This window comes from Dermacentor silvarum, chromosome 11 (assembly GCF_013339745.2).
Source record: "Dermacentor silvarum isolate Dsil-2018 chromosome 11, BIME_Dsil_1.4, whole genome shotgun sequence".
Taxonomy (NCBI): Eukaryota; Metazoa; Arthropoda; class Arachnida; order Ixodida; family Ixodidae; genus Dermacentor; species Dermacentor silvarum.
Window position 1 is genome coordinate 90825970 of NC_051164.1, and position 143701 is coordinate 90969670.

General features: G+C 45.0%; 6 protein-coding genes across 13 annotated transcripts; 4 read left to right on the forward strand and 2 right to left on the reverse strand.

Moving 5' to 3' along the window:
- Window positions 1–8263: 8263 nt before the first annotated feature.
- Window positions 8264–10958, reverse strand: LOC119432735 (protein XRP2-like). Its single transcript, XM_037699892.2, has 5 exons — window positions 10741–10958; window positions 10558–10675; window positions 9946–10037; window positions 9697–9869; window positions 8264–8409 (listed from the first exon to the last, which is right to left on the reverse strand). Exons 1-5 carry the CDS (start codon window positions 10824–10826, stop codon window positions 8264–8266), a joined length of 615 nt encoding a protein of 204 aa, XP_037555820.2. The 5' UTR covers window positions 10827–10958.
- A 384-nt stretch (window positions 10959–11342) lies between these two features.
- LOC119433157 (SPRY domain-containing protein 3) lies at window positions 11343–47333 on the forward strand. 2 transcript variants are annotated; one of them, XM_037700295.2, is made up of 10 exons: window positions 11343–11470; window positions 11767–11927; window positions 13718–13915; window positions 16112–16256; window positions 17889–18080; window positions 24778–24927; window positions 27023–27080; window positions 32333–32395; window positions 36459–36628; window positions 39276–47333. In XM_037700295.2, exons 2-10 carry the CDS (start codon window positions 11818–11820, stop codon window positions 39408–39410), a joined length of 1221 nt encoding a protein of 406 aa, XP_037556223.1. In that variant the 5' UTR covers window positions 11343–11470; window positions 11767–11817; the 3' UTR covers window positions 39411–47333. The 2 variants fall into 2 exon arrangements, with proteins under 2 accessions (XP_037556223.1, XP_049514796.1); XM_049658839.1 differs by lacking the exon at window positions 11767–11927 and having other exon boundaries at window positions 11367–11470.
- An 882-nt stretch (window positions 47334–48215) lies between these two features.
- LOC119433158 (vacuolar protein sorting-associated protein 26B) lies at window positions 48216–55871 on the reverse strand. The gene is made up of 7 exons (XM_037700296.2): window positions 55641–55871; window positions 54378–54597; window positions 53794–53950; window positions 52564–52728; window positions 50863–51038; window positions 50150–50292; window positions 48216–48908 (listed from the first exon to the last, which is right to left on the reverse strand). The coding sequence occupies exons 1-7, from the start codon at window positions 55641–55643 to the stop codon at window positions 48807–48809; spliced, it is 966 nt and encodes a 321-aa protein (XP_037556224.1). The 5' UTR covers window positions 55644–55871; the 3' UTR covers window positions 48216–48806.
- A 6288-nt stretch (window positions 55872–62159) lies between these two features.
- On the forward strand, window positions 62160–85591 carry LOC119433533 (mitogen-activated protein kinase kinase kinase kinase 4). 6 transcript variants are annotated; one of them, XM_049658840.1, is made up of 8 exons: window positions 62160–62788; window positions 71176–71259; window positions 72116–72400; window positions 73475–73534; window positions 78919–79036; window positions 80362–80471; window positions 80581–80709; window positions 83019–85591. In XM_049658840.1, exons 1-7 carry the CDS (start codon window positions 62435–62437, stop codon window positions 80701–80703), a joined length of 1134 nt encoding a protein of 377 aa, XP_049514797.1. In that variant the 5' UTR covers window positions 62160–62434; the 3' UTR covers window positions 80704–80709; window positions 83019–85591. The 6 variants fall into 6 exon arrangements, with proteins under 6 accessions (XP_049514797.1, XP_037556707.1, XP_037556706.1 ...); XM_037700779.2 differs by having other exon boundaries at window positions 62164–62788; window positions 80581–80725; XM_037700778.2 differs by having other exon boundaries at window positions 62165–62788; window positions 80581–80712.
- LOC119433534 (nuclear cap-binding protein subunit 2) lies at window positions 85504–86810 on the forward strand. The gene has a single exon (XM_037700783.2). It carries the CDS (start codon window positions 85504–85506, stop codon window positions 85963–85965), a length of 462 nt encoding a protein of 153 aa, XP_037556711.1. The 3' UTR covers window positions 85966–86810.
- A 3100-nt stretch (window positions 86811–89910) lies between these two features.
- On the forward strand, window positions 89911–101319 carry LOC119433922 (U1 small nuclear ribonucleoprotein A). Of its 2 annotated transcripts, none has more exons than XM_037701204.2 (5): window positions 89911–89988; window positions 90238–90308; window positions 90376–90548; window positions 91341–91633; window positions 100998–101319. In XM_037701204.2, exons 2-5 carry the CDS (start codon window positions 90242–90244, stop codon window positions 101155–101157), a joined length of 693 nt encoding a protein of 230 aa, XP_037557132.1. In that variant the 5' UTR covers window positions 89911–89988; window positions 90238–90241; the 3' UTR covers window positions 101158–101319. The 2 variants fall into 2 exon arrangements, with proteins under 2 accessions (XP_037557132.1, XP_049514510.1); XM_049658553.1 differs by lacking the exon at window positions 89911–89988 and adding an exon at window positions 90012–90126.
- Window positions 101320–143701: the final 42382 nt, after the last annotated feature.

The window sequence follows — 143701 nt, forward strand, 5'->3', positions numbered from 1 at the left end:
CATTTCGACAAGGGGACAATGATGAAAGTCCCCTTGTCGAAATGTTGCCTCCAACGACATCCCTTGTTTGATAAGTGTATGATGTCACATAAAAGTGTTGTGGATGGCAATTGTAATAGGTGCTGCACTTCATACTTTAATGTTGGTTTTATCATTTGTTTGCTGTAGTGCAGATGGCCACAAAGGTTTATGGGACACCGGCAATTGTGAATTTCTGCTCTGTTGAGGCATGGCAATTCTAATTTAATCGATTATTTTGTAAGCCGCAAAAGCCACAGGTTGAGTCTTTTAATTCGAGGCCATATTCCTGGGCTTTGCAGGAATTCAGATTTTTTGCAAGTCCCATATGTGTCCCTAAAAACTTGCAGCCCACTGTATGGGCACACATGACCATAAGTATACGGACTGCAGGCTTGTTGAAAAAGCTGAATTTATTCATATTTCAGGCACACTAACTGAAACTGATGAGGGCACTGGAAAGGTCGCAATGCTATGTATGGGCTGCAGTCTACAATTTCAAGGTACATTCATAGGTAGGGAAGAAAATTGGCTTTATTGCAGCATCCCTGGTCCATATACTTTCGCTCGAGGGAATACGTGGTATTCTCTCTATTATTGTTGGAAGTGATGGTGCATTGAGACATGATGCAAAATGAAGAACAGCTGGCCTTATCAACACCTGCCACCTATCTCAATTTCACTCGTGCATTAATTCAAAGTGCTTGTGTTGTACGACCTAAAACACAGAATGAAAAGGAACTGCTTAACACCCTGGTAAAACACACAAAGCTTTGAAAGAGTGACGCCAACTTAAAAAATTGCTAACAAATGAAAAGATTATCTCAAGAGGTGCAGGCATCAATAATGAGAAATGGTTATGAAAATGCATTGCTAGAAACTACAATTTTAGCTCCAGAGGGAAGAGAGATACATTCAGTAGAACAGTTAAGGTTGAGAATCGGGATCTTAATTTACAAGGCTTTTCACTTATAAGAACCGGTGACTTTGTTGCCTTGCTCAGGATTACAAGGGCCGTCGGCATTCTTATGAACTGTTCCTTCATATAAGTGGCTTTGCAAGTCCAGGTCTCGCAATATGCTATTAGCATGGCGTATTAGCTCACATGAAAGCTATTAGTGGTGCCTTTTTTTCATTCTTGCTTGCTTTTGTAGGTAATTAGGCCAGTATAAGACTGACAAGAAGCTAAATTCCAAATATGAATTGAATCGCAAACATGTAATGTTAAAAGAAGGTGTTTGGTGCCTTTGCAAGAATATAAACTGTGTGCAGTCCTCCCCCAGATACTACCAAAATATTGCTGGTTTGGGCTGTGAGCCCTACGTGCATATTTCTGTTATGATGTGCAGCCTAAAGCAGTGCAAATTTTAGGTGATCGGAGCTGTACCATAACCTGCATATAAGATTATTTCGGCCTTGTAAGGCTTTTCAACAGGTGCTAATATCTTCGTGTGCAGCTTTTTTTTTTGCACATTTACCAGAATACTGCCACTGCTATCGGGTACAAAACAAGTGACCTTGTGCTCAGTCACGCCAAGAGTGTACAGAAATGTCGCACAGGATGAGGAGACCAAAAACGTGTGGTAACAGTAATGTTCTGTATAATGTATCATGTTTCTACTCATCATGTTTCTGCACATTGATTTCATGACCCAGTATTTTGCTGTTTACAAACAGACCCTGGCAAGCTTCCGGCCTTCCTCAGAGCAGGTAAGAAAAGCAACAGCGAGCCGCCATGAAATAGAAGCCTGCATATTTGCAAGTTTCTTCTTTAGAGCTAATAATTTACAAATCAATTTCATCATATATTACTCTGAAAATTATACAGTGGAATCTTGTTCATTCGAACTTCCGGTTTATTCGGACTGGAGCTAGTGGTCCTGTCAAAGATGTGTGTTTTTAAATGTGCAAATACGCCCAGTGATTCAAACGAGTGAGCATTTGTGACCTTAATTCGAACATACCGACCATCGAACATACCGACCATGTTCTTAGCAGCACACCAACTCAATCAGCAGCGCTTCCGACCCAACAGTGTTACCGTGTGCTGGCTGCTACTCCCATCTCCCGTTGCAAGTACCATATATGGCGTGTACAACCCGCACCAAAACACTTAGTACATTCTGCGGCCCACGCGAGCAACCGAAGGTGAATATGCAAGCAAGGCGAAGCCACAGAGTGAGCCTTGTGCGAAAGATAGCTGCAAGCCACAGTGAAATATGAGAGTGAAAGAAGATGCACGGCGGAGGCCTTTGGTGATGAGCAACCGGAATTAAGCTGGCTGTAGTCGCTTCGGATTACAGAGGACACCGCTGCTGGCATGTTATCTGACGCGGGCAGCCCCCAAGATTGCAGAGATTAATTGTAATTCGAACGCACACAAAACACCTCCCTCTCTCTAGCTCGGCTGCGGCTCCCTCTTCTCTTCACAAACTGCGATGCTGCATAGTTCGCAAAGAAAGCCTCGGTTTAAATATTTTACGCTAAAGTCGGGGTGTGGTTATGTGCAAATTTTGCCCTGAAGTGCGGCTTCACAGCAGCACAGCAGCGCTGCCGTGAAGCCACACTTGCGGAACTCGTGTGTTAGCTCAGTACATGCTCCGCCTAACGCAGCGGTGCACCCCCACTCCACGAGCTTCCTTTAATTAGAACTTCATTTAATTCAAACAATATTTTGGGCCCCTTCAAGTTCGAATTATCGAGATTCGACTGTATCTTCGGTTTAGGCGTATGGACGTGCATTTATTTTATTTGAAAACATAGACAAAGGTGTCACTAACGTTGTGGCAACTTGAAAACACTTCTTTTTGTTGGCGTTGTAGGCTGATAGGGCACAGGACTAGAAGTTTCTTAAGATCGCAGGCTCACCACTGCCAAGGCACATCCAAAACCGTCTCTATAGCCACTGATTAAAGACCTGCGATTCAAGTGTTACCTGAGTTTCTTTCATACCCCGCACAAAAGCCATGCTGTTTTCTCGTAGATTGTTGTTCCAGAAGAGCACCACCAAGCATCTCTGTGACAAATAAACGGAAAGAGAGAAAAAGTTGCAGTTTTTGCCCAAATTGCAAAACATTGTTGGCAATAGCAGCTAGTGCACTGTAAGGCCCAATGTTTTGAGTGTGTACATAAGTTGCATAAAGCATCTGCTGTAGCATGTGGTCAACTTCATCAGAAGAAGACGATAATGATGATGCAGTGGTACTGTACAGCAGCGAGCATTGGCCAAGAGTCGAGTGGATTTCAGAACCCATTCTGGGGGATTGGCCAAGAGTCGAGTGGATTTCATAAACGAATCGGGGGGATTAATTAAAAAATAATGTTGTTATGCAGGGTGTTTTATTTTAGCTGCACCAAATTTTTAAAATTGCCTGTGGCAGATAGCACAATTCTAATTCTTGAGCTAAACTACTCTATGAGGCGGCCATTACTTCCACGAGAAATCAAATGCCTAAGTAAATAATTAACCTAATTATGGTAATTAACTTTTTAATGATAGCACATATTTCAATCTAACAATTATAGCCGGTGAGTTCGCAAGGTGTGTCCACTTGGAACGAATTCTTTGGACTGAACCAGTTTCGAGGTACTAATTTTCTAAGTGTACGACGAAATGCATTAGCGTTCCAGTTACCTTTTTGAAGAAAACGCTGTTTTATGCATTGAAGCACAAAAGCAACTGGAACACGAATGCATTTCATCGGACACTTAGAAAATTGACCTTGAAACTAGCGCAGCCCAGAAATTTCCTTCGAAGTGGATACACCTTGGAAATTCACCAGCTACAGTTTGTAGATTAAGATATGTGCCGTAAAATATTTCATTAGAAAGTTAATTAGCGTAATTTTGTTAAGTATTCAATTAGGCATTTGGATTTCTCGTGGAAGTAATGGCTGCCTCATTGAGTAGTTTAGATCAAGGATTAGAATTGTGCTATCTGCCAAAGGTAATTTTTAAAAATTTGGTACAGCTAAAATAAAACACCCTGTATATAAGTAAATGAGAGCAAGTAGAATATAGAGGTATATTTTTCTTCATCAATCAGCGTGAATGCGCAATAATAAAAGATATATGAAAAGAAAAAAGAGCTAAGAAACAAGAACTATGGCATTTGCTTCGTTTTTTTTTTTTTTTCAATCGTATGTTTCACTTTGTGCTGTAAACTTCGATTAACTCTTTAACCCTCAAGTTCTTTACGGGAAAATTTCATGAAATTTCCCAAGTTTCACTACTTCGTCAATTTTCTGCACATAATGTTCTCCTTCAAAAAACAATTTTAATATATGGTTTATTCCTTGCATTCGATGGAAACACTGAGTAAGATGTAAGCAAAGAGTTTTTCTCAGTGTACATAAAAGTCTGCTGTAATATTCTCTACACTTTTGACAGCAAAACAATGTAAATGATGAAATAATGTGCAAAAAATGCCCAAAGCTAGCAGATAATGGTAGAACGAGCTGGCCTGCATGACTCCTTACCGTAGGGCTAAGCAATGTACACCATGAATTAGTATGATTTGTCCTTGGCAATGTCGGTACAAACTGGTGGGCCAAGTACAGCACGGGCTTGGGTGTTAAAAGGTGAACTTCTTTTAACTCAGTGCTGGCGTCTGAACAGAAATATATTACTCTGCATGGCACAAGAGAGAACGGACAATATATAAGAACAGGAAGGGTTCTGTCCGTTTTCACCTGTACTACATAGCACGATGTGTTTCTGTTCAATGACCAACTAGCCCACGCTCCTGAGCCTGTACTGTGGAGTGCACCATGTCCCGCTTGTTCCAGTTCACCCTTCAGCAGTGCCCTGATTACCCGCCGTGGTTGCTCAGTGGCTATGGTGTTGGGCTGCTGAGCACGAGGTCGCGGGATCGAATCCCGGCCACGGCGGCCGCATTTCGATGGGGGCGAAATGCGAAAACACCCGTGTACTTAGATTTAGGTGCACGTTAAAGAACCCCAGGTGGTCCCCCACTACGGCGTGCCTCATAATCAGAATGTGGTTTTGGCACGTAAAACCCCATAATTGCATTTTTAGTGCCCTGATTGCACACTTGTCCGCAGTGTCAGTTTGCAGAAGCAGAAGTCCCAGATTTGAAATCTGCTGAAGAACCTTCTTTAAAACGTGTATATATGTATTTTATTTTGTAATTGTTATGATGACACATGATGACTTCCAAAGCTCCTGGAAAATGTTATTGCATGTTGCCCTTAATGCTTTTCAAGGTTATCTCAGAAACGACTATGTAAAAAATTTGTCCCATATATGAAGTGTGATGCCTGCGGATTTGTATGGAAGCGGTATAGTCGCCTTTATGCCATTAGCATTAGAGAAAATCAGCACTGATTTGATCTTGACTGCTGTGTCATCACAGGCGAAGAAAAGCATTGAAGTCCATTTCTTATATTGTGAGAAGACATGAAAATACAAGATGCAGCATCAGCACAGCAACCCAGCACACAATGTTACATCTTGATCTCTGTGTTTTTACCACAACAAATTCGAAGTGACGGTTACTTTGTCCATGTTCATGGAGATTATTCTTTCAGCAACTAACCGTGGTACGTAACTAAAAATAGGTTTTTCATGTTCTTGACATACCAGTCGGTAATAAGAACCGTCCCGAGAGGCGACTATATGCCCTTGAGCTACCCTTAGGGTCTCGAGAGGTTAATGGAGAGCCTCTACACCAATGACGTACAAGGATGATGCAAGTGCGAGTAAGAGAGTGCAAAGGTGAGAATGAGACACGACACAGTGCTGCTCTCGCCTCTGTCCTCGTCTGCTCGTACTGTGCATACGTGCAATACGTCTCACCGACCGAACGAACGTGCCAAAATACAAGGACGACCTACAATAACGTCACATCTGTAGATGGAATATACTGAAGAACTAAAGTTTGGGCTGATTGGTATGGATTTAGTGTGGCCGTCTCGGGCACCAAGCAAAACACAAAAAGAGGAGGATGCCGGAATAGCGCCATTGTCCATCCTTTTCCTTTTTTGTTCTGCTGGGCACCTGAGACACCACAATGCTCTTATAACGGCTGTTGCTGAGAAAAAAAAAACAAAGCAAACGGCATCATTCACTGAGCAGTGAAACTTGCCTCGACATCACGCTTGCAGCTGGGTCCAAGTGTGAGCGGCACATGACTTGTCTGGGGATCCACGCTCATGGGCATAGGGCATGCCTCAACCAGGGTCTGTGGCATTGCCTATTCAGCCAACAAGGAGATACTCTCAGTGATTGATTGACTGATTGACTGATCAATCAATTTATTTATTTATTTGTTACCCTTGAGGCCCAAAGTGAGCGTTACAGAGGGGAGTGGTACAAACATAATTGCAAGTAGCAAATTGACATGCAGACAGTAGATTATAAAACGTCTATGGATGTCAATGAGGGTGGTTACAAAAGAAGCATATATACATTAAAAAGCTATACAATAAATGGAGCAAATGCGCAGCTTCTCATAGTACGTAGAGAAAAAAAGGAAACCAAATGAAACATTCATGCCACGAAATCGCAGGTTTGAGATATGGTTATGTTATGCCCCTAAAATTACCAGTTAGGCTTGATCTAAGCAGGTTGTTATGAGGAATGATACCAGCGACTATGGAAGGCGGTTCCACTTGTTAATTGTTTATAGCAATAGAAAGGGACAGAATTTGTGCTGCAGAAAATCGGATTTATCTTATGACGATGGTCTATGCAGGTTGGTGAACTTTTTGCTGAGCTCTCCATATCTAAACTTAACAGGCTTGCAAAATGTAGATGTGAAGTTGACTGTTCAAATAGCTAGTTTATGATAAAATGTGCCCTCATAATTAGATCTTGTCAGGGGTCATTATTTTTACAAATAATACACTGAGATTGCTATAATGAGGTTTGTAAATGCAGGACAAATTTACTTAGATTGAGTGGTGGTGTTTTTTTTTTGTTTTTGTTTTTTTAATCCTTAAGGCTGACGTATTTTGTGGCTTCGCTTTGGTTTCCAAGCTTAGAACACATATTGTGTAGAAAATTCACTTCAAAACTAATTATCTAAAAGGAACTGTACCTTTTTTCTGGACTATATATACAGTCAAGCCTTGTTATAATGAAGTTGCATCAGACATGAAAATAATTTCGTTATATCCAGTATATTCAATACACACCAATATTGGCTAGAAAAGCTTTAAATTTACTTCGTTATATCTGATAATGCATGAATAACATAGACTGGACTAAGGGATTCCCTCAAGCCACCAAGTAATGGCCTTTCTCCTTGGCCCCTAGCACAATATGTAATTGTTGTGAGGAACAAATAAAATGAATGAATTAATATCTGTTTGTTATATTGAGGTTTGACTGTACAAAGATATTTACATAATTTTGTGCGTGGGTAAAGCCATGCTGATATTTCTTAAAAAGATGATGAAGTTGCTTTGGATAAGTCTCAACTTCACTACTTTCACATGCCCTGTGCCTATTGTTCTTTTTGCATGAGTGAGGAAAAAAAAAAGAGTTGCTGACAACAATGGAGGCTCCTGGAAAGTTTGTCACATGCTCAAATTTAGTGCTTCATGATAAAAATATGACTACAATTTTCTGAGCACTCTTAATAACACAAATTGTCCTGTTCCTCAGGACAACGCAGTTCCTCGGGACCTGAATAAAAGTTCTTTGTCTGTCTGTCTGTCTGTTGGGTCAACGTGTCCCATTGCTGGAAATTGTTGACATTAGATGCAGATATCCGTCATTTATTGAATAAATGTCCATATGTTTGCGCAACAGCTATAAACTACTCCATGAGGCGGTGCATTTACCCTCGGCATAAATTGAAATTGCAAATAGGAAAAAATTAATAACATTTTTCATGCATAACTACGTGAGTGCGCTATGTGCAGTCGCTGTGTAAGCTCTTCCTAAACTTGGCATAACCCTGTATGTATGTTTTTAAGCCTGAACAAATTCAGGTATAAATCTGAAAACACAATGTGTTCCAGTCGTTTTTGATTTGTTAGTGTTTGAGTGTATGCTGATATTGCATTTGGGATTTTCAACGGCACTGCATATCAGAGACCAACGATGCAACCTTCAAGTCTCTACAGCATACTCAATTCTTGTGGATTCGAAAGCTCTCAACAAGTTGGCCACAATTCATGCAGACCACATTCACAAATGATTCAAGAAACAAAATAACTATTATTGAAATGCATTTATGTCAGCTTGTTAAGGTGACTACGTGACAATTGCATGTGCACTAAATTTCTGCCAGGAGAATGCTACAATCATCACTTGCCTCTGGCGGTAGCAGTGACCAGTTTGGCTCTGGTACGGTCGGAGTAAAGTCATACACTTCACTCCAGTGGTTGTTGAATGGACTGAGCTGGGCCTTTTTTAGCTGCTCTGGAGGAGCAAATCATTGTGTTATATGATGTCATTTTGTTTCACGTATTGCAAACATTGCAGAGGAAGACTTAACTGTAATACATTTCGATTCCCAGGCAGAGGTTAGTTGAGGCCAATTTACATTATGCACAAAATTGCAATACAGTAGTGTTCAAATTGCATTGATTATGTACAAATGAAAACAGGTTGTACAGGGCTACTTATAAAAAAAAAATTGTGGAGCGGTGCTGTGCAGTAGCTTATCCTTTTTCCCAATACCAGTGAAAGTTAGGATTGTACTGCACTTCTTACGGAAGACAATGCCAAAATCAGCACTACAATTATTGTTCTCTTACCGTGTTTTTTCCTGTTGATTGGTAAAAGCATGTCTTCTCGTACCAATTTGCGTTATGAACTGACGACACAAAGTGTGGAGAATGCTACTAGGGATGGTCTTATGCAATGTGAAAGTATATTTAAAATTTACTAACCAGGCTGTATGACATATGTTTAAGGCTTGAAAACAGAGGTCAGGGTGTAGTATCAGGCACGAACACCATTTCTTGGGCATGCTGAACCACATGCATCTGCTATTTATAAATTTCTCAAATGATACTTGTACAGCACAGTGCATGCACATGTGCCATCTTAATTCTTTAGCCCCCGAATTCGAGCTGTACTTGTGCTCCATGTTTGTACCGATATTAGGAATCCCCCTCATTCATGCACACTCTGCTTTGTTCTGAGGTAACGAGTCCTGCATGTGAGCTCCTTCCAACAATAACTGCTGGCTTTTGGCACTCATGAATATTATTTTGTAGCTTACATATTTTTTGCTGTCATCAGTGCAGCGAATATTATTGTACACTTTTATGTTCTTTCCAAAGAACTCTCTGCTGATACCTTAATCAGGTCTTTCTACTACATGTATGTGAAAAATAAACTGTACAATTAATACTTTTTCTAATGCAAATGTTACATGAAACAAATACCTAGGCTAAGTAAAGAAGATTGAGCAATTTCATGCACTTTTAAACGAGAGAACATGGGAGTTTAAGGGCAAATGAAACATGTGCATGCATTAAGGCTAAGTGCTGGGCGAGTTGGTACATTGTGAACAAGGAATTAAACCAGTGAACTAGATGCATATACAAACAAGAAGTGCACAGGATGATACTGGTCTTGTCAGCATCATCCTGTGCACTTCTTGTCTCTGTGTATGCGTCTAGTTCACTGGTTTATTAATTCATTATTCACAATGTGCATGCATGCCACTCTAATTTATTTAGCGATCAGCTGACTTGCCTGGGAACTGTTCATATGCCAGCGTCAGACAACCAAATCGCATCTCGGAGCAGGATTCTATGGACGGTTGAGTGGAGCAACAGAGCCAAGAATCTATGGCAAAGCAGTCGCGGGCCCGCAGCTGTTGACACGCAGACGCAAGCCGCAGATTGTTAGAGTTGCGCAGAAACACACTGCAGATGCAGCAAATACACATCACCAAATTATGTGCCAACTAGCATAAGAGACCGCAGGTCTTGTGGGCCTTACCTTCCCTGCGTCGGGCCAAGGACAATGTTGCAGTTGGCGCAGTCATCAATAGTCACAGAGTTGATGTGATCCAGTACATAGAGACTTGCGTTCTGTGCGGAAGTTTATTTTAGGATATATCATAAAACACTATTTAGAACTTGGGTTATAGAGTATATTGGAACTGTCAGTAGGCCACATATGGCAGTGTTTTTCTCCAGGGGTGCTCTGGAATTTGTGAATGGTGTTCTAACTATTTCACGGAAAAAGAAGAAGAAATATTATGTAAGAATATAAATTGCCCGAACTGCTTCATAGTAAACTTATAATATACCTAAAAGCACAACAAAGTTGGATGTCTTAAGAATATTCATGAATGACCGAGATGACATATCATGCAACATTTCACGTGCCCTACCACGCGGAAATGCAGAGGAATAACTAAATTACTCAACGGAAGAATACAACCCGATCAACAACATGAAAGAATCGCGGCCTCGTATTCTCATTTGATATAAGTTTGTTGTCTTTTTCTGCACATCAGATGACTCGCTTTCTGTAGCACTTCGTGTACAATCAAGCACACCTATTTGTAGCAATTAATGTGCGAACCGGAAACGTAAACGAACGTACGTGGCAATTTCGTATGACGAACTGTTGTCCGTTGACGTTTCCCGGACATTTGGTAACAGTTGTCTCGACTGCATTTTCCACCGTGTAGTTCGCGGCATCCACTCTCGGTTTGGTATCCCTGAAAAAATGCGAGCGTTTTTCTTGAAACAGGCTATAATGAAAACTGAAACAGCCTTCCCTCACCACGAATACGTTTTTGGTTGATCGTGTTCTCTCGGATGAGCACTTCCTGCCGAAAACAGCATCAGTTTGCGTTGGACTGCACCCATGATATATGATTTGCATATGTAATGACGTGAGTGTCATGAGCTAACTGCTGGATTTAGTTACGCGCGTGCAACGGCACTCGCGTGTTTTCTGCGATGTTGTCCATTCAAAGCACGCCGTTGCTAGGCGACGTTACGGCCAAGGTATTGGCCTTGTTACGGCCGTGCGGGAGCAGAACCGTAATTAAGAAGCCGGCCAATAAAGAAATAGTGTTTGTTTCGGAACTAATGCGACATCACCACGCTATTGCGCACGTTAATTGATTGCGTCTCAGTAAGCGAGCAATATTGCTACAATATTTGGTTGTCATGTTTGATCCTGACGGCTGTTGGGGAAGAAAGTCCCGATTCAAATTTCGCGGCATTTTGCTTCATGGCGTAATAAAAGCATTGCGTCGTTTTTTAATGAGCATTATTTAAGTGCTCTGAATATTGCGGGCAAAATTTAAAGCTATTGCAATGTCTCCCTCAAAACTAGTCTTCTCTGAATTTTCGAAACTAACGCTGCTGCCGCTGGGTCCTTTGCATTCTTTGCTTGTGCGGCTGTGCAGGCTGTGCGGTTTGTATGATCGCGTGCGGTTGCATGTAAACGTTCGTATTTGCGTGTTATTTCTGCTTGAATTTTCGCTGTGATGTGATCCCACAAGGTAATCCCACGCACTTACTTATTCCCGACTCGCGCTGTGTTGAGTGTTTCTGTCGCAATCTTAAACCCTGAAATCGCCGTTCCGCTTTTAGCGCCTCAGCGGGACACACGTCAATGGGTGCGCTGCTGGGTCTGTTTATAATAGCTAGTTTAATGCGTCACTCTTACTAAATCATGTTTAGCGTTCATTCGTAACTGCCGAAGAAGGAGCACTCGCGTACTGTCACGCTGACACGCTACACAAAACGCGGCATGACCCTTATTAACAGCGTGATGTTTGCGCCTTCACATTCGTAGTATTGCACCGTGGTTTCGCTCTGCTTGGAGCGATCTGTGTTGGCGGCGGACATGGAGCTGGGACACCGGGTACCCGCGACGGGCGATACAGCCTTGAAGCCGAGTATGGACATGAGACAGCTCTTCGTCGACAACATCACAGTCGAAGGTGACATGTTATGGTGAGCTTGCGTGTTCGTCGACAAAAAGTTATCATATAGTTGAGTGCAGTGGGTTTCATTTTGTCAATACGTTGGAAGGCAACCGACCTGACAGGGCGCATGTTGTGGTACGCGTTTCTCGAATGGTGGGTGTGTTTGTGCCGTTGTGCTAGACATTTCGGTTCGCTGCCTTGTCGTAGATTGTAACGTACCGCTGTAACGTACCGCACCTTGGTCGTGAAGCTGTCGAGGGGGCGCAGGTGACAGCGCGGTGTTTTTGTTTACATTATTGAGGGCTCCCGAAATGGAGCTGTGAGCAATAACTGATCTAGCGCATTTTGCCAATCCTTAGATATAGCCTTCGTTGCACCTGGAAGGCAACCTATGCACATGGTGAATATAGTCATGCATCATTAGATATATTTTCTCTGCGTTATACATTGCTTCATAAAGTTGTCGAGCATGCGCCGCTAAAAACAAAAAAAGTGCGAAGGGTGCCTTTTAAGAGTCGATTATGTGTTAACGTGTATTTCATAGTCACTTGATTTATTGGGTCTAATGTCATAAAAAGCAGAGGGGTGGGGGTTATTGTGCGTGATCTATATAGGGCCCGTGGATTGTTGCTCAGCAGCAGATATTGTCAGTCACTGAGCAACAGTAGTGGGTTTATTTCATGGTGTAGACCATACGGTTAGTAGAGCCTTCGTACATTGTTATACACAGCGAATGACAATTTGTTTTTGGTTCAGGAATTCGATATACTTCAACTATTGAAAGTTATTCGGGCAATTTTTGATCAATGGGAGGCTGTCAAGAGCACCATCGTTTCTTTACGTAGAATGTTTGTCAGTGCTTTTGAATGCACTGACACACAGATGAATGTGCTTTTTATATTTCAAAAGTGCCACTTGAAATAATGCTAAGTGTTCACCTGCAGGGTATTGTGTGGACTCGCTGTGCAAACAGGCATTGCGAGTCTGACTGCGTTGGTTTGGTGCCAAGTTGAGTTCGACACTGCAGAAAGTAGCAATACGATAAAAGGGCACAGCAAAGCAAGAGTGGACATTACAGAGAGAGTTATGTCTTGTTTGTTGTTCAGCGTGGTTGTAGGGCTGTAATACTGAGCGATGTGACACCAGTCACCCAGCAGCAAGGCTTAGTTTCATCGAAAACAACTTGGAAGCTTGTGTACATTTCACTGGCATTGTGGGCATGCCTTATAGAATAGTCCATTGCATCTTTTGGTTTTCTTAGCCGAATTGCCAGTTGTGACGTCCGCATGCATGCCCGTGTATCTTCATGATTTACAGATGCCAAAATGGACGAGACACAGAGACACACCCAAGATTTTGGCGGGTATTTTATAAAGAAATGTGCTCAAAGCATATGCAGCCCAACTTTCTAGTTGAATAGACCGGTTTTGCCATCTTAAAGTACATGTGCAGTGGCCCTGCGGCGCCATGACACTAGTAGGGACTATTTTCCCCTTGTACTCTGGCTTGAAGCAACATTCAGGAGAATGCTGCGGAGAATCTTATTGTACATTTTTTTAGAGAACTTTAGGGGCAATGTGGGAGTGGGGGGTGCTTCCTCATTCCCTCTCCTATGGTAGAGTGCTTTTATTCTCACCTCCCTGCCTTCTTATCTCGAAGTCTAAGTGGATTAATCATGGTACAAACACAACTTTGCTTGTTACCATAATTGCCCTTCATCCATCTTAGGACTACTACAACCGGCATACTTTACAGCAGCGATGATGTAGTGATACTCGTCTTGAAATCAGTCTGTTCCATGTGCATTTGTTTTTGCAGTTATGATGCCATGTCTGAGGGCAGCCCCGGTTTGTATGTTGGTGTGGAACCGGCAAGCCCATCACGAGCCTACTTTGAGGTGGAGCTTCTCGGCATGGGAACGGCCGACCTGGTGCTCGGATTCCTCTGCCCCACTGGCGCTGGAATTCACCAGTGGGACTCTGCACTGTCGCTTGCTTGCCGAATCAGCCAGGGCAGGTGATGGATAGTTTTCTAATCAGTCAATCAACTTCCCTGTGTACATTCATCATTGCAAGGTTAATTTTATGGTCGCTCAAAGCATGCAATGTCTGTTGCAATGATGGTTGAACATCCCAGCGCTGTAAAAAAGTAACCATCATACTCTAGCAAATTGTAGACGACACAGTGCTACTATAGTAAGAAGGTAGCGCCGTGTTGTTTGTTTCCCGCCTTTTTTTTTCTGTTTATTTTCTCTGTGTTAGATGTTCAGGATTATTCATAACAAACTTGTCCACCTCACCATCTTGCTTCAGCAGGAATTATTACAGTTCTAGGGAGAGCCTTCACATAATTTAGATATGAACATGCAATCCCAGGTGTTTGAATTGACACAAGTTGACTCTAGTAATTTTAATAATGTAGTACTAATAATAAGTGTCTTGTGTCCCAAAGCCACAGTTTTGGCATGAGTGAATCTGTAGTATGGGGCATTGGATTAATTATGACCGCCTGCGGTTTCTTTATTATGCTCCGAAGTAGTGTCAGTACACAAGTGCTTACATATCCTCTCACCTGCCACGGTGGCTCAGTAGCTGTGACGCTATGTTGCTGAACATGAGGTTGTGAGTTTGATTCCCGGCCACAGCAGCATCATTTCAATGGAGCCGGAATGTGAAAATGCTTGTATACTTGGATTTAGGTGCACGTTAAAGGGATAAAGAGAAACACTTAATTAGTTTAGACCAATAAAGTATTCTTTCAAAACTCTGTGTTCATTAATAATTAATTTTGCGGTAATAACTTGATTGTCAGAGGAAAAAATGGAGGTCAAACCTGCATTTTAAAAGTTTTGTGTCGGTATGTCAGTGTGACGACGTAAATTGTAGTATATTTTTTCCCCCCATATTTGGGGCGTTGTGGTGTAGTATTATCTAAACTTGCCATTTTCTGTCTTTGACTCTCTTAGAATACGATGTAGTCCATCTTTACCAATAAATATTTAACTAGGCCTGAGCAGACGTCAGAATTCAGGACTTTGGAGCAAGCGGGTGCAGGAAGCTCGAGGTGGTGTCGCCACCCATCTTTTCGTATTTGCGACTCTTCTGGCTTACCAAGCGTCTTCTAATAGTAAGAGTGCCTTTTTTACCATTGTACAAGGGTAATTTACTAATACAACTGAAATTATTTTTACAGCGAAGCTGTTAAGGGCTCACTCTTCGATGGTCGCGTCCGGCAATAAAAAAATACTCTCATTGGCTGTATGCTGTATGTGTGAGTGAAAGCGCGCGAGGGCGAGGGACGCGCGCTTTCACAGGGAGCGAACGTACACGGCGGAGAGCGAATGCAACTTATGTGCGAGTGAAAGCGCGTGAGGGCGAGGGACGTGCGCTTTCACGGGGAGCAAACCCACAGCGGAGAGCAAACGCGACTTACCAGTGGAAGGAGAGCGGTGGATGAGGAGGGCATCGAGGCACCCTAGACTGTGCGTGTCTGTGCCCGCTCTCCCACTGCGGCGCATGCGCGCAGCACTGCCTGGCTCTGCCACCTGTGCCGCCGACTCTCTCTGGGCTCTCGGCCCGCCTCTCCCCTAACAGCGTCAACAACGGCGTTTAGCCGTTGGGTCACGTAGCCAGCGTTTTGACAGCGGTTGTGTGCAGTCACACAAAACAACGCGCACAGCTTTTGTCGACGGCAGTGGCGTTTTGCTTGCATTCGCACCGAACGCACGCGGCGTTGGTGACCTTTGCCGTACATCCTATGGCGGTGTGTCGTAGCGACCATAAGGCCATGGTCCCTGTGGTCACTAAATAAATGAACACCACTGAATCATATATATTTTTCATTCTTTAATAGTTCAAATAACCAACTACACCATCACATCTTAATAGTCATAATTGGAAATACATGATTCCCACCATAGTACAGCTTCGCTGGTCTTCCATCTCCACTCGAGTGGAAGGGCTGACAGTTTTCCTTTCAGTGTCCCTTTATAGAACCTCAGGGGGTCAGAATTAATGAAGTCTCCCACTTCGATGTCGTTCATTGTTGCTTCGGGATGTTGAGTGCAGTGAACCACTCATAATGCGTTCCCCTTCTCCCCATTCCTCTCCATTTGGTAGGACATGGTGGAACTTCTCTCCGGGAAGTTGACTCATGTTTTTGTCCATTGACCGTATGATGTTACCTAAATGAGTGTGCCTACATTTTTTGCAGGCTATCGGAATGTGAAAGCTACATGCCTGGAGTGGCCTGCGGACCTGGTGACAGGGTTGGCTGCGGACTTTCTTTCGACCCTAAGGTGCGGTTCCGCAACTGGGGCACCGTCGTCACTTTCTTCGTCACCCATAACGGCAAAGAGGTGAGTCGCAGCGCTGTGAAACTATTAACCCTTTCTGGTCTAATGATTCCTGTAATAATTGTAATGTTCTGCGGGAAATATCTGAGATCGAGAAAAACAAACAACCATTTTTGGAAATATGAGTGTCAGCAATGCTAATCACATAGTTTGTCAACTTTGTGCTGCACACAAATATGGCTCTCACTGATATTTCACAAATGTCCATGCATCACATCACATTGAGGTTAGGTCTCTGCACTCTGTTTTCGGAGCCTTCTGCATGCCCGCCAACTCTCCCGAATTTTTTGTAATGTTTATGAATTTTATGTCAAAGTTTCGAAAAATTAATTTTGTTAGCGAAAAAATTTGTTTGTTAATCTTCAAAGTTTTTGTGGAGAGTCTCCTGATGGTGAAAAGACGCAAGAGGGGTATCTGCATGGAGCAAGTTCATTCAAACAATTTGTGGAGGCAGGCAAAATTGGCAACAGCTGGAAAAGTCGTGATTTTAAAGCAGTATGTCACTTATCAGTCTTTGCTGTTTCAAGTTCACTGCTGCTTGTAAGCTCATTGCAAGCTTAAAGGATGATGCGCTATCCCTTGCATGCATCTTTTGCGATCTTGCACCAGCCCATCTATCAACACCTCTAAAGCTTTTTCACTAACTTAATTTATTTTTCATAAAATATGACGTAACATTCGTAAAATCGTAGAACAGGCCCAAATTTGTAAACATTGTGGAAAATTTTGGAGAGTTGGCAGGTATGCATTAGTGGTCCCTTGTTTCGGTCCGCTCTGCGTGAGGCTAGGGCTGAAGGCAAGCTCCGGATCTAGCCACACACAGTCGTTCCACTGTACTCCCCAACCTGTAGCCCGTGTAATCGCAGCTACGTGGGGTTCGGATGAATAAAGCAACCAGCGGCATCAGCTCTAACAATGTTTATTGCTGCGAGCAATAAGTAACACTTGAAGAGGGAAGGTCCACTTTGTAATAGGTAATAAATAGGCTTGCCTCAATGCGCATGATAGTCAGGCAACGAGGCCACTCATGGGTTGTGGCAGGTGTCCCTTGGGTCGTTGGTGAGGTTCGAGGTCGGGGCGCCATACAGCGAGGGTGTCTCCTCCGGTGACGCTCTTGTATACCTTTTTACCTTCAAGGGAGGAATGTGCTCCTCGTGCGTCATTTCCCGCAAGTTTGGGGGGGGGGGGCAAGGGCACGCGCATCACGAGAGCCGAGGGAGAACCAGGACAGGGCATTGTGTGCCAGTCCGGTGTCTACGCCGGCTCTTGATGCGTTCGCAACGTGAAAACCCAACGACGGAGTACGCAGGAGGAAATGGGCGTTTGTGCTCCCCACACCCTATATAAGCAAATGTTCAGGAAAGCTATCGTATGTGAAGCTGGTAAATTTTTGAAGTGTTCTAGAGAAGTGTGGTCTTGTTTCTTTATTTTGATGCATTTTCCTTAAAGGCTCATTCACACTAGGCCGACAGGACATCGATTTTGGTCTGCTGACTGTGGTCAACAGCAGTTTACAGGACGGAAAACGCTGTCGCCAACAGTCGGCAGACCGAAATTGGTGTCGTGTCAGCCTAGTGTGAATGAGCCTTAACGGTTTTTGTGAGATTTGCACTTAATGGGGAAGAATGTTTACAGGTGGCGAGGTCCACTTCCCTGGTGTCTGGGCGTCTGCATCCTGCCATAGTGCTGCGCGATCCGGGGCAGCAAGTTCGGCTACTGGGTGAGGGGCGACCTGCTTCGTCCTCGCTCACTGAGGATGCCCTCATGTGCGTCGACTCAAACGAGGAAGAGTGGCTACGGCTACATGACGTCCACCTCAACGGACCTGTGAGTTTAATGGCTGCTTAACACCTCCGTACTTACTACAGGCATTTGAGTAGTGAAATTTTAGAATTTACTTCCATGTTTACGTGATTCTTATGTGCCTCCGAATCTAACGCGTACTCAGTTTTTGAAGGTTTGATGTAAGAAATGATGGGCACCCAAATCTAACACTTGATTGATTTATGATGAGAAAATAAGCAACATGCCGCTGATATCTACAACCTAAAATAGACGACACCTACAGAATTTACCTTCACATGCCATTATTCATACTTAATGACCATCGTCATTACTTTCTGGCCGCTCTTTATAGCTCTCTATAGACTATGACATGTCCTGCACATGATCAATATTTATTTTGTTTTCCTAATTTCTTGAATCACTCGCAACAATCGTGAATTGAATTGATGGTAGCCTGCGCCTCGACTAATCACTTCGCCAGTTCGTCCTGTGATACACGCAATACAGTCACCGATCGATAATTCGAACTTAATCAGTTATTTGAACAGCTTTGCCGCACCTCCACTTCTTCAAGTAGTTTCATGTGGCGCCAACTTGACCCTCAATGTTTATGCAAATGAGGTCTGTGATTAACTCTTTCCTTACCACTGGGAAATTGGCTGTTTTTGTATGTTTGAGTTATTTTTTGTGCAACAGCCAATAAGTTTACAGTGTCATGCAGTATATAAGAGTGAAGGTAAATGAACATGCTTTCAAATAATATTTATTTTTTAAAAAATACAAAAAATACTATTCCAATAAAAAATTCTTGAACAAAAAAAACCCAAAAATTTTTTAGAGAAATTTCAAAATGTCCTTGGCAACATTTCTTTAAAGAATTATACCCATAAAGTACTCTTTGAGTTATGAAAAAACATAACGCATAGTGAAACATTCAAGTTCTTGGTTGGTCCTACTTACAATATTTTTTTCAAGAAAAGGATATATTTACAGCATAATATCATATACAAAAACATGAGTACTAAAGGCACATTTCAAAATTACATTTCGGCACAGAAACAGTAATTACAAAACAGTAATAAAAATTACAAAACACAAATAATTAATGAAATTAATGCCAAACTTTCCTAATGATAGACATATCTTCAGAGAAAAAAATTCTCTACGTCGGTTTGTCAAGGATATGCGTTTGTGCATATTTATTGGTGTTTAAAATGTAGACCGCTTATAACGTAAGTCGCCGGAGTCGCGAATATCCGCACTATAAGCGGTACCGCACTATAACCAAACAACAATTTTCAATTCCCGCACACATGCAAAACATGTGCACCGAGCCGCCACGCGTATGCGACAGGCGAGGAATGCGGCTAGAACGTTTGCATTCAATTTACAGTCGAATCTCGTTAATTCGAACCAAATCACGCGGCGGCGCCTCCGACCGGCATTGCTCCGGCACCGCCATAGAGTAAAAGCTTAGGAGACCCCCCTCAATGTCGCGCGCGAACAAGAAAAAATATATAATAATAAAGAAAAAGAAAGAAAAAAAACGCGGCGGAAATTTCACCCTCTCAAATGGCAAGCTCGCCGATTCTGCGTTGCGCCGGAACATGCGTGTACGTGCCGACGTCTCAGCCACGCTACCGTAGCCACGCGTAGAAAATGGCAGTGAACCCTTCTTCCTCCTTTATATTTCCTCTACTTTTTAGTCACGTGTTCACCTTGCACGCTACGGCTACGGCGCAGAGGGAAGCAGCGGCGCTGTCCCAGGCCTGCGAACGAAACTGCCCACGCCGGCAAATGCCCGCTTCCCGATAACGGCAGAAAACGAAACTTCAGGGAGCTGGCGCCGGGCCGGCTGCAGCGGCGGCACCTGCGGGCGCGCACGGTTCCAGTCGAAAGTGAGGGAGCTACGAGAGAGGGAGAGGGGAGCCACCGAAGCGGCGCAGTTGCCGAGGAGAAATCCGCTTCCCTGCCGCCCTCACATTCCACAGTCTCCGCGTGCGCTCTTCGCCGTGCCGTGCCGGCGCCGCTCGTTCCCTCCCCGAAGTTTCGTTTACTGCCGTTATCGTGAAGCGAGCGTTCACCGGCATTGGCAGTTTCGTGGCCCTCGCTCACTATGCACGCCGTGATATTTTCTCGCACTCACGGTTCTGGTTTCAGCCTCACTGGCTGTTCGTTCGCACCACTTGCCCTTCTCCTCCACTTCGTCTCTCTTTCTTCCTCGAGCACTCCTTGGGGCGCCTGTTTGAGGGGAGCGTTCGCCGTATCCGCTGACTTCCCTACTCCCAGGCAACCGCACTATAACCGGTATTTCGTTTCCCGCAACTGCACTATAAGCGATACGTGTATACATGGAGTGCTATGGAAAAATTAACGGGACTCTGAAAAGACCGCACTATATCCGGTCCTGCACTATAAGCGGTTACGTTATAAGTGGTCTATAATATACATGTAGCATGAACGACCTCCGCTGTAAAAGACAGGCGAAAAAAAATTTAGGTATCGCCAGCCGCTTCGAAGCCCTATAGAGCGTCATCCCGAGGTCAATGCCCAGATCTCTCTTTGGCCGAAACTGATGGCAGCACATCTTGTCCAGGGGAAGTGGAGACGCCATAAATAAAGAAAATAATAGATAATGATAATAAAAATAATAAACTGCTTTCTTTCGAGTGTGTGCGGTACCGGATGTTGACGCCATCCGCCGCTCAAGTGCACCTCAACCTTTGAGCTCGTGCGCCCTTTTAAAATCCCTGCCGCACGGTAAAAATGTGAACCGTGCAGAAACGAAAACTCAATTTTGTATACAATCACTGAGATGGCGCTACGAGTCCAGGAGCGCAGCGGTTTTTTTAAAATAGGCGCTCAAAAACTTCGGTCACCAGTGCCCGATGCCTAGTGCCGTGGTAAGGAAAGAGTTAAGTGACAGAAGCGCCAGGAAATTGATTGTTGCGAAGAAACACGCGATCATTTGCCTATCAAAATGCGCCCAACCGATATCTGGGTTGCTAAGAGTAGGCATTCTGTGCAACTGTCGATCATACTCTTATGACAGTAGTCTGAATACGGACGGCCAGATTGCAGGCAAGAGCATGTGCATGCAGCAGCAATGCATTCAGAAGCTTTTTTGGCTACTTGTGGAATAAAGTCATTTATTTTCTGGCAAATTAAATGTTTCGTTCTTTTAGGTGGTCTCTATCAGGTCTGAGTTAATCAGTCAACAACTGTACTTATAAAACTTGTATGGTCACATTTGTGACATCTTGGATTGTGGCATTGACTGCCTCATGCTAATTGTGTATTAACAAAAATGAATTATGTTGCCTTTGAAAGTGAACAAAAACCCAACCTATCAACTTTATTGGCTTCTTTGTGTGGGAAAATAAAATCCAGATGCACAAAAACACACAAATCTGTGGTGTTGCGTAAATGTTATTGGCACCACAGCTTGGGGATAAAATTCAAGATGGTCCTTCCGATGTTAACTTTTGCCCATTATGAGCTATATTTTTTTTACCACAGAAATGTAGGGAGCTTTTCAAGAGAGCAATTTACCATTGTAGTATAAATTTGTGTGCTCTTTATTACCCCTATATCAGTGGAGTAGCCAGAAATTTTGTTTGGGGGTGGCTCACGTTGCAGTGCGGCCTCCTCTTTATAGAATTTGTCGAGGGATCAAATACACGAATAATAACTGCATTGCCAATGCCATTGTATATTAGATGCTGCAAACGAATTTTTGAACGCTACGCACTGTCAAGTAAAATATGTACTTTTTCATAAAAGAATATATGTATTCCTATGTCCCAAAATTTGTGGCAGAAATAACTGATATCAATGCTTCCACGTTTCTTTTTTTGTCTATTTAATAAGCAAAGAAAATATCACACAAACTTTAGAACTATATCAGTTTGAAACCAGCAAAGCAGTGCATGCCGCTGATATGAAAAACGTAAAGGCCATGAAATGAACAAGTTGAGGACAAACATTGTGATGAATCTTTGTCATTCAAGAACCTTGTTTGCATTTTTGTACATATCCAATGGCCAGTGAAAAACCTCAATGATGCTGTCCTTCGTTGCAATAGATTACGCAGGAGCAGCAGTTACCGGTCATGTATTGTATTACACCGAGATTATAGTCGCAACAGTGAGTACATATAAAAAGCAGGAGTTATGCAAAATATACATTAGAAATGCGAAGATAGAATGGAATATACAAATGTGAGGATACAACTTGATAAAGGGCAAAAAAGTGTCGCTGGAAACATAGTTCACGGCTTGTATACACAAAAACTTGCAACAAGATATTTAAATATACATATGTCTACAATAAATCTACGTATTTAAGCAAATGCAACTGTATTATAGTCAATCAAGAGAAATAAACATGTTGCACAGTCACAGATAGTACACTTTACGCATAAAAAGACAGACGATCCAGGCAAGAACAAAACTATGATAGCAGAAATTGTGATATGTACTTCGGCCATGCAGCGGTCGCGGCAGCACCATATGGGTAGAATAATAGAGGAATAATTCAGAAATCGGTTCGAAAATGTGTAAATTAACTGCCTGCAGAGTGGCAACGAATATTTTGCACCCAAAATTAAAGAAGGGTATTGCTTCGGTTCAAAAAAGGCCAAACAAAAGCCACAGATGATGCGGCAAGTTGAACTACCCAATATCCGAGTGTGTTTGTTTGGAAACGCCGCGTGGGGCCGGGCTTTCAATGAGCAAAGTGGGTCAAAATTGGTTATTGATGTCTTCGTAATTTTCGTATTCACATGATAATTTTGATCATGATGCTAACTGTTAGAATAAATGGTGAAAATTTCTGCGGTTTTAAAAGCTAATGAGCACTCATAAGTTTTCATAATTACGAGTTTTGGACCTGAAGGAACAGAGCTTTTTACTTGCATTGATTTTTGCTGCTTCGCTATCTGAAGGACAAACTTCACTCGGAGGGGAAGTTTAGCGAAGCGGTCAATAATTTCGGACAAGTTGATGCCGACGTCCCTGTAGGTGTATAGAAGCGCCAGCCTAACCATGCGTTCCTCAGACATAGTAGAGCACAAGTAGTTTTTTAGTAACCTCATGTTAAAAAATATTCTCTCTGCGCTGGCAGTGGTCACTGGAAGAGTGACTAGAATTGAAGCAGTTTGTACACATTTACATAGAACCTGCAGTCGCAATGAGAGAGGGCATCTATTCTTTCTTTGTTTTTTTCTTTATTGATGTTTTCAGGACAATATAAGAATTGTCCTAGGGGGCACGGTTAAAGACATAACATTGCCTGACTGGGCCGTGCCACCCGTACAGCAGCAGCAGTATGACAGTATACAGAACATTTTAAAGACGCACTTGAAAATCAAATAATATACTTATATTAAACAGATTGATTGCACAGTTCAAAGGAAGGAAAAGAAAGAAAAAATGAAAGGCAAGTGCAGCTTTATACATCTTTATAAGCATTTGAAGCACAAAAATAAAATGAAAAGAACGATACACAGCAGTAAACCAAGATCAAGCAAAAAGAAGTCAGGTAACCAAAACAATATTACATAATCTGCAAACGCTTGTAGCCCAGAATGAAAAAAACAAACTGAAAACACTCCTTCGATGTCGTTGGCATGCTTGTTTAGGTACCTTACACAAGCAGTAAGCTGTTGGCTTCCAGCAATATCCGTCGTTTCGTCAGCAAGTATGGAGAAGCCACCTGCAGCGTTTACTTTTGCATCTAGGCTTGATAATTTCGCCACAAATTTCTATAATTTGATTTTGTACATCTGGGCTTAAATACGAGGCATTACTGGGGCAACTTTCCAAATGTTTCTTCAGATATGTTTGTCCACAATCAGCTCGCATGCGAAGAAGTGCTCTGAAAATAGTACCAGTATTTTCATCGGGGGCTTTGCTTAAATCCATAGGACCACTGTCCCTATGGCCACGGAGAGCCAGACCTCGTCGCCCGCAAAAAAGAACTGCCTCAATAATAGGCCGTTAAGTTTCTTCTGTTTCTCTTATTTTACTTTGCCTGCCCTGGTCCAGCTGATTGATCACATTGGGTGCGCTTTCTGAAAATGTTTGGAGAAAATTATCAGCTGCCAGCTGACAGTCACAGTGATATTTAGTATTTTTGTGTGTGTGGAAGATTGCGAGCACTTGCTTCCATTTCTGGAACGGCTTGGACACGAGGGCTCCAGTGTGCGCATGTTGGCCCAAGTTTATAAGAACATTAAACCCATAAAGTTCCAGAATTGAAAATCTAAAGCACGCCTTTGGAAATGACAGTGCACCTTTTGCGTCAAAAGTTTATGAGAACTTTATACCCGTAATGTTTCGGAATTGAAATACATGTGCTTCGTAGATTGCGCGGCCGCTGTGAGATGCCGTAACGCGCCTGCTTGCTATCGAAAAGCCCTTGAAAGTTTGTGCTCGGATGGGGCTCCCTGCGTTATGTGACTCCAGGTGCAAGGGCTTTGCTACAAAATCCAGCCCGATTTCGCAGTGTTCGTACTGAAATGTCGTTTCGAGCGTGAAAAATACATTGTAGACAAAATCCAGAATGATTCCCGGCGCCAGTGGTTGTTTTGGTCGGCAGTGCATGCCAGCACGAAAAAATTTCGGGGAGGAGCTGAGCCCCATCATCTCCCCCCCCTCTCGGCTACGCCCCTGCCCTATATGCAGTTAGAAGTATTTGCATACATATGTAATGCACTTCTGCTTAACTTGCTCTGCAGGTATTGGAGTACTCGGGCCGCGGTACCAGCATGGTGGACGTTGGCTTGGCACAGACACGATGTCCGCTCAGTACCACGAACCACTACTTCGAGCTAGAAATTCTCGACCCTGGCGAAAAGTGCTGCATCGCCATTGGCCTTGCCCACAGGGTACTGGTGAAACTTCCTTCTTTATGTATTTATTTTTTACGTTTCAAGTGTTATGACTTGCTCAGATTTCACACTTGAACTAGAGTCGCTGACCGATTATTTGAACTTGTGGGGCCACCTGAAAGTCCAAGTACAGTTGAACCCTGCTATAATAAAAGCAGTGTGGAAAGAAAAAAAAAATTTATTTCACTTGAATTTTGTTATTGCAAAATGAGACAGCACAGACATGCTGCAAAACGAAAGTCTCCTGTCAAATCCTCATAAGCCTGCTTTTGCTCGGAACTATCCAGAAGTTCGTTGCCGACAGCACAAGGTGCATGCCATGCGTCAGTCAGCGATAATGGCACTGCGTCGGTCGCACTGGCATGGAGTGGCAGTCGATCACTTTAGCAATATTTCCCATGACTCTCAGTTCCTCATCAACAGAAATGGCCAAACCGTAAACATAGGATGCCACACGCAGACGTGGTGGCGGTGATACTTTGATTAATGTCTCACTCATGAACTGGAGCTTGCAGTGGGGAGGCCCTGCCACCCCCCTCGTTTTCTGTACTCCTTGATGAGCCCCCACTACCCTCCCGAATGCTACCTTGGATCTGCCTCTGCTCTCATGTGGCTACCTTCTTTAGCTGATGCCCAAATTTCTTGGGAAATTTTACAACACGATAGCCAACAAGATGGCTACAATTATTTTTTGCTTTTGAAGCAAACAGACCTCAATCCCGCAATCCGTTTTCCAACTTCAAGTACAACATAATGCAGCCTCATATACCTGAGGTTGACTCTAAGTGGTGTGCAGCCACATACTGATGGCCTTTTTTTAAATGAATAATTAATTTGTGCATTTTCTTTGTTCTCATTTCTACAAATATGCCGTGTGTAGCCATTTAGTTGATTCATTGCGACAATTATTGTGAGTCTGTGTATACGCACGTCATTGGAAAGAAAAAGAGGGGAGCGGTGGCTGGGTAGCGTTCCCCAAGGCCAGAAAGTTTGAGAACCCGTGGACTATAGAAGGTGGGAATTTGTATGCATGATCACTCGTTGTGTTGCAATCAAGTTTCTGTGCCAAATGTTGATGCTGTTTGTTGAGAGATGAACAAGGCTCAACTTGAGCTGTGTCTCTCTCATAGCGGCGAGGTTAAATCATGCTAGTTAAGCCTGAAATCAAATGTTCCTTTCGAACTCCTGTTTACAAGACTCACTTATTCTTGTAATTAAACATGTACCGTATTTCCCGGAGTATAAGACACATTTTTTTTTCTGAATTTTTCGTCGGTGTGTCCTATAGAACGGTGCGGTGCGACTTATGTACGTTTGTATTCTGGAAACACTGCCGTCAAAATCGAATTCGATGTTATAACTACGCTAATCGCTCTGGTTGACTTAATTGCTACGGGTTCTGTGCGCGCTATTAAAGTACTGGGTTCTTCTCGTGATCGCGTTCCTGAGCGCCGTGCGAGAAGGACGGAGCAGCAACGCAAGCGGCGGCAGGCCGACCGCGAGTCGACCGACCCCGAAGTCGTCGCACCTGCAGATCACTGTCAAGATACAGCGCGCGCCGCTGCGCAAACTACGCAGTTGCTACGAGAGTACAAGCCGTCCCTCCCCCCCCTCCTCCCTCCTGCGCTGCCGTCCCGCTTTCCTCCCTTGTGTGCGATTCGGCTCAACGTCGCACGCTTTCATTCGCACATACAGCATATGGCGCGCGGGGATGATGTTATCGCCCTTGGACTTTATACGAAACATCACAGCAACCATGACGGCAGAAATGTGCCTGGAGTGTCCGTATCATTGCTGTCGCAATTATATAGGAAATATGGCACACATACGCTTGCGAGTGACCCGGGTTCACGGAGTGAAAGGTCACTGTAATTTTTTAAAATCGCTTACCAAACGAACAGGTGCGTCTTATACACCGGTGCGACTTATATACGTTTTTTATTGGAAAAACTGCCGTTTTGAGGGGGGGTGCGTCTTATACAAAGGTGCGAGTTATAGACCGGGAAATACAGTACAGCAACAGGTTTCAGACCGCCTGCTAAATTTGAAATGCTTTCTGATGTGAGGCTTGGTGGATTGCGTATTTGTGCAGGACTATCCCAGGCACAGGCATCCTGGCTGGAATGAAGGGTCCATCGCCTACCATGCAGGTGAGCTGTGTTCGCCTTCAGAAGGATGCAGCATACTTTTCTGTAGTCTGCTTCTGCCTTGTGCAGCAGGCCTGTGTTATTTAAACTTGCTGCAGTGACTCAGTGGCTATGGCATTCTACTGCTAAGCAGAAGGTCGCGGGTTTGACTCTCAGTCATGGGAATTTAACGCGAAATGCAAAAGAACACCTTGGGAGCACAGAACACAAAAACACTCGTGTAGTTAGAGTAAGGTGCACTTTAAGGGGAGACAGGGGTTTGTGAAATATCTTTCTTCCTTTCGGACCAAATTTGATAAAAGTTGGTATGCTTGTTTAGTTTCTTCTTCCCATTCTAAATATACAAACATTTATTCTGTAGGTTTAATTTTTTATGAGATAATTAAAAAAAATATTTTTCTATTTGGAACAATGGACAAATAAGCACTACACAAACATATACAAATGGCACATGGATAAATACTAGAAAGTATAAGACACACATTTGTCGAAGCACTTTTATGATTGGGTGATTAGTTCTGATTTTATAGCTTGCTGAACTCCTTTGTTTTATTTGTTTGCTTGTTTGTTTGAGATATATAGTGCAGTCCAAGGACCAAGCAGCTAAGTGCAGGTGGGGAACATGGCCATGCAGTGGTCACACTAAAGGCAAATTTTAAGAACTTGAAAACAAAATTTCTTTTTAATCTGTTCTTTATATTTTGTGCTCCAAACATTTAGCTTCATGCTGCAAAAAGGATTATTCCTTTATCTGTGATAATACTGATGCATCACAGTAAAAGCTTTGCTGGATGTGCAAAATCAGTATTTTGAGAAAATAAAGAAAACAACCAAGTGTCACATCGAATCTAGAATAGTCAGAATTATGCCCAAGTGTGCGCACACACCCACAAAACTTCACCATGCTTCTGAGGCATAGTCAGTTCGGGTATTAGCACCTCTGTGGCGCTTCCTGATTAGTACCAAGTTTTTTGCTGATGCACACTTGTATCCAGAGGCAGCTAACTGGGGACATTATTTCTATTCATACTATTCGCAATACCATTTACATTTTTAGACGGTTAGTAGCACCAGGGATACAACCAGTCTGCCCACAGTTACCCAAATACCATTTTTAAAAAATCTACCCTATTTTTGCACATATAACTACATGAAAAAAAAATTCAACAATAAAGTCAGGGTGCGGGTTATAGCAAATTTCACCTTTAAGGTGTGGCTTCATGGCAGTGCAGTTCACGCTGCCATGAAGCTATACCTCGAGGCAAGGTTCCTCCCCATTTAAAGTTTTGTTATCTTCTAGGGAACCCGACCCTCTCTGCACTATTATTGTTTGCGATTTGATCTTGAATTGCGTACCACGTGATCATACGTCATGAGTTCCCATGGCGCTCCCTCGGTCCACGTGAAGCGCTCCGCGATATAGCGGGGAGCCAAATCATTGTTCGGATTTTATTGCGATAGCAATTACATGGACACTCCAAGCAGATTTCTGCCATCGCCGTCGCCGTGAGGTTCTGTATAAAGCCCAACGGTGATGAAATTGTCGCCACGCACGGTATGCTGTATATGCGAGTGAAAGTGCGCGAGGGACGCGCGCTTTCACCTGGAGCAAATGCACGGCGGAGAGCAAACGCGACTTCTTCCGTCGCACGAAAGGCCGTGGGGGGAGGGGAGGGAGAGGAGGCTACGTTTAGCTGCGGCACCAAATGCGTATTTATATAAAAACGTTGCGAGGCGAGAAGGTGGTAAAGACTTCAGATGCTGCTCGACGAGTGTCCCGTTCTGATATCGTCGAAAACCTCCAAGCCGCCACCAGAGGCACTAGCAACAGTCGCCAGCACCGCGTGCATTCAGCGCGAACATGGGTAAAACGCCGACGGCGTCGACAACAGTTTGTGCGTTGCTTGTGGTGATACATGTCCAAGTTTATACAGCTGATAAAACTACTATCCTTACTCCGTATAGCTCTCTACTAAGTTGCTATCGCAATTGATGCTTCGCCTTACGAGTGAAACTGCAACATTTTTGCAAACTGCAGCAGACGGAGCAGCCCATGCGAGGGCTGCTCCGTTTCTTTCAGAAGATTCTTTCTTTTTTTTTTCTGGGCTGATGTAACGGGTGTGAGTTGTACGTGGAAATACACAGTATTTGTTTGCAATTTCCAAGCGTGGCCACGCCACAATATTGACACCGTGCTTTGAATTTTACAAAAACCAATGTGTCGGAACGGAACGAAAACAAAAACGAAAAAAAAACAATGTTTTTGACTGGAACAAAAATGTAACAGAAACGTTATTTATTATTTTGTGTCGGAACCAAACCAAAATATTTTTTATTGGTTTTCAGTTCAAGGGGAAAGTTGGCAATTTGGAACAACTGACGTCAGGCAATATCGCCATTAGCGCGTATCTCAAAGGTCCACATAAGCGTTTATCTCAGGCGGAGATAGTGCGAGCGATAGCCGGTCGAGTGCTCCAATAATCTAAGCCTGCCGCTCAGTGCACTAGCATAAAAGCAAAACTCAGGGCTTGCGCGCTGAAGAGCTTATCGTTTCGTTTTCTATGGGTACAACACTTTGCTACTGAAGTTTTATTGTTCAGACACCCTGACCAAAACCCTCCATTACAGCAAAGCATTGGCCTGGTGTTGCTTCAAATTATTGAACTCAAGCAATAATTAATATATCAGGGTAGCCCAATCAATCAATCAGTTAAATTTCGTTTAGCCAATGGTCAAACAGCGGGCTCAAGATTTGCGATAATGTCAAGCTTTGTTTTCTTCACATATGGTGGGATGGATGCCAACACTTCGACTCAGAAGCATGGTCAGTGTTGTCTTTGCAATTGAGTAACTGTTAAGCCATTCTTCAAGTCCTGTTTCCATTTCATTTGTAAGCCCAGCTCTCGGCCCTCCGTGATTGTACAGGCACTGCTGTGAACTTTGATGTGCAAGCCATCATTTGAGAAAGAGGTTCACTTACGAAGCTGTCAGTTGCCTTTTGTGCATCGGCATTCAGTCATGATTCTAACTCCCTGATTTTCCGCATGCCTGCATGCTGTTCTCCGGTTCGTCCTCCATTCTGCGTGCCTTTCTCAGGCACAGCGTATGGGCAGATTTCGCCCAAAAATGGTAGATTAACGAGAACATGAAGTGAGCACTGCAGTGAGGCATTCGCAGTTTGCAGCAACATAATGGTACCCGGCCAGAAGGACAACCAGATCAGCGGAGAATGATAGTCGACTTACCTTTGTAGTATACCTGGGGCGGTATTCTGTAAGAGTCCAATTAGTGGACTGTACATTTCGGCTGTCGCTGATTGTCTGCTGCTTCTCGAGCAGGAAAGAGACTGGCTGGCACCTTCCTCCACGTGAAGCAGCAGCCAATCAGCGACAGCCGAAATGGACAGTCCACTAATTGGAATCTTACAGAATACCACCCCTGCACTCTAATTTGTATTTAATGCTTTTGTACAACTTAAACAAACTAGTTTATTTCTTTTATTTTTTTGCTTACCAACAATCATCATGTGTGAGTGATTAATAATATATTTGTACTCTCACTGTCATATCCTCCCAACATTTAGAAAAGACAATTTATTTTTGACGTAAGTGTCTAGTACTTTCAGTGCACTTTGTCTGACAACAAGCAGGACTTGATTGGTTCACGTGCACAGCCAGTGGTGTCTCTTTGCGGCTGACAGTAGCACCTCCTTCCTCAAAATTTTGCACAAATTCAGACACATTTGTTCGTGATGAAACACTCTTACTGCACTGTGCACAAACTCCTCGGTAGAAGCCAATATCTGATACATTTCTCCTACCCGAAAAAGCACCACGAAACGCTGTTCATCTTCTGTACAAATCACAACTGAGGCAGCCATACTTCTTTACTCATTGCAACTGCAGCTGAATGGGCAAAGCATGTTCAAATCTGCACGGCCATGACAAGATAGGGAGTGATGTCATACGAAACACACATATAAGACAGTGTGGCTGACAGAAGGTTCCAGACGATGGAAGTGCAGATAACTTTGTCAACATCATCATCATGCTGTTTATGTCCACTGCTGGATGAAGGCCTCTTCCAATGATCTCCAATTACTCCTGTCTTGTGCCAGCTGACTCCATCTTGTGCCTACAAATTTCCTCATTTGAACACACCACCTAGTTCTCTGGCGTCCTCGACTGTGCTTCGCTTCTCTGGGCAACCATCTGTAACTTTAATAAATCACTGTTTACCTGCCCTACGCATTACATGGCCTGCCCAGCTCCATTTTTAGAGCACAGCTCATAGGTGCCCATTCCTGTGGCGAGCATCGGCGGTGTCGCTCGGCGTAACCGAGCGAACGAGCACAGCGAAAGATGAAAGCGAACGCGGAGCGGAGCACAGCGTGAGAAGAAAAGTACAGTGCCACGGCAAGACGGGTGACGACCACTACGACATGGTGCCAGAGGAGCGCATCTATGCATCCGCGTCAGCAGCGGTGGTGGCCGAGCGGGAGAAAGAAAAAAAAAGAACGGAAAGCTTGCCTTCTCTGCAAGCGTTTCCCGGCAAAGATTACAGGTTGCATAAGCTGCAGTTGCTGGGAAGCGATAACTGTGTGGCCTGTCTATAGTATAGCGCCGTGCATCGTAGCTCTGCTAGTCGGTGTGGTGGTTCAACTTGTCTTGCTTTAGCGCAACTCAGTTTGAGTATGAAGGGAAAAAAGGAATAGGTGACAGGGTGAGCGCTAACTTCCAACTGGTTTTATTTCATGACCCTATTGCGCATTATATAGCTTACGGTGCACCAACTTGCCCAATCTGCAGTACAGTACTTCTGGTTTAACTTGTTCTCAAGCTTCTTTGTTCACCTCGAAGTTTCTGCCCCATATGTTAGTACCAGTAGAATTTGCTATGAATGCACACTTTTCTTTTTCAAAAATAGTGGTAAGCTGCCAGTCATGACTTGGTAATGCCTGCATATGCGCTTCAACCTATTTTTATTCTTTAAGTTTCCTTCTCATGATCAGGGTACTCTGTGAGTAGCTGGCCTAGATAAATGTACTCTTGCATAGATTATAAAGGCTGACTGCCAATCATGAATTCTCATTCTCTTGCTGGGCTGTTGTACATTACCTTTGTCTTCTGCTTAATAATCTCCAGCCCTACTCTTACTCTTTGTGGTAATTACAGTTTGGATCATTTTTAGCTCAACTTCAAGTTGATCATCACCACCACCGCTTCTAAAGCACAGCGTTTTCCTCTCGTTTTCAGATGATGGCAAGATTTTCGTTGGAAGTGGTGTGGGATCAAGGTTTGGACCCAAGTGCCAGAAAGGTAATAAAACAACTTGACTTACTTGGAACCAAAAAAAAAAAAAGCATATTATTTTTCTAGTGTTATAGATACAGCATATGACTTGCAAACCTCTGCTATAATTACCGTAGTTTTTTTTTTTCTTTGCATATAACCTGCATCAAAAGTTTTTTACTTTTAACTGTAAAGTTGGGGTGCGGGTTATCAGCAAATTTTGCCTTGAGATGCGACTTCATGGCAGCACACGCCACACCATCAGGCAAAGTTCTCCGCCATACAAAGTTTCGTTCTCTTCTAGGGAACCCCACCCTCTCCCCACCTTCACGTGTTGAAGCTCCCTCTCCTTTCATGGTCGACCATTCTCTGCCTCTTTTCAGGTCACCATTTTGCGTTTTGGCTATGTTAGTATAGTTAGGGAGAAAATAGTGCACACGGCATCAGCAAGCCAGAACTAGAATCACGACAAGCTGGTCTCGGTGGCATTACATTAAGCGCAACAGAGGCTGAAGATTATCAGTGCAAAAATTTTAGCATTGCTGTATGCAGTTATTTGTGCATGTCACATGTGCAATTTTATCACACGTGTGACACGGACGATCTGTTGCTTACCAGCTCACTGGCAAAAAAAATAATCGGGATGTGTGAACGCTAGTGAAAAGTGCATCTCAAGTGAAGATACGGACGAGTCTTGCTCCGTGGCTACACCGTAAAAAACTCATGAGGGTTTCGTCGCTGTGCGAGCTAATCAGTGTCGACATGACAAGAATTGCAGCTTCCACACCACTTTTGTGCAAATAGAAACAAGATTCACTGATTTATTCAGTAAACAAAAGCTTGTTGATGTTGTAAGCATTTGTTCTTTGTTCCCTCGATAATCTTGATAATTTGACATTCAGTTCATTCGGACATATTTCCTGTCCCGTGAAATTCGAATTAGTGAAGATTTACTGTATAACAGTAGGGCCTTTGAGGTTCGGGTTGTGTCCCCACTTATCATGGGCCTTCAAACATCACTAGCCCATACAATGGAACCTTGTTGATACGATTCTGCATAGTACATTTTTCGGGACGATTTATGTTTTTTTTTTCTTTTCCCAATAATACGATTTGGTCGGAAAATATGTTGGACAATATGATTTTCGCATGATACGCTTTATTTCCTGGTTCTCATGAAGATCGTATCAACGAGATTCCACTGTATTTGTCCACATGTACCAAGTGAAGTCATTGCTGCTAACCATGCGGTGGTACAGTTGAACATGTTATAACACAAGCTCCATGAACAGTGGTTGTTATATCAGTAGTTCGTTATATATGGACTCACCCTTAAGAACTCCCGCACTGAAGGTGGCGTCACAATTCGGCAGCGCTTTGGTCTAAAAGCCAAATTTCTAGGTGTTATTTTCGTTCCTGGTGTGTTCCCGCACCTTGCTGCAAATTTGCATTAGGAACTTCCATCTAAAGAACAAAATGCGGCGTCATATACAGTATAGACCACATTTAACGTAACCGCTTATAGTGCGGGACCGGATATAATACGGTCTTTTCAGACTCCCGTTAATTTTCCCATAGCACTCTATGTATACGCGTATCGCTTATAGTGCAGTTGCGGGACACGAAATACCGGTTACCGTGCGGCTGCCTGGAAGTTTGGCAGTCAACCTAGACGGCAAACGCTCCCCTCAAGCCACAAATACCGTATTTACTCGAATCTAACGCACACTTTTTTTCCGATAAAACAGGTCCAAAAATTGGGTGCGCATTAGAATCGAGTGTGACCCTAAATCTGCGTTACGATATAGCCATCGGCATTTCAAAATGCCCGCCTCGCACACGCGTCGAGTGTAGCTACTCTCGAGCCTAGCTACCATAGCTTCCTCCATGTGCTGCAGTACACATGCTTAGGCAATAGTCTACCGTCTGTCTTCACATTCTCTGCGTCTGCTCTATCAGCATGAAGTACCGAGTTCATCATGATGCCGCATTTAAAAGGAGAATGATCATGTGTGCGGAGACGGACGGAAACGGGCGTTCGGAGAATCCGAAACTTGCGTTCGGGACTGCCGCAAACAAAAGGAGAGGATCTTCGCCTGCAAAGCAATGCGGAACGGTTTCAGTGGACCAAAGCAGGACGTAATCTGCGACGATCCACTTTGGTGATACGATTGCCTTGGCCCTATCTTGAAAGCAATCTGTGAGGGGGAAAGTCTGCCGCACGCCGTGTTTTCGCCGCTTATAGGTCGCGTTTAAGCGAGAGGCATGATAGCACGAAGGTCAATTCGCTCGCCGCACTTCATCGCTCGAACGTTTTGACAGTTCGTTTCCGCAGTCAACGAGCGAGATGTGTTCATGTTTGCTTGTGCGCGCGTGACACCGTGCTTGTTAATTTATTTAGTAAGCGAATACGGAACCTAGAGCACGGTGACAGCGATGGCAGAAATGCGCCTGGAGTGTCCGTTATCGCAATAAAATAGTTGTTTTGGTTATAGTGCAGTACCGTTTATAGTGTGGATATTTGCGACTCTGGCGACTTACATTATAAGCGGTTTACACTGTAGCTCTTTCTGAATAGCGCCCGATTCCGATCGCTTGTCATTTCGAAACTGCAAGCGCAGCTGCCGTTTCTCATTCGAGAGCTTTAGAATTACAACCAGCAGGGCATTACTGTATTCTGTTCAAGAGCAAAATGTTCTAGTTGGCCGGGAGCATAAACTTCGGAAACTACTGTGGCATGCCATCATTCTGCGGTCTCGGACATTGTGGTCTCGGCGTTACGACTGCGCGTCAGCAACATGAGAGCTGTCAAAAACGTTATCTAGTGCACTGCGCAGTTCCAAACTCGTGCAGCACCAGTTCAGAAGTGCAGCCACAGCGCAGCGTGATGCAGGTCGTGCTTACTTTTTATTGCTGGCGTCCAGCATGTGCTGTGATTGTATTGGAAATGCAAAGTTTTGTCAGATTCGCAGCTTTCATGCTGTGAGGAAAATTGACATTGGCTCTTTGCCAGCACTCCAACAGCAAGAATGAGCAGTATAACAGTGTAGAGTTGCTAATGCTGGCTTGTAAATTCGGATACATACTTTGATTCGATTTCAAGCCCCTTTTTCGCCTGTCTAAAATGAGCAGTATAATGGTGTGGAGTTGTAATCTTGGCGTGTAAATTCGGATACATACTTTGAATTTGATTTCAAGCGCCTTTTCCGCCTGTCTCGGAACACACGCGAGGGCCAGGTGGACATGGGTGGCGCTGTTGCCGATTAAAAGCGCAATTTCTGTTAGCAGCATGGCCATTTTTCTCATAGCGTCATCCGCTGCCATTACGCTGGAGAAATTGTCTGCTGTATCGTTGCTGCACGGCATCGGCACTGACAAGTTCAAGAACTGGGCCTAAATGTTTCCTGCACTCTTTGAAACGAATGGCGCTGCGCAGATGTGCCTCGCTTGCACTGCTGAAATGGAATGGTGAAGTGCAGCACTGCCTGAACTACCGTATTTATTCGATTATAAGGTGGTCACGATTAAAGGCGAGGGTGCCAGTCGGAGGACCCAAGAAAAAAAGATTGTCTTATAGTGTGGCTTTCCAGCATCGGCGCGTGCACTGCCGTAAAGGCACACTATAAGGCAAAAGTTGTGCTGCCGTGAAGCCACACTACACGGCGAAATTCGCGTATATGGTGGGGGGGGAGTTGACTTCGAAGCTAAATATTCTGTGGAAAAATCTCACCTTATATTCAAATAAATGCGGTAGTTAATAAAGTGCAGGCGAATCGAACGCACCTAATATCATCATGCAGTTAGGACTCATTTCACAGCAGTGAGCATAGTTGCCCGTTCATAAAAAATTTCTGGTTTAGGCAACGCAAACTCTCAATCGATAGGTGATGCACTCAACTTGCTTGTCCAGTCCTCGGGGGATGCTGTAGGTTCACCAAGGGTCAATACGATAAAGAGGGGTGGACTGACGATTGGGGTTAGTCCAAAGAGTCCAGTGCCATTGCCAAGCATACCCCCCCTGTGCACTCCACTACACAGATCCCATTTTCCCATGAGGACATCAGATCATTTGTTTCGCACATCTCTGCAGGGGACATAATGGGTTGTGGCATCCTGTTTCCTCGTGAGTATGTAGAACCCGATGAGCCGAATGGTGATGCTGTGGACAACGACGACCATTCCCGAGCCGAAGGGGACGACAACGACGAGTATGACTTCATGAAGTACGACGCACTTCCACTTGAAGGAACCCTAGTGCAGGTGAGGACTTGGCACAGTTGTGAAAGTGAAACAAGAGTTTTGCATTGCACATAATTAATAAGAGGACTCGTTCCTAGGGTTCATATCTTTGCATGTTGGCAACAGATTTTGGCCTTGACAATACAGTAGAACCTCGCTGTTACGTTCCCGGGTGCTGCGTTTCCCTGGCTGTTACGTCGTTTTCGGCCGGTCCCGGCAGAGCTCCCATAGAACCCAATTCACAGGTAACCCCACTGGTGTGTCGCAACTGTGGGACCGTTCCCGCTTCATGCGTTGTGAACTGCCGGCCCTAGCGGTCATTTTGACTTTTCATGTCGCTTGGCTTGGTGGCTTGATGATGGGATTGGCCACCCAAAGTGCTGGGGCGACACCTATGGCATATTTTCGGTTTCCGCCAGGAAAAGCATGGCCTTTGAGATCCGTATTTGCTATCAAAAGATGGTGTCTATGACTCATTGTGGCCCTAAAATTGGTTTTGGCGCATAGATGTTCCGTATAAAGTCCAAGGGCGATAACGCCATCGCCGCACGCCGTATGTGCGAGTGATAGCGTGCAAAGGGAGCTGGGGATCGCGGGCTAAATCTCAGGCGCGCAAAAAAGAAAAGCAGGGAGGAAGCGCGCCTTCTTCCGTTGCACTCGAGGCACCTGCGAGCGAGGGAGGGAAAGATAGCGGGCCGCGTTGTACTCTGGCATCAACTGCATACTGCGCGGCGGCGCATGGTCGCGTGGGCTGTATCTTGAAAGCGATCTGAGTTGGGAGCAGAGTCTAGGCAGTTTAGGTGTGTCGGCGGCTCGTAGCTTTGTGCATGCTGTGTGTTCTCGGCGCTCAGTTTGCATTGAAGCGATAGACAACAGCACGGAGGTCACTTCGCTCGCTGCTGCAGTGGCGCTTCTTCACGCCAGCGTTTGACAGCGCGTGTCCGCGCTCATCGAGTGTGATGTGTTCATGTTTGCCTGTGGGCGCTGACACCATGCTTGTTAAAAGATAAGCAAATGTTTACAAGTTTATATGGACGATAAAACTACTATCCTTACTTTGTATAGCTGTCTACTAATTTGCTATTGCAATCGATGCTTTGGCTTTCGGGTGAAAACTACGCCTTTCTTTCACATGTAAGAATTAAAATAATATTGTGTGCAATTAAACACTACTTTAATTTCTCAATTTTTCTTTTTCTCGGCTCTTGCGTTTCCCAGCTCTTACATTTTCTTTTTACGGTCCCGTGAAAAACGTATCAGCGGGGTTCTACTGTATAAAGTTCTTTGTTCGAGCTTTTTCTAACTTGTTGTTTTACGAATGTAATTCTGTGAAAATGGCGTTTCTTTTACCAAGGAGCACCACAAACCTAGTAATATTTTTATCCAGATTTCTGAGTACTGGGTACCTGAACCACACCACACTAGCCAGTACCATCGTAGGCATCTAGAACTCGACGCACATTCCATTGCCACAGCAGTTAATAAGCATCTACGAGTTTGTCCGGTCATTGATATCTTTTTTTTAATGCAAGAGAATTTCTTTGGCTACCCTTACCCCACTTAGGACTGTCTGTATGGCCTCAGTAAATAACCACGTAAAAAGAATTAAGAAAACCTTGCCCCTACGAGGAATTGAACCTAGGCCTGCAGTATGGTAAGCGAGTACTTATGCTTCGTGCCACACCAACAGTTCAGAAGGGGCATGGAATATGTCTGATAGAGCGAAAGAGCACTGCTACCATCGTGCTATCACGATACCGACATGCCTACGTGGCTTGTATGTGGAGGTTTAGCAGGTCTCCAGAGAGGTGAGGTGTGTTTGGCTGTAAAAGCGACAAAACTAAACGGACATACCGTCATGCTTCACTCAGTCAGATATCATCATCATCATCAGCCTATATTTTATGTCCACTGCAGGACGAAAGCCTCTCCCTGCGATCTCCAATTACCCCTGTCTTGCGCTAGCGTATTCCAACTTGCGCCTGCAAATCTCCTAACTTCATCATCCCCAGTCATCTGACTGCACACCCTTCTGCAGTCAGATATAATGGAAGTTAAAGCATCTGTGCTGTACAAATGCTCTCATATAACTTACACAATCGTTGTAGAAGCGTTCTGCCAGAATTTTTTTTTTTCAATTTTTTGTTGACAACTATTGCTAAAATGAGCTGAGATTAAGGTAATGCTATTGATAAAAAAAAGAAACACTGCTGTTCTGAAACAAAAAAACATCATCCTTGAAAGACCTGTGGGGCCTGTGTAACTGCAGCAAATTTAGGTTCATGAAGACTACAGCATAGGTCGTCAAAATAAACTGAACTCACTTGGATTCGCTCACAAGATATGTTTTTTTGCTTAGGGATCAGTCCGACTCGGAGTCATCAAAATTCTTTTCAGCCAGGCTCACTCGGCCTCAGACCAACCACAATTCTCAGCTGAGCTTACTCGGACTATAACAAATATATAATGGGCATGATGATCTGCCTATTAGCATTGCCATCAAAGCCAAAGGACACCTTTGTTTCCTGTCTAGCACCGTGTCGCTAAAGTGATACTTGGTGCGGCAAGTGCACTTGCCTAAAGTGTCAATTCCCCATCTGACCATGGTATAAGTTGCGTGCTTTGAAGTGTCAGAAAGACAGCAAGGTTTTTGTTGGTTGAATTGCAGGTATTCTTCACCCTGAACGGCGTCAACGTCGGTCGGCGAGAGGTGGCTATGCCCCAAGGCGGTCTCTTTCCTACGGTGGGCATGCTGAGTCGCAAGGAGAAAGTCAAGGTAGACTTGCACCCTCTCACAGGCTGAGAGGGTGCAACACCACCTCTTCAACCGTCGCTGCCGCAGCCGAGGATTGCGTGCACTGGCAGCCAACACACAAAGTGAATGTGCCCATTGTACATTGAGCCAAAGTACCGTGTGCTATTTGGACTTGTTTTGGGGAAGCAAGCAGGGACTGTTTTTTTACTGCTCAGGGACGTGTGGTTCTTCTGTTGTCTTGTAACGTCCCAGAGATGTGCTGAGCTGCGGGCTTGTTTGTGCACGTCAGCTGGCATGATTGAGACCGGCCAAAGCAGGACATGCATGCAAGGAAGGAATGAAGTATGACAACCGGTTGTGCCCTATCTTCAATTGACTGCTGTTGACCACGGTTATATGGGGTCCTTGAAAGATGTTTTTGTCTTGCAAAAGAATTACTTGAATCAAAATGTATGGCTCTGTGGATAGCCGCATAACGAATGTAGGCCTTCGGCTTCTGTGCCAATCTATAGGTGGTGTAGCGAGGTTGTTTTAGCGGCCAAGAGGCCAGACGTTCAGGTTATTGCACTCAAATGTGGAACACCATCACTAGCTTGCAGAAGCGAAGTCTTGTGAGCGACGAGTGCAAGAAGCTAGGGCTGACTCAAGCTCTTTTGAATATAACAAGATGCACAAGAAGAGCTGGATCAGTCTCTTCAATGACAGCACTATGCAGATTGTGTATCTTGTAGGGATGCACAAAACACAGGCTGATGTTATACACAGATATATGGGACATAGGCTACTGTGTCTGCACAAATGTTACTAGAAATCTTGGAGCCCGAGGGAGGGAAGATGTGACCTGATGCCACAGTTAATTGTGAAACTATACTCTATTCCATACATAGCAGTCAACGCTGTGGAGGCTAGAGAGAATTCTGGCAGTGGCTTCGTTCGCACTTAAATTAGTTCAATGTTTTTTTACCGCAACTGGTGCGCGAGTGTTTTTTATATAGGCTGAGTATTGAATTTAATCCTTAGCATTGAAGTTTTAATCCTTAGAAACAAACACATTGTGGTATACGGCTGCTAATGCATTGTTTTAGATCATTTTTATTTTTGTTGTTCTTTTCGTGTTTTTTTATTTTCAACCCGTCGTAAGGAGCCTCACGTGCCTGCTTGCTTGAGCGAACGCTGTTGGCGCTCAGCAAAGGATGGACGTTCCGAACTGCCCAGCGAAGCACAGACAGAACACGCGGAGTCATAACTTTTCTTGACCGAACTTCTTACATACTCGGACTTGCGTACTCCACAGCGTTGACTGCTCTGTATGGAGCAGAGTATAGTGGTGTTCAGCTGCTCATTGATTTCTAATATCCGCATTGAGCTGCTTTCGTCGTCACATTTTGCTATGCTTCATAGCATTCTAGGCGTGTGGGGAAGTACACTTACAGATTATTGTGTATGGTGAAAAATTGCTAGTTGTCAAACCTTGTGCATAAAATGAAAATCTTTAATTAATTTGACCATGGTTGCTAATACAGTGGTAGGCGATGCACCTTTAGGTCGGAAATTATTACTACAGGGAGTAAAGAAAGTGGCATTGCATTTGTGTAAATGGGGCAGTTTGTTCTAAGTGCTGATCTGGTTCCTTTTTTCGCAAGAAGAGGTGCTGTTATTGCACTTAGCTTCGGAGAGCCGCAAAGCTAGGCAACAGGCATGCCTGCTCCTCTGCATTTTTTTTAGTGAATGGTGCAGCAAGAAGTATGCATTAGCCATTCCGTAGGAAGTAACCTTGGCTGTGCTATAGAAATGTGCCTTTGCTACACACGTGCTGGCCCACTTGTTCTTGAAGGGTCACACGTAAAGACTGTGGCCACAGTATGTTGCGTTTGATATGTTTGGGTGGCCATGGTTAGTTGACCTCGCCATCTGCGAAATATTTTGTGTCACACCGAGCCTCTCCGAAATAACTACAGAACAATATCTTTCGAACGAAACAGTTAACAATTATTCTGCACCTAACTTTCAAAAACGTAACCGTGTTTAACTATGAAGGCAGACGCTTGGATTATGTATGACATAATAATGGCCGCTTGCAAGAAGGCTTGTTCTGGCTCATAATCTGCAACATAGGTCTACAACTGATAAATGTCACCCTGTTTTGCTTGTCAAGGGCTTTCGGCAGCTAATCCTGAAGCAGAAAAATTGACTGCATTACCACTCCTAATACTCCACAAAGGTTGATGCTGTTGAATATGCTGAAGATTGTTTTCGAATGTGCAACTTTATTGCCCCAAGTTATATTTGCCCTGTGGTTAGAGCCATTAACTTGGGCTCTAAATTTTGGCAACTGATAATGTACTTTTAAAGTTTATTTTATGTGTTAAATGTTTTATGTACTTAAGTTGTCATCAGAAAAAAAAAAAAAGAAATGGTTGTTTTGGTTTAATTAGCACCATTCACTAGCTAGAAGAATAGTTTACTCAGCAAGTTGGTATTCCATTCTTGAGGCAAGCAGCACGAGAAGAAGCTACATCAACTAAGCCCAGTCAGCTGGAGTCATTCCTTGATGTACAGTGGCTGATGACAGCAGAGATAGCCCAAACCTGTGAATGTTCGTTTAGAGAATTCATTGTGCACTGCTGTTTGTGCAAATGCGATCAGCAATGTAGCCACAACCAGGCTTATTATGCAATTTCCAATGTGCTTCCCTGCCTAGTTGCACATCCTACACACACGTAATGCGCTGCTTTGAATGTTTAGAGGCATCTGATTCACGTGTCAGCTCAACTTGTTGAACCTTGTACAGGGTGGTTCATAATGCGAGAGGGAACACTTGAATTGAGTTCCAAACCAATTAATGGTCAGTATACTAAATTATGTAAGCAGCCTTTCCTATGCATCTAACTTGCCCTAACCAACATGGCCGCACTCCAGCTAGTAGCACTGTTAAAGCTGACACAAGCATTTTGAAAGCTTTGACAGTGCGGGTAAAAGAATGCGGCACAAACGATGTTACCAGCCTGCGTGTTGACACCTTATGTTTGTACGCTTAGTTCTGCCGTCTTGGGTAGGTCGAAAGAGATGTGTGGAAAAAAGTGCTCTTGCAGGTTTTGCATATTGTCATTGCTTTAGAACTGAAATCAAGAAATTTGCCTTAAGGAAGTTTCTTCAAAAGAACTGCATCGCATACGTTGGCAAGTGGCATTCGAACTTTGATTAATGCAGTAATCGCCTGTGCAGCATTACAGGAAGGTTTAAACTTGTAGCAGTCAAACCAAGGGGTCTAAACATTGGCTCTGGCGACATCCCTCGTTCAATGACAGTTGATCACTTCCTGTGCAGCATTGTACTTATATAGCTAGTGGTTGCTAGCAACCTTGCTTCGGAGCTAGGACAATGAGCTTTGTTTTTAAAATTACATTAACCCTAATACGCACACCTCATTGCACCCATAGTTTATACCAGCCGTGGAGTCCAGTGAGATATACTGTGCTGATAGTGTGATAGCAATCTATAAAAAAACCAGGACTAGTATCAGATAATGGTTAATTTTATCTGCAAGTGTAATGCCGTAGAAAAGTTATGTTCAAGAAAAAATTCCATAGTTTTGACTTGATAGGGGGAACCACCCCTCCAGAAGTTCAACGGTGGACTGCGGGCATACCGTCAGTGATGTCGTTCTCTCCGTCGCAGCCGAACATGTGTGTAACCTCATAATTGAGAAATGCTTTAATGAACCCTCGGGATTAACCCAGTGAGAAACACCGGGGCCGCGCGTTTTTCAGCTTTGCTGGTTAAACATCTTCACAGAGTGGAAGGGCCGACGACTTTTTTTTTTTTTTTTTTTGCAATAGTGCTTGAATCAGCTAGCCACATCAGCCAGTAAGCAGCGTTTTATTATCCTTAACTCCTTCCCTACCATGGAAAAAATGGGCGTTTTTTGTAGGTTATGCCAGATTTTTTTTTTTTATGAAGGAACTAATGCACTCTATATTTTATGTAATACATAAACAAAAAGCATAATGAAGCCACGTTTCATGCATAAAGGTTTTATTAACGAGATGTATGTCATAAAAGGATATAAATTGCCAAAATCAAGATTGTAGGATAAAATTTAGCAAAGTTTGTAAAGACGCGCTTGTATGTACTGAGAAAAAAATGTAACGAAAATTATGAGATATACAAAATGTATTGACATCTAATAGGCACTATCTCAAAAAAATCGTAATTTTTCATTGAACAGGTATTCTACTACAAATATTTAACTGCAAGCACTGTAGTTGGGCGTGCCGGGCTGCGGCCACCAATATTCCGGGCTGTTTTGCGCCGTCGTCGCTCTCAGAGTCAAAGTCTGACGAAAAAGCAGCATCCTCACACTCGCTGTTGCTCAATCAATAAAATCGGCCGCAGACGCAGCAAAATTACAAGATCTGCAATCTTCCGAAGCGCGCGCACCGCTCTCGGAGGCAGCCATTTTTGCTGTCAACTTTGACGATCATAAACCTTCAGAGCGCATTCAAAAATTACCGCCTGGTGAGAAGAAAGCGAACTGCTTAGAAACTGAATTATAGTTTTCCTCCTCCACGTCCGATAGCGCAGTGTGTCCGTGAGCTGCACGGAAGGTCTCGAAAGCAGCGTTTCAAACCATCTATAGCGGGCTAACAATGCCCAATGGGCGCGGTACAGAAAGAGTTATATTCACTTCATTGTGAATCACTGCTGGAATGTTGAGAGAGAGAAACATTCGTCCTGTGCGGAAGCGAGTACACCAGTCTGTCTTGTATTGGAAAAGCTACCTATTTTCGCAAACGTTGCAGAATGCAATTGCATGTCACCCAGAGGTGCAGTTACGTTAGCTATACCGTAGTCACACACAGCATAATAGCGCACTGTAGTGTCCCAACTTGAGAGCTTTTTGATATGGCTTGTCTCATTCCAAGAAGCTTATGCCTCGTTTTTCGTGATGGTTTTATGTCCTGAATTATACAGGCTGAAAGCAATATTGATGGCAGATTTGCTAGTTGAGGCCAAGATGGAATTTGAAACTGGTGGCTGGGGCTCGTTTCCTTTCCACAGAGGGTTGTGCCTCTCTCTAGTGGCAAAGTTTCTAGTCATAGTTTTGAAGAGTCAAGTTGCAGTTCAAAAGGAACACAGCACAAGACCGCCCACTTGCTTCTTGACAGTGCTTTTCTGCTTCACCTAAACACTGTGCAAGTAAAAGTGGTGTTAACCGGTGAAATACATCCATTGTGTGCGAGGATGGCACCACCTTATGGAGTGCCTCTCTCATCTGCAACTCGAGTGTATGCTTTGCCAGAACCGTGTGTGCCTTTCTCAGCTTAGCAAAAGCAGCAACATATTGTATTTTCTTGTGCTGCTGCCGTGCTGCTGCCGTGCTGCAAGTTTATTTTTGTCTGTGCATTGCCACGTTTGTTCTTTCATCGTCGGAGGTCGTGCTATGCAGGTTTTGTAAGTCCCGTCTGCCACTGCACTATGACGAGATGCGGTAGCTGCGGTATTGTGCATTTATTTCCAAATGTGGCTGAGTGATATTGGTGCCCACACCTTCATACGTGTTGGCTGTACTCTGTTTTGCATACTTGGCAGGCAAAGCTGCAGAGGGTAAAGCAACTTTTTGCAGTGCGTGCATTTGCGACAAAAAAAAATATTTAAAAATAGGAATGCGTTCCTATTTCTTTATTTTCCATTCTTAAGAATGCGAAATATGTCAAAACACTGGCATGAGCAAGCGCGGCAGCAACAGCGAGCAAAGTGACCTTCGTGCCATATATCGCTTCAATGCAAACTGAGCGGCGAGAACAGAGCACGCACAAAGGTATAAGCCGCCGTTGCACCTAGACTCAGCCCCCGACGCAGATCGCTTTCAAGATAAGGCATGCGCGGCCGTGCGATTCACAGTTGCTGCGCCACTTCCTTCCCCCCGCCGCCATGTGCCCCCCGCCGCCATGTGCGTGACAGAATACAGCGTGTTTCCTCCCTAGAACGCAGGAGATAGAGCCGCGATCATCGGCGCCGAAGGCAAAAATGCGCCTGGAGTGTCCATATGATTGCTATCAGAATAAAAGTAGGAGACACGCGGTACGATTTGGCATTTGATAAGGCATCCGATACAATCGTACCCTCCAAACGCCATATCAGACGCCGAATCGTACCGTGTCTCACCTACTTCACGGTAGCAAGTTCAGGGTGCCTTGATTACGTGGGAGAAAAAAAAATCCAAATTTTGACGACTAAAGTTGGGGGTGCATTCATTATGCGAGTAAATACGGTATTAAGAAATCATTGCTTGGAGGACGTTGAATGGGGTCTGAACCAATTAACCATGAAATTTGAAGCGACATGTTCTGTACATTCAGAATCTTTACGCAGCATGCTAGTATTCACGACCAAAACTTAGTGTGTTGCGTATAGGGAGCGAAGAATTTACAAACAGTACAAGTTCTGACATGTTAGTGCCATGTTTTAGTTCTGTTAATGAAGAAATTATCCCACAGAACTTGTCGTGGACCAAAAACCAGTTCTCAGAACACTCGGGAGTGATAAGGCATCAGATATCTATGACTTCACTGCATGCATAGCTTCTGCAATGTTGCCTGCTAAGTATGAAACGAAGTATGCAGCCGTTTCTCTGTAGCTGCTTTCAAATGCATACCTCTGCAGCTCATAACAGTACTTAGTGGGCACATTGTTACAGCTGTGCTCTGCAACTTTGCTGATGGTTGCTGCATGCATACAGCATATAATTTAGGGGTGAATGAGCCAGTGCTACAAGCATCTGCTGCACCCTTTTTGGCATTGCACATTTGCACCATGTACTTTTTCTAACATTTGCTTCTATGAAACTTTTGGTTGTGCACATCACCTTGTTGGATGCAGCCTCTAGTTGAAGTTTGTGGCCACTGCTTTAAAGTAAGAAGTGGGGAAAACATCGTACAATGCTGCAGTGTGGAATACAAAGCAAACTGCTTTAACCCTGTATGCACTGTTCGAATGTTGCTTCTATGTGAAAATGTGTCGCCATTGAAGCTCATTCTAGAGGCGCTTGCACATCATACGTTAAGTCAATGCGTTACAATATTTTCAAAACAAACTGTTTTTTGTGGGGCAGTCGAGAGATTAGACTGACAGTGGCGCATATTACCGTTTGGGATACCGGGGATGTAGACTGGAGCAGCAGCACAGCTGGCACCATCTTGCGACACCCAAGTGAAACAGGAGCACGCAGAACTAATTTTCGCAGTGACTTACTGCCAGCAGTAAGTTTAAACTTACTGCCGACTAAGTTTTCCTTACTGCTGGCATAACGGTGTTAGCAGCACATAACCTTCATGAATGTATTGTTGTTGTTGTTTTTCCTCGACTAGTGCATCTCGGGTAATATAGAAATGTTTTAAACACGTGGTTGAATGCAGTGTCACAAAATGTCGCCAGCCACACTGCTGCTCTAGAGTCTCTGTGTATGGTTAGTGCTCATGTTTACATTTGCAAAATTCAGGAAATGGTATTGTGAGTACACACTGAATGTCTTTAATGCCAACTCTCCTGTTCTGTAACTTTTGTGAGATATCGTTGAACTGCACATTACAGAGATTTTTGTTACGGGTTTTTGAATAAGACACTTCAATTTTCACTGCTAGCTGTACATACAATCAAGAACAAAAGTTTTGCAGACCATGGTTGCCATGGTAAAAATGGGGACTTTTGCCTTGCCCATAGTGCACGGCAAGATACCTAATGGTAGTCGATATTGCATATAAAGCTTCTGGCAATTCTGGTCCACAAACTTTCGTCCCCAACTGTACATTTAGTTCCGGCCAATGCTTGGAGGTGCTGTTAATTGCTGTGGCAAGACTTAATTAGCTACCGCATGTTGTTGACCAGTTTACAGTTATTAGTTCTAGGGTTATGCCAATGTTATTTTTTCCTTATGCCATATTTTCTTATTAAAGTGAACTAGCAAGTTAATGTACAGTGTTTGATGGATTTTCTTTTTTTTTTTTCCCCCTTATTTTGTGATCCAGTGCTTCTGCACACCATGTGTGCAAACAACGAAACAAGAATACATATGTATGGCTCAGAAGGGAGACTGCACTTATGAAGCTTTTCGTATCGTGCTACAATACCCTTGCACATAGCTTTGTGCCTAACGGGCGTTAAAAGCCAACTGCACCAAAATTTCACTTTGGCTAAATTGGTTGCAAGTGAGTAGTGTATACTATTCTAGTAATTGTCTAATGTTCATATTAACAGCCTTTAAATAGCACTTAAGTAGACGATGCATGCAGCTGCTGGTTAGTGAATGCAACGTACTAGTCCCCAACCTTCCAGATCTTTCCCCTCCAGTTTCAGTGTCAAGAGCATCTATTTTTGCTATCTCCTTGTTACGTGGGCTAAAAGTTGTCCTTTAAATAGTGTACATATGTGGTATAGTTAAGGCATTGTTGTAGTTATCTGTGGTATACCAAATGCACACATTCGCTTCTGTTAAAAATCACTTTCAGATTTCAATAACTCTAATTGCCCATTGGGTTTCCTTTTGGAATCACTTTTACTATGTCAATACGTACTGCTTAGAATAAAGAACCCCAGTTGCAAAGTAACGGCAATATTAGGTTTAAAAGTATGCTTGCACTAATTTTTTTTTTTATTGCTGCTGTTTGTACTTCATGAGTACAAGATCTGTGAGGTAGCTAGTTTTCTGTTGTGATCTACGAATGCACGAAAAGGGCTGAAAGAACCATCAACCAGTGAAATACCAACTGCAGTGAAATACAAAATGAATTAATGTAGCAGTACATCAAGAAGCTAGGTTCCTTACTATGTACTAGGTAGCAAAGCAATAACACATAAACCACTAGACGTTTTTATTTGTAATACACAAACCATATCTTCCCCAGTAAATGTCTGCATCATCGTCTACTTATATACACATCTGTACAGAACAAGCGCACACAATAATCTGCCAGAGAGAATGAGCCGAAACAAAGGCGAAGTAAGAAACAAAAAAAAAAACAGGACCAGAGGGGGAAGCTTTTGCATTGCCGACGATGGTGCCTCGTGAACTTCCACCGCAAGCAGCAATGCAAGAGCCATAAAGTCACCCCGCACTTTTTCAACTGCACTGCAAAATTTGTTTCGCAGCGATGCGCCACACTCACATGCACACACGAGGGGGGGAAAAAATATATAACTGGAATGTCGCGTATTTACAACTGTCACTCTGTACAAAAGAGGACATGTCTTTGCGATCAACAGTCTGGCGAGAGAGACCGCGCAGGAGGCTATATGCAGGAGTACGCGAGTCGGGAGCCGCCAGACATGCTCGAAGCTCTTCCCGTCATTTGGTGGTGCCTGATGCGCTGCCACCGCCTTCGGGACGGCGAGGAGCAGGGGGGATGACCACCGGAACTGTACACTCGGAGGCACGCTGTCTGAAGACTACTTGGTGCTGTCACCTGCGGCTTGGTCTGGCTGTGTGTTCGACACCTGCTGCTGGATCACCTTGCGCGTCTTCTCCCCTTTCCTCCACAGCACAATTTCCTGGGGAACGAAACAGGCACGGTATTGGTACATTCAGCTGGTTGCTTTCGAGTGCTCTGCAGCACTCTTTACATTGCCTGGTCAAAATTGAGCATTTGGAACACATTCGTTTAGTTCTTTCAGAGCACAGTGCTCCGAGGCATTCTCACCTTCAACCTGTGAGTGAGGTCACATGGCTGCTGCAACTTCCCTTGTTAGTATGGCGGATGCACAGGTGTACACCTCGTATTGTCCGCCTTATCAGAGGCTGTGAGCTACGGTTATTGCTTGAAAATCTTCCTAGGGTAGGCCGAAATGAAACATTTTCGACAGGAGATGATGTTTGTTCAGCACATTCACTCTCTAAAGGGCCCACTATTGGAGTCGCCATGGGGTACTGACTAGTCAAGTTCAGATGATCTGGCAAAGGCCAATTTTAGGATCAAAAGATGAAAGTTTCGGCCCATAGAAATGCATGGGCGCCGGCTGGGACCCTCAGTCGGGATCGAATTAATCGGAGTCGACTTAACGGAAGTCTACTGTATCATTCATTCTGCAAGGAGTTCTGCACCCAGTTTTGCATTCGGTCACAATGCTCAACCAAAAAGGCTCAAACTGTCTAATTTGTGCCAAGCAAGTGAACTCTTCAGTATGAAAGAACTGTTAAAGATATCCACATCGCTAACTGCATTGACTGATGGTCACAATGAAAAACAACTGATGAGAGAGCCAAATATTGACTTTGTTCAAGCGCTCTTTGTTTATCTCTGTAGTAATGAACTGCCATGTGTATTGCAGCCCCGGTTCAAACAGAAGGACTGAAATGGTTTGGCCACGTGATAATGTCAAGAAATAGCCACATCATCGGTGTAAGTAAACTTTGATGGTGAAAGGAAATGTGGTGAGCAGAGGAGGACGAGGTGACACAATTAACAAGACAATAAAAATCCAAAAAGGTGAACAAGTGGTGAAGTGAATTGGACGAAGATCGCCCCAAGAATGGCAACCTCATACAGGAATAAGAAACAGTTAAAAAGAGTTTACCAAAGAACTATCATTCTTTCAATGGTAGCACTCTTGCAATTGTGCCGAGTGTGGTGGCAGTAATGGCAGCACATAAGCCATTACTGCCACCATTAATACTGAAATTGTGGCAGTAGTGGTGGCAGCATCGAGTACATTATGCCTACATGAACAAGTAAGAATACCTGTACTGCAGTGTGCCCCAGGCACCACAGTAGTGTTGAAAAACCTGTGCTCACCTGTTGTTTGAAGTAGCGGCGTTCTTCCTCATCGACCAGAACCAGGTTGAGATAGTAACGGACCGAGAACTTCTTGTTGATGTCCTTCATGGTCGGTGTCAGGTCATAACCAGCCAGGAACAACCGAATTGGTATGGACTCCCCTGTACAACAACAAACACAGCCACATGAATGACAATTTTGGGAAACAAATGCCATACTGTTGAACTTTTCTCTGAGCCACTATTCAGTCAAGGTGTCTAGAAATTTTACAACAGTGGAAACATTCGACTGATAACAGTGACAAAAGCTTGAAGGTGCAAATTTTATTGTTTTCATAATACCATTAAGAAATAGTTCAAACAAACTCTGTTCTGCTTAGAGCCTATATTATTGTACTTGGATAGCACAGTTCCCGGTGGCCCCCATAACATGTCAAGCACGGCACAAAAAGCTCTAGCATCACTGTGTTTTGCACTAAGCAAACTGCAAAGCAAATGTGCCAAAGCCACATTTCACAAGAATCAGTCTACGGAAGCTCTCTCGGCAAAGTGAATGTTGTGTGGCATTGTTGCATATGCAAAAATGCAAATGAGCTATGCAATAGTATGAAGCTACATCTGTATGCAATTTACTCGTCATGGTCTCCAAAGAATGATGTGCTAACACTCTCAGTAGAAGATGCATTAAGGCAGTTGTGCTCCAAATGAACACTAAAGCCAGAAGCAACCCACCTCGGACAGGTGCACCGTCCATGATTTCATACTTGGCGATGGTCTCATTCTCATTGAAGATGTTTGGTCCTGAACCTGTCGTTTCACGCTTGATGATGGCAATTTCCATGTGCTTTATTTTGATACGGACCAAGAGGAAGTAGATTTTTCCAACTATGACGTCCTTGAGGTGGTATCTGTCGCAGAGGCAAAGGTCGCCTTCGGTGATGGGCAATTTTGCACATTCATGCATGGAATACATATTCCTTGCATTTTAGCTAAATTAGCCACCACGAGCCAATATGCTGTAACACATTATTCCGAGACAAATGCCCCAGACAGTATTTCCTTTCATTGTCAATCTACAGTGTGAGAAATAAAGGGCCCGTAAACCACATTTTAAATGTAACACGCATCACTTGCAGAATGCCGTGATCATAATGTGTGGTGAACAAGGCAGCACTATATGCCATGGGGAAGCCACAAATTCAAACAATTCTGTCCTCTTTAGGCCTTGCAGGTTCTTTTTTCACACAATGCGAGATCAGCAGGGTCGCGCACGTGACATCACCTTGGTACATCTCTCAATTGGGCTATCGACAAGTAACGAAAGGGTGAGAGCCCACTGTGCATTCTAAGAAACGAAACTAGGCTTACCCATTGTGCACCAAAATTCTTGTGGCTGTGTGTTCATTGTAGACTGGCATACATCTGCTACTATACAGGGTGCCCCAGTAATCATGCACCAAGATTTAAAGATATGCAAATGCCACGTAGCTGGACAGAACCAAGGTAATGTTGTTTGCTGTCACTTGGAGACTCAGATTATTTTTTGCATTCCGCCTAATTACATAATTAGTCTTAATTAATCAAGTTCTCAAATACAGTGGAATCTCGTTGATACGATTCTGCATAATACGTTTCTCGGACAATACCTTTTCTTTTCCCGATAATATGATTTGGTGGATGATGCGATGGATGATACGCTTTATTTTCCGGTTCCCATGAAGATTGTATCTACGAGATTCCACTGTATTACAATTAGATGAAAAGTGTCAATGAGAAAATTGTAGAACAACATGAAAAACTTCCAATACAGCTTTCTGTTGCTCAATATGTGCTACATAAAAGTGCTTTTCCGAGCATGAAAGAAGCCCACGAATATACGCAAAATTGTCGCGCGACAGGCCGCTCGAGGCACTTTGCATGTATTCGCGGGCTTCTTTCACGCTTGGAAAAACACTTTTATGTAGCACGTATTCAGCAACAGAAAGCTGTATCGGGAGTTTTTTCATGTATGTTGCGCTACAATTTTCTCATTGACACTTTTTATCTAAGTATAATATTTGAGAAGTTGTCTGAGAAGACTAATTATGTAATTAGGCGGAATGCAATAAATATGAGTATCTCCAAGTGAAGGCAAACAACATTACCCTGGTTCTGTCCAGCTATGTACCGGTATGTTTGCATATTTTTAAATCTTGGTGCATGAAATTTTCAAGCTCAAGAGTGGTTTAGGAGCTCTGACTACATGCACAAAAAGATGCTGCTTGGAGGCTACAAGTCTAATCACACGGTCTCACTCGACTGTGATTGGCTCCCTTCTGTAGCTAGCATAAAGTAGCCAATCGTGATCATGCAATTCTATCCTGATGGCAATCTATTGTGATCAGAAGTGTCCCGTGTGACTGGGTATCAAAACAGGTAGATGCTATGACTCACTTGGACTTGTTGTACTCGAATTCAATGTGCAGGCAATCCTCAATGCCCACTTCCATTTTGATTGATGAGTTAATCTCAGGGTAGGATGAGAGTGTGTGGACTACTATGTCGAGTTCCTTGACCAGGTCAGTCAGGCGACGCACAATGGTGACTCGCAGGAAGTATCTGGACGTAGAAAGGTGGTCAGCATGAAGACGTGATACATAGTGCCTAGTCAAGCACTGTAATTTCCTGTATCGCATGGAGGTTGTTGGACATCGTGACTTGAAAAAAAGACAATGGCCATCTGTTATGTGTAGAATGCTTCATCAATAAGGAAGCCCAGTTCCGTGCTCAAATTTGCACAGAGCTACCATTTTGCAGTGGTTGTATATTATGGTTGCCTATTCCATGCAGAATGAATTGGAAGTTGAATCGGAAGTTCACATCAGCAGTGGCAGCGCCTGTAGAGTGACACACTCACACACAAAGTATTACAAAATGTGCAGTTTTGCTTTCCTGGTGACAGACGGTGCTACTGTTCCTACTGCTTGGAAAATGTCTCTGTGCGAAGCATTAAAGCACTGCAACAAGGCACGTCATTTCACAAAATGCAGTACGAAATACCAGCTCTGCACAAAATCAGAGTGAAAAATGAGTCTGTCATTCAGCCGGAGAAGCTCATCGGAAAGTGAGAGGCCAGTGGCCTCCCTCTCTGACACTAAAGTGTAACAAATACGCAATTTCTCAGCCAGAAAAGTTCCATAGCTCATTTTTAAACTATCTAAACTGTTATACTGAAACAGGCAAATGCACTGCTATTTATACCGGTGTCTCATGGGTCACTTTCAATCGCCATCGCACTGGTTCATTTGCACAGGTTGAGGCAGGTAGCGAAAGTGCCCTGTATGATGCCGGTATTAGTTATTTGGCAAGCCTGGATAATATATGCAGCCATAAAAGCAGTTCCATGTGAATATTTGGCTCGCAAATCAGCGCCTACTACCTATCACACAATGTTTACGTATATGTAGCAGAGAGCCATTGTAAAGTTCTGTGTTGGCTACGGAAAGCTTCAACAGATCAGAATGAACAAAAGTCTGTGGCAAACATTTGCCAAGAGGCCATGCAAAATGGGGCAAGAAAACTTGAGAGAAGAAAGGTTTAGTGAATGACCACTAGTAAACGGATCACACAATGGCAGTTCCTGGTAGTTTTATGACAAACAAGTACGGGTTTATAAATGCTTGCCTTAACCGGACGTTGGAGCCAGTGTATGACTCGTACGGCTTCTCCACATTGACAAATTCGAAGCTGTAACTGGCATTCTGGACCAGCTCTCCAGGTCGTGCCAGTTCCTTGACCAGGGATGCAAACTCGTGGTGATTGCCGCGATCATAGTAAAGTTCTGGAACGCGAAAACCATCCAAGAAAGGTAAGCTAATGGCACAAGGCGCACCATCATAAGCAAAAATCATTAATTACTATACTGGGAGATTTTAGAGCTTGATGCAGTTGCTCAAACGCTTCCATAACATGCATTGATGAAGAGCACACTACCCATGCCATTCATGAAAAATTTATTTTATCCTGACATTGAACAACATTGCCACACCACTAAAGAAAGCAACTTTGTGATGTTCAAAGCATAGATCATGAGTATGCTAATGGGAACAGAAATATATTAGATTTAATTACACATTCAAGGCTGTCTGTCATGTATGAACATTCCTTAATGCAGTGAATTTACTGATCGCAGGATTCAGTGTCAACTAAAAGGTGAATTGTACGTACAACCAGCAAGATAGTGCAGAAGTGTATTGCAAAGCACTTGCCTATCTGTCCGATGAACTCGATCTTGATGCCCTGGTGTTCAAGCTTGGAGCCCGGCTTCTTGAGGGTTATGTTCACTTTTCCCGAAACCGACTCCCCGTCGTAGTAGAGAAGGTGTTTCTCCTTCTTCCCGTCTTCCGTCTTGATCTCGGCCATTTTGCGGTTTTCCGTGCCATTGAGAATTATGTCGATGTCCGCACTTTGCCCGAGCCCAAAAAATGCCTGCAACGATACGACGCCGGACGGCGTGTTGAGTGTGCAACTTCTAATTAACCCAAGTGCCGCGGCTGGACTGGAAGCAGGGGTCAGCGGAGACTGGGTCGGTAGAGATAAGATGGTTTGTCAAGGCTGTGATGTTCGCGGTGTCGGATGAAAAATCGCCCAAGCTTACGAGCGTGTTCGCAGCATCTTTCACTCGCCCGGTTAATGTGCGGAATGGTACCCACCAGTGCTCGCGAAGACATGTTCGCCTTCCGCCACGCCTTCTGTACTGACAAAACTTAGGAGGACGCAAACGTGCTGCCCGAACGTCGTCACTTAACCGTCTTTCTTCTTTCTCTTTCTTATATCCTGTCGCGGAACACAGAAGGGGGGTCCGCTTACTTGTCAGTAGGAAGCTGTTGCAATGCTTTTCACAGACGACATGCAGACAATGCTCAAACGCAAGAGAATTGCTGCGAGCGAACATGATACATTCCATGCATCACGTTGCCTCCTTTCTGTTTCCACATGCGGAACTCACTCCGTCGTCTGCACTTGCGGCTACAACGCATACCAGGATCTCCGAAACCTGTTACACGGCGACGGATCGCAGTACTGTTGCCAAATGGAGGCTGAACGCGAAAAGAAGTTTCCACGTCCGGCGTGCGGCCAGCAGCGTCAGGGCACACCGTCGTCAACACGACAGTCTCCGGATCGCACGGCTCCGATTGCACGGACAAGTCTGCGCTTCGCGCAACTTATAATAAAAAAAGGGGGGTATCGGCAAAAACGCCATGCTGCCGCTCGCGCGCAGGGTCGAAGGACTCTGTAAGCCCGCGGTCACAGATTACGCACGGATTAGCACAGCTTAGTGGGCGTCGCTGCTGTGACCGGCTGGGCAACGGTACTTTCGACAAGACGGGCCCACAGCGACAGCGCGCAAAACCTTGGCTACAACCCTACTTTTGTGTAAAGCTAGCGTTATGTGCGTCGTCTACTGTTCGCACGTCATCAGCAATAAAACGAAACGATCGGAATCTGATGGTTAAGGAGGGTATACAAACCATTTGCACGGCTTTTGTGGCACCGACACTTCACACACCGTTGCTGACTACACGCACCCCTCAAGTCATGCACACTTTCGCCCTTTCCCAAGATGGCCGATGTCAGTATGCAGCAGATAGCTGAAAGAGCTAATTACAAACTATCAGCGCGAGCTACAAGTGAAGAAATGCTGATCTTATCAATTACCTATTACTGCGTGTTAAATGTGCAGTGCACATTCATATGACTGATAAACTAGTTGCCAGCGCTGCTACCATATCCGTATGCGTAGATGTGCGCATGAATGTTCTTGAAAATACCCCGTTTTGTCAGTTTAGCCTAGAATATTATTTTCAAAATTCTTTTTCGTAATATTATGTGAATAATTAAATTTTGGAATTGCGGTTTATGACAAGTTGCAAGTTACGCAACTATCGAAGCGCTACGTCGACTGTTTGCGGCGCCTATTTTGACTTTCGTGTGATGATAGCGAGCGGCGTGCGGTTCCATAGCGTGGTTCTTGTGTGTCTAGAAGTTCTATTTCTAGACGTATGTGTTTCTACAATTTCTACAAGTATGTGTTTGACAGCGCTACAGTCCATCCAGCGATCTTGTCGCACCGCTCTCACGTGCAACTTCCCGCGCCTGTGACATTTCTTTGCGCGACGTCGCCTTATTTGCGTGCTGAAAACGTGTTTTGTTGTGGTGGTGGTTGTGGGCTTGCTGCGCCGTGTCTTCGATCGACGATGCCACGATCGAGATGAGTCGCTGTTCAGTTGTCGGCTGCAGAGAAAGATGCGGTGATGCGAAAAGGCTCCACCGCGTGATCTTGATGCGGCGAGCGGCGAAGTTTGTGGAAAACACATGGGACTACCGTCCCCTGAGTCCTGACAATAACATGTCCATTTTCGTCTGTGGGCGACACATCGTTCCCAATGACTACATTCAGAGAGGAGAGGTTTTGCGACGGGCAACGTCAGCGACATCAGCTAGACCACGTGAGGTTTACCTGAGGCAGAACACTGGGGCCGTATTCTGAAACCATCCACTTCGGTGATAATATCGCCTTGGCCAGCGGCGCCCGCTGATTGGCTGTTTTAGCAAAATTTGATGAGCTGATTGGCTGGTTGAGCACGACGTCATCCAATTTTGCTCAACCAGCCAATCAGTGCGCGCCTGACGGTGATATTGTCGCCGAAGTGGATCACTTCAGAATACGACCCCTGTTTCGAACCTTCTCTCTCTCTCTCTCTCCCTTTTTTTCCTTTCTGCCAGTAAGTGTGAAACATTTGAAAGAATGAACTTGGTCTTGGACATGCAGGTTGTCAGTTTCCTGTACACGCTTTCGGATGGCTCGAAGCACACATACGCAAGAGAACGGATTGCTCTTAGATCGCTGCGCGATAACCATTGTTTTGGAAGTGCATGTTTTACCTCTCCTTCGATTACGTATCAATAAAAAAAATCATAACAATGAGTGTTTTAATGCTCGTTCACTGATTATCGCGCAGCATTCTCCGTTCATACAAATGAATCTGATTCGTGGTGCCCAGCAGATTTTCATCAAATAAACGATGACTGTGTTTTGAATGAGTATTGTAGCGGTGCAGACATGCATTTCTTCCCCCCCCCCCCCCCCCTCTGTTGTTTTGTTGTTGTTTCTTTAATTGGGAAATCTATACACACATTCGATTCTCTATAATTCTTTACAAGTTGTGTAATGGGATGGTGATGCATCACTGCTCACACTGCTTCACCTATAAGAGGTTAAATAAATTGTAAGGTGTCACTCTCTTCACCTGAGTAGGCGAAGACAGTGTCAACTTTCTGTCTGTGTATAGTTGTGCTGCATATTTTGATCATAAGATTATTGAAGGAGTAAAAGTGTACTACTACACCACCACACATTGTTCTGAAAGATCCGAACACAGTGAGATTGGCCATATAATAAGTTGCCTTGCCTAAATCAAAACAAGTGCGTTGTTTACCTAAGGCGAATCGTGCTACTTCAGCAGCTGAGAATGACTGTGTAGAAATTTGTCACTCCACTCGTATGGTGGCAAATTTATTCACACCTGCACCACCTCGTGTGTAATAATTCGTCATACTTTCCAACATGTAAGTATGACACTTAATGTTAAATTGGACTGGACTGGAAAAACTTTATTTAGGTCCTGCAGGATGCACTTAGGGCGTAGTGGGCACCTCCCACGTAGGGACTGACAGGGAATACCTGGCGGCCGCTTTGTGGGCCTGCTGGACGGCCCATTGCTGGTCGGCGAGAAGCGAGCTTCTGAGGGACTTCTCCCACTTGTCCGAGGTAGAGTCAGGATGAGTGTTTCTACACTTCCAGAGCATGTGTGCGAGTGCACTTCATGTTAAATCAAATTACGTAATGTATACCTGTAGCTTTCTTTCACATGTAACGCACTACTTTTTGGTTTTAAATGTGAGTAGTGAGAGAAGTCTCTCTAGCCTTCATAGCATTGCGTGCTATGTATGAGATGGAGTACCACAGTCACTGAGTTTAGGTAAATGCATTTATTGTGGTTGGTTGCAAAGAGTGCAGTTACGCCTTTCAGGAGGTAGATTGTGGCTGAAAGGCTAGTGTAATGGCATAACTAGGTGAAATAAGGGTTTATGATGATTAGTGATTTCAGAGCAATACAGTCAATCACAATAAACCTGGGTACAGTGTGCTATGCTCGCACGGGCAAAACTTATTTGGCGGTATTTATGAAGAATAAATCCCTTAAAATGAACTGGGCATTAGAAATGTCAAAGTTTGAGTGCCTACAGTAGCAAGGTAGACATTTGGGCGAGTTGGTTAGGTTCGATAGTAAAGCAGGGGAGCATAATCAACATACAAAGCTGAAGAAAAGGATGACACGAGCGCTTACTTTTGAGTGCCTACAGTCGAGTCTGAGAGCCCACAGCCTGTGCCATAAAAGCGCTTACAATGTTTTTTAATTATGCGGGTGAGCATGTTTGACAGCTTGTCGAGACATAACCAGGTAGAGTGTGGTATGACCCATAACCCAATACAGAGCTATAGATTGTACAGAGTTGCTGCATTACTTGCACTGTGCTGCTGCTACAAGATTCAGGTTGCAATGGGTTGTTTCAGCACCATCGCGCAGCTTTGCTGTGTCATGTATAGTGCACTCACAATAAAAGTTTGCTTTACCCACGCATAGATATATCAAATTACTTGAAATATCAAACTAATTTTAGCGCACTAACCAATTTCTTATAATCGGGTTTGGCGGTAACTGCTACAGCCACGCAGGCATACCTTGGCGTCAATGTGCACATCTCCACGTGGACGCAGACCACAAACGGCACCACGCTCGAGGCTGTAAAGCTGATTCTCAACTTTACACCTCATCCTCCGACAGTCCTTGCCTATCCACAGCCTGTTTATCAATGAACGCTTGCACCCGCTTGTCACTCCACTCGTATGGTGGCAAATTTATTCACACCTGCACCACCTCGTGTGTAATAATTCGTCATATTTTCCAACATGTAAGTATGACACTTAATGTTAAATTGGACTGGACTGGAAAAATTTAGGTCCTGCAGGACGATCAAGAAGGGCCATTCTGTCTTAAAGGGACACTAAAGCAAAACAATAATACAACTTAGACAGATAAAGTATTCTTCAAAAACTCTGCTGTCGCTAATTACACTGCAACAGCAGAGTTTTTGAAGAATACTTTATCTGTCTAAGTTGTATTATTGTTTTGCTTTAGTGTCCCTTTAAGAAAGAATGGCCCCTCTTGATCTGTGCAATTTTGTAGCATTGAAACTTTCACAGTGATTCCGTTACACCTTTGGCACAGACTGCATGTTTTGCAAGGTCCACGCTGGCCATTGGAATGTAGCTAATGCTTAGATGTGTGGCCATCATAAACGAAGATGCCTGTTAGAAACGATGGCATGGAAATAAGGGGCCCGTACGTTGTTCATGAGGCAAGTTTAGTCGGGCACCACAGCTAAAGGCCCCTCCGCGCATTGTCATTGCAAGTTGCCGAACTTTTCAGTCTCTTTGACAGATGTCCGTTTCCTGCGCGTGCATGCCAAATTCTAGTCGGGGCGTCAGTTGCTGCCAAAATTTGTCTTGTTTCTAATGGCCCAAGAAGCAATGCACATAAAAACAGTGCCAATACTTGTATAATTTTTCATATCACATCTCTCTTGCGTTTAAAAATTTCACCATTTTGATTTTTTAATTTCATATCGGCCAAGGAAAGCTTTACTAGACACCTTTCTCGCCTAAGGTACAATGAAGAACCTGTGATAATTGTGTCTTGGCACTGTTGTTTGTGACAAAAGTGACTATAGGCTATAGCTTCTTCCAAAACTTTGTGATCTAGTAGCTTAATGTGGTAGCCCCTGCTTGCTGTGGTGTGGGCTTTATATGTGCAGCCTGTAAAGTGTTTTAAAATAATGAACAAAGAAGAACTTGTGCATCATTTTTCACAAAAGCAATGTACGTACTAGAGTAAATAGTTTCCGAGTCTTGAATTGGTATGAATGGCTGACAGGTATTTGTACTGCTGTAAGTAACTGAAATTTCCTGCCGTTGGAGCTTAGCAGCTGTGGCGTGGTACTGCTGAACACAGGGTCACATGTTCAATTCCGGGCTGCTGCGGGCACATTCTTTTGGAGGAGGAAGGCAAGAACGCTTGTGGATCATGCTTTTTGGGTCCACATTATAAAACTACAGGAGGTCAAAATTAATTCAGAGTCCTCTCTTATGGTGTCCCCAATAGTCTACTGTGCTGTTTCTGGACATTGGACCCCATAATTTGTAAACTTTTCATTTTTTTTATGTGACTGGTCATTCCAAGATAACGCAAGCAGTAGCAGCTGTCACAATATAGTAAGGAAGCAAAGATATTGTTTACTAAGCAAAATGTGTTCAGCTTACTCTGTGTACAAGCTGATATTCGAAGTATGTTTGGCTGAAAATGAAGTGAGGTTATGCATGAATATTTCAGCTTCGCTACTTTTTGCTCGAGTGTCAGTGCCATAATGGAATTTTATTTATGTTCAAGCATGGACCATTTGCACGCTTTCTCATTGGCTCTTATCACCAGGATTGGCCAGGTAGTGATAAGAAACAGGAATAGACTGATAAGGACCGCATTAAAGGGATGCTGAGTGAATTTTAATCTTGTATGTATAGTGCGGGCCATGTTGTAATGCTCACTGCTACATCATTTTCCAGCTTTATAGAACTGAAAGAAATAGAGTAGACACATGACAAATTCATTGGCACTGAATTGTGTGAACTGTTGCCTGCGCTGAGTAAATCAAACCCATGGCTGTGATTGGTTGATAACTTTTCGTGCCGACTCTACTGAAGTTCAGCGCAACTGTTTCATTTCCTTTTTATAGAAAATACTCATATGCCGCATTTGTGTGTGTGATGTTTTGAATAATCCGAAAATAAACGACATGCAGGTGGTGTATTATCAGTTGATCACTTTTGTTGATACTTTAACTTTTGCTCAATGTAACATTAAGCTATGAAGGAAAGCTATGAAGATACAGCTATGAAGGAAAGAAAAAACTAGGAGGCAGCATTGTGCCAACACGATTATAGTCAAGTGAGTAGGCCCGAACATATGATCGTTACACCGGAGCGCACAGTAGGTTTTAGTGCTTCCGCTCTGCATGAAGAGCTACGGCAGGGCAGCCAAACACGAGCATATCAATTAAAAACTATGGGAAACTAAACATTCTCGGCGAATACCCTGAGTCTCAAAGGCCACATGTTCGGCCAACACTGCTCGGAAAAAGCGAAGAGAATAGCTTTACGAAGAGTTCGCTTGCCAAGGATAGCTGTGTGATCTAATGCTCCCTTCTACTTTATTTTCGTCCTCCATAGGGCTCTGCACATCATTGGATTGGTTTAGCCAATCAGCGCCTGCTAAGAGTGGTACACTTAAAGTGATATGTTCCTTATACCATTATTCGTTATCTGGTCCTGGGGATCGACAAAAGTCAGCCAAGAAACATGCCCCAAATGCTCAGCACCTGTGCCAATGTCAGAATGCTCGACACCTAGCTGCTTTGGTTGTGTCATGGAACACTGGCGATCAGAAAAATCTAGGAAAGGCTGGACTGAATGAAGACAGATCTATGTACCTGAAAAATACACCCGCTGGGTGATGGACAATGAGCTTGCAGAAACATCACTGCAGTTCCTGCATGGTGCAGAGTTGCCGGCGGCGCAAAGTGTGAAAACACGTTAAAGTGCTTGTATTCGCGTAAAATTTCTGAGGGAGGTTCCTATAAACAAAGAAAATTTATGGCTTTGAAAAGAAAATTTCGTATATTTAAAAGGTCTGGGCCATAATCGAACCCAGGCCCCTTCCGCGAGCGTGACGAGCACACTTCCCCGATGCTACGGCGGAGCGATGATTCTGGCTGACTAAACGTGTGCCTAGTGCGTGCGTCATTGTACACGTCACGTCGTAGCCATCTGGGTGACTAAAAAAGAGGTGGGGCCTAGTGCGTGCGTCATTGGGCGCGTGACGGCGCAGCCCAAGGGGAGGAGGTGGCGTCATGAGTGTAAAAATGAACGCGCTTTCACATTCCCACACGTAAGCAGTCTCTGCCGAACTTTTTTTTTATTCTGTGCAGTGCAGTCAGGAAAGTCTAAATGAAGTTACCCTGGCCGAGACAGCGGTGATAACCGTGCCTGCAGCCGCCGAGGCCATTGTAAACAAACGAGCAAGCGCCAAGCAAGCGCCAGCCGTGCCGTACGTGTCTTCTACAATTAAGCTACCCTGCTAGTTTCCTAATGGCTCCTAAACGACAACTTACGGCAGAAGAGTTGGAAGAACGGAGGCGACGCCATGCAGCAGCTCAACGCCGCTGGCAGGCCGCGATAACGGACGCTGAGCGGGAATGCCTGCTCCAGCAAGCGTTGGAAGAACGGAGGCGACGCCATGCAGAAACTCAACGCCGCTGGTATGCCGCAAGAACGGGCGCTGAGCGGGAACGCCTGCTCCAGCAAAAGCGTGAAGCAGAACGCCGTCGTGTCAGCTGTATGGATGAAGAACAACTTGCCCGACGGAAGCAAAGGCAACGGGAAAGACACCGTGCACGAATCCATAGTGTGTCAGCAGAACAAAATCAACGTCGTTCGGCCAATGTGAGTATGCCCCCACAGGTTCTGATCCAGGTTCTTGAGAGTTTGCCAATACCATCTTAACAGCACTAATTTCAATTTCTTCAGGGGAAATTATCAAAAAATTCTATTTTTGCGCAAGTTGGCGAGTGTGCAGACGATTGCGCGCCTTGCATCTTAATTAGTTGCAGTACTCAATTAAAGGCGCAAGGAAAGAAAAGAGTTAAACAAGGGGGGGTATAACCCCCGACCCCCGGTCGGTGCGTCACTGGGCCTGTTCCGACCGCCCCCCTCTTCTCTTCTCCCACCACTCGTGAGGCTAGCGACTACTTTGGTTAGTTCAACCTTTAATGCCCAGTGTACATACAGTACAGTACCATTTTCATTTGTAAATAATTAATGAACATACTGTGTTCCTTAGTACACCAGCACGAAGGTGATGAATTCGCTCTCTGCATGCTGCTAGCCCTATCCTGACGGACAGCTTTTACAGCGAAGCTGTATTGGCCCATTTCGCGGAGCAGTTTGTTCTAGAGAAACGAGATGGCGCTTACGGCGGCGCGCCATACGTTCCCTCTGCGACAGCGCACGAATACGAAACCATTACCGCTTCTACCTTGCTTCTGTGCGATCAACTGTCGGAAATGCAACTGAGTTTTCACTGACGCACTGTGCTCCAGTCATGCTGGATTAAATCATGTGGATTGAAGACGTGTGCAGTATAGTTGGCTGCAAAAATAGTGACTGGCATATATTAAGGAATGTAATGAAAATGTGTGCCAAGTTCGCGGACCGCTGCTGCCCGTACGTGTTTCCGGCACTTCGAGATGTACGGTTTTCCTCGAGGATACATAAATTTGCTCATCCGCCAGCGTTGTAACGCTAACCTTCAAAGAAAGGGTTTCAACCCCGGTACGTCGGCAAGAGTGAGTACCGCCCGTGAAGCAATGATAAAGGGAGTAGCGGCCGCTTCCTGTCATAGTAGGTTTCGCGCACAGTATCTATCTATATACCCATCTACCCCAACCGGCACGGAAACTTACGCCCGCTGTTTCGCCATTGTGTCTAGAATAAGTGAATGGGCGTACACTTGAATATATGTGCACTTTATACACACAATAAATGACGGACTACACCTATAGCGTACGAATGGTCGAAGCTGAATGTTTCATGATGGTCCACGAGAGTAAGAGAGTTACTATCGATAATACATCTTTGCTACAAAGTATTACAGTGTACAGAACAGCTACGTTTCAAGCCTTGTGCGCAGCAAGAACAAATCTACCGAAACTGATCACAACCGCGAGCGATTAGGCAGAAAAGAATAAGATAGTGTGCGCACCGAGGAACATAGAAATATGACGAGCCGCTGCTTCAAAATATTTGCCAAATAAAGAGCGAAGAGCAAAACGCCCTAATCCTGATTCATTTCATGAGCGGAAAGCTTGGAATTCATGTTTAGCCCCGTTTTTAGAGCAAGCACCGTATACGCTGCTCACGCTGTTTGGACGTAGCTTAATCAGCTTCGAAAGTACTTTTGCATGTTCTCTGAAGCTGTGGCCAAAGCTTCGTGTCGTCCACCCACTCACAGTCTACAATATCTCCCGAAACAGGTTTGCTAAGCCACACCGGCGTCATAACATCCATTGTAAACACGGAGGCAGTTGAGGCAAGCAATGGATGCATCACCACGTGATCAAACATGGCAGCGCCCACTGGATCGCCGCGAAAAGGAGATCTGGCGGATCGTCTCCGGCCACATAAACCAACAATGTGGGCCGATCCTGGGGATAGTGCAGAAAGGGTCCAAGTGCGATGGCACGTACCCCTGTGGACTAGGGGTGATGGTTTATATATATATATATATATATATATATATATATATATATATATATATATATATATATATATATCATAAGAAGCCAACAAACAATGACACCAAGGACAACATAGGGGAAATTACTTGTGAATGTAAAATGGATGAAAGAACTGTCTGCAGGTGGGTAACCATCCCACGTCTTCGCAGTACGCATGCGATGTCCTTGCCATTGAGCTACCGCGGAGCTGTTTTCCCATCCACTTTCTGGGGTATTTATGTTTTACAACTAGAACTAACCCTGAGAGTGTTAGCCAGCGCCACCACTCACAAACCATGGCGGCGGATGTAGAACATCCTTTCTGCCGCAGGCGTCACGAGCACGTGATCTTGAGTGAGTGAAATAACATTTATTAGAGGTCCGGCGAGGACGCGAACTCGTCGCGCACCCGGCTAGTCCCACGTCGGGACCGGCAGGTCTAGCCCACCGTCCCGGTCGCGGGCACGCCGGACAGCCAGGATTTGCTTGTCTAGAGCGGGGCTACGCAGAAGCGAGTCCCATTCATCCTTGCTGAACTTGGGGTATCTCGACCCGCACTCCCAGAGCATGTGTGCTAGAGTGGAGGTCTGCCCGCAGGACGGGCAGGCGTCGTCGCGATATGCGTCTGGGTAAACTTCGTGCAGAACGGCCAGACACGGATATGTGCCGGTCTATAAAAGTCTAAGCGAAACAGCTTGCGCCCTATTCAATTTGGGGTGAGGGGGTGGAAAGACCCTTCCGGACATGATCTTTTTGGGTGATGGCAGCTGGTCAATAAACCCACATATGCTACCTGAAGGTATGAATGTTGCCGGATTCGAGCCCTCCTTATGTAATGAACTTGGTGTCATTGTTTGTTGGCTTCTTATGATTAATAATAATCGGGCCTCTCGGTTCCTTTGCTTCTCGTTCATATATATATATATATATATATATATATATATATATATATATATATTGTAATGGAGAGACACAGAGACAGCACCCGTTCCTGGGCCGGCTATATGCTGCCTCGTCGTCTTCCTCTCTCTGTCCGCGCCCGCAGTCCGAGCGCCCGAGCCTAGGTGCGTCTTTTTCTTCATTACAATATATATATATATATATATATATATATATATATATATATATATCCGATATATATATATATCGATATATATCCGTGGCGGATATATATCGTAGACTGGACTGTTGGGCCAGTTGGTGCATCCTATAGTAGTGTCGTTGAGCGGAATTACGTGCAGAAGAGGCGAAGTGGACAGGACAGACGCTCGAAATATCGGTTTATATATATATCGGTTATGCCTTAGCGCAGGTGTCAAAACGGATGATGGATGGCCCATGGTTATACCCCTCGCCACCGCCGATGCCTCTTTCACAAGTGCCAATCGTTGTGCCCCTTTGTCTCCTGACGTAGACATGGCGCTAGCGCGCTGTTATCAGCAGTTGCCCTTTGGACTCGCTATGGGTCGGACGCGTGTCGTTCGCTCGGAGGAAGAAGAACGGGAATTGAAGGAGCGCCAGCGCGCACAGAAGCGCGAATGGGCGCGAAAACGGCGTGCAACCGCTAGCGCCAGCTTCGCTGGACTTCGCTCTTCCCAGGGTCCACGGGCTGTGGATTTTTCTCGTTGGGTAGGCATAGAAATTTCGCTTATGCGTTTAAAAAGCAATATTGCTTTTTATACCCGACGTAGCTGCTGAGACTGTGCGGGGCTGTGCAGTCTGCGTGATGCTAACGCGAGTAGCAGCACCCAGAACGCTAGCTCTAGAGCCGCGATTTCACCGCACAAGTATCAAGAGCCGAGATGAAGCTTAACTGGGAAACAGCTAGAGGACGATCCATTATCTCTGACAAGAGCAAGGTAGGTGCGCTTGACGTCAATGACGCACATTGCGCCCGCTCCGCCCTAGGCGCATGTGGAGGTCAGGTTCTCGGAGCCGGTAAACATCTGGGAATTGAGCGGTGCGTGAAGGCGAAGTCGCGTGCTTTACGAAACGGGAACCTCACTCTGCCCTCAGGTTCCTACGTCGAGTTCATATGTTGCTCTACGGTGCTGCTTCCCGCCAAATGTACCCGCCAGCGCAGCAAGATGCCCGCACCAAGAAGGCGCGTACTCCCCGAAGTGGAAAACAAGCGCAAGTGCATGAATTGTACATTGAACTACAATCACCCATTCAATGTACAATAAATTCATTTTCATCTTGATGTGGATGGATGGATTAGGCTGAACCACAGAACACCCATACAAACTGGCTGAACCCTTTAAATTAGGCGGTGGCATACGCCGCCTGTCGCTGCTGCTAGCAGTGCCACCTGCAAATACCCCTCTCGCCCATCGCTCCGCGAACGCTGGAAACTGGTAAAAGGTGTTTTCTGTGTTCTCCGCTGTTAGCTTTGCTGCTAAATGCGCTGTGAATCTTTTAGAATGCCAAATGTGTGTTGTGCTGTGAAAGGGTGCCAGCGTCGTCGAGAGACCAGTGAGGGCGTCTTCTTCCACACTTTGCCTCCTAGCGCCGCTCGGAAAAGGCAATGGGAAAAAGCCATCGGCTGCACCTTGCCGTATTCTGCTCGCGTCTGCTCCGATCACTTTCTCGCCTCGGACTATTTACGACATTACGGAAACCAAAGGCCCCTACATAGACTCAAATGCACGGCAGTGCCTTCTGTTGACCTGTGCATCTGCGGAGACGTGGTAGTAATCGCTCGCTTTTTAGAGTATAGTTACTGTCATATGAAAGTAACTTGAACTGAGTAAAGTGTGAGATTAGCTGCTAAGGCTGCAGCAGTTGATGTGATGCCGATGCAGCGGGAGCGCAATTGTGAACCTACGGCGGTGGTAAAATCACTCCGAACCGATCGGTCCAACCATCTCTACTGCATACTTTTGGCTCGCGTGTCGGCGAACGTAGATTGGCGCTCGTGTAGGAGTTCAGAAGTGCCTAAGTTCTCGATTGTTTGACGGATGTCGTCTATGAATAACGAGTATTTCCAAGCCAGCGTATATTATGAATCGATCATTTTTATATCCGCTGCAGTCGAGAAAACTGCAGGTTGAATCGTGCAGCTGTCAGGTACTGCCCTGTGCGTATGTTCGCTGTTGCATTCTCGGCAACTGAGGACATTCTCCTAACAAGTGCAGAGATGTTGGTGCAGCACTTGCGTAGCGTGGGAGGATATCTAGTTCATATGACATAGAAATTCTAGTTGTCATAGAGCACATTATGCATGGGTCAACCTTGAACGTCATAGATGTGAATCGTATGGCATTGTCACTGTAATTTGTAAGACAGGAAAGTCACTTGGAACTTAACCCTTCAGCGACCCTTTCTGCTGTTCTCAATTCGGTTCCATTGTATTGTACCTTCGATGCTTCGTTCATGGAAATGTGTTCTAGCGAGATATGGCTTTGTCCCTATCAGAAATGGCTTGTTTCTGTAACAAAACTCTGGGATATTGCATAGTGTCAACCGAACTCAAGCTCCTAGTGACCTCCACTTTAAAAAAAAAATAATGTGAAACTGAATAAATTATGATCCTAAAGAGAATTATGAGCTATTCATGTAGCACATACATGCATGAAGCAATTATTCGTCAGTATTAACCAGGTTCGCACATCAACATGTGGGCATTCTTTGAAAGAAAGATTCTGCAGTGAGTAAGTGTGTGCAGGATATCGTAGCTGCGAATTAGGGATGGTCAATTAATGATTAATCATTCGTCATTTTAGCCTTTAATTAATTAATTGCTTTCAATGCAGGGTTTTTCATTGAATAATTGATTAATTGAAATTCTTTCCGGGCACTTCAAAAAGCTTGGAACACAGTTGTCTACTTTTGTAGGGTCCCTATTTTAATGTTTGAGAGGTGAAACTAAGTATGAAACACAAGTGTATAAATGTTTGATAAACTATAATCTTTAATTTGTTAAAGACTAAATATAGTTGGCATTAGTAACTTTTGAAAAGATAAACGATATATGTCATAAAATTGCACTCAGTGCAGACTTAAATTAGACACATGGCACTAGTGAATCCCTGTACAGTACAGTTAAATAAGAAAAATGGCAGAAGGGAAAGATGAAGTTCAACTGTAATATGCAAGGAATTGCAATATGCACAGGGAAAAAGAAAATTACTGGTTTAGGATTTTAAACCACATGCTCTTTTCTACAGAGCAAAGGAATGTCAACTGGCTGGGATGTTTGGGTGAACCAACACCTTCTTTGAATGGCCATACAGCCAGCATTCGAAAACAAATACTCGGATGCTATAGATTTGCTGGAAGCGACATGAACTCCATCACTGTCAAACATGCTCCGAACCTGTGAATGCTGTGCCATGTATTTAGTGGACTGGGAATGAGACGACAATCAATGACTGGGTTGCCAATAGTACGCCTTGAATTGCAAGGGCATTTCAAGCCTCTGGCTTCGGGCGGCGTGGTGGCATGTGTGGTGGGGGGGAAGAGAGGGCAAGCGCTCGGCTCGGCATCACTCGGGGCTCGGAAAAACAGTCGAGAGTCGCTCTACCACTGTCGCACAGTCACTACTTGCATGCACTGCCATTCCAGTACAATTTCAAAATTTTCGCGCCACTCCTGTCAAACTCTTGGAAACGATTAATCAAACAGGTCTAATTAATTAAATCGATTAAATGAAAGGGGGACATTGATGAAGATTAATCGTTTTTGTGGGATGAATTTAATTTATTAATGTTTCATTCATATTACCAACCCTACTGCGAATGTGCAGTATGCAACTGGGTCAGTGGTAATATCATGTAGCAGCACACATAAGCACACACGTCAGCCTCGGAGTCAAACTTGAGCACGTGCCTAATGAATTCATGCCTTATGAATGTTTTGTTGACTGATTTTGGCTGCATAGCTCTGCCCTAGGAAGCCATAAAGTTGAAGTTAACCGAAAGCTTTGTTTGAAGTAGGGGAGGAGGAGGAATAAACTTTATTTAGGGAAATGAGCAGACGCTAAAATCGTCCGAGGTGGGCGGAGTCCCTAGTCCAGGATGCCGTGGGCCTGAGCCGATATCTTGGCCCTGCTCACCAGGCGATGCTGGTCTTCAGGGCTCGGGCTTGTCAGCTGGGCCTCCCACTGCTCGACGGTTGGTCCGGTGATGGGTGGTGTCGATGGGTTTTGTTGACATTTCCATATCATGTGGTAGAGGGTATTGGGCGCAGAGCAGAAGGTGCATTTGTGAGTATAGCTCGTAGGATGCATGGCGTGAAGTAGGGGACTTCAAAATACAATGACATGATAGCGGGCCAACACAAATATTTAGATTTATTTGCATTGACCAGGATTTTCAATGATCGCTGGTCAACCATATTTTGTTGCTCTTTTCCAGGCAGTCCTCTGCTGGTTGCCTTTTTTACTTGTTAGTGCTTGTCTTATTCGTAGTTGCTGTGTAGTGGCTATTCTGCATGAACTGTGAGGCTGTTACATCTGGCTTAAGTTGGATCCTTCTTATGAGAGTACATTGGTACTGTTATCAGTTACTGCTACTATTGGTGATCGCATCACTAACACACTTGCTCTACTGAAGGCAATGTTGGTGTTTTGTTCAAGGTGGCTAGTTTTTAATTTGAAGCTAATGAATAACATGTGGAGTGTGACTGTGCACTCTTAATTTCACCAGCTAACTGATCTCATCATTAAAATATAGCATGGGAGTTCAATTTAGAAGAGCTATGTACCAAAATGCACCAGCAGTGTGATGACAATATTGGTATAGCTGTCTGTAATGTGAAAAAGGTGTGAAGCTCCTGGTAGATGTTTCACTTCATGCAGTTAACAAGCAGCATCGTATTGGTTTGCAATGTCATTAATCAGTGGGATTTTGCCAAGCAAGGTTGCAAACTAGTGGATGGTTTTTCTTTCATCACTACCATCAGTATTTCAAACACAGACGTACATCAGTGTGGTATTACTTACTGTAAAAGAAGAGCCCTGCTACTGTAAACCAGTTCTAGCCAATTGAAATGAGTACTATATTACACACTAAGTGGAGTTGGCTTGAGTCCTTGAATCCACCAAGGATGCATCCTACAGCTGATATCACAGAATGCAGCATTCTAATTGCAAACTTGGTTACTGGCGGCTAAAGCCCTCTCAATCGACGCGCCTTCATCTAGTTTGCTAAGTAGTGCCATCCTTTGGTTTGCGATGATTGCTTTTTGATAATCATAAAACTGTTTTCACTTCTGCGCATTGTGCATGCCTGTTCAGCCTATTACGTTTCAAAAGGGAGCAGAAAAACATGTTCTGGTGCTTTGGTGCTAGCCTGGATATGAGAGAGTAAAACACGATGGCTCTTCCACTGCGTGCCTGAATCAGCTTTGAAAGAGTCGCCGAGCATCTCGTGGGGCACGAAAAAGGCACTAAAGTGTCGGCACAAGTCGTGAGCTTGGAGAGCAATGGCAGCTAAAGAGAGCGCTTTCCAAAAAAAAAAAACCATTGGATGTACTGCGGTGCATCGGGAGACGACTTCGAAATACCAGATTTCAGGCTGACAGTTCTCTGAATAGTTGCCCCTATTGTTGTAGATACATGCAGTGAAACAAGAGCCACCACAGAGCCCGACGACTTCGGCAGGCGAATCCGGCGACAGTTCTGAAACATTACCCAAGGTGAGCTACACCAGTTGCCATTAGTATGAAGAGCCAATTCTCCTTAGGAACAGCAAATGACACTCCACAAAATGGTATTGAACAATAGTGCTTGTTCATATTTACTGCAGTGCACAGGTACACTTATCAAGAGTAGAATGATGGAACAAAGACATAAGAAGCACAGGCTTGTCGCTGTTTAATACCAAGGTGCAAGAAAAGGTAAACACGTGCGTAAAACAATTCTAACTTGTTACGTCAGACGCTGACAGCAACTATTTCGGATACATTCAGAGAATTCAAGAGTCCATAACACACAATTTCTGTAGAAAAATATAGTAGTGGAAGAAAACATAATCATTGATAAAAAAATAAAACATACCTTATGAGACGCCTCCTGTCAACTGCTGGGTGGACATCTGCTGGGTGCTGGGGCTTGTGACGGGCGCACGATCTGAGCTCTGGTGAGCGCGCTTATAACCTCCAGCAGTCAGAGCCACCTTGGCTTCGCGGGAAGAAGATCTAACTTTGGCTGTTTGCAATCTCAGTGTCGTTCTAGAGGGACACAGCTGAGTCCAAGAATTCACATCTCCACAATCTTTATTAAATATATAAAATGCATATCTTATGAGCTCTGTAACGGCTATATATTCTTCCGGCATCATTGCCCATTTTGCCTTGTTTCAGAAATTGTTGTTAACCAACTTGCGCATTTGCCTATTTTGCTGCTGCAGATATGTTTTGATCTTTTGCATACGTGAGTGTACATATTTTTTTTTCTGCTATGAAGTTTCCTTTCCAGACTGTTTCTTTTTATCAAACCCTTGATTGCAGAAAAGGATGGTAGGTTCAACTGCAGGCTGGTTCCTTTATGCAGGCTGAGATCAGAAAGAAACCGCGACACCACTGTGTAGTTGTTGGTTGCACCAAGCCCACCAAGCCTCTGCATCGGATGCCCCAAAACCTCGAGCTGCGGCGCATGTGGCTGGAGAGAATCGGGCTCCTTGAGTCAGAGACACGGACCTTCCTATTCGTGTGCCAAAGGCATTTCGCTGCCGATGCTTACACGCTAAACCCAGATCTTCTGAAGGACATGGGCTTCACAACTAGGTACTATCTGCGGGCAGATGCAGTGCCGTCCCTGTTTCTTCCCAGCGACCCAGTAAGTGCAGAACATTCCTGTAGAACTTTTTAATTCAACGGACCTTTCCCGTGAAGCAGTTTGCCAAGCTAATGTCAGCGTAGTCATTTTTGCAGTCGGCACATATGAGCACAGATAGGGAGAAAACCGTGTGCTATAGACAAGCACCGACACCCGCAGCTAGCATCTTGATTTTAACCATGACCGGTGCCACCATTTGCTGGGTAAATGTCCAATACAGAGAACTTGTGAATTAGGAAAAGTTTATTCATTTCAGTTGTATCCACAAAGCATGTCAAAATACAGAGGTACATTACTATACAGGGGGAGGTCCCAAAGCAAAAGCTGTAAGTGGGATCTCTTGACAAATGGATAAAGATAAGTACAGAATAAGATGAACCTCACAAGTAATATAAATACTATAGAGATAAACTAGGTGCAAGTAAGTGAAAAAATGTGTGCAAAATAAGTATAATGCCACAAAAAACTTGTAACAGAAAAAGAAAAAATGTATTTGCACAGAAATATAATAGGCAGCTGATAACAAAACATCTAACAGCAATATAAAAAACAACATTGTTTGTGGAGAATTTGACAGAAAACTTTCTAGAATTGGCACCCCACGAGGTTTTTGCAGTTTACTAGCTAGGAAAATGCAATTGCTGATAATGTATTGGCATGGTCCTGCTGGGCAGTGGCGTGCAATATAAAGGTGGTTATATTAATATTAATTCAGATTTAATTGCCTCTCTCCCCCACCCCCGTTCCTTATAACTCACAGCCCAGTTTCATGGCCTCAAACCTCACAGTTTAAACACATTAACATGAACCATATTTGACAAATAGATTTATTCTGGCTTGAGGTTGACTTGATCTCCTGCAAGAGCAACATTGAAGGATGGAAAAGGTTCAAGGGACACACTAAAATTTACATACCTTTTACAACTGCTTGCAATAATTAGCTGTGTATTTGGTCCTTAATCCAGCTTGGCCAACCTTGAAGCCGACTTCAAATTGTGCACATCTGACCGGTGTAGATGTTTGAAATAACTGCACACGTGAAGGCAGTCTGTACAGCTGTACTTATTGTTGCAGAAGCAGGAAGTGCAGCAAGAAACATTGCAGAGACAAACAACAGCTGAAACACAGCCCCGGGTGAGTTATGCTTGGGGGCACACTTTTGAAGTACTAATAAAGAGTTTTAGTCCATATATGTATTTTATTTATGGAGTACTACAATAAAAACTCGTTATAACAATGTCCCACCCAGCACAAAACTTTCTTCATTATATCCAATATTCATTATCAGCATACACGCTGATATCGGTGCAACAAATTCCAGAATTTTAGATTTAGTTTGCTATATCCAATAATTTGTTATATTCATGTTGTTTCAGTGTAGTGCTGTAGGGGGTTAGTTAAAATGTAGACATGAGCAGCCACGTCAGTGATGCCATCTTGTGGCACAGCCATCAACCAGAGATGACCCCCTTAGAGCACAGCTGTTATTGCAGTCGTCAACAATGTTTGAGTTAGCTGCTGGTGCATAGAGTCGGTAGCAGAATAATCATTAACATTCAGTCCTTTCTTAATTTCCTTCAACAAGAACGCGAATGCAACAAAAAATATTTCTGATGGTTAGACAAAGTGTCACAAAATGTCGCTGTCAGCATTTTTGCCGCCAGTAACCTGGTTCCTAGGGAACAAGAACTGCTGCTCCACAGACTGGCAGGAAGCATGGAGGGATAGTGAGTGCTTGTTAATAGGAAGTGCATAGGAACATTCAGTGTAAATAACATGACGGAACGAAGCCGTATCGGGGCAGAAAAAAAAGCACTAATGTGACAGGGCCTTGGCATCTTATCATGACACTTTTCTAGCTTAGCCCTGTCACCATCCATCTGTAATAACTTGCCAAGCATGTCCTTGTTACAATGTATTTCAAAAGCTGAAATTAATGCCGTATACCATCTTGTGTTTGGCCTGTCACTCATACAAGTGCAGGCGCGGATCCAGGGGGGATGTCCGGATGTCCTGACCCCCCCCCCCCCCCCTCAGATTTCTGCTTCGCCCCCTCGCTGACAGGGGGATGGCCCTGTCGCAAAAAAAAATATGGCCACCAGCATTCTTCAAAAGTATTTTTCGCGAGTACCAGTGGTATCAGCCATGTAGAAGTAAAGCTAGCTCGCTCACAAGCTTAGTTGTATTCCGTAGGGGTGTGGTGTCGCGAAGTTGCCGTAGTTATTTTTTCTCATGAACACCTTGGACCTCCTGGCGCCGGCCGTGCCTTACTCTTCCCATCGGTGGCGTCGAATGAACGATGGGACGTGCCTTTTGCCAAGCACGCAGATGTCCGCGCGAGCGCCTTCGCAACTGATCAACTCAGTTCCCGATTGGGGTGTCATCGGTTGCCTCATTGGCTGCCATCGGTTCCGCGACCAACCTGCTTAATGAAAGAGATCTCTCGCTGAAGTGTTCATATATAAATAATAACAACTAACAGCTAAACTAAGAACTACGCATAGGCACCTTTTTTTAACTGTAGCACTAAATGTTATCAGTTACACGTTGACAATATCCAGCACGAGCACAGTACCGTTCGTACGCTACAAGTTTTTCATTGTAACTTCGCAGTTTTATTGTCGTACATTAAGCATACCAGGCTCAAACCCGCCGGATCCGTTTATCTGAGTGGCCGTTCTCGCGGAGCGGGGCGAAGCCTCGAGCAGCGGCTGCGAAGTGGGGGAGCGTGACGTCAGCGGCCAACGCCAGCGCGCGGGTGTTGGCCGCTAACCACGCGTGGTTAGAGAAACGGGAGCAGATGCGCGCCTTGTGTAAAAGGATGACGTCGCGTGGGAAGCAAAACATGTAGACGCTGGCTCGCGCTCTCGGCTACTAGGCCACATCGTTCTTGTAGGTGGCGTCGTGAGTCTTCTTCATACGCGGTGATTCGCATATCGTAAACAACCAGCGTAGTGGTTGCCGCGTTGGAGCTCCAAAGCAAACGAAGTTGTCTCAGCCGAACACAAAGAATCTTCTTAAGGAAATCAAGATGTCCCAACAGAACTCCAAAGATGGACCCGTGCTTACGCATTTATAACAAACCTGCGACAGATCATCCCAAATTTTATTTTAAGAAACAATACAGGCTAGATATACCGGGTGTTCAAAACTAAGCTTTATGGTGTTCTTGAAATTAGGCACTGGGAGGCACGTAAAGACCACCTGGGCAAATAAGTTATGTGGCCAGGGGGACACAAAGTGAGATAATAATTATTGCTGTCAGCAGCCGAATATTACCTAAAATTGAATAATTATTTATTTATCGACTGCAGTAAGTGTGTATGTTTGTATTGAAAAGTTAGAGGCAGCCGTGTTTCTACACAGTTTCACTTAATAGAATTCTTCTAGCATGTCTATTCTCCGAGATATCCAACTCCAAATTTTAATTGTCGTTCGCATGATTACGCATGCAAGAGAGTGAGGATTGGCGCAAAGCTCCTCCATGATGTGACGCGGCTGTTGGGTGCGGCATTTAGTCTGACAACGCGGCGGAGGCATTGGCAAAGATAATAACTGTCCCCCTTCCCCTGACGGCTGGCGCAATAAAAGAAATCGAAGAACCCGTAACCGTAATCGCAGAACCCGACCGCGCAGCCTGTAAAGCTGGCGGCAGCTGCCATGCCGAGATAATGGCGCGAGCGGAGAAGCCGGAGGGCAATGCGCGTGCGTAATGGTGACTAGACGACCGGGCATGGTCATTTCCTGGGCTACGCAAATAAAGTGACTGCTGATTTGCAAGTATTGTAAGTTTTATTGAAATCAAAAGCAACAACTACACCATCAACAACAGAAACCTTTTTAGCTATGCTAACGAATATTTCATATATACTGCCGTTTTAAGTTTGATGTTGTCATGCACGAATCTCATGACAACACTTCACCCATCAGGATGTCAATGCCCTAAAAACGTTCAAAATGCCTCCCTTCCACAGCAACGCAAAGCATAAACCACTCCTGCGTCGATTCCATAACTCCTCGCAGTACGACAATAGAAATTTGGAGTCGGATATCTCGGAGCACGAACACGCTAGAATAATTCTTCCGACCGATACTGTGTATAAACACTACTGTCTTTAAGTTTTCAATACAAACATACCCACTTACTGCAGTCGACAAAAAAATAATTGTTCAACTTAAGTGAATTCGGCTGCTTACAGCGATAATTATCCTCTCACTTTGTGCCCACCTGGCCACATAAGTTATTAGCACAGGTGGTCTTTGCGTGCCTCCCAGTGCCTAATTTTAAGAAAACCATAAATCTTAGTTTTGAACACCCTGTATCATCAGGCACAGCTGCCAAGCACATGGCTGTATTGGGTAACGTCCTTTTCCTTTATGCTCGGAGAAACCGATACCTAGCTTCGCTATAGGGCTTCTTCCTCTTTCTGGGGTTTTACGTGCCAAAACCAGTTCTGATTATGAGGCACGCCGTAGTGGAAGGCTCCGGATTAATTCTGCCAACCTGGTGTTCTTAAACTTGCACTACAACGCAAGCACACGGGCGTTTTTGCATTTCGCCTCCATCGAAATGCCGCCGCCGCGGCCGGGATTCGATCCCGCGATCTCGTGCTCAGCAGCGCAACACCTGAGCTGACTGAGCCACCACGGCGGGCTACAGGTGTTGCTCTAGCCGTATAAAACGCGGGTTTATTGTGAGCAGAAACGGTGTATTTCGGTTAATGAGAAAGGCTACTATCATCATCATCATCATTGACAGAAGCTGACCCCCCCCTCAGAAAAAACCTGGATCCGCCCCTGAAGTGGTGCTGTAATGCTCGTCTTGCTGCAACATATTTTATTTTTCTTAGTATAGCAAATGCTAAACTGATGCATGATCCAAAGAAGAACTTTATATTAAACATTGTCTGCTTCCTCAAACACTTGCATTGTTCTGTCCGCTGATTTTGTAGGGTAGTTGCTTGATGATAGTTGGGTTCCTCTTCCAATTTCACGCCACACTCACACAATCAGCAGTGAAGAAGAGGGCAGAATTTTGGGTTCGTGTCAGCGAGCTAAACCTTTGATGACCAACACAAGAAATGTAGAAAATAAAGAAAGAGAAACAATGCTGTTCAAGTTATTAAAAGTTAAGCTAGGTAGCAAACAAGCTTTCTCTCTGCCTGGTCACCTGTCGAATCCACCCAACAAGCAGATAGCCGTCTGAAAACAAGCCCAAGTAGTAGGAGTGTTTGTTGAAATAAAAAGAACTTTCTATTCAAATAAAATACAAGTTGTCAGAAACACAAGCTTCAAATATTGAATCAAATGCCGATTATTATTTCAACTACTGAAAGTGCAAAAAGAATGCGAATTGGAAATGCTCCAAAAGAAATCGTTTTCTTCAACATACGCAATGGTACTTTGAAGTTCATTCAACTGGAAAGCTTGTTTGCAAAGGTTGCAAAGTTTGCAAAGGTTTAGCAAGAACAAAGTAGCAGCAAGACAAAACCTCCTCTTAAAGCTGTCCGGATAAAAACACTGTCACTGTGTACATATTGTTTGAGATGGAACAATCTGTTGAAAACATGAAAGAAGGACGGCAAGAAATTGCATTGATTGCAATGCTTTTACGCTGCACTGTGCAAAGATGCTCTAGTCCCGGCTACAAGGAGATTTCAACTCTCAAGAAGAATAAGGGATAAGCGTTTCCAAATAGTGATTTTTGTCAACAAATCCAATCAAGTAGTGCCAGCAGGCAACCAAATTGAATCACATATGGTATACTTTTAGAATAGTTCTTGAATAATGAATTGCTGTTACTTCTCACCATTAACATAAGATTATCTTTACATCCTAGTTATATTCACTACATTGGCAAGTTTCTGTCGCTACATTGCACATTATGCTAGGTTGTTTATTAAATGCACAAATGGCGTACTAGAAGTAAATAAGCAGTTTATTCACATACTTGGAACTCATTGGCGCGAGCGAATCATTGCAGTTCAGCCGGAAAAGTCTGGCTGCTTGAGCAATGTAGAGTGCTCCAATTCATAGCTTCTCTTGTTTTTACTACCGCTGCTGGATAGAATTTATCACTGTTTTGCTCTCATGCACAGTTGGCGGTTTAAAATATTCAAAAACTATTTGTATTTATGAATAGTGGCTATATCATTTGAAAACTGAATATAGGCAGCACTCACAAAATAAACGTCACATGGGCCTTCAGCTCTAGTATGGGGAAAGGCAGGGGAGCAGTGCTGTTCGCAAGCGCTTATTGAGGCAATGGGAGGGAGTCTCTGCTATGGGACGAGTAGCTAACCTCTTCTCACCATCATCTCACAACATATCATTTGCTTCTGTTAATCACCAAATGGTTTTCAAGAGTTCTTGCATTAGTACACTCCCTTACAACTTCTACTGTACAACCAAATTTTCTGGTTAGACCTTGTGAGGGGCCCTTCAGTAGGGAGTACATACTGTACGCAGTAGCACTACGAATCTGTGGCTGAAGCTTCGACCCGTTTATGGCTCTGCAGGCTCCATTGCGGCAGTATGGCCGTCTTCGTCCGAAAGGCACTGTGAGCACACAGACTGCCCCTTATCAACGTACAGTTCGTGCACAGGCCTCTCCACTGGCTAAGGGAAAAGATTCTGGTAAGTGGGTCCGCATTTCAGCAGTCGCAATGCTTGCTTGTTTGAAATTTAAAATGGTGATTAAGCCTCTTTCTTCCATACCTTTTTTTTTTTTTTTGCTTGCTATATGATTGAAGAAGCAGTGCAACCATTCAAAACAGGTCAAGTTAGTAAAGGTATGTAATTAATTAGTAGTTACATATGGAGCTGAAACAGTTGACAACGAAAATGTGAAAGAAACCTTCGGAAGGTATAATGACTGGTGGAATGAGAATGTTGGGCATATTATTCAGAAGCAGGAAGATGGCAGTATATATATTTGAGAGCAAGGGGGGGTAGCTGATACTCTAATGAAAAAAATAAATTCTGGGGTTTTACATGCCAGCACCATGATATGATTATGAGGCTCACCGTAGTGGGGAACTCCGTAATAATTTTGACCATCTGGGCTTCTTTAAGGTTCCCCTAAATATAAGTACACTAATGTTTATTTGTATTTCGCCCCCGTCGAAATGCGGCTGCCACGGCCGGGATCAAACTCGTGACCTCAAGCTTAGCAGAGCAGCACCATGGCCAGTGGGCTACCGTGGCTGGTAGCTGGTATTCTAGCCAAGATTAGGAGTAACTGGAGTTGGGCAGGCCATGTAGTGCTGGTCTACTAGAGTAACAAAGTGAATGGAGGGGAAATGCACTCGTGGGTGGAAGGCGACTAGCTGGTGTGGTGAGATTAGGAGATTAGCAGCTGTAAGATGGACTTGGCTAAAGCGAACAAGGTTTCTTACCTCAAGTAATGATGATGACTGTAAAAGTTATAAAACTGACTCAAAGGCAAACATACGGCAAAGCTCTGCTTGGTTGGGGAAAAATAACTGGATTAAAGGTCATAAAACCCCAACCAAGATTTTATTAAAAGCCCCCCATGTTTCGGAATTAGTCCTCCAGCTCCTCCTTCAGGGATGAGATGATGAGAGGTGCAATGACGCTTATAAGTGTTTTGTGTGCCCTCCTGGCAGCGGCAAGTGTGCAGCGACCTTGATCAGACCTTGCATATAAATTGTCAGGAGAATTCCCAAAGAATGGTTCATCTTTTCCCAAAGAATGGTTCATCTTTTCCCAAAGAATGGTTCATCTTTTCCCAAAGAATGGTTCATCTTTTCCCAAAGAATGGTTCATCTTCCCAAAGAATGGTTCATCTTCCCAACGAATGGTTAATCTTTTGGGTCGTTTTTCGGGGTGTGGCCACAAAAGTGGCACACTAAATTTAAAGTTAATCTCCAAAATAACAAATTTACTGTTGTTGTCGAGAGCAGCTTCTTCAGGGCTGTAACCACACAAAACTGCTGCAGGCATGCAGGTGGACCTCGACTTTGGCGTCTCGGCAGGAACCCAGACGGATGTCCTGGCAGTGGTCACATGCACAACACAGAACACCGAGCAAAATGCTGCATCTCCATCGGTACTTGTTTACGCTTCCAACCATCTCGTCTATCAACATCTGCTTCATTCCAGAAGGAAGTAGCGAGACCGCACATCTTGACACCTCAACATGTGCACTACTTTCGCAGGATCAAACGTGCGACTGCAGCTGCCATCGAGTGTGCCACTGCAGTTGCCAGAAACGTGCAGTGAACACGATAGCCACACAAACTACTACCATTGAGAGCATGGTCAGCATGGGGACGTCATGATAAACTGTTGTAAGTGATGTTGGTGTCATTCTAGCACTTGTGATGCCGTTGACCACATGAAAATTGACAGTGGCTTTATTCCACTTGATGTAGCATAGCTTTCCTCCTATTGGCACTTGACCTGTTCATTTGTGTCTCTTCATCTCCATTTTTTTTTTTTCGCGCCTTAATAATTATACCAGTTTATTCCATTATCGAACTAGGAGTGGGACCACTCTAAGGGATGCTAAAGACTATAATGTTAGGTTGGATAAAGGTGATGCCAAGGTGTCCTAAGTGTCGCTGTACCTGAGAACATAGCTTTCTTAAATGAGAAAATGATAACACTAGGCACAATTGGTGCAGCCATTGTGAGAATATGGAGCCTGTTCTTGACAATATCTTCTGTGCCATTTATAATTGGTAACTACTGTGCAAGGGGCACACTTTCTTACTAAATTGGTTTACTCATTTCTAGGGTGTGGCACATACTTGAGCAAAGAATGTGTATCTGCCTTGAAAAATCTACGGTTGCCGCCGTATGTGACAACCTTTGGAATTATTTATTTTAGCTTTGGGGGAGGGGGGGCTAAAGCAAAGTACTGTGACTATGAGTGCCCTTTCCAGCGAACTCAGTCACAGAGCTGAAGCAGTGCTGGAGTCTGCTTCTCTGGAAGCACACTGTTTTAAAGGGCCCCTCACCAAGCGACATGGAAAATTTTGGTTATACGCTGGAAGTTGTTACGTGCCCTCTAGGGAGTGTTCTACCGCAAGAATATTTCAGATTGGTTCATTAATAGCCGAGATAAAAATATTTCAGTGCCGCGAACCCATGATTTTAGAAGGCCACCACCAACATAGACACTCTCTCCACTTGCCCCGTCTAGCCTCCGCAAGCGAAATTCCTTCCCTGCGTTCTCCCATACCAGAGCTCAAGGATCGTCATGCATACGTCAAGAGGCCCCGCCTTTTTTTTTTGTCTTGCTTTATTGGTGCGCAGTGCACTTCCGCTGATGTTGTCACACACGAGCTGTGGCGTTTGGTACGTCTCGTGCAGCGCACGATTTTGCACACTGTGCACGAGAACACCTGTCTAGCGGTAAAAGTCAGTGCTACACAAAAACTGAAGCATACACAAGCGGATCACAGAGTATGATTGCGGTTGGAACACAGTAGAAAATGACATAGTTCCGTCGTTTGTGCGCGCAATTGAATGGCATGGGAACAAGCAGACGAAATGGAAGTACATCTTTCTTGTTACGGTACGAAGTAAAACAAAAACACGCAGACATTCGGTTTGTGTGTTTTATTATTTCTCTAAACTTTAATTCGTCTATGGATGCAACGGATTCCACAAATAACAGATGTTGCCTTGAATAATTCTCGAAGCCATGTGTCACTATGAGCGACGTTGTAGCACAGACGGGCAGACGGAGTTAGGTGTGAAATTTGAGCTCTTTCCACGGCGCGTAGCGATGCCATACTTACAGGGCTTAGTCTCGCTTCAGTGGAGGGGAGGCCCTCATAGCACACTCGCTCATATAATATATATATATATATATATATATATATATATTCTACCGGTGCTAACATATGGGGCAGAAACTTAGAAGGTAACAAAGGAGCTCGAGAGCAAGTTAAGGACAGCACAAAGAGCAATGAAACGAAAAATGTGCAGCGTGACGTTAAGAGACACGAAGAGAGCGGTGTGGATCAGATACCATACGGGGGATAACCGATATTCTAATTGACATTAAGAGAAAAAAATGGAGCTGGGCAGGCCACGTAATGCGTAGGGTAGATAACCGATGGACTATTAGAGTTACGGAATGGGTGCTAAAAGAAGGGAAGCGCAGTCGAGGACGGCAGGAAACTAGGTGGGGTGATGAAATTAGGAAATTAGGATCATTAGCGTGCATTGTATGCACTGCGCTTGTCAGCTCAATATGGCCAGACATGGTGAGGGGCCCTTTAAGATGAAACTATCCTTGGATGGGGGCTTGGACATTGCACTTAAGGTTATGCAATGGAAAAGCTACCGGGGCTTTCACACAAAACATTAACAGTATATTACATTCTATAGTGGCCATGTACATTTTAGACGGCATAGGAGCGACAGAAGCTCAAACAAAGCTTATAGGTTCAGTTTTGTGAAGACACATTCAAAATGCTCAACCTCAGCAGAGGACATAAACAAAGCGAGTGGACAATTAAGTGTTGGTGTGTGTCTGAAGGTGGTACTTACTAGTCATTACACCCAACGGTCTGCATTGAAACACTATTTTACAAGTTGCATTTTCTGTGCAATAACTGCAAGAACTGTCCCTGATGTGCAGGCAGACTTTGGTGTCAACAGACATATCTCTGTGGTGGCATAGACCACAGCCTGTTCAGCGGTACAGCCTGTGACAAGGAGTGCCGAGTCGTTCTCTGGCAGTGTGACCAGTTCCAATGACTCGATTCGTCAACTCAAGTGCCACCAAGCAACCAAGCGCGGGTTGAGGTGGAAGAGGCGCCAACAGAATGCAAATGCGATCAACAGTGCTGTTTAACGAAGGGGCATAGTCATCAGCCTTGTTTTCGTACGTTTGATGCCAAGCTTCTGTGCTAAGATGATCAATTCGTTCTTTGGCTACTACACGTAGTAACTCATGAGGGAATGGTGCTCGTGAAAAAATGTTACACCTTTGAAATGTTAAAAGCAGAGATGAAAAGCAAAGGCGTGCAATAAACCATGTGTCGTTTCCTGAAATTATTCTTGTGTGACAAACTTCATGCCATCAATGGAGGAAGTCTCTTGCAGTGAGAGGCTTTTTAAGCATGACAAGGTGAAATCTGCTGTGCTTCAACCAAGTTCTTGCGAACTTTTTCAGTCCTTGCCTGATGCTTGTCCATGAAAGGGATGTTGATAGTGAAACAAGAGACACTTGATTGCTGGTTGAGCCGAGAATGGAACATGCAGCCTCTCGTCTCTGAAACCAAGCCTTGACCCTAGCTATCAACACCTGTATTTGCATGGTGGATTTAACGCTACTGGTAGATCGCCTTGTGCACACTGGTGAAAGTAGTGGCCCATGTATATTGTAAGAAAACAAAGTGAATGAAGTGGAAGGTATCAATAGCCACTAAGCTGCACTAAGGAGGACAGTGGTGGAGATGGCCAGAGGAGCTGGAAGCATACCTAGGCCAACCAAGGTAATGTAACAATGGCATTTTTTTTTTGTCGCAATTCGCCAGTGGCCAGAGCGGCCCTCCACCTACGTTATCTACCAGATCAGCTGTCTGTGAACAGTGGAAGTGAACATGACACAGAATTGAGCGTACGAAATTCATACATTATACCATCCTGACATCACTCGAAAATTGCCGTGAGAAGGACAATGCTCAGTATTGCAGTCGTTGGGGTGGACATTGGCGTAAACAAGTGACGCTACTGGCAACACTCTGTGCACCATCAATACTCGTGCTTCCAGCTTTGCGTTATGCCAGCCATTCAGCGATATGTTACCAGGCGTGTCTGTACATGTATGACATTTGCTTATTTGCAACCAAGTTTGCAAATCATCCTGTACGTTGGTGCATTCTTTTGGTAAAGCCCAATAAACAACTGAGCGCTTTCGTTATTATTGTGTGTGCATTGTTCTGTGCTTACATGGCATTTAAAATAAGTGTTAGTGGCACCGTGTGTGTGTACGACGCGCGCACTGGGAAGCCCATGCGTGCAGCGCTAAATGCCTCGGCTATTTTTCATGGTGAATGTGCTGCTTACGTTTGTTTGCTGCTGCCTACCTTGTAGCTGGTTCGCATTGTGTGAAGTGGTAAACTGTTGCCTTTATGAAGAAGTTGCCATTTTCCTGTTTCAATTGGCTCAGCATACACTAAATGAGCTGGTTCAAATCTGGTCCTTGCGTGGCATGTCACTTGCTGTGGAGTGCCTGCTATAGTACAGTAGTCGAAAGTAGGCATGTTAAATACGTCCTGAGGTACACCAGCAAAAAGAATGTCCTGTAATGCTAGTTTGAGTTCTAATCTCGTACAGTGATAGAAGCATATTAAATGAGGCACAACCCATAAACTTGTGTTAACATCTAGGGTCGAGTCTGCGACTTTTGCTACAATCAGTGACTGCTTGGGTCTTGTGGCATTTAGAGGAGCAGTTGCATTTTGACATCTTGTATAGCTTTGCCAGTACTTCAGTGGCCTGTTCCCTCTGCCAGTGTGCTATGGAAAGCCCTGAAACTGCCTGGCCAGTAGACAAGCACTGGGCCATCTTGATTACAGACCTTGAACAGGGCTGCACCTACATCAATGAGCTCTGCGTTGGAGGTTGTGGGTTCGACGCCCACCTGCAGCAAGTAGATTTTTCTTTCAGTTTAGTTTTCGTAAAATTCTCCAAGAAAAAAAAAAAGATGCTGGTGACGTCATTGTCGCCATTTTATCTAGACGCCGCCACGCGTTGAAATAAAGTTAAATAACCTTTCTTTTTAAATTATTTATAAATTAAATTGCTGAAGATACATAAATTAAATTGCTGCGCAAACACAACACGAACAATTCGCTTTAAGTGTTTTTACAGCGGCACGTTTAATTAATTTTGTATGTCTGTGACTACAGCATGTACGAATCTGCGGCGCTTGTGTGGCATCTGCAAGGCTTCGTTTGACGAAATTGGGTTTGTGGTCTGTGGTCTTGTGCTACGTTTGCGGTTTTTTTTTGGCGGCATTGACGCTTGGCAATTGACGTTTCGCCGGCTGGTCTCGATTAAGCAGGGTGAGCTGCTAGACGACGTAAAAAACTAGAAAAAAAAGAGGGCCGTCAGCAATGGCAGTTGATCTGAGTTCCTACCGGGACCAGCACTTCAAGGGGAGCCGTGCGGAGCAGGAACGCCTGCTCCGCATGAGCTCGACGCTCTACATCGGCAACATGTCCTTCTACACGACGGAAGAGCAGATCTACGAACTCTTCTCCAAGTGCGGCGATGTCAAGAAAGTCGTCATGGGCCTGGACCGTTACCACAAGACTCCGTGCGGCTTCTGCTTCGTCGAGTACTACACCCGCGCCGACGCCGAGAACGCCATGCGCTACATCAACGGCACAAAACTGGACGACCGCATCATTCGTACCGATTGGGACGCCGGATTCATCGAGGGACGCCAATTCGGTCGCGGCAAGAGCGGCGGACAGGTTCGCGACGAATACCGAACGGACTACGACAGTGGTCGGGGAGGCTACGGCAAGTTGTTGGCCCAGCGCGTAATACCGCCTGCTGCACCTGTTGTTTAGCTGTCGAGAAAGCTGCGTCCGTCTGTGTGAACTAACCGTTGGACACTGGGTGGTTGCACGCGTATGCGGGACGTTTCACCTGATGTGTTTTGCGAGATCGCGGGATGGCGGGCTCATTTTGCGGGGGGTTTCTCTTGGTTACCGACGAACCTTGTGGTTTTCTCACAAAGCGCGCCTTCACACCTAGTGTGTTGCCCCTGCCGTCCCGTTCTGATAAGCCAGAAAGTGCTTTGTTCATCTCCACTCCTTGTTTTTGTATCTGTCATGCGTGCTGGGAACAGGTGTGAGGGTCTTCAGCATTTTCCTAATAAATGCCCCTGCAACATGAGCAAAACTAATGTCATTTCCAAAAGAACGACATTCGCTACGAATGTCCTTCGTTAATTGGTACTTGCAAAAACAAAACAAAAAAAAAAAGCCTTCAAAAAAGTTCCAGCAGTAAATTTTGGACCAATGTATAGATGATGTCCGAGCATTAAGGATACATAAGAACCTTGGACTAAGACAAAAGTTGGATCAGCTGTAGTGTACTTAATGGTGAAAGTTGTGCAGGACTATCACAAGTGAAACCTGCTGGTGGTCACTTGTTTGCTGTAGCATCATGGTGCCGTGAGTTTTGCCGGGTGACTTCAGATGCGATTGGAATGCGGAAGCCTCCAGAGTCATGACTCCAGTGATTCCCTCTGCTCCTTTGACTGTAACAGTGCTGATTTGGGCAGAATGGTACACATGTTGCAAACGTGAGGAAATGGCACAAGAACTGTATGAATCAACTGTACAAATGTCTTCAGACTAGTTTACATCGATGGCAGATTATGAAATAAAGCTTCACCAGTTCATTCTCAGCAGTGTTGTGCAAATCTTGCCAAAGGGATCTAGTGTTCTGCAGTTTTCTCCCTTCTTTTGCAAATCTTGTCCAGTGCACACCATTTCTCAACCGGCATTTTACTGCATGTTTTTTTACAGAACCTATCTGTTGCAGTGGCTCATTGGCTATAGCATTCAGCTGCTGAGTACATGTAGATCCATTCCTGGCCATAATGGCCACATAATGGTCTACGATGACGGTGGATGTAGTTCCTACTGGGGTACAAGGCCACGTCGGTGTAAGTGATTAGTAGATGGTTGCCATACTGTTTGGTGATGGCTTTAGCTCTTTCAACCTTTCTTCCTGCATTGTGGATATGGTGCATGTTTCTTGGTAGCGGTGGAACCAGGATCTGGCTCCGTACGTACTTGGGTAGCAAGGCCGTCGTTTGGCTTTGATGCTGCAGCGGTGCGTCAATGCTCAGTCTGCTGAGAATAGTTCGTCCTGTTCTCGTGGTGGAAAATTGCACCCATTAATGGGGCGGGTGAGCCTCTACGAGCTCTTTGCTTGCTCTTTGCTGCAGCACTTCAGCAGCTTGTTGGTAGATGTACCGATTGGTAAGCCAGAGCCCGCTTGTCAGCATTGCGCCAGAGGGTGTAAATTTTCTAGATGTCGGTGGAAAACAAGAGTGCATACAGTACAGAGTAAGTGACTCGGGAGACAACGAAGGCTTGTACGAGGCCCAGCGCGTCCTCCTCGCCCATGCGCATTGTTTTCAATATTATTCTATGGAGCATGTGCGTGACTTGCTCGACTGTCGACTCAAGTCTGTTTATAACGATGGTGTTGGTTCTGTTTTGCTGGTAGTGCTTTGTGAGCACCTTGATGCTGGGGGAGGGAGAGATTATGTGCCCTTCCAGGTGAATGCGTATGGTAGGTGAATCTGGTTTGGGCTTTTTGCCGGCAATGACCACTAGTAGTTCCGACTTCTGAGGGGCACAGGCCAGCCCACACCCCTTTTTATAGTTGTTGACAATGTCCTCCGTGGCTTGCAGCCTGTCCTCTATCTCCCCTATGGCGCCTGTAGAAGACCAGCTGGTAATGTCATCTGTGTAAAGCCCGTGTTGTATCCCTGGGATCTCGTTTAGCAGGGGGGGGGGGGCAATCCAATGAGCACAGTGTTGAAGAGGAGGGGGGTCATGACTGCTCCCTGTGGGGTTCCTCGACCTCCAATCAGGAAAGGGTCTGTGACCTGATATCCTATTTTCAAGACAGCCTTGCGGTCCATCAGGAAATCCTTTATATAGTTGTACATCCTAGTGCCACAGTCTACTGCATTGAGATTGGCGAGTATGGTGGTATGTTTTATATTGTCGAATGCCCCTTTCAGATCTATTGCCAGGATGGCCCTGGGTGAGTTTCATGTGGCAGGTGTCATTGCCTCTTTGATTTGCAGCAGTACGACTTGGGTCAAGAGATGCGGGCGAAATCCAACAATCAAGTGGGGCAGTTTGTTTTCTCCTTCCAGGTAGGTTTGTAGTCTGTCCAATACTATGTATTCTAGCAATTTCCCTACACAGGATGTAAGGGAAATGGGTCGCAAGTTTTCAATGTTGTGGGGTTTTCCAGGCTTCTGTATGAATTTGACATCTGCGGTCTTCCATTCTTGTGGGATTGTGCCGGATCTCCAGATGTTGTTGAGATGCTGTGAGAGTTCCAATATGGGACAGGTCGTCGAGATTTGCCAGAATCTTATTGGAAATTTGGTGTTGGTTTGCAGTACTGTAGTGTGTTCATTAGCATCTGCCTGTAGCTGTCAGGTCCACTCTAGGATGCCTAGATTTGGTTCCATCTCTGTGCTATTTGATCTGCTACCTAACTTTTTCCGGAAGCTCGTCCAGTCTGTGAGCCTGGCTTGGCCAACTCTGACGCAATAATCTCTGTCTGCAATGGGGGTCGCGACGAGAGCATGGTCACTTCCTAGGTACACATCCAGATGCTTCCATGTGGTGCAAGGTATCTTTCTGGTGACGGTGAGGTCGGGAGCTGTGTCCCTGGTGACGCTCATTCCTATTGAACAAGCTTGTAGTCACAAAAGGAGAAAAGTGATGAGGCAGCCACGTTTGCAATGTGCCGAGCCCTTTTAATGAAATGTCTTTGCCAAAAACAAGCTTCTTTGTCTTACATGAACCGGAAGAGCATGTGAGGATGGATAGCCCAGAGGGACAAGAGGTGAAGGCATTGCCTCTTTGTAGTGGAGCAGGAGGTTGCTTTTGGAATGATTGATGTTCGGGGTATTCCGTATTTCTCTAGTGACAGCCGCGAAGGTGGCTGTTACTGGAGTTGTGACTGCTACATTGCAATCGAAAGGTACCAAGAGAGTAAGGATGGCCTAAATACAGAAAAATAACAGTTTACCAGTCTAAACTGATTTAGTGAGCTTTTTTGTTGCTCACTAAACGCTGAGGACAACCTAAATAAATTTGGCATGGTTTTTTCACTAAGGTATCAGATATGAAACCGACATCAACATTTCAAACTTTTGTTCTAGGCATCTTTTAAGTCACTAGATTTTGGCCTTGGTACACGGCCTTATGTAAGTTCACTGCTTGCTGCATTATTATGCCATTTTGTATATGAAAAGGTGGTGGGCATGGTGGTGTGCCCCCATTGGTCTGTCCACTTCGCTTATCCCCTCTCCCCCTTCCCTCCTTCCTGCCACCCTTGGGATTAATAATGTAAAAGGAGGGGAAAAATACAAAGAGAAGAAAAGAAACGCAGGGGCTACTATGCGTTACACCACCGATTGTTCGCTGTAGTACAAGGAAGCATTGCATTTTTATTAAATGCATTTCAGTCTCATAACACTATGACAAACGATGTCAATGTGTCCTGAGGTTTATCATGGCGCAAACATAAATTTGGCCCTCGATAGCCGAAAGTGAAACTATCCCCAGCGATCGGAAATACAATAGCCCTGCCATCACAAACCTTAGCCGCCTTAAAAAAAAAACGCGATAAAAAGGCTTAATATTTTATAATGCTTATAAAGTAACACTTTTATTAAGACAATTATTTAGTATGTAAAATATACTAGATCTAGTTCCAAAATATTTAGCTTGTTACTAGCGCTAGTACTGCATCACTTTTTTTTTATGCCTTCCGAAGCGTGTTACGGGCCTTCTGTAACAGTGGCCTGCCGGCGAATCAAGCACGTTAGTATACATTTTCAACGTTTGCATTCGTTCGCTGTTCTTCGGATTGTTACTTGAGTGCGAATAGTCTAATATTCTGCTTGAGCAAACGCTCACTGCGGTAATAGTTTTGTTGTCCGAGCCCGCTAAATACTCGGGGTGCGCCGCGTCTTGTTCTTTCATCGCTGTCTGCCCGGCCGCGCTGCATCATCTTTCAAAGCGTTATCCTGTTGTTTGTTTCCGCTAATATTTATTCTTGTATTATTTCAGCGACATGATGGACATACGTCCGAATAACACAATTTACATCAACAACTTGAACGAAAAGGTGAAGAAAGATGGTAAGTTCGCAGAGCCGGGAGTCGTCGGCGGCGCGTGAACTACAAAATGTCGTGTTTTCGTCCGCAGAGTTGAAGAAGTCGCTGTACGCCATATTCTCGCAATTTGGCCAAATTTTGGACATCATCGCGCTCAAGACGCTCAAGATGAGGGGTCAAGCGTTCGTTGCTTTCAAGGACATCAACAGTGCCACCAACGCTCTGAGGTCGATGCAGGGCTTCCCTTTCTACGATAAGCCGATGGTAGGGTCCCGTGTGATTTATTGGTTATTTTAACTATTACTTGATAGTGTGCATGCCTAAAGCAACCTGGACGTTCTGCGTTTTTTTTTTTCCTGCTGCAAAGCACGAGCTTAGTTGTGTGCTGTGGACCATATCACGTAGGGCGTCAGATTGCCGACACTCTCGTAAAAAATCTCTGAACTGCTTTAGCTGAAGCCTTTAGCGATGCCAGTTTATAACTGATGTGTACTTCCGTGCCATGACAAGTGACACGTTAAAAGAAATAGAGAAAGTTGAATGAAGCAGTTGTGCATGTTGCCGCAATTCAAGACCGTGTCATAAAAATAGCGATATATTATACACGGGAAGGACTGGGAGTTCATGAAGATGTGCTGTTTATGCAGGCAGTAACGGAAAGGGCTAACAAGAAACAAATATTTTATTTTGCAGCCTTACTGCCCACTGTAAAAACCATCATCTAAATTGTAGTCTGCATAAACGTGGAACAGACTCGCTATATTACTTTAGTAGTAAGTTGTACGTGTTTTTTAAGCAACTTATTTAAGCATCGTGAAGGTTCCTGTTTGCTTCATTCTACCTTGAAAAGAGCAGAGCATTAATTTCGTGATGCGTGAATCTTTAGTTATGGTGTTTCAGAAATAGCGACCCCAGGCAACTTCGCGTGCTCAAAAATCCGGACTTGCTTGTATTCTTTTGTGCTATTTTTTTCATTGTTTTGTCTGTACTTCCGACAGTGTCTCCTAATCTAGGGTCCCCTATTTCTAAAACTCTGTATTGTGCATGTGTGTGCAGCGCATCCAATATGCGAAATCAGACTCGGATGCTGTGGCCAAAATCAAGGGCACCTTCGTAGAAAACTCTCGAAAGCGCACACCTGCAGACGGCGAGGCAGTGCCCAAGAAGAGCAAAAAGAAGAAGACACAGCCGCAGGCGCAGCCACAGCCTGCCATGATGGTGATGGGAGCCGGCATGCCCATTGCGGCAGCGACGGGAGCCCTACCTGAGCAGCCCCCGAACCAGATTCTCTTCCTGACCAACCTGCCCGAGGAAACAAACGAGATGATGCTTTCCATGCTGTTCAACCAGTGAGTTTTTATCTCGTGAATCACACTAACCATCAGTTTTTGCAGACAAGCGAACTATGCTGCAGTGCAGAGGCCTTTCCCAGGCCTCTCCAATAGACAACCTCACCACGTTCGGAAGTCCCTCGCTGATTTTCTGTTGTCTGTGCTTGGGTGGAAGGGAAATGCCCATACGAATGCCGTCGGTAGGGGCAGGCACATTTTTTTCAATGAATTTTAGCAGCGCGCATATCCGCTTTTGTCATATAATGCAAAGCATTCTTCGCCTCGTACTGGGCACTCTGCAGTATGGGTAGTAGGTTCTTGTCTCGCCTCATTTCGGGCCTCTACATTAATCAAAATTATGTGTTAGATGGAATCTGGGCCTCTAAGCACAACGGCCCGATGCCCTACCCGTTAGGCCATAGTCACACACACACACATCTTTTGTGCCATCATCAGCTACGAGACAGTTGGTGCTTGCGTCATGTCACATGGCAACAACTCGCTCAGAAAAATGAGCACGTGGGCATGGGCCAATTTCCATTAGGCCACAAAAGCAGAAATGGATTGCATCAATAATATCTGACCTTACCACTGTCTCTCGCTTGTGCCCCATTGCATAAAAACAATTTGTTTATAAAAGCGAGATTGTGCCAGCTTCTCATTTTTCCCTCATAGCAGCAGATGCTGTGCGACATTGTACTTACTACCTTAGTGATCGGCCCATGTCATAACAGTACCAGTGTAACGTTTCTTCACCCGAATCCAAAAAATAGCTAGTCATATTGTCACCGTTATACTGTCATCATCCCTGTTGTAATCTTGCTGCTGTTGTCTTACATTTGCTCGCCGCACATTGGTCCATCTAATAACGATTTGCACAGTCCCATACAATGATGGACAGCCAGCTACTTGCGAAAAGCTTCGCATGACATCTCTCTCCACAGTACATGGGATCTGCATAACAGGGTAGAATGTCTTTATCCTTACCTCTCCTTACCTTTCCTCATCCTGCTTATCATGGTAAAAGAAAAAATATATGTGCTTTCAGTCTGCTGAGATCTATGACTATTGATATCCCTTGTAGCAATAGTGGTGTCGTGGTGAAACCTGTGGTTAGATTGGTCAGTATCTGGAGGCTATTCGCGACTCCAGCAATTCATGCTACACCTAGCAGCAAGCGCAGGAACATTCGCACGGAGGTCGGAGCGACGCTCAGTTTGTAGCCTTCGTACTGTGATCAGGTGCGCTTCTAGAACAATGGAGCCACCATCTACGAAACTACGCATGGCCATGGGATTTTGCTGCGTTTTGCAGTTTTGAGGCGCCGAAGAGCGACATGCATTGCGATTTTTCACATTGCAAAGCTGCAACGATGGCAGTAGTTGTGTTCTCAACATCTTGCTTGAGAAATTTTATTTTTAATTTTTTTCCAGGCGAGGATCGGTTTGTTGTCTGTGTGAAGGGAATGCGATCCTGTTGCTTTGTACTACATTTGCAGTAAAGCGCTGCAGCGAACTTCAGGAAGTTTGCGTTGAGGTTACTGCCATCGTGATAACGTTCAGCGAATGCGTGCTGCAACATGCAGCTTCATGTGATAGCCGGCGTGGTAATACAGTTTATGATGCGAATGTCGCCGTGGTACTCAATCTTTCTTCCCTTGATTAAAGCTGTTATATTGGATGCATGCAGCGCACAACGTGGAACTACCGCATGTGGTACATCAATGAAAATCAGAAGCTCAGGTGCTCCTGGGTAACGTCGGCAAATTGTTCTATGTAAGCACAAGATGTACGCACCAGCGTGCAAAATAACTACGGAGTGGCATAGCGCTATGCCTTCCTTGTGGCCTGGACACGCTACCCATTAATTGGTGCCGCTGCTGTGCATGCGCATAAATGTGCGCACCATGTGGTAATTAGTAGGCGCTCATTTGAAAATGCATAATTATCAAACAATTGCATCTCATATCAGTGTCTGAAGGAAAGTAGCAGTTCAGAGGCGAGCACAGTTTTGGCCATTTAAAATGCAGGATAGGTCAATTATAGAATAAAATGTAAAATTAGTTAATATTCATGCAGTAGGTGAGTTAACATTAATTTAACATGTGTCAATTAACACAGAAACATAGGTTTTTCTTTCGTTAGTTTACACAGCAGCCATAAGCAATATGTTCGAAGGCAGCGAGGAGTAATCACTCATGGACAGGCCACGCACCACAAGCCATACCTGCACATGGTGTGCAAATGTGTTTTAATGTAATAAGCAGATCCTTTGCTTTCTTATTTATCGTTTGTTCTCTGCAAGAGAAATAATGGGGCAACTACTGCGATAACCACGGCTAAGCAAAGGAGCAGTCACGTTGCACAAATCTTGAATGTAAAATACATAACAGGAACGCAAAAGTAGCGGGAAAGGTTCGCCACAAATTTGTAGTGCATGCTCGCGATAAAGTGCAAAGCTTGATTTTATGTTCGCTTGCTCTTTGGACTGAAAAGAGCGTGCAGAGTTGGCGCCTTCGCCAAACGAAAATGTGTTGAGGCAACAACAATGAAAAAGCGCGCCATCTGCACATTTATGCGCATGCACGGCGGTAACAGCTGATTGAGCAAGTCGGTGTGCTGCTGCGGGCCATGTTAAACGTGCCAAACTGAGCAGGTAGTAAGTTTTCGGTAATCCTGGCGAGGCCAGCGTGATGTATCCGACTTTGCTGGCCGCTGTCTCGCACTCGAAATGCTGGACTATCTACTAACGCCTTAACGGTGAATCAAAGCAGCAAGAACGTGCTTGTACTTTTCTGACAATCCAGAAGTGCAAGAGTACTTCGGTTCCCCAACCAATGGGTTCAAGAATACATTGGTGATTTTCATCAGAATCTTGTGCGGGCCCGCTGTCACGCCAGAGGTTTGCACACACCGTGCGACCACTTCAGCATCATTACCCACTTCGCCTCTCTCAGATCGGCCAAAATGATCTGCTCGGCATCAGCTACCCGTTTTCCTTCCACAAAACAGCGCAAACCGGCATCACACTGCACGAAAATCATCAAACACAGCGGTTAAGGCGACGCGGGGACCTCCGTGCATCCGCGATGTTGCACAGTGTAGCTAGACGCGGCCAGATTTCGCAGCACTCCCTGCCGTTCAATTGAGTTGCGAATAAGTAGGTAACTTCTGGTGCGACAGTATCCGTCGACAAAATCTGCTAAAAATGTCCCAGCGTTCCAGGCACGCTTTTGAAACCTAACTGGAGCGCCAATGTGTTTCGTTGCAGATACAGTTAAACCTGCTTATAACGAACCTCGTTATTACAAATTCCTGAATATAACGAAGTTTTTCTATTCCCCGCCGTTACTCCATAGAAGCACATGTATTTGAGACCTCTACGTAACGAAGTGGCAGCGGGAGAGACCCCCTCGAAATAACGAATTTTCCCCGCCGACAACCTAGAGATTTTGCCCCAAATTTTGTCATTTTTGCGCGAGCAGCAACCGGAAGCACCTTCTCCGCTGCGACGGAATGCGAAGCGAGCGCACGTGTACGTGCGTGCGAGCGAGTGCAAGGTGGGCCTGCATCCCTCGACCCAGCGATCTTGCCGCCGCGGGCGTGACCTTACCCCCTCCCTTCATTCAAACCTGATCCTGCCGCTTGCTGCAGCTGGCCTAGCCTGCCAAGCCGGCACTCTCCTTTTCCAGTTGATGTTGCCGACGCGCTGGTACACGCTGCGACACATCACAGTCAATGAGCGCGGACACGCACTGTCAAACGCTGGTGGCGTGTGGAAGCGCCGCTGGAGAAGCGAGCGAAGTGACCTTCGTGCTGTTGTCTATCGTTTCAACGCACACTGAGCGTCGAGAACACACAGCACGCACAACGCTACGAGCCGCCGACGCACCCACACTGCCTAGACTCTGCCCCAACGCAGATCGCTTTCAAGATATGACCCGCGCGCCGCCGCGCAGTACGCAGTTGATGCCAGAGTACAGTACAACGCTGCCCACTATCTCTCCCCCCTCGCTCCCTCACCGGTGCCTCGAGCGTAATGGAAGAAGGCGCGCTTCCTCCCTGATTTTCTTTCTTGCGCGCGCGAGATTTAGACGCGGTCGTTTGCTCTCCTCGCATGTTTTCACTCGTATATACAGCATACGGCGCGCGGTGCCGTATGCTGTATCACCCTTGGACTTTATACGGAACATCTATGAGCCAAAACCAATTTCACGGCCACAACGCGTCGTAGGCACCATCTTTAGATAGCAAATACGGATCTCAAGGGCCATACTTTTGCTGGCGGAAACCGAAAATACGTCATAGTTGTCAGTCCGGCACTTTGGACGGCCAATGCCATCGTCAAGCCACTAAGCCAAGCGACATGAAAAGTCAAAATGGCCACTCGGGTCGGCATGGGATGGCAGTTTGCAACGTATGTAGCGTTGCAACTGTAGGAACGGTCCTACAGTTGCGACGCAACAGCGGGTTTACCAATGCATTGGGTTCTATGGGAGCTGTGCCGGGACTGGCCGAAAACGACATAACAGCCGGGAAAACGCAGCACCCGGGAACGTAACAGCGGGGTTCTACTGTAACACTATACGAGGCTACGACACCATTGTGACGCTCGCTCTTCGTTTCCGATGCCTCGTGCTTGTGCGAAACGACATGCATCCAGTACCTAGTGTAACATTCCAAGGATGAGTGCTTCGACAAAAACCGGTGGGCATTACAATCGAGGGCGCGTTAGAATCGAGTAAATACGGTAAGCGTTTCTTTTTCGAATTTTCTTGCCGAACCTGCATATAACGAAATCCTTTTATAACGAAGTTTTTTGGGAATTTCTCAATTTCGTTATATCCAGGTTTAACTGTATTAAGTTCGCATATCTCAGAAGTGATGCTAGTCTTAATAGACGAGAAAACGATCGCCTGAAGGCGCTGCTGCGCCTCCTGACAGCGCCCCCAATGTGGAAATTTCAAGCAGCGCGGTCGCTCCGCGGTGCAGTCTCCGCTTTGTTTACATTGTTTTGCCCGCGCTTTCCTTCGCTGTTCGTGCTCACGGCACTCCGTTTTCGACGGCGGCAGATCGCCTGCTTGCTGAACAGCGATGCAAAGACTGCAGTGCGATTTCAAGACGGTCGCCGACGCCAACAATTTTTTTCGTGGCGGCAACCTCAAGAAAGGGGAGCGTCCTTCCTTTCGCTGTTCGTGCTCACGGCACTCCGTTTTCGACGGCGGCAGATCGCCTGCTTGCTGAACAGCGATGCAAAGACTGCAGTGCGATTTCAAGACGGTCGCCGACGCCAACAATTTTTTTTCGTGGCGGCAACCTCAAGAAAGGGGAGCGTCTGCTTCCACACGTGTGTGGTGTTGAAAATTGTGGGCGGTGATGTGACAGTGAAAGCCAAGTGCGTTGTCGGAGGTGTCCAACAAGATTGTATACGACATCGAGGTTAGAGGTACACACCGACTTCAGTCATTTAGTCACTTTTATTTCTCTATGGTGTAGTCACAAAGCGGTCATGCATGCTTGCAGAGATGTGCAGAGACGGTGACGATTGCGGTTGGTTTCGTTGGTCGCTCTCAATTTGGCTCCCAGGGAGTGGCATCAGCACTGTCGGAACAGAAAGAACACATGCATTAGGCACCAATAAGCCAATAAAATTAACGATGTAAGTACTACATATGTACATAATGCCTTATATCATGCTGTATAAATATTTAATGTATATCATGCCTTATTCAATGCTAGAGTCATGGCAACTCATTGCATTATTGAGCAAGGTATCTTTTCACTGGTCATGAGAAGTCACTCGTACAAACTGCTCCGCGAAATGAACCCAGGTCACGGTAACCAGCGATTACCTTGGGACCAGCAGCACGAGCGCAAGAATTAGCGATACATGCCTTACCAAAGCAAATCTAGTTTCTCGTCGGGCGAATGGCCCCGCCGCAGCAAAAGTAAGCTCACACCGATGGCCGGCTACTACATGAAACGAAGATTCTTGGCGGGAAGAGTGACGCAGGAAGAATGTGCAAGGTGGCAATTACTTTAAAACATGCTTGGATATTGTGAACCCAGAAAGCATGGCCAAGCAACAAACATAACGCGCGCGTCTGGGGCAGCTGCTTTGCGATCTGCCGCTTACCGACGCATGCGATGACCGCAGCTTGCATTAAATACGGATTGCCACCACACAAAAGACAAATAATGTGCGGCCCTATTTGTTGCCTGTACAACTAGGAATTTAAGTTGCAGCGTTTGGAAAAAAGGATATAATTATCTTGAGCCAGTCTTTGCCGATCAGCGAGTGAACGAACAGTACAATCAATTAAATCAGTAGGTTTTACGTGCCAAAAGCACAATATCATTATGAGGCACGCTGTAATGGAGGGTCTCAGGAATAAATTTGACCACCGGGGGCGTGCAGAAAAATCAAAGTACATGGCAAGAACTGTATTCTTGCATTTCGCCCCCATCGAAATGCGGCCGCCGTGGCCAGGAATCGAGCTCGCGTCGTCGAGCTTAGCGGCGCTACACGTATGCATTTACCGCTAAGCTAACACGGTGGATTTCACTGTACGATTAAGCTACGCGACACGTCTAGACAAACGGTCATGAGCTAAATACAGGCACATTACTATTGCGTTTTTATCGAGCGGCCGTGATATTGCACGCGAATGAGAAAGTACGCTGACTTACTTGACTCGCGGCGCACTGCAGTTGTCCACGCTTGTCATCTGTCCTCCTCGTACCACCTCTCCGGAATTCTGCAGAACTTCACGGGCGGCTTTCGACTTTTCGAGGCTCTTGTGGCAATCAACAACACAGCAGTATTGCGTGCCACCTTTCCTGGTTGATGAGGTCGCGCTCGCCGTCACGAAAACAATGCATGCGGTCGCTCGCGCCGTAGAGAACACAGGCGCGCGCTGGCCCGGTGGCGACCTTCGACACTCCCATCCTTCCGCCAGGGGAGTGGGCGGCGCTGGTGGCGCGCGGGCAAACTTTAGGTTGCCTCGTCTACTTTCTGCTCAGCAGACATGACCTCACTACTTCTTTGCTTTAATGTTGCAATTGCAACATGTGCCCTAAAGTTAATAAAAGTTAAGTAGCGCATTTGGTGATTTGCAATATTGTTACGTTGTAGCGACTGTGAAGAACACAGTAGCGAAACTGTGAATCAAGAAACTTTTTTATTGGGCGAACCTGGGCCCACGAACGTGACACTCGAAGCACAACGATAGCAGCGAGCACAGTTGGCGATACTCAAAATCTGATCGTGAATTAAGCGTGTCGGCTTTTATACATGACTCGTCGAACATTCCAGCGTAATAGCTGGTGCCTGCGTGCCTTCAGGAAGCAGTACACAATTCATGTCGCGCATACATTCTGATTACACAAAGTTCGGTGAGAACATGCACAACAGATAAAATCAACGCTAACATTCAAGTAAGTTCCACTCATTCAGGCACACCTTGATAGGTGAAATGCAGTCCCCGGAAAAATGATAATAAGTATACGTGTCAATATTATTGCTGAAATTTTTCTTGCTGCTAATGTTCGTCTAACCATGAAGCATATCTGCAAAAACAGCAAAAACCTAGATGTGAGTTTTTCTCTTTCTTCTTCATGCACTTCATAAGAAGACACCTGGTATTGTTGGCTCACATTCCATAGCAAGATATTTTCGAACAAGTGGGCCGGTTATCTTGCATGTTGAAATTGTTATGGGACACTTCGAGGAATTGCATGTGCAAGAAGCAACTGGGTCTTCGAAATGTGTACTACTATCTCACTCAATTTGAGCGGCAACACGAAAGCGCATAGCGAAGCTGTCGTACTGAGCACGATAGCACATCAAGGCAGTTCTGCACTTTGCTTGTGTTACCTATCACAAGACTATTAGCCCTGGTAATAAATGCATAAAAACGTTTTTCTGTCATTTGAGATAGCTGGCGATTGCTCAAATAGCTTGCTGACTGGAAAAACTAAGCGTGAATAAATTACACAGACACATGGAACAGACTAGGACAAGCACTGCTACCAAATGTTAATTCCTGTCAACACCCTACTGATATACAACCTCTTTGTGTTGACAGGAATAAACGGTTGGTAGTAGCGCTTGTCCTTGTCTGTTCCATGTGTCTTTGTATAATTTATTTGCGCTTAGTTTTCCAGTCAACATGTCAGACCAACTAGCCCAACAGTTAGTCCTTCTCAAATAGCTTGTACCCTTGTGCGAACTAATTGCTGTGAGAATAGTGTCTAAAGTAGTACTTGTTTTAGGTGCGAAGCACCTTGTGCACCCGGGCTGTCGGCGTCTCCTGTCGTAATCGTTGCTGTCTTAGGTAAGCAAGCTGCTCGTGCCACTGCTCCCGCGTTCGTCGTCTTCCACAGCTGGCTGCGTTGAAGCAAGCGGTTCGTCCTTGTGCCACTGCTCCCGCGTTCGTCGTTGTCGTTGTCTTCCACAGCTGGCTGCGTTGCCGCTCGTCATTCCAGCGTAGAATTTCACTTCTGTCTTCGTAATGGGGAGGCTGCGTTTACGGGGTTATGAGCCATTGCTTACGGCAGTATGAGCCCATTAGCGGTGCGTCACTGCATGCTTTGCATTTCGTTTAATGGGTCGTTCGAGCACAAAGTTTTTTTTGTACTGGAGCTGGCAGGTTGGTTGTACTGCTGACCGGAGTGAATAAGTAGAAATACGTTCATATCATGCTTTTACCGGTTGTTTACTCTAACTGTTTTTAACCCTTTAACCTCAAATCCTGTGCTCTACTCGTCATTGGAGGTTGTACCAATATCCAATATGCCAATGACTAGCCACACTGGCTCAGCCCAATGTTGTGTGGCTGCCACCGCCAAAGATGAGTTACGTTCGGCATTGATGGAAGGCTGCCTTCAAGAGCAGCTTTTTTAGTTTGTTTTAATTATAACCAGAAAGATATATTTTCAGAATCCTAATCACAGAAAAAATTATGACTATGTAAAGAAATTAAGGAAATTTGGTACATTTCTCTCGAAATAATTTGGGGCTTATAGTGTTAATGTTGAGAACATGTTAGTCCTATTTGATAAATTGCTTTAGTGCTTGTACAATATCCTCACCTTACCTTGCCTGAAATAAAGAAATTAGGAATTTCCTGTCAAAATTGGCATGCTTTGTTTCCTCCACCGTTAAATGATTGCTAGTAAATTTCTGCAGTGAATAGGGGCAGACTATTGTCCGAATTCTTGCTTGTTCTTGTTTTTGTCTTCGTATTCGAAATTGAAAGTGTGTGACATATTAAATTAAATGTGATTGCACAGTGCACCAGCAGGCCCCGGGCGCATATTATTACCAGTAATCCAAGGCCCTGTCATCATGAAAGCATGCTCACACTGTCGCATTTATGCAGGTTCCCTGGCTTCAAGGAAGTGCGGTTGGTGCCTGGCCGGCACGACATTGCCTTTGTAGAATTTGAGAATGAGATCCAGTCATCGGCAGCCAAGGAGGCCCTGCAAGGCTTCAAAATCACACCGACGCATGCCATGAAGATTACATTTGCCAAGAAGTAGTCTACGCACTACACCTATGGCATTGTGTCCACGTGACTTTATTTTTCCTCATTGGCCATGTTTCTTTGTTTGGTCTCTTGTTTTTTTGTTTTTTTTTTTGTGCGCATCATGATCTATGAGCTAGCAGCAATAAACTGCTTCATCATCACCTTTTGTGGAAAATTGCAGCTGGTCTACTTTTCCAGAAGGCAAAGTAGCTAAGCCCAGAGTGTGTGATGGCCTTTATAGAGAAGAAAATGTCACACCCAAACGATTTTATTGTCTTGTTTCTTTCATCCTAAACATCTTTTCGTTATGTTCACTTCTGTGCTTGAACATGGGAATGAAACCAATGAGAATGTTACTGTATTGTGTAGCATGTGGTCCTGTTGAGCTTGAGCTGAAAACATTACACTGGGTCGTGGAGGCTTTGTTAATTTAATGTACAGCTCTCCTGTGTGCTTGCTGCTTGTCTAGTAATTAAGTAGTTGTGGCGCTACAGAGCAAAAAGCTCTTTGTTACAGAAATTGCAGGCAGGTGCACTTACGTACATGTCTCAAAGAAGTTGTGATTACTTCACGTTGCAATTCATGATAAATAAAGGAGCGCCAAAGACGAGAACAAGATGGCGACACGAGTTCTCGTCTTTCGTTTTTAGTGCTCTTTTATTCATCCTGTATTACCAACTCGTCCACCAGTCTATCCTTTTTTGCAAATCATGTTTGTTTGGGCACATATTAAAAAACTTCAGGTGGATAAAATCAATTCCACGGCCGTGTCTATCGCGTACCAGTGTTTATCTAGTTGAACTGAGGTAGATTGGATGATGTGTAAAAATGATTCTGAGCGTGCATGAGATATTGTTTTCTGATCTCGGATTTGAGTATTATTCCTATTCAGCAACTGCACCTTTACCACCACTGAACCCCTGCACACCTCTATATATTCTGTGAGGCTTCAGTGGTGGTAAGTGCATTGAATTAAAAAAAAAAAAAAAAAAACACATTTTCTGTTGGTAGGAAGAACAGGTGTGGGGAAGTTACAATGACGTGAAATCTTTGCAGTATTTCTCGGAAAACTTTTGTGCCTGTGCTTCTTTCCTGGTAGGTGGACTAAAGTTTTTTGTTGAGAAACAGCATCGCAGGGCAGCCGATTAACTGAATTTTGGAAATGGTACATTTTTGGCGTTAAAAAAAAAAAGCTTACTCGTACACCTTGTTCGAATACTATACCATGATGGGTCTTGATGTTCTTACTTCTGTTGCATAATAGGCTCGCTTGAAAAACGTCGAGGTAGCTTTCTATAACATAATGTGGCAGCTTCAGTGTAAAACTTGTTCCGCAGTTCACATACTGCCCACCGAGAGTACTTAAACACGTTGTTAAACATTTCCATTGGAATACTTCTACTAGCAATGCCACGCATTGGCCTATTGCTAAGATTTGGAAATTTTTGGTAGATTGGGGAGTCTTGAAAAATAAAACTTCGACTGAAAGTATCATTGAAACTAGCCTCCAGTTGCTAGCGTTAAAAGAATGCACAATTTAATTGTGCTTTGGTTGACTTGGCAACATAAATTTTAAATGATAAGCAGCAGTGAAGAGACAGAAGCTTCTGTCATGTTTGTCCAATGTTCTAATCCAATGTCTAGGCTGTTTTAACAGTGTCTCAAACAATGATAGATGCTTAAGAATACGTGTTATTTTGATAATTGCGTTTGACTAACATCAAGTGCAACATTTTTTTCACCATGGGTTGCTTTTATCAATGAGCGTTCCACAGCGTATGTACAAGTTATTACGAGCAACCTTTCCCCGTTGAGTGGAGTTTTCACTCGCACAAGAATATGCGGTCGATTTCAGACCGACCTTCGACCGAACCTTGACTAACAGTTTAGTCTCATACATTTTGAACACAGCCTGTGCAAGTGCCCTTATTCGATTACTGTACCATATTACCCCACATTAATGGACAGGAACTGAACAAAGCACGTGGAGGCTCCACTGGCAGCTGAACGCGCACTAGACCAGCTTGCCTGCACAGAAAAGTTGATCGAATGCAATATACGAAGCTGCAATATAGGAAGCTTATGCATGCTCCCTGACCTGACAACCATTGCTTAGCGAGCCTACAGTATGCAATAAAAGAAAACGAACCAGTTGCCTACTACCATTAGCAAAAAGAAATGCTCGATGTGTAATTGGAACTTCTTGGTTTTCACATCGCATAGCATGGCCAACAAATCTGCATAACTTTATTGTGTGGTCTAACTTAACAAACGTCGGGAATTATGTGCCAGGTGCGTGTGTGTGGATATATACGCAAGTAAAGATAGTCGTTGCGCTACTTTTCAAACGTTCAGAACTTGAGCAATGATGCAAGGAATACAGATCAAGTGTTTAATTTCAGCAGTTTCAACCGGTAGACCAATCTTCAGGGCTAAAACACACACACACGTGTGTGTGTGTGTGTGTGTGTGTGTGTGTGTGTGTGTGTGTGTGTGTGTGTGTGTGTGTGTGTGTGTATATATATATATAGAATTCAGTACTTGTAAAAATAGCACATTATTACTTGCATTCAGGCCTCGAGGTGTTTCTATGACTAATGTGTTAAATCAGAGCGCTAGAACATGAGAACTTTTCTAGCGGCAAAGATAGTTAACTTGTGCCAGACGTGTCCAAATTGAGGCGACGCGCCCTACGCTGAGGCGAGACTTTAATAACGTCGCGCATGCGGTTGTTTTGCGTGGCCTCCGAGATCGGCGCACGCCGCTCGATGTCGGAGGCTTTGCGTCTGGCCGGTGTTTCGACCAGTTGACGACAGATGCCGCAAGGGCCGAGCGCTCTGCGGATCGCTCGGCCCTTGCTCGTTCGGTTACAAAATAACCGCGCACACTTTCCGCAATCCGAATAATTTCCAGGCCTTGTCAGCATGGTTATCTTTGGCACAGAACAGCTGCGTTTTCAACGCATTGTGCACCAGTTCTTAAACAGCCGGGATGCGCGCAAATTTGCGAAACGTTTATTGCGTTGGAGAAGCTACGCATGCGCGTGCGAGTATGCAAATTTGTATGCGGATTTTGTTTGTTTGTTTTTTGTTACCGTGATTTCTATCGCGATAATGCGATGGTATCGAATAACACCCAGCCACAGTGTCGAAACGAGATTTTTTATTTTTTATCCAGTTAAGCGAAAACAGTCAAGTTCCGGTTCAACTTCACACAGCGCAAAAATTAACAGCACGAGCCTATTTGATTAGGTTTATGTTCGCTTGCAGAACCTAACAATACAGAAGAACGGCGTAAGTTTAATGCGTACAAAACCATCACGGTGCTACTTAGCTGCACGGAAACAAATATAAAAACGCCCATGTATACTTAATGTAGATGAGCGTTAAAGGTGGTCAAATTTAATGCAGAGAATCCTACTACGGCGTCCCTCATAATGAGATCGCGGTGTTAACACGTAAAACCACACACACACACACGTGTGTGTGTGTGTGTGTTCCTGTAGTATAGTGATTGTTTCCATCATCCAGAGCCGTCCCCGCGCCCCCAATCAACAAGCACGGCGCCATATATGTCTTCTGTGACAACGGGCTGTACAGCCTCAACAGGGCTGAGATCTGTGGAATACCAGTTCCTGAACGATATCGCAGTGCAAGTGGCTCGCGCTGATCCCTCACATTAACTCTTTGCCTACCATGGGGAAAATATGTGTTTTATTGCATGTTACGGCAGATGTTTTTTCTGAAGGAACTACTGCACTCAACATTTAATGTAATGCATAAACAGAAAGCAAAATGAATGCACTTTTCACGCATTAACAGTTTTATTGACGAGATGTATGTCATAAAAAGATATAAATTGTTAAAATCAAGGTTGTGCTATAAAATTGAACAAAGTTTGTAAAGACACGCCTTGTATCTACTAAGAAAAAAAAATGTTACAAAAATTATGAGATATACAAAATGTATTGCCCTCTATTAGGCACTATTTCCTAAAAAATCTGAATTTTTCATTGAACAGGTATTTCTCTACAAAAATTTAACTGCAAGCACTACAGTTGGGTGTGCCGGGCTGCGGCCGCCGATGTTCCGGGCTGGTTTGCGTCGTCATCGCTTTCAAACTGAAAGTCCGACAAAAAGTAAGCGTCCTCTGACTCGCTGCTATTCGATACATCGATAAAATCAGCCGCAGAGGCAGCGGAATCGCGATATCTGCGATACGGCCACCGTATCTGCGATCGCCCGAAGCGCGCGCGCCGTTTCCGGAGCCGGACATTTTGCGTTCTGCTTTGACGATCGCGAAACTTCGGACCGCGTTTAAAAATCACCACCTGGCGGGGACAAAGCGAACTGCTTAGAAAACAAAAATATAGTTTCTCTTCTTTCACGTCCGATGGAGCAGTGTGTTTGTGAGCGGTAGAGTTAATGTATAGAGGGAGCCTATACAGTAACTCTAGTAAGCGGCGTTTCAAACCATCGATAGAGGGCTAACCATGCCCAATGGGCGCGGTACGGAAAGAGTTAAGGTCCCTCAGTTATTTCAGTCGAGGATGTACTTGTTGAATTATCGCTGGAAATGCAGGAGAACCGAAGAGACGAACCATCACTAAACGTTGACTGGAAATGAGCGAAGCGATCACTTGTTTCAGGGCGTGTGTTCACAGTTGTTTTAGGATGTCTACGTGTCTACTCCGGGAGTCCCGGGCGGTCGCGCGCGCCCGCCCAGGCCGCTGTATCTTGAAAGCCATCAGCGTCGGGAACAGTCTGCCGTGCGCTGTGTTTCGGGCATGAAGGTCAATTCGCTCGCTGCTGCGGCCGCGCTTCCTCACTCCAGCATTATGACGGCGAGATTCCGCGGTCATCAAGTTCATGTTTTCTTGTGCGCGCGCGCCACACCATGCTTGTTCATTTAGTTAAAATGCCTATGTTTACAAGTTTATACGGCCGTTAAAGCTGCTATCCGTACTTCGTATAGATATCCACATATTTGCTATCGCAATCGATGCTCCGCCTTTCGGGGGAAACTGCAACTTTTTCATGGCATATGCAGTAAATTACATGGTGAAAATGAGTTCTCCCGCTCAATAGCATTCATGCACTGAACAAATAATGGTACACACATGAGTACACACATGCATAGCTATGCGCAGAGGTGCATAGATGAGCCGGCAGTAATTCAGGGTGTAATTTTGCGACAACTACAACCATCGTCTATACGCTCTAAAAATAATTTTGCACCTGTTTGGGATTATTATGTTCACAAACAATAATCGTCAGCTTGCGTGCCTTGCTCTTTAACGCTGCTCGCTCAGTCCCCAAGGGTGTTAAGAGTTTTTTTGTCATCAATTTCTTTGGCTTGTTCTTATTTTATACTATCATTGCGCTTACATTTTGCGCAATGGCATAGCCAGGAATTTTTTTTTTCGGGAGAGGGGGGCTGAGCAAGCGGCATCCTAGTACACATACATTTCGGGGGGTCGGAGGGGGTGGTACCTGTGACAACCCCCCTTGACTGTGCGTCTACATTCCTGTGAGAAAGACCATACACACAGCGATAATCAGCATCATTCTAGTGAACATTTCTCTAATGCGCTATGTACTAATTATTTCAATGCGAAAGCATTATACGCGTATAGCTCATGAAGCGGAAAATTCGGCGGCGTGGCCGGAGATGATACAAATAGTCACGTGGTCACATAGACGCGCTCATGGCACTGCTCGCGCGTTCGTGCTCTTCCACAGCTGGCTCCAATGCCGCTCATCATCCCAGCGTTCCCATAATGCCGCATGCTGCCCCTTCCTCTGCGAAGGCGCTGATGGCACTGGCCCACTGCCAGTCGGTGCGGTGATTTCGGCGAGTTCTGTCGTGCGCTCCGATGGACGAACTTGCTACTGGGATGGTACAAAAAGTCACGCGGTCATAGAGATAGACCTCGCCGGTGGCCAGTCTTCGGCGCTGCATTCTAGCCACTGTAGCGGCGCTGCCAGTCGTGCGGCGTAAAGCCCCTTAATTCTGGAAAGTAGCGACACTCGATACTTGCCTACTAAGTGGTTCGTTTGAGAAAGGTTGGCGCTATCTTCTGCAGCCCTTGAGGGAGCACGGCTCAGCGCCAGAGATACTTGCCGCCGCACCCTCACCCGCGCCACTGTTCTCTCTTCCTTCCCCACTGTCGCCACGCCGGCGCTTCCCGCGCGCTCATTGGCTGCGGCGAGTGAAGCCACCCTATCAGCTGACTCTCATGTCAAGGAGACGTCATCAGACTTGTTTTAGCTATTTTTTTACTTTTTTTCCGACCGCCATTCGCGGGCCACGTGTTGATCACGCTGCCACGGCACACATGCGTTTTGCTAGTTAGGTGAGCTTTGTTTGATGGAAAGATGCCTGGCTGCTGCGCTTTTCAATGCAGCAGCAGGCGGGAAAAAATCACTAACGTTGTTTGCAGTCGCCTGAGGATAAAAGGAGACGTCGTGCGGCAAGAAGAATGGCTGCACAGCATCGGAAGAAAAGGCTTCGCACCTTCAGAACAGGCCGTTCTTTGCGAGGCAAGCGCTGTACTTCTCGTAATGCATATAGGCAAAGTTGCACGAAGAACTGGTTAGTCATTAATAAAAGTTATATTTTGTGTGGGCCCAAAAATGTTTCCAGCGAGTACCTTGAGTCATCGCTTGAATTTTGATGAAAAAGTAAACATCGCCACACAAATTTGAATTTGTTGGTCGACTTTGTTAACCATGTGCAGTGAGTTTTAATGCATGGTGTTAGTGCACTGGGCACAGTATATTGCGCACATATTTAGGGCAAGTTGAATTTCGTGTTTATTACAATCTTCCCGGCGTGTCCTTCTGTGTTGCACTTACGTGATAAAATTGTGTTCACCAATAAAAATAATATAAAAACTTTCTGGTTACAATAACTACTAGAGCATTTTCTTTTCTTTTTCCGAATCGCCTACCAGTGACCTGGGAGGCCCTCTTAAGGTCAGAAGACAAGACCATCCAAGCAAATCTTACGACCTGGGCTGTGCATGTCGCCTCAACCGAGGCCACCTAGAGGCCAAGGCCTTCAGATCTACTCTTTTTGAAATTTTGAATTAAGTTGCTTCCTCTGAACGATAACTATTTTCCAGAGCGCTTGCGATAGTTTATCTCGGAGTCTATTTTCGAAAATATTCGTCAGCATGGCTTATCGGAAGTTTACCATAGTCGTATCAGTGTCATTAGGCGACGAATTCCACAATAATGCTTCAAATGACTGAAGCAAAAACTTGGAGTATATACGCTTAAGCTTCGCCTTTAAGAGTGGAACGCGATAGTGTTATTGGACGCTGTTGACGCCGACACCGACACCGTATTTTCTGCGACATGGGGCCCGATCAAAATTTAGAAAGGCTCGGTTTTCAACACTCCCCTCAATGTTGCCTAGAACCAAAGTACAGCGAAACACCATCAGAATTGGAGGTCGCTTAAGCTTCGCCTTTAAGAGTGGAACGCGATAGCATTCAAAGATCCCTGGCTGCTTATCAAGCTTTTTTCTTGTATATACAAATTGCAATCCGACGCTATCACGGCTGTAGGTTGTGGTTAAATTGTACTTCACGATTCTTCTGACGGATTTTACTTTGAGAAATCCAATTTTTGTTCATTAACGCCTTGCGCCAGGCGAAGGGCCCGCCCGGTCGGGGTGGTTCGGGATGATGTGGTTCGGCATGATTATTTCAGCCAGACGATGCTCAACGCCGACACCGACGTCCGATTTTCTGCGTTAAAGAGCGCGCGCATTGATTCTTCCGCGGTGCCCGGTGGCCGCTGGCCCGCAAAGCGTGCCGTGCGCACGGCGCCGGCACGCTATAAAATGCAATGACGACGTTGACGTTTCGACCGCAAGCCATAGAGTAACATACGGATTACAAGAGTGGCCACTCGAGCCTAAAAGCGGCCGAGCTACGCAGCTTCATGCCGCCCGCTAGAGGGCAATATAACACTCCCTGTCTCCAAGGGAACGCGCGTACTACTTATCTATTGTAGTAACTTTTCTATAGTGCACTATACGTCTACTTGTCTATGTGGCTGTAGACGTAGACGTTATCAACGGGATCAGCCGGCCGTGAGCGGTGGATGATAAGACTAGTATAAAGAATAACGCATCGCTACAAAATATCGGCCATGGTGTGATTAGGCAAGGCGACGCTACAAAATATGTGCGATAACGTCTGCGTGGTCTTTGCTGGGTTCGCCTGCCAGAACGTGTCTGTCTGCTTGGCTGCTGATTGGTAAGAAGGCCTTCATTACGTTCTTTTTTTCCCTTCATTACTTTGCAAATTGCTTATGTACTTGTCACTTCAGCCGTAAGTTTACATTTGTCGCATTGTGCTGTTCGGCGCAGAGAGCTTTTTGTGTTCTTCACTTCGCGCATGATGTACGTGGATTGCTTCACATTATGTAAGAAACAGCAATTTGGAATGCTGCGCAGCACGTTTGCGAGAAAATCGTTTCTGGGCGCGAGAAAGTGAGTCGGCACACGCCGGTATACGTAGTCTGATTTAATGCACGTGTGTTGAACTTCTGTGAAGGAATGCAAACGTTATGCTTAGGATCGTTATTCGTGGCGTGCGCAGATTGCTTGAAGCCTTTGTTACGAGCGCAATTAGAGAGAACTTGCGAATTGAGAAGAATGTTTGTAAGCTGTGGCTACGACGTATTCTAAAGAAACACTCCTGCCTCAGTAGCGCATGCATGGCACCGAAGGTTGATTTTTTTTTTAGCTGCGACAATGGCACGTGACGCTTTTCGCGAAAGGGCGATCTGAAGTGCGTAGGTGAAAATTTGTGCGAAGGCGGGAGAGAAGACATAACCAATACTTTTTTTTTTTCAGGTCATGCCGACCATAGTCAAGTACTACGGGAATTACTGCTGTGTTGCGAGGTTCAGTAACAACGGCAGGACAGGGAGAGAGCGTGGTTGGCTGACAACTGCAGTGAGCAGCCTTCATTCCTTGTTTGCTATGCAGCCCGAAACTACCACTTAATAAGAAAGGTTAGGCTTCAAAGGACGAGCGTTGTTTTCCTCTTTAATGCTAATGCCATCTTCTGCAGTTTTACTGTTCTGTGGGGTTTTTCATAATATCGCCTGTTTATTGCTTTTTTGAAATTTATTCTCAACATGTGGCAGCTGTATTGGCATGTCTCTCATTGTGCAGTGTACCCATCTTTTTGTGCTTGCGTTCATCTAACGTTGCGAAAAAAAAAAAAGTGTACATGTGCTTACTGAGAATGACTGAAAAATAAGGTTTCGTCTCTTCCAACACTTGTTATGTTTATTTAAAGTGCCTGCATAAACACACAGTGGCATCGTGTGCTTGCTGCTCTGGCGGTACAGCTTACACGAAGCTACTCGATGCCTGCAAGCAACTCGTCAAAAAAATCAAAATATAGCCATAATATAGCCTCCGGGACGAGCACTCGCACGGGAGCAATCTTGGAGGCCGTGTACATTTTCTAATCGCCAGAAAATAGCCTTCGAGATTAGATTTTTCTGCGGTTCCAATCTCTGAGTCTGCGTAGATTCCACACACCCGCTAGGTGCGCTGCGAACCAAAATCGGCCGCAGGGGCCTATGGAAGTGTCCTCTCTTATCCTTGTATGTTACTCTATGCGCAAGCAGCGAGCATCGCAAGCACGACCCATTGTTGTAGCCTACTGATCTCCTTGTTGACAGCTTCAAGGCGCACAGTGGTGAGGGCTGTATACGGCGAAGATAACGGGAGGGCTTCCATTAACCCTGTGAGGCTCCTAAGATAGCGGCCCGCGAATGGAACCGATAAGGTATCCCAGACAGGTTGTTGACCGAGTAAACGTACGCAAGAAATGAACGCGTACACCTCTCGGCGGAACAGCTTGACGACCGCGCCTGCCAGTGCGATTGCGCAAGTGCACGCGCGTCCTCTTCATTGGTGCCTCTGTGTCGGCGGTGAAAGTCTGACCATCACCGATCACCAACCGCAAAAACGCGCGTAAGAGGCAAATAGGCCATTCTTCAGGCAGTTTTGCTGCTATATTTTCTGCACTGTGGGCACGTGTGCGTATGCTTCTGCCTCTTCTCCGGACTTGAATGTTTTAATTAGCAATATTTCCTTCAGGTCGTGCATAGCACGGTTGGTTGTAGTTTACACCCGAAGAATGACCTTGTGTCTATTGAAGTGTCGGCTCTTTTTAGACGCGTGAGTTTTGCTCTTTCAAGAAGTTGATAGCTTGCGCATGTCCACGTTGATTCTGTCGTTTCTGCATGGTCTTTTGGTGCGTCACAATTCTGAAAAAAAAAAGGTAATATCTCTATTAACGAGTCTCAATGTATTGAAAGGGACACTAAAGGGAAAACTAAGTTGAGTTGTATTAATAAATTATACTTCTACAAAAAAAAAAGTGTGTGTGTGTGGGGGGGGGGGGGGGGGCATTTTTTCCGTGGCAGCAGGCTTGATAAACCGGAAATGACGCCAAAAACGACAGATTCGGCACACGACAGTGATTCTGACGCCGTCTTCTGGGCGTAGTAAATTATTTTTATCAGTAAAGGTGGACTGCATTTTATTCCAAAACAGAAAAAAAAAGACTGAACTTAGCAAGTTTTGAGAACATTTACTGAGCTGCCAATGGCTAAAAGAAAATAAAAGTGCTCTGAAATGCGCGAGATCACGCTGACGTAACGGCAACAAAGCTTTGGTACAATAAAATAATGAAACTTTATCTTTTTTTTTTCGTCTGATAATCAACCTCAAGCGTCCAAACTAAAGAAAATTGATCGTTGAAAGCACACTTCGTAAATTGATTTAGTGTTTCTCTTTAGTGAATGGAGTTTTGAAATAGGATATCAATTTACCAACTTAAAGGGACACTAAAGAGAAAAAAACATCACAGACGATTACGATACTCCCTAATGCGAAATTTGAGCGGTGCTTTACACGCGTTTTCATTTCGCCTGTCAATATTTTGTATTATGATTATATAAGTACGCGGTTTACATTAGGAAGAAAACGTTGCGAGTAGCGTAGCTGGCGCGGACAATCTGTCTCGTGCGGAACGTTGTAAACGGAGCGAAGTGTGGCGCGACTGCATCGCTAATCGGGAGATCGCGAGAGGCAGCGCGTGGGTGATGCGTGGGCGCGATTCACAGCAGCCGCCGCAGACAGACCTCCGCTAATGCAGCGCTTTGTTTCCATACAGACGACGCGCGCTACTCTGGCGTCATATCCTAGCCATCGTAGCCGCACAGTCCGTCTTGCGCGGCACTACTCTTTTCTCCGCACGCTTTCGTTCCACCAACGACGAGAGCGCGCGCGTAAAGAAATCTCAATTTTATCAAAAGGTCAATGTTTTATCTATAGACCTAGCTAAAATATGTTATCATCCCCAGTGAAAATCCGTCCCATGCATCTCCAGTGGAACTCCGTCCCATGCCGCCATCTGTTGAGTAAAACTTAAAACACTTTCTCGGCTCTCGGTGGCGTCTCAGGCCTAACAGCGTCAAAACAAAACAACCGATCTCAATAATAACGACAAGAGAGCGCCGATACTTAGTCTTCAGCTAGCGATGAGGTGAAGCGATGACTGATTGTACTATTTATTTTTTGCTGTCACAGCAGAGAGCAAGTTGCAAGAGTGAATTCAGATCGAAGCGGGCAGATTGATTGCTGCCATGTTGTTGTGCAATCGCTGTCCCCAGCGGATGTCGTCGCGCTGACTTCCGGGCGACAAGCGATATTTTCTGGCTTGCCAGAAACCGGCGACACGACCAGCGACAGCGACGGATAGCCCTACGCGACGGCAAAACCTGTCGCTCCACACGGCGGCGGCTGATGTCGTGGCCGCCGGCAGCTCAGCGCATGCGTAGGCCGTCTCCCCTCCGGCCCTCCTCCACTTTCCGACTCGCCTTCTCTTCTTTCATCTCCCGCTGCGCTCCACGTTCGCTTTCATCTTTCGCTGGGCTCGTTCGCTTGGTTACGAGGTACAAAAACGCCGAGGCACGCCGACGCTAGACGCAGGAACGGGCGCCTAAAAGCTGCGCTCTAAAATGATTTAACCTGTATTATAAATTACCGTTGTGCAATACCAAGAATACCACTCTTACAGCGCAATGACGCTTGGTAAGCAAAAAAAAAAAAGGAAGAAAAAAGTAGGGTGCAATCAAGAGAGACGGGTGGCGATGCCGTCTTGAAGTTCCCGCAACAGCACCCCGTGACGTCATGGATTTTGACGGCGTCTGCTAAGGCGTATAATTTTTTCGCCGGTAAAAATGGACTACATTGCGCTCTAAAGGGGGTCAAAGACTGAAGATAGTTATTTTATGTATTTATTGAGTACTGCTAGCCTGGATTCCTTAAGCAGGAGTGGGTTACACTTTCGGTACGAATGTACCTGAACGACAATAAGAGCACACATACAAACGGAACTGGAGAAATGCGATTGATGTGTCAAGTATGGCACTGAATACAATAATATAATTTCGGATGGCAAATAGTTCATATATGAACACGTGTGGGGACGCATTAGACATAGCGTTGATCAACACTTGGCACTGTGCAAAAAAAAAAAAAAAAGTATTTGGTTAGATGCGTTAGACATGTCAACGCGATGCACAGTATCAAGAAAACATAACTAGAAAAACGTCAATTAAAGAAAAGCAAGATATAAGGGCGACACTTTCATGGAACGTTGCTAGACTATTGGCGATAGGACACTATCATTTCACGTTTTGAAGTACGGCAGTGAAAGCGGCAACAGAAGAGCTCTCGATTTCTTCTCTGGGCAAACGATTCCAATCACGGATGGTACGGGGGAAGAAAGAATTCATTTAAGTGTTAGTTCCGCCCGAAATTTCGCTTTTTTTTTTTTTGAGTGGAAAGAACGAGTGGGACGCTGCGTAAGGGGTTTCAAGTACGGGTTTTTGTCGATTCCAAGGCTATCATGGTATATCATGTAGAATGTTTTTAGTCTTTCGCGGTAGCTTCTTGTTTGTAGGGATTTTAGATTTGCAGAAATTAATAGAGCAATTGGGCGATGTTTTGCTGCTGTTCGAATTAAAAATAAACCTAGCTGCCTTTCGCTGAATATATTTTCTAGTTTCCTTATATTTGTATTTGTGTGCGGATCCCATACTGCCGCAGCGTACTCGAGTGTTGGCCTTATATACGTTTTATAGGCCAAAAGTTTTACATTCGCTCAAAGCTTTGGGAAGTGTTCGCCGTAAGTAGCCTAGTTGTCTCATGGCTTTCTTGTGTATGTAGGTGACGTGATCATTCCATCGAAGATCAGATGTAATAACTACCCCTGGGTATTTGTAACTTAAAACTACAGACAGATTGTTACCGCTGATACTATAAGCGAAAGTGAGTGGATTCATCTTACGCGTAAGTGTCATTGCTACCGTTTTGCTGTGGTTTATTTGCATCTGCCACGAAGTACACCAATCTGCAATCTGGGCTAAGGATTTGTTAAGAGAAACCTGGTCATCAGAACTGTGGATTTCGTTACATAGGATGCAATCGTCTGCAAATAAACGAATATTTACCGACATGTCTTGAGCAATGTCGTTTATGAAGATCAAAAAGAATAACGGCTCAAGAACGGAACCTTGGGGGATACCTGAATGAACGGAAGCAGAATCTGAACTGACATCGTCGATGGACACTGATTGCTGCCTAAAAGACAAGTATGCTGCGATCCATGCATGGAGGGAATCGTTTTTAAGTAGAGGTCTTAGTTTCAAGAGAATTTTAGGATGCGATACACGGTCAAAAGCTTTCTCAAACTCGAGGAATATGATATCAACCTGACCAGATTGATCCAACGCTGCGGCAAAGCTGTGAATGCTCTCTAGTATATAGTTGCGTTTTCGTAGAAACTCCTCGTCGGAAAGCATGCTGGCGGCTATCGATTATTTTATTATCTTCAATGAAGTTGTAAATATGTTTGAAAATAATGTTTTCGATTACTTTGGCACAAGTGCAGAGAAAAGAAATTGGCATATAAGAGGTAAGAATGGATGGATCGCCTTTTTTGGGTAATGGGGTTTTTCTGGAGCATTTACAATCACTGGAAATTTCGGTGTGTGACAGCAATTTCCTAAATAACAAACATAAGAATATTGCGCACCACTCAGCATATCGACGTAGGAAAGCGTTGGGGATTCCGTCTATCCCAGATGACTTTTTGACGTCTAGTTAAGCAAAATTTATAGTATTCCCTCCTCACTGATAGTGATGTCATTAATGGGTGGCACTTCTTCAAGCGTCGAAAAATGTGGAACGATACCATCGTTGTCAGTGAACACCGAGCAAAAGTAATGGTTAAACGCATCAGCCATTTCCTTCTTATCAGTTCTAGCCGTACCGTTAATTAGGAGACTCGTGATAGATTTTTTTTTTTTCCTTCGGAGATAGGTGTTGCCAGAATTTTTCAGGAGTGTAGAAAGGAAACGTTTTAAAGACCCACTTTGATAATCGTCCTTTGCCCTCTCGATGTCGTGCTTTAGTCGAGTTCGCAGTTCAGATAAATTATCGGCACTATGAGCAGATGGGGCGTCGCCGGTGCTGCCTACATATGGCAAGTTTCGGGAGCTTTCACTTAGCCAACGAGGCTCAAATGCGAAAAAAGAAATACTTTGAAATCCTTTACGTCACTCTGTCGTACCGGCGTTGAGGTTTCGGCGCGAAATGAAAAAAAAAAAAAAAAATGCATCTTTGAACTTCGTTTTGTCTGGTAGTCGACCTATTTCGACGACCAGACAATATAGAGTTTTCAACGAATACTTTATCACTCTTAACATATTTCCATTGCTTCTCGTTAGTGCACCTCTGAAACCTGAGCTTTAGTTTGCAGTTTTCCTTTAGGGAAAGGCGCGCGTGCATACCACCGTCAGTGTATACTGCACTGCTGCAGTTGCCTCGTCTTTGCGCTATGCGAGGCTTTCTTTTTTCCCGACGAGCTTCTCACGATGACAACACAAGGTGCGGCGGCCACGCACGAGAAACGAAAAACAAAACCACGTGGAGGAAACGAAAAAAAAAAAAAAAAAAAAACCGAAACGCCGCGCGGCCTTGGCCTCGATGTCGCGGTGCGGAGGAAGGAGAAGAGGAGATATTGCAGCTCGGACTGGCAGCGCGGCGCGCGATTATGCGAAGGAGGAAGTGCGGCGTGCCGTGCGAGACGGCGGTGCCCGCATGTATATAGTTAGTTATGAGGCCTCATAGTACGTACGTGGCTGCGTGCGCGGCTGAGCGTGTAAATGTGCGCGAAGTCACCGTGGCCTCCGAGATTTAAACGCGCCAGCAGGCACGCGCAAATCTCCGAGGCCACGAAATCACAATGTTAGTTCGGGCTTCGTTGGCAAGGGGGTGTTACCAGTTCAATGTGGGTAAGGGGGGGGGGGGGGGGAGCAGGGGCACCGAATTGCACCACGCCCCTTCTTAAGCAGCACTTTTGTGCCACAAGCGGTCGTTATGGGCTAACAAATAAGGAGAGCCCAACGATTGCCGGTGAGCAAAGAATACGTGAAGCGACTGGGTAAAAGTTTTTAACCGCGAGGGACACTGCAAATTACAAATGTCTTCCCTTTTTGTGAAGAACGGCGATTGGACGTCTCAGTCTGGAGGCCAACGTTTTGAAAAGTTGCTTGTCAAAGAAACCTCGGTCTGGGACTTCACTTCTCCGAAGTCTCCATCCAGTTTCCTGTGAATCTGTGTATTTTTTTTATTTCATCTTTTTTCTTCTGAAGTCAGAGGTATACGAATCGAGTAGCAAGAAGTTGAACCATTGCAACTTAGGCAATCAGTCAGTTAGGATTTTATTTAATGAAAACTGTTTTTATACTGATCCACAAAGCAAGTTGGAATACGCTAGCGCAAGACAGGGGTAATTGGAGATCGCAGGGAGAGGCCTTCGTCCTGCAGTGGACATAAAATATAGGCTGATGATGATGATGATGATGATGATAAAGTTAGTGCCAGAGCTTTGATAGACGATCGGGAATATGGTTTTGTGTCAGTAGGAAAAGCGGTGATGGGTAAATGGAGTTTTTCAATAGCAGCACAGCATGAAGAGGCATAAAACACGGGACATTAAGTTCAGCGATTTTAACAGACAAGCAATATTTATTATTTGTTGCGAAATGTACTGAAGTAGTGAAAGGCTAAAATGAGAGTAACTGGTAATACTGGCTAGCAATGTTGGCAGTGCGTTCTCAAGTCCTGTAGCATTAATTGTTGTTGAGATTGTCCCGTAGATAGAAAGTGGTGCGTGGGACTTGCGGACGAAAATTAGGAATTGGAATGAATGAATGAATTAGGAATTGGTGCGTGAATGAACTGATTATGTGGTGTGCGCTTTCTGGTACCGAAGCGAAATGACCGGACAGCTCACAGTATATACTTTCATGATCTCACTGCGTGTGTACACCGCTTTGCTTAACTGGACGTGTGTTCAGGAGGCGGTAAGCTAAATTTTACTCTGTCTCGTTCTCTTAGAAACAGCATGTGATGCGAAGGGCCGTGTTCTGCGCAGCTATACCATGGGCTGTAGTGTCGTCTGATATGTTAGTAGACACTAATAGTATACATATATAGTAGCTTGTATGACATTTTACGAAGGAATGATGTAATGTTAGAAGTGTCTTTAACGGAAACACGCGTCTCCCTGTGTGAAGGACTGGTCTATTACTGTGTGTCATCGGATATGTACGACGTATACTACGTGGTGATGAACGCGCCAAGGGCGACTATCCGGTATGACTCCGAGGAATTCGGTGTGCTTCACACGTTGAAATGGTGGTGCCCTTTGTCGTCAAGTCTCGGTTGAAACACGAGCATGTGTTCGAAATCGTTTTCTAAATCTCGAATGTGCGTTACACCCTTCAAAGGAATGCAAAGCGTTTTCCTTTTGTGAGCCGGGCAAGTATCGAGTGTGCAGTCGTCAAGGCACGCAGCCGTACACTCACTTCACGAGCTTATTTCTTCTCGTTATCGCGCCCGCAACGCCTTCTCGTACCGATACTCCCACACTCCGTATACCGACCACGCGGGTTCTACGCTGACGGAGGCAGTCACCTCAAGGGAGCATTGCAGGCAGCTGGCATGATTTATAGGAGCCTCAACGATTGCCTCCATTGTTATCGCGCGCTAACTTCCTGGCGATTTGAGCTGCAACCAATTTCGCTTCCTTCCAGCAACGCAACGCTGGATGAACGTGGAAACGGGAACACTTCTTCGAGTACAACGTACGATAGGCGGTATCGAAGATAGCGCATGACCGTTCGGTGATGGCATCGTGCACGAGGCGTTATACAAGGCGTTTTAACTTTTCACGCTGAAATAAGCATCGCGCCTGTTTCAGGCGCGAAACACTGAGACGTGATGCTTCAGGGGCTCTATTCTGGACACGCATGGCGGCTGCACGGCCGCCATTATCCGCCATCTTGACTGTCTCATTGGCTGTCCAGAGGTCACGTGTTTTGAAATTTGTGCCGGGAAACGGAAGTTTTGCAAAATGCTATTTCGCGTTTTCGTCAGAATGACGAAACGTGACGTGGAGCTGCAAATTTTATCGACTAATACTTTTGTGTGTTCCTTAGCACCTATATTGCGACTTTAGCGCTTTAAAAAGAAAGTGGACGGTAGCGTGCAGAAGCTCGTACAATGTATCTGCAATTTCACGAATATGTGGTGGCGTTCCAAGATAGCCGGCATGTCAGCTTGTTCATTGGCTGAAGGAATATCCCGTGAGGAGCGTCACAGGAAGGGCTGTTTCGTAAACGTCAATTTGACGTTGCGTGACGTTGCGCTGGGCCGCCATTGCAGAGATTTTCCGCCATAATTTGTGGTGCGACGAGCCGCGCGAATTATGGTAATGAGCGGCCATATGCAACGGCAGTGGAGAGGCATGCGTATCGCCGCATTTTCCCTGTCATTTCGGGCCATAAAAATCTTTTGTTCACAACGCGTGTTCATAGCATTTGCATCGCTTTCGGGTGGTGTTTGCATTTGTGTTTTGCACCATCATTTTTATTAAAAACACGTTTATTTGAAATAATATTGGTTGAAACTAGCAAACTTTCGGCGACATTTTGCACTTTTCACTATTGCGTTTGTATTGTAATCAATATTAATGACCTTTCGCTTCATCAAAGGCTATGACAACGGTGACTTTTTAATTTACAAAAAGAAATGTACGCAAGACGGCGCCTTGAAGTTTCCTTTCGCGGTGCGAGTAAGCAGCGAAGTGCACAAGAGATGGCAGTGCCGGCGCTTGCGTTGCGCAAGCGGATACCTGTGGCGCGCGCAACGCTATCGATGATATTCGGCCGCTTCTCAGCCAGACGAGTCGGGCTGAGTCACTTGCGGATCACGAGATAGCGATAACGCGGCCTAGAGCGTGCGCTCATCATCACTGGTAGGTCGCGTGTGTTGTCTCAAGGTAGAAAGCAAGCGCGTGGGTGCCGATATACGATGACTCATTCAGTTTCACGAGGACATGCATCCTATCTAATGAAGCAGACGACAGCCTGCGCGTATGCAGACGACGGAAGCGAGAAACGATTTTGATGGAATAATCGTACGCTTTGAGCTAGCGGCTTTATTTTTACTGGGGAGGAAAACTGTTTTCCTTTATCAAGAATGCTAGGTTCAATGCCTACATTACAGTTTCTTAGGCGAAACGTCAAATTTGCGTATCGTTACGAAAGCAAAACGGGGCCATCAGCGCTATTTTGTAAGCGTCGCGCCTACGTCACGCCTCGAAGAAAATGGCGGAATGTCCAGAATAGCGGCTCAGACGAAAGAGCGTTCGCTATCAGTGTTGTTTAGTCGGGTAACTGAGCGAGAAAGTCGCTAAATTTTGGCGCGTTTTTAAGTCACCTTAACAACTTTGCGTTAGCTGTTTAATCTCGAGGTTCGGCTACAAATTCACAGAAACTCCGCCGAGCTATGACGTCACTGCGTTGCCTAGCAACCACTTGGCACAGCTGCGCCTGGCTTCGCGGAGCTTTGCACAGGTGTCGTGACGTCACCGCTCCGACTTCCGCATTACTTCTAGCTGCGCCGCGCTGCGCCTAGCTCTGACGTCACTATGCGTCGCCTAGCAACCACCTGGCATGTCGGCGCCCGGCCGCGCCACGCTGCACCGCCGCTTCCCGTACTACAGCGGCTAGAATGGGGAAGTGTGACGAGCGGCACGCGGCGCCTACGGGGCGCCACGGCCGGACTGGAGAGGCGCGCCCTGACCTGTGGAAAGTTACGTTTATTTCTTTTTGTGCTGCAGCAAGTCTATATGTGTACTGATGGTGCGAAACATTGTTTCGTGTCTGGATGCTACTATCGTACTGCTGCCCAATTTTTGCTCACCGTGAACTGTCTTAGTTTCTACGATTTGGCCAAAGCTCCCAGCAGTGGCAACTGTGAAGGGGGCGATCTGACACTTCTCCTCAGCAATGAGGATGCAGACCACGAACTGGACGAACTGGCGCACTGGGAAGGTTGAAGAAGCTTCTCACATGATAAAGAAGTCCACAATGCTTTATTTACGCAGTATATAGCGCAGAAGCACACGGACGGTGAAAGCAACAGACGGAACACAGCGCTAACAACTGAGTGTTTATTGGACGAGAGCAGATATATATATATATATATATATATATATATATATATATATATATATATATATATATCGCCACACAAAAGGAATGTACAAGGAAGACACACATACAAATCAACCTACCAAGTTAACTGACACAGGTGCCTAACGCGTCAAACACTCAGTTCTTACCGCTGTGTCCCGTCTGTTTCTTTCGCCGTCCGTGTGCTTCTGCGCTACTGTGTAAATAATGTCATACCAACTAGCCCATCAGTCTGTCGTTTTGAATCCGCAATGCTACCCGACCATGATTAGCCTGAAAAGATGAGCGACTCGCGGCTATAGTCTTCTGCATGACAGGGTAAATACCCTGTAGTCTGTGTGCAAGAAATGTTTTGACGAGCTCCTTGTTGCCACCGGCAAAGCCATCGAACAGGTGCTGATGTTCACCAAGTTCTGCGTCAATGGGGGCCTCATTCACCTTTCGGAGAAGCTCTTCTCATTTGTATAGTCGCCCTTGAAACCACTGTTTTCGATGTGGTTCAGTTACAACGAGCTGCACAGTGACAGCTTGGAAGAGCTTGTCTATACTGTCTGCACAAAACGACGTCATATTGGGCTGTGCACCGCGTGGCCCCTGCCTTACCAACCAAGTTACAAAATTATTTTTGGTCATCCGTTCTCCCTTCTACACGAAGGCACTCAACAAAGAGAGAGTCTTCCCGTGAAAAGAAGAAGCACCTGAAGCTCAGTCGCGTCACTTAGCAGAGAATAACATAAGGCTGACAACGTTCTGTTTGAGCTGTTTGTGAACAATTTAAAACATTTTTTTTTCTCGTGAGAAAAAAAAAAGCACCAGCTCAGGTGCATCGCGTAGCAAAAAATAATCGATGACGGAGAATGGTTTGTTTTAAACGGATTGTGAGCCACTCTTCAAAAATTAGTTGTTTGCGTAAACAGTGCGTCAAAAAATAAAATGTTTGCTTCCGATTTACCACTGGGAATTTTCTTGCTTTGCGTACGATAAGGTGTCAGAGTGGTAGTTCTGCATTTGTAAGGGAACATCCAAGCTCCGCTGAACGGGATGGTAAACGCCTGCGTCGCGTTCGGCTGCACGAATCGTGCGAAGCAAAAGTCTGGAGTAACGTTTCACGTGTAAGTATATAGCGCGGAAAAGCCTTCAATCGCTCGACCATTGCTGTGCACTATCTCCGTCGAGGATCGCTGTTGTACCTGAAATCTGCCTTTTAACTGGCGAATATAGGCTGAAACAAGCTTTTTTTCTGCGTATGTTTGTGCGACAGGTTCCCGAAAGAGAAAACGCTGCGTGATGCATGGCAGCCAGCTGTTCGCAGAGATGGCTGGGCGCCTAAAGATTCGGATGTTCTTTGCACGGTGCACTTTGAAGAGGGTTGTTTTGACAAGTCTGGTCAAACGACAAGGCTACGACAGGGCAGCATTCCAACCATTTTTCCAGCGTTCCCCGCACATCTGCATAAAAAAGCGAGTTCGTAAGAAATGCTTGCTGATCGTATATATTTTCGGTGCGCTTGCGTATGAGATTCCGCTTGTCGATTACTACTTATTTTATATAAAATGATGCAGCTCTCAGACCTGGTGGACGTCGTATAGCTGAGTATCACAAGTTGACTGTTTATAAGCGTGCATAAATATCGGCACGCAACTGTTTCGCATCAAAACAAGAAAATAACTGACGTGACTGGTAAATAAGTAGTATTGCCAGTCACATATCGTGTGTTTTACAATACGATATGTGCCTGGAGCAACAACAGTTCTTGTGCAGCCATAGTTATCCTATCTCGGCGTAATTTAACTTAGGCTGGATCGCGAATATTACTGTTTTCTGAGATCAAGTTGCTGTTGCATGCGGTCGTGTAAAGTGTAAATCAGAGTTCATACAAATTCGTCTATTGCGGACTCACAATCTTTACAATATTTAAAAGCCATTATTCGTAGTTACTGAACCGTTTAAGAAGTGACATTATCAGCATGCCTTTAATTTTGGGCATTGTGGCAATTTTTGTTTGCAGCCAAAATTATGTTTGTTTTGATGTGTTTGCATTTTATGTATGTCTGTTTGGTATTGTTTTCCTATAGTACACACTGTGATGCACCAGGTAGTTATGCAATATTTATTCATTTTTTCACCATGTTGTTTTATGCTTATTTTTTTTTCCAAAATAGCCAGGACACAATAAACATTTATTTACCACTTTACTGATTTCACCTTGTGCTTCGCGTAACTTCGGTAATCTGGCAAGAGCATAAAAGGCGTTACAGCTTCAGCCTACGTATTCTTGCATTAACAACTGCCTCGAGCATTTGTCATTAACCTGGCGTGACAAAGATTACTGGTGATTCCTAATAATACAACTAGGCGACATGAAAGCCCTAGCGTCTTCTTCTTCTTCTTCCTGGGGTTTTACGTGCCAAAACCAGTTCTGATTATGAGGCACGCCGTAGTGGAGAGCTCCGGATTAATTTTGACCACCTGGGGTTCTTTAACGTGCACTACAACGCAAGCACACGGGCGTTTTTGCATTTCGCCTCCATCGAAATGCGGCCGCCGCGGTCGGGATTCGATCCCGCGATCTCGTGCCCAGCAGCGCAACGATTTAGCTGACTGAGCCATCGCGGCGGGTTAGCGCTAGCGTCGCTAACTCAATCATACGACGACCGCTTTCCACTTCTTTTACGGAGTCTTCGTCACTTTATTTCGTCACAATGTTTTCAGCAAGAAGTCACTCTAAATTCGCCTAATTCACCTCTCTGTGCACGCATTATTGCCTCAGTTCAATTGCGTAATCACTTTCAGACTGTTAAATGTGGCTTTCTCATCATCATCAACTAAACCAGCACCGCGTGTTCTTCTCCATTACCTTTCGTTAAACTCCTAGCACCCAGCTAAACCCCTTTAATCCACCATTATTTACTCCTAATTCAACATTATTACAGCCTTAATACACGTCATTCACCTCTCTATATTCATTGTTACTTCAGTTCACATGCTGAATTAATATTGTGTGCTTAATAGTGGTATTGCGCGCGCTATCGCCTTTTATCCTAAGAGGATCATTTCGTGTCAACAACACGGTTTTGAAACGGTCTTGAGACGGACACCCCACCATGAGGTATGCATAAAAGGCTGCCGCATTAAAAAAAAACATCTGCGCTAAATAAATCATAGTAATTCTCCCACTTTCATCATAATACACCACCACGAAAGCGCACTGGTTACGCTACCAGCGAGCAAGCAGCGCTCGCTCTTGCCCGGAGCAAGATGGCCGCCAACCAGTTTCCCAGGCTTCAGCCGGTCGTATGGGCGCGCATAGGGGATCTCCACTCCAGAAGTTTTTTTATAACCTCCTTGCTCGGACTGTGGCGCCGCCGCACGGGAGAACGTGGACCACGGCGGCGCCTCGGATCTGTTTGAGCCCCGGTGCCCCGGCGGAAGCCGCGGTGCGCAGGGCGGCCACACCAACCGGCGGCGCGCCGCTGCGGCAGTCACGTGGCAGCATACACTCCTCAAACTATCCGTTAACTCCGTCCTGGAGCTGACGCGTGCAGACGATAGTGCGAAACGAGTTTCCGGCTACACCGGACGCGAGTACGAAACGAGTGGTCGGGCGGGTCCGCATGACGCCAGTTTCCCGCCCGCACGTCACGGAAGCGGGCCGCTCTCATTGGTCTCTTTCATCCGCGGCACACGGCAAACCGCAAAAGATCGGTCCAGGAGCGATCCCTCCCGCGGCAAGAAAAACCTGTTTCGCGGCTGCTTTCGCGGCTCGCGTCTTGTCGCTGGTGGCGCGCCGCGCGCGTTTTGCCGGCGAATGCAGGAATGCAGCCGTGATGAAAAATAGGGCACTGTGGTATTGCAATAGTTACGAAGTGGTGAGAGGGATTTGGAAAGGGGTGATGATCCTTAGTTTGACTTTCGGTAATGCGGTCCTGTGCATGAGATCAGAGGTTCGAGCAAGGTTGGAAGTTAAGCACCGAGGGGTAGGTAGACTTGCTTTGGGAGCACATGGAAATACACCAAATCAGGGGGTACAGGGTGACATGGGATGGACGTCATTCGAGGGCAAGGAAGCTAGCAGCAAGATAGAATTTGAGGAGCGATTGAGAGAAATAGCAGAAAAGCGGTGGGCAAGGAGAGTTTTCAGTTATTTGTACATGAGGAATGTTGACACAAAATGGAAGAAGCTGACCAGATAATTGTCAATTAAATATTTGGACTGCAGGTGGGGTGCAAACCAGGAAACAGTGGTTAAGAAAAAGGTTAAAGAGAGAGAGACAGAAGAAAGGGGAAAGGCAGGGAGGTTAACCAGATGGGAAGATCCGGTTTGCTACCCTACGCTGGGGTGAGAGGGGAGGGGGAGGTAAAGTGACAGGAAAGTAGAGATAGAGAAAGAAAGGATCAGAGATACACAATCGCGATCGGTCACAGGTGGCACAGCACAGTAGCACTTGCAGCACTATAAACATCTGAACGGGCTACAGCCGCTTGTCCAAGTTTGTTGCCCTTAAAAACTGTAGCAGTGACCTCGTCACCCTCCGCTGCGATGGCTTGTGATGTCGGCATTCTAAAATAAGTTCCTCTGTTAGAGGTCTTTGGTCAAAACGCGCTATCGCGTGTACGAGCGATCGTCTCTGTAAATTGTAACGAGGACAGTCACAGAGAAGGTGCTGAAGAGTCTCCTCGCTACCACAGTCATCGCACGAGGCGTCGTCGGCCCATCCGATTCGGAATGCAAAAGGCCACTCTTAGCCATATTCGAAAAAGTAGGGTAGCTCCTCGATGGCAGAGTCCAGCTGGGATGCAAAGGCGTAGAGAGGAATCTAAGTTGTGCAGCCGGTTGCTTTGAAAACATCCCGCGTTCCACGGGGAGAACGTGATATCCCGGGTGAGCATTCGAAGTTTTCGAGCGGCATCTGTCCTTGATAACGGTATAGGTTCCTCTTCATCACCTTGAAGAGCCGACCGAGCAGCGTTATCGGCGTGTTCGTTTCCTATGACGCTGCAGTGACTTGGAAGACACTGAAATGTCACGTGGTCTCCTTTCTCAGTCAAGGTATGGATTAGTTCTCTAATCTCGAATACCAGTTCTTCATGCGGTCCACGTCGCAGGGCTGATAGCAAAGACTGCAGTGCTGCCTTCGAGTCACTGAATATTGACCATCTTCGAGGTTGCTCTTGGCTGACGAGACAAAGTGCAGCGCGAAGAGCTGCACCTTCCGCAGCCGTCGATGTCGTTGGGTGGAATACTGGAGAGTTGCCGATCCATCAGTATAAATATGTACGTGGTCGGCGTACCCTTTCTGCAAAAGGAGCAGAGTGAGTTGTTTAAGAGCCGGTGAAGACAGCGCAGATTTCTTACTGATTCCTGGTACGGTGAAGTGCATTGCAGGTCGACCCACACAGCATAGAGGAATCGATGGCTTAGTTGCGAGGGAGAAACCTGATAAAAGGCGAGTGTAATAATCCGACATCGTAGTGCACAATGATGCATGCGGCCTGGCTTGCAATTGCCTAATTTGATTTTAACACCGCTTTGAATATTTTCTGGCATAGAACACGTGTAAATCTCTGTTAGTGAATATCACCCAAATTACAGCACACTGATTCTATTGTGCCACGGGTGCTGCCTGATCCCGCAAGTCATTCCGAGGAACTGCGCTTGTTCTCACTATAATAGATCAAGCATCATTTCAAGCAAGCGGAAGCGGCAGTATTTTTACTTCTTTCCGTGTAAAAAAATCATATTTTTGCTAGTGCTTCCTGACGCAACCACTCGAATTTCACATTTAAATTTCGCACAAATACTGCATTATATCTCTACTATCTGAAACTATTGGCATATTATGCTGTAAAACGTTTTGCTGCCTTTGGCCTCTAATTCTGGAGTTCTACGTAGATATAGGTTTGAACTTGACGGATGGATGCGGTACATTTTGCGTTAGTGTTCAAAATGAGCTATGTAACACCTTCTAGACAATATGTAATACATAATGTGATATAAAATTGGGTTGCCGAACAAATCTCTTGCAGCAAAGTTTATTGATTCGCACCTTCGCACTCTCAGCTCAAAGTTCTATTCTTGTAGTATGGAGAATTTTCAACATGAGAAGATTACCACATACACTTGTCATTCCCACATCTCCATAATTTTTTTTTATTTACCAGCGTGCGCATCTCCTCCAAATAAGAGGGAAGTCGCCATGTGAGGTGGCAACAAATGCCACGAAACCACCGCGTTATCACTGTTTTCAGGGCCCTGACCAGCTCGCCATCATCCGAGCAGTGACTGCAGCCTGCCGACGTCAGCTCCCTGCCCTGAAAGCACTGGCCTGTCAACCACTTTCGGCAACGTGCTGAAGTCCTATCGTGGGGGCCCTGCCTAACCCACCGTCATCGGCCTAGCTTCACGGGATATGACTCTTTGGCACTTGTTTGTAAATAAAGTGTCTTAAAATATCCCAGTGTCAACCACTTAGCTCCACGGAAAATGCTGTTTGTACTTATTTATTTGTAAATAAAGCTGTTATAAGTTGTCGTTCAGTATTCTGTTATTATTTACGTGTGTGTAGGACTTTGGCTTTTTGGACTAATATATTTCCATCACGTTTCCTTAGCTATACTAATCGAAGTAGAAAGTAGGGGGACCACAGCTTTCAAAAATGCATCGGCAAAAGTTTCGCGGTAATAATGGCTGCCTACTCCATAGTCAGCGTACTTATAGTATTCGTCATGCGCAGCGCATTGGCGAAAAGCAGGCTTTGATAATGGTAACGATTTGGCCTAGTGCTGCTGGTTCTACGATAGCCATCCTGGCCGCGTAGTTCCTTGAAGCCTGTTCCTTGAAGAATCTCACTTACGGTTTCTTGGACCCTGGCGTTCTCATCAACACTTTTCATCGACTTTACTTTGAAGGCCCACCTTGTTGGGTACAAGAGCAGAAGGATATTTGGCATTGACTCTGACTCATCCGCTGGCTCCCCTAATGAGGAAAGAACAACGGACGAAAAATTTGACAGATACACCTGATACTGCTTACTTGGGGTAATTACAAAGCATTATAGGCCTTTCGGTGAACTCTTTAGTGAGCCAGATGGCTGCGACTTGACGTGAGCAATCACCCACGCACTAGGCACACGTTTAGTCAGCCTGAACCGTGGAGCTGCTGTGGAGTCGGGGAAGCGCGCTCGTCTCGTACCCCGGGGACCCACGTCGGATTGCCACCCAGATCAATAGTACCGAATTTTCTTTTCAAAGCCATTAATTTACGTTGTTTGCAGAAACCTCTCTAAGATATTTGACGTCAATCCGAGCATTTTTCGCATGTTCTTCCTCTTTGCGCCGTCGGCAACTTTTGGTACCATTGCGACGTCAGCCACTTCTGCTACCATCGCTCCGTCACGCCGCCGATGACTACGCCGGGTTTTGCGTAATGCTTTCAGATTAAAAACACTTTTGCGCATTTTTGATTCATGCATTGCTTTGTAAGTATCATTGCGGCACTCAATGCACCACCAGTGATACCGCAGGTCTTACACTAATTTCCTGCAATTCAAGATCTAGAAAAAGATTACTAGAATGTACATACGGAGGTATCGGCTCAGAAGCACTAACATTAACGCGATAGCTTTAAGGCCCCCTTGTCGCAGAAAATCCGGTGTCGGCGTCGGCGGCGTTGTTCGTTAATGAAAAATCATCCCGAACCACGCTGGCCCTCCACGTGTTGCATAGGCCTTACTGAACTAATTGTATTTCACAAAGTAAAATGCATCAGAATATTCCTAGAGTACTACACACACACAACATACAGACATGTCAGCGTTAGATGGTACTTTGAATATACGAAAAAACATACCGTATTTACTAGCGTAATGAACGCACTCCCATAATGAACGCACCCCCAACTTTAGTCATCAAAAGTTGCATTTTTTTTTCTCCCGCGTGAGAAACGCACCCTCAACTTGCTGCCGTGAAGTAGGAGAGACGCGGTACGATTCGGTGTTCGATGTGGCGTCCGGTGGGTATGATTGTATCGGACGTCTTATCGGACGCCGAATCGTACCGTGTGTCTCCTACTTTCATTGCGATAGCAATTATATCGAATTATTGCCGTCGGCGCCGACGATCGCGGCTCTATCTCCCGCCTTCCAGGGAGGAAAACGGGGAGGAAACTCGCCGTATTCCGCCGCGCCCATGAACTGCGCATTGCGCGGCCGCGTTCACCTTATCTTGAAAGCGATCTGCGTCTGGGGCTGAGCCTAGGTACGACGGCGGCTTATACCTTTGTGTGTGCTCCGTTCTCGGCCGCTCAGTTTGCGTTGAAGCGATACACGGCATGAAGGTTACTTCGCTTGCTGTTGCAGCCGCGCTTCCTCACGACAGCGTTTTGACGGCGAGGGTCCGCGGTCATCGAGTGTGATGTGCGCGCGTGACACTGGGCCGGTTAAATTATTTGGAAAATTTACACGGCCGATAAAACTACTATCCTTACTTCATATAGCTGTCTACCCTTTTGCTATCGCAATCAATGGTTCTTCTTTCGGGAGAAACTGAGACTTTTTTGAAAATGGCCGCGGAAAAAAAATCGCTAGAAATTTTACCCCAGATAATAAACGAACCCCCCCCCCCCCCCCCTCAACTTTGCGCATATCTTTCGGGGAAAAAAGGGCATTCATTATGCGAGTAAATACGGTAATACTGTTACGCGGGAACTCAAACACATACCACTTTACCAGCTGCCGTTGGAGGTAGTGGGAGCGGCGCGCCCCACTTGGTTCCTTGCAACACCACCCAGAGCGCGCTCGCGTCCGCGCATTCGAACAATCTAGTTTGGTCTAGTTGTTCTTACTACGAACAACTAGACCAAATGATAATATACGAAAATGGAAAACATAGCCTGAGTAGCAATCATATAGACGTTTAGCATTCAAGTTTGGGAGACATACGAACGCAGAACACAAACCAATAGCCACAGAATTTAAAAAAAAAAGGAATGAAGAGCAAATAACAGAGATCGCAAAAAACACAGAGAAGGAAAGTGAAGATTTTTCTACAGCAGTCGGGGAATACAAGGAACTGATGGACGTTATGGAGCATGTAATGAGGCAGACACGGCAAAACAATTGTTGGATTGGAAAGAGGAAACCACATAAGTGGTGGAACAAGGAAATAAAGCAAGCTATAGAAATGCGTAAAGAGGCATATAGGGCTGATCGAGAAGCCAAAACGTTGGGATTACAAGAAGAAGAGGTGCTCCTTAGATGGAAGAGATACCGAGAAAAGAAAAGGGTGGCGAGTGAGCTCGTGCAAGAAAAAAATTTAATGCGCAAGTGAATGTTGGGTGCATAACATTCACAAAAGAGACGAAGGCGCCCCAAAAAAGATTCTGGAACCATATGAAAGCACTCGGAGCTCCAACTAAAAACTCGCAAACGGCTATAAGGGATGAAGACGGTAACATCTACGAAGGAGACGATGCGCTGCGGTACACCACAGACGTTAATGAGATAACTTCGGCACGAGAAAAAGTTTAGTTCAGACAACAGATCCAGCATCAACAGAGAGGCCTGAGAGATCAAAATTGAGCATAGAAAGCTTTTCTTGGAAAAAGGCAGGAGAAAATGTCCCTAACAACGCGGCAGCAGGACCCGATGAAATCCCAATACAGCTAATCGAAAACCTCGGTCCAAGAAGCAAGGCACTGCTGACTAATGCCATAGAGGAAGTGATTAGAACAAAAAAAAATTCCCGCTGGATGGCGTGAAAGCAAGATGAATCTCATCTACAAAGGCAAAGGAGATAAGGATAAGACGAGCTCGTACAGGCCAGTTACAGTAACGTCGGTGATATATCGAATGACAATACAAGCCATAAAATTAGAACTCTCGAAGTGGGTGGAGAAAAACGATGTACTGGGGGAACTACAGAATGGGTTCAGGCCAGGCAGACGCTTAGAGGATAATATGTTTTTACTAACTCCGTGCATAGAGATTTCAGTAGCTCAGAAAAGACCTTTATCGATAGCATTTCTAGATATTAAAGGAGCTTATGACAACGTAGACAGGGAATTGTTATGGGATATTCTTAAGCACGATGGCATAGATTACAATCTCGTGGAGCTGCTGAGGCAGATATATCGAGACAACCAAGTACAAGTTGTATGGGAAGGTCGAAAAGTTAATGAAATGGTGGGAATTCACCAATTATTGAAGCAAGGATGTCCTCTGTCTACATTGTTGTTCACGCTTTACGTTAAGGGTATAGAAAGACGACTGGAAAACAGCAAATTACGTTTTGATTTATCCTAGATACGTAATGGACAAATGGTGCAAAAGAAGGTCAGTGGACTGATGCACGCAGACGACATTGTGCTATTAGCGCACAATAAAAAGATTTACAGATACTTGCGAATATCTGTGATAATGCAGCGACAAATCTTGGCCTCAATTTTAGCACAGAGAAATCAGTAATTATGATCTTTAATGAAAAGACGAGTAACTTCGTGGTGTCATTTCAACAGCAAGTCATACCCATAGTCAAGCAATATAAGTACCTCAGCGTACACATAAACGAAGGAAAGAATTACTCAAGCAACCACCAAGATAATCTGAAAATAAAGGGGCAGCGGAATGCAGCAATAATGAGACACAGATCACTGTGGGGCCACAATAAGTATGAGGTGGTGCATGGAATTTGGAAAGGAGTAATGGTGCCAGCGCTAACGTTCGCAAATGCCATTCCATGCTTAAAATACGATCTCTTGTCGGGGTTGGAAGTTAACGAAAGATCAGTAGGCTGGCTGGCTTTGGGAGCCTACGGTAAAACCACAAATGAGGCAGTGCAGGGTGACATGGGTTGGGCCTCTTTTGAAGTCAGAGAATAACAGAGCAAAATTAGTTTTGAAGAAAGGCTCAGGAACATGGACGAAAATAAATAGGCAACTAAAGTGCACAAGTACCTGTACATGAAAAGCGTGGACACAGAATGGAGGAAGAGGTCAAGGAAGTTGGCAAGCAAGTACAGGATAATCGAAACTGTAATTAGACAACCAGGAGTCATCAGAAAGAAAGTGTGAGAAATAGAGACCGTGAATTGGATAAAAAAATGGAAACAAAAAGTACCATGGAGATTTACAAGAATGAGAAGAAAGAAATTAGGAGGGAAAATCTGTACGATAACACGAAGCCTTGCTATTTGCTTGAGGTTCGAGCCGGTTGCCTAAGGACCAAAACATACCGGAGGAAATATTCGGAACTAGATGAGGCATGTGTATGCTGCAGTAAAGATGCAGAGACCACTCATCACATCCTAATGGACTGCGACGGGATCCACCCAGCGAGAACCGTAGGTAATGTACAACTTCCAGAAGCCCTTGCGTTTAAAACTGCCCTAGCCGGCCTGGCCCGGCCCATGGGCCGGGTAGGGCAGTTTTTTCACGGGCTCGGGCCGGGCTCGGACACGGCATGTGCTTTTTGACCCGGGCCCGGGCCGAGCTCGCAATTTCTGATGGTGTGCATGTAACGTGCGCGAGTTACTCTCGCGCATTTCGACTCTGAAAAATATGTCTTCTTCGGTGTCGGGCCGGGCTCGGGCCTAAGGTAAAGGTGTGGTGGGCCGGGCCGGGCGGGTAACGTAGATTTTTTGCGGGCCCCGGCCGATCCCGGGTCTCGACATAAAGCTTTTGGTCTGTCTCGGGAGGGCAGCGCAACGGAAAAACGGGCCCGGGCTGAAATAAATTGCTCGTGCAGTGCTCCAATTTAAGGTTGGGCGGATGTAGGGATACGCGACTCTCACGTGTCCCCTGATGTTGTTTTTCCCGCATGCGCATAACGACGTACCTAACAAAACGAGGTTGTGAGACCTTCTACAAAAGTCTGCATGAGAAGGGAATGATTCAGGCAGCATTTGAAATTCCTACTTTAAATGCAATGGCTATATTCTGAATCTCCATTCTTTATTCAAGATAGCTGAAATTGAGTATGATGAGTGTTGTTCAATATATACGGGGAATATTAACGAAAGTGTATATATATAATAAATAAATAAATAATATAAATAAATAAATAAATAAATAAATAAATAAATAAATAAATAAATAAATAAATAAATAAATAAATATGCCTGTTGCCTGTCGCAAATCTCTATTTTCATGGCATGGGATATCTCGTAACAAGCGTTCATGTTAGTTGTTCTTCGACAAGCGAGCGGAGCTCCTCAAGTTTCTTGGGTGTCAATTATTGAAATAAAGAGAGCAAATCACTTAAAATAATATAAAAACAAGTTCCTGAAATGCTCTCTGTCCCCAGACATAAGCAAGGACATCTGAGTGCAAATTTCAGTGCGAGAAAACAATAATCTGACGACAAGTCATTAGGAATGAAAAATCTGAGTGCGCCATTTACCGAGCGGTATAATTTTGATTCAAGCAGAATTTTGCCCCAAGGGTCTAACCCACCAGTGACGCTCCATTAGAAGGCTTTTATTTAAAAAAAACATTATCTTCGCTTTCAAATGCGTAAGCATTTCTATGCGTACCCAAGGAATAAACTGTCCGTGCGTCCATCCGTCCTCGTAAGACGATCGCTTTCAAGATAAAGCCCGCAGCTGCGAGCGACTGTGCCTTCGCGCTGCCTCTCGCTTCGACGCGAACGAGGCGGCGAGAACGCTGCACTCACCGATTTCTCAGCACATGCCGCACTCTGCCCGTTTCGCAGTTGGCTTTCAAGATATGAACCCACTTCTCTCTTCAACGCTGAGTGAGCGGCGAAGACACAGTGCGCCAAGCTATCAGCAGTCGGTACTCGCTGTGGGCATCGCACATCGCTTTCAAGTTGCAGCCTGCGCCGCCGCGCCAGACGTAGCTGCCACCAGAGCACGTTTGATCGCTGCTCATAATGGTTCGATGCGGGTGGATAATGCATTAAAGAGCGATAATGGCTTATATAATGATCGACTAGTCATCAGCGCACATGACGCCGTAACCTGCAGTAGGACCAACCAACAAGAGACAGTGCACCTAATAACTGTTGCGTACATTTCATTCATTTCCTACATCCCCTTGTCCTTTTACCCCACGTCCACATCCACTGTAGGCTATGTTTTACACGAGTGAACGTCGCTTCGACTCGCCCCTTCTACGTCGTCTAGTGCTAGACGACGTAGAAGTCTAGCACTAGACCTAAAAATTCGGCGTTGCATCTGCGCTTCTCTGTTTCACGATTCTTTCGTTGTCGTTCTGGCAATTATACAAAAACACACCAGCGTACAACCACTGAACACATTGTCGTTACTACAAACTAATTACGCATCTTTCAGGTAACTCCCACGGGAGATTCTACGTGCATTTTTCTTTCGCATAAGATCCTCTTCTATTCTAAGAACTTGAAAGTGCTCGTCTTCGCAAGTACCGAATGCTTCCATAAAATAAATATCGGCGTCCTCGAAGCGATCATGCTCGCTGCGCTGGTGCACCAAGAATGCCGCTCGTTTCCATGTGTCGTTTTGGAGTTCCATTCTATGGAGCCATATTTTACGCACGTGCTCTTTTATTCTTTTTGCCTTCTTTTTTTGCCTCCCGGTGGTGACATCCCATATGGGTCAGGACAGAGGGGACGAAACAGCAGTCCGTACTTTTGGTTCACAGAACATGTAGGTGTTATTTTCATCTTTATAACTGCGAGCTGGCGTGTTAGTAGTTTTGTTTAGTCTTGTTTCTTGATGCAAAAGGTCACGCACCTCTAGCTCTACAAGTACCGCCGCCGTTCTACTCGAATGCCTAAAGGAGAAAAGGTATTCAACCTTCTTTGGAAACCGTCCATATGCCTCGTCCAGGCCTCTTGCATTCGGGCGAACCAGGCACCGCACGTACACTTTCCGCCATTCTAGAACGAGAGCCTTTGGCCGATGTACATATGCTTGAAGCCCGAATGACCGAAATAGGAACCAACCCCCTCTTTTGCTTCCATACGGCTAATTATGTGTGCGTTTAGATAGGAAGAACTATAGGTTGTTGCATATAAAAAGCTCTAACCGAAATAAATGCGAATAAAAATAATTGTGTTAGCAGTTCGGCACACATTATATTTAGTTTCGGCACGGTTTGCAAGCGTGAAAGTAGCGCACCAGCTAATTCGACAGATGGAACCCGATTCGCAAGTGCGCCCAAATATGGAAATGTTTATAAAGGTGCAGCTCTTCAAGACCGATGAAAGCTGCGGCTCACGGGCGCTTTCCGCAAACAGGACTGGGCATCACAGCGGCGCACGTTGCGCCAAATTTCAGCATGTGAAACGAAGCAGCGTCTGCGCGCCACGACCGCCGCCAAGCCGTCGCTTGCATGGGAAGCAGGCTTAGGAATGTTAATCGCAATAAAAATGATTAGAAATGCATTTCCTTGATATGGAAGGTTTATTGGTTTGGTTTTACGGGCCAGTGATGGTCCCAAAAAAGCCAACTTCGTAACCCATGTTGGCAATTCATCCGAATGTCGGTTCGAAATTCCCCGCCTTGTTGCGAGGCAGTGCTAATATACTTTACTACACGTGTAATCGATCCAGCGTTGGTCTCTATCAGAATGACAGAGCTGATATCTGGGCCACAACGTTAACTGTAGCCCATCATTGGTCCAGGAATAACAAGGGCACTGTCCATATTGGAACGTCGCTGTCATTCTTAGGCCACCTTTGAGCCAGAAACAGCTAATACGTTTCTAACATTGGCCCGACCTGATGTGTTGCCATGACGACATTGAAATACAAATACTTGTATAATTTTAAAGCCAGTGCTGTAGGCAACTGTGTGGATCAAAGTACGTACGAGCCTTAGCTGAACAATGAACTGCGTGCAAGGCCTCCCCTCAAAGCAGAAAACAAGATCATGCAAGATTTCTTGCTTGGCAAGAAATCGTTATCTAACTGAAAATTCCATGAGCATACAGCCATCGTCGGCGTTATGAGCTTGCTCTTCCTCAGTTTCTGGGCCCATATGTCTGCCTACTTTAGCCTAGCTGGCATTCGGGCACCGATGAAATGGTACCCTACGACTCTTTCATCCAGTAGTTGTGCAGCACTGCAGGGAGCGATGCTGTCGCAATTTCGTTTTATAGGTGGCTCTGTCGAAAGAAAGAAACGTCTTGAAAAGTTCCCTATCTTCGCAGCAGACGCTTTGGATTAGGAATTCCGCCGCCGGGATCCAGGAGAGAGTCCTTTGCAGCACGCCAGTAACAGGGGGAGGAAATTGTCGCTTTCGTACGCTGTAGCCGATGCTATGATTTGTATTGTAAATCATATTACTAATCCGATCAGTAGAAATCAGAAAGTTACATTCATGGCAAGGTATACAAATTTGTTTATAGAGGAAATTTACACGCACCCCTATAGTTCACAAACAACTATAGAGGGAAAGGTGCCCAAAGCGCCCATGCATTGAAATCGGCAACCGCAAGCCAACCGCAAGGGCGCCACAATGTTGCTACTCAGTGCGGGCGCGATGCCGCAGAAGACTAGTCGTTATTTTGACGAGACATGCTATAAACGCGATCCCGAGCCTCCCTCATTAAGGAGGTGCCATCTAGTTGAGCGCCTGCAAACGCATCTCTCGCGCGCCGTAAATTATTGGCTATGTAGTAAATTTTGCATCAAAATTTACTACATAGCCAATTTAAAAAGAAATACAGAATGAACATTACCCAATGCCTATGTACGTGCTACGTGTTAAGCTTGTTTTCGCACAACATTTTGAATAGGTTTAGCGTAACAAAAATGAGTCGTAGCAACATGTCGGCGCCTCTTCGCTTACTACTTTTGCTGTGTGCCATTATGCATGTCATTGCGGTGGACAGACCGCAATGTACAATTTCTTTGCTTCACTGAAGAAGCAGACGGCGTGCATCGGAGACCGCCATGGATAAGTATGTGCATTCAGGAAAGGCTGCCGATACTACACTGGTTTATTCGAAACACATCACTCGGGACGATTTCTTTATTCCGGGCGTACAGAATATTGCTTTCTTATATATACGTTTAGGTATGTTACAGGCGTTTGAAGTTGGGAAGCATACTTTGTTTAGGTAGGCTCATTAATAAATTAGTGCTTTACGCTTAAGCTTCACTTAGCTTTCAGAGTACAGCTCTTAGGCGGTCCCTCCGGCGTCGAGCGTCGGCGTAACCGAGCGAACGACTGTCGGATGAAGAAACAGCAAACGCGGGCGCAGCGGGGGATTAAAGACGCGAGGAGGAAAGCGGATGAGGAGGGTGCACGGGACCATGAGGCCGATGGTGGAGGAGGAGGGTATGGCGAAAGCGTGAGAAGAGCGTAGTGCGGCGACGATTGCTACGACATGTTGCCAGATTAGTGCGCGTCGTCTGGGAGGTCTGTCTGCATCGAATGCTGTGAATCGTCGCACGCGTCACCCACGCGTAGCCTCTCGCTATCTTCAGATTATCGAGACAGTCGCGCCACACTTGACTTTATTTGTAACGTGCCGCACGAGGCAGGTTGTCAGCGCCAGCCAATATATCGATAAATGAAAGCACGCATACAGCTGCTCCCAAATTTCGCGTTAGGTAGCATCGTATTCGTCGTTGAATTTGTTAGTTTAATTTTATGCCCTGCATTATTGTTACTATAATGCCTTAAGCAGCATGAATATTCCCACTGATGTAATTTTGTCCGCAGGCACCAGTAGCAAGAACGCTAACTAGCTCGGAAGGTCTGAAGTGAATCATGACAGGTGTTATGCGGCGAGGCTATATATCGTTTCGATAGTATGATTCAGTTTCGCGGTTTAAACATTGGATGCTGTTTTCTCATTCAGTGCGGTGAGTTGTCAAATTACTTACTCGCAAAAAGTTCAGAAGCAGCTTCAAACCGTGTTCGTTCCAGAATAATTTGGAGCATTTGACCTGGCCAAAACGCCGTTAGTTTGCTTTCGGACTCTGTGCACACAGCTAAAGTCCTATAAAAGCGGTTCGAATCATTTCCAAGTCATGCATTCACACCCATAGAAGTACCATTGCTCAAAAGAAAAACCTCGCTAAATTTCGGAAACCTGTTGGAAGAAACGCAACTTGGTCCGATTGGTTGTTATTTAACGCTGATGTTTCACCGGCTTTAACATTTTCAACAGGCGGTGGGTGTCTGCTGTATTCTGACTGGGTACTGCAAGTATAAGACGCAGGGTACATTATCACACCGAGGTGCAACCCGATTCAAAAACTGAACTCTTATTTGTTTTAATCCCAGGACACCCTGACCAGGTAACTTACCAGCTTTTAGCATCACTCCATCAGTGCACATTATCTGCATTTTAGCTTCTGAAGGCACAACGGACGTTACGGCCTATAAATTGCGGGATACTATGTCATATAATGCAGGACAAGTTTCATTGCGTAGTTGCTTAATTGAAGGTTGAAAACAAGTGAAGATTGAACAATGGTTTCCCCTTTCGGAGGCCCGCTACACACATACATTTGCCTTCTTTTGAATGCATCTTTGTCTTTAAAAAAGACTGATGCGGCTCGCTAGGTAGGCAGGATGTTTTTCCGCACAGTGCAACTACTTTCGTGGTTTTGTTGATGAAATTCTCGAGACCCTTGCTGCCGAGTAATCGGCAGCAAGGGCCCTTTCGGCTTTGACGAAACAGCTCGATGCTGGGCTCGGCCAGAAACATCTGCACAGTATGCACAGCACAAGCGAAATGGCCTCCGTGAACTTGGATGTCGTAGACACCTTTATTAATTTAGACAGTGTTTCCCGCACAGGGAATGGATTCTGGAGTTGCCAATAGAAAATTGAATGTATTGCACGGTGCCTTCTTATTAAAGATTACAAGTGAAGTTTTGTTTTTATTATCACAATCACTCACAAACATAAACTGACACCCTTGACACTTACTCACAATTTATGCATTTTATTTAGTGCTAAGATTCAGCAAGCTTCTCCTCAGGCGTGCTCGCTGACTCACTAGAATTCTAATCAACCGCGCTCATTCGGACTAACACTCCGAAGAATTATACTCAGCCCGGCTCACCCGGAGGGATTTGCTCACCAGGGGCCGTATTCACAAAAACGTTCTTCGGCTATCAGCCGGGTTGAATCAAACTCAAGCTCACTAGAATTTTAATCAGTCGGGATGAATCCTATTAAGAATAACCAGATTGCTACTCAGCCCAGCTCTCTCGGGCCAATACTGTCTAGAATTGTACTTAGCCGGTTTCATTCAGATTCCGTCTCACGAGAATTCTACTCTGCTGAACACACCCTACTGATCCTCACAGGAATTTTATTCAACCGGTATCAATCGAACTTAAATCCACAAACATACAGTACTACCAGGATCGCTCGGACTCAAATTCGCTAAAATTTTATTCATCCGGTCTGAGTCAGGTTCACAGTCACGTGTTCCGTGTGACGGGGAGCTTGACTGAGCCAATACATGAGTGAACTTGCTGACCTATGATGAAGACTTACGTAATTCTTACATTGGTGAAAAAAATTTTAACTCTGAAGGGCCCTGATGCCTTTGCGGTTAATTATATGTAGGTTGGTTAAAGTCCTCAGCCTTCTTCTCAATAACAGCTCTAAGAGAGCGGCAGACGCATTGTGCACCCGCTTAGAAAGCGTATCACAAGTTTATATTGTGAAATATTTCGCCAGTTAACTACTGCGCAGCAGCATGCTGGTATGAGGCTCAGGTGGTAGTGAAGTTTTGTTTAGAAACAGCGGTTACGTACTTGTCTTCATGACTTTTGCTACCCGCCGCAGTAGCTGATTGCTTGTGGCATTGCGCAGCTGAATCCGATCGAGATAGCGTGTTCAATACCGGCTGTGGTGGCCGACAGATTCTGATAAAGGCGGAATGCTGAAACATTTTTGTACATGATATAAAATACATGTTGAAAAAAACCCAGGCGGTCAAAATTACTCCGAAGTCCCTCACTACGACGTTTTATTAAGATCGTGGTTGTGGCAGGGAAAACGCCTCTAATATTTTTCTCGTGATTTGCGCAGAGCCCTGAACTGTTACCTGGAGTCCAGGCACGGTAAGAGCGGCGAATGGTCCCGTGGTTGCTGGCGAGTCTAGCGGCCCATTGAGGTGGCACAGCAAGGCCAATGAGTTGACTGTGTTGAATACTCAGGCAACCATTGAAGTGTATTCGTCCGATGATTTTTCGGTCGTGATATATTGTTCCAGATTTTTGTGCAACACTCGTAACCCGTCGTTTTATTTCTTTAGTTTCTCCTGCGTAAGAAACATGGGCTAACTCAACTGAATATAATTAAACAGAGTTGTAAGTCTATACTCGTCAGTCTCTTTGTTTTCTTGTCTCAAATGTTGCCAGAAGTTCCACAACAATTCCTGCCAGAAAGTTGGTTTTCATCTTTGGCTGACAGGTATATAAAGGACGCCAAGTAACTTTATTGCCTCTGATGAGTTTTGTCTTTGTTGCTGCCGAAGCCATTTCGTGGCCGGTTCAGTTGAATATCGCCCTCTTAGGACTTCTTCACCAAAAGTTGCAAGAAAAAAAAATCCTGTGCTAGTGCAGTTCAAACCCTGATCAAATCCTGCGCTTAATGTTGCTCCAATCCTGCTAAAATTCTGCGCTTGTGTAGTTCAAATTCCAATGCCCTACCCTGCCAATGTTGGTATATACCAACTTATAACGTGACGCGAGTTTTTGGCAGATCTTGTTTTTGTGCGTGACCACGACGACATGACATCACATTAGACGTCGACAGCCCGGGGCCTTAAGGTGCTTCGCACTTTAAAAAACTACTCTTCTTGGTATAACGGCCCGAAAAAGCGTTTATTGCACAAGTCAATTGTGCGAAGCGCCCATGATGGCTATCATGGCGGATCATGATGGCTATCATGATGGATCAGAAAAAGTTCGAGGCACGTGCGCAGTGCTTGTGTTCATCTGCTTCATTCTTTACCAGAACCATTGGTTTGAACAAAATCACGACAAGAGCCCTAACGAACTATAATTTCGGAGGCTTCACCATTATTTCTGACCAAGTTGAACGCACCAGCAGAGTCTTCTGTGATAATAGCGATATCAGTATCCTTATTTTCAACTTGCTGTCTGGGAAATCAGTAAAATTAAGCCATTTTACATTGCCTCTAATTATCGACGTCCAAATATGAACTTCGAAACAAATGAAAGTCGTGTAACTACGCTGAAAACTCCTCTAATATAGAGCTTGCAAGAAAGCGTCCGGTTGAACTCAGGACCCCTGGCAATGATGCACTTAAAATAGATCGAAGCGACGTACCTCGTAGACATAGTGCGCCTTCATCTGAGCAAAAACTTCTAATTATAACACCATAGCTTGACTAACTCACTGAACAAGGTCTTAGGTCTTATTACTTCAATCACTGTCATTTCAAGCACTATAAAAACAGATGGTTCGATATTCACGGAAAGCTCCATTTATTGCTCGGTTTCATGTTGAAACACTCTAAACCGCAGTTGCCTCCAGGCTAGTTGCCCTGTCTTTCTGCGCAAGTGCCATTTTTAGGCCAACTGTTGGTCCTGTCCAGGTTGGTACACTTGCACTGTCCGCCACCCGGACATCCATGAAATGACCCATCTTCATTCGCGACACACTTCTGTAACGGCAAAAGCAAGTGAAATAGAAAGGAAGTTTCAGGTAAATCCGAACAAGGTAACTTGAAAATAAATATTTTTTCTTTTAGCAATGTTTTAAAAGTGCTGATTACAATGCCTTGCATGAAAACTTTCGTGCTCCATTAGAATCGCTATCTAGAATTGTAAGTTAACTCATGTGCAATAATGATGACATTGAAAATTGTATGAGGAACAACAAGATTATTTTGCTTGGCATAAGTGAACGTGTAGATTAGAACAGTGATACATTGTTTGATTGTATGGAGAATTCATTTCGGAAATAATTATAAGCTCTCCCACAAAAGAGCGTCGCCATAGGATTGGGCGAACCTGTGAAGGCTGCCCACGTCCTGTGATCAATACAGCAATAGATTTTTGCTCAATAATGCTGATGTTGAAAAACTCTCTCGAGTTAAAAGGCTCTGAATTTTGCATCACACAACTGTCCTCCTAGAGCGCAATTGGCCACTGTCAGGAGTGCCATGCGGAAAACAATGAAAGAAGAAGAGAAAGTAATATTATGGTCGAAGGCACACAAGAGGATATTTCAAAAAGGAAGAAGAAGTGTAGCGAGAGCATGGAGCCGCCATTATGGTGAAGGCGCGCGCAGAGAAGGACGTGGTGGCCGGGGCGCAGCGTTCCAGGAGAAGACGGCCGGAGAACGCCACTCTGGGTCCTGCCCCAGTTCCTTGGCAATCCAGCGACGTCCCGTCCGAATACCAGGCGCGGTGAGCGGCTGACCGCCGCGTCCGGAAGTACCGCTGGCCCGGACCTACCTGCCAGGAACAACCTACCAGGATTTTTAACGTTGTTATTGCTGTTTAACCTCCTCATTGAATGCATGTTGTGTGTGTGCGGCACCTTGCGTTCGTGTGTTCATTCCGCCTGCTCAAGCAAATATACCAGGCTTTCACATACGCGTGATAGGTACAACGAAATTGTGGGACGATGCCGCCTCTTTCCGCAACAATGGTTCAATAGTTAAGCTGCGGTACGACCAAATTTTCATTGATAATGTGCGGTATAATTGGAGTGATACATCTCATGATGTTGTAAAGTGCACTAGTCATTCCGCAGCCCTACTGTCACCGCATCGGCTTCTTTACCAGCTTCTTATTTTGAATCTGAATGCAAGAAGCATTACAAATAAACTTCCAATTTTCCGTCCTTAATTTCTGCATATTTCTCTCACATTGTTGACCTTACAGAAACCTGGTTGCATGACAGCATGCTCGACTTCAAGTTCACTACACCTAACTGCACCGCACTTCGAACCAATCGCGCGGGTGCCAAGGGTGGCGGTTTTGCATTGCTTTTGCAATCAGATCTCAAATTGTCGATTATATGTCATCCATCCGACAGGGAATCTGTTTGGGGCAAGCTTTATGTATAAAAGCAACCTGTTGCTACCTGCGTCTTTTATCGCCCGCCCAACTCATCTCCAGTTCAACGGCTTGCTCTGAGCAATTTCACGGATACGCACTACTCTGCGTCAAACTTTATATGCGTAGACGATCTCAATATTCTTGGTGTCCCCTAACCTACCTGTATTTTCCCGGTCGTGAAGCTCACTTAACTGCAGAGTTGATTAATTTTAATTATGTAATTATTAACAAGAACGTTTGAAGCCCCAAGCACGAAGATCCGACATATCCATGTACTTCCCTTCGTTCCTATGGTGAATGAACGATCGTAGTGCCAGAGTTCGATCTAGTAATTGTAGGAAAATCGATGACGTGACACATTTGTCTGTTTTGGAAACACATTTGGACAGCTTCAGCAGTTAGGTAAATTTGATAAGAATTCTTCAGTAAGCATAGTACTTGACACTCTTGTCTGCGGACTATCCGTGACATCTTTTTCGTCGTTGTATTAAAAACATTAGCTTTGCTTGCACTGGAGACGCAATGCTAAAGAGACAGCGGAGCTGATGAGCACCTAGCTAATGCTGGCTTTTGGGCTAGGCTAAGCACTACCAAGTCATCCCCAGCGTTTTTTGGAATTGATTGATTATTGATTGATTATCGATTAGCTATTCATTGGCTATCGATTGGCTATCGCAAGGTATTGGCCACGTATTTAGGCCAATACAATGCTACGCACTATACAATACTAAGCACTACGAAGCCATATCCCCAGCATTTCCCGAAATTTATTGATTATTGATCGATTATCGATTAGGAATTGATTGACTATCAATTGGCTATCGATGACTGACTAAGCCTAAGTAGTCCCAACCATGCTTAGGTAGACTTAGCCAGGCTCATATTCGCTAGTT

Bases quoted from the DNA above. Each gene is read 5' to 3' on its own strand.
- LOC119433922 (XM_037701204.2), top strand. From the start codon at position 90,242: ATGATGGACATACGTCCGAATAACACAATTTACATCAACAACTTGAAC. The intron at 90,549-91,340 runs GTAGGGTCCCGT...ATGTGTGTGCAG, and splicing joins CTTTCTACGATAAGCCGATG to CGCATCCAATATGCGAAATC. The intron at 91,634-100,997 runs GTGAGTTTTTAT...GCATTTATGCAG, and splicing joins CTTTCCATGCTGTTCAACCA to GTTCCCTGGCTTCAAGGAAG.
- LOC119433157 (XM_037700295.2), top strand. From the start codon at position 11,818: ATGGAGCTGGGACACCGGGTACCCGCGACGGGCGATACAGCCTTGAAG. The intron at 18,081-24,777 runs GTGAGTTTAATG...CTTGCTCTGCAG, and splicing joins ACGTCCACCTCAACGGACCT to GTATTGGAGTACTCGGGCCG. The intron at 32,396-36,458 runs GTAATAAAACAA...ACATCTCTGCAG, and splicing joins TGGACCCAAGTGCCAGAAAG to GGGACATAATGGGTTGTGGC.
- LOC119433158 (XM_037700296.2), bottom strand. The intron at 53,951-54,377 runs GCAAGTGCTTTG...TTCGCGTTCCAG, and splicing joins CGAGTTCATCGGACAGATAG to AACTTTACTATGATCGCGGC. The intron at 48,909-50,149 runs GTGAGCACAGGT...TTCGTTCCCCAG, and splicing joins GCCGCTACTTCAAACAACAG to GAAATTGTGCTGTGGAGGAA.
- LOC119432735 (XM_037699892.2), bottom strand. From the start codon at position 10,826: ATGGGTGCAGTCCAACGCAAACTGATGCTGTTTTCGGCAGGAAGTGCT. The intron at 10,676-10,740 runs GTGAGGGAAGGC...GCATTTTTTCAG, and splicing joins CAACCAAAAACGTATTCGTG to GGATACCAAACCGAGAGTGG. The intron at 9,870-9,945 runs GTAAGGCCCACA...CTGCATCTGCAG, and splicing joins CTTGGCCCGACGCAGGGAAG to TGTGTTTCTGCGCAACTCTA.
- LOC119433533 (XM_049658840.1), top strand. From the start codon at position 62,435: ATGGCTCCTAAACGACAACTTACGGCAGAAGAGTTGGAAGAACGGAGG. The intron at 72,401-73,474 runs GTAAGTGCAGAA...TTATTGTTGCAG, and splicing joins TGTTTCTTCCCAGCGACCCA to AAGCAGGAAGTGCAGCAAGA. The intron at 80,472-80,580 runs GTACTTGTTTAC...CTACTTTCGCAG, and splicing joins AAAATGCTGCATCTCCATCG to GATCAAACGTGCGACTGCAG.
- LOC119433534 (XM_037700783.2), top strand. From the start codon at position 85,504: ATGGCAGTTGATCTGAGTTCCTACCGGGACCAGCACTTCAAGGGGAGC.